Genomic DNA, 125,404 nt, shown 5'->3' with positions numbered 1-125,404 from the left:
GAGGCATCGTTTATAAGTCTTGCGGCGCCATTTATTTATGATAATGCACCCGCTCATAAGGTTCATTTCATATTCATCACAATAATATATTAGTAATGTTTTAGCATATCGTCTATATAGTTGAAAATATTTTCTTATTCATCACAATAATATACTACATTGTGTGAGGCCTAGTCTAAGGCCGCTTTCCATGGCATTTTCTTATTCATCACAATAATATACTACATTGTGTGAGGCCTAGTCTAAGGCCGCTTTCCATGGCTATGTCTACGATTGCAATTCACATTTTTGGAGATGTGCCATCTTCACCTCATGTTGGAGTTCTCGAGGTTTGTTCTTTAGAAGTTAAGCTCTATTTGATACGTTTTAAGTTACGTTTTACCAATCAAGTTTTAACAATGGTTTACTCAATTTTGTAGGACCATCTTAACAATTGGAGGAAGACTACTCTCATCCTCACAACCATTTTTTTCCCAGCTGCTATTATATGGTTTATAGGTAAATGTTAGAACACATAGACATATGATACAAATATGACAACACGAACACGTAATTTCTAAAAGTAGGCGACATTAGAGACTGTATCAATCATTAAACATCAAATGAGAATAATGTTGATTCTTTAAGTGGGTGTTTCGTTACCGTTTAATATGTTTTTTTCTTTGAGTTCAACGACATATGGGGCAAGAGATGCATTAATTAGTTGACCTATACTCCAGTGGGCAGTATTCTTGTTTTTTTATGAATATTCATGAGTTATTTTTCTTTCATCTTTGAAAACATGTCATAATTAGATCGTAATGTTCATGCATGTTCATGTTGATATCGACACTATGTTTGAGTATCTGTCTTTTATTAGAAAAGAATAAATATTGATTATTATATTGGTACATTTTTTCTTTTCAGAGTGTTTTTTGATGATATAAATGAAGAGGATGTGCAACAAGGCACAATTAATGGATTGAAAGCAAGACATTCCTTAAAAACAAAAAAATTATCTCAAACAATTCGAAGTTCTTCACTAGTGTAGAGTCTTTTACTTAATTTTTTAGAGTATGATTGCAATATTTTTATTGTAAATATTTATTTTTTCAATTATGAGGAGAATAGAGTTGAAAAGCATTAGATTTTATTTTATTTTATTTATTTATGGTTATTTTTTCAGGATTAAATTGACTATTTTGTTATAAATTTATTTGATTTAGATTTGATATTTATATTTTCCTGGTTTAAAATTTTCAATAAAATTCATAAACTTTCAATTATTAGGATAATAAATAAATAAATAATTTAAGTTAACAAAATCTATTTTAAATTAAATTTATTGGTTGGAATAACTAAATTTATAATAGTTTAATCTTTTTTCGAATTATATAAATTCAATTAAAATAATAAATAAAATTATATAAACTTAATTAAAATAATAAATAAATATGCTAAATCTTCTAATCATATAAACAAGTAAAATAATAAAAAAATAAATAAAATTGGCCTACCATTCATATAAATTCAGGTAAAATAATAAAATAAATAAATAAATAAATTTTTAATAGCCTAATCCAAATCAATTTAGATTTTTTCTCTTATTACAAATTATAGAAATTAAATATTATATGGAGAAATTAAATATAAAAAATAGGAGAAACATTTGTAAATTAAATATCATAATTTGAATCTAATTAAAACAAATTAGGAGGAACACTTTGTAAATTAAAAATTAATAAAAATAGGTCATTCATTTCATCAATTATTATATTAGAACGTGGGTAATGGCGTGAACGAGATTTAGAAAACTTGTTGTGGTGATAATAGATGCACATTTGATTCTCGAATACAATAGATTGATTTTATTGATTATTATCTAATGTTACGAGAGTATCTAACGCCGCTATGTTGGATCAATTACATGGATAGAGGGGTCATTGCCAATATAATGGGTTGTAAATAGACAATTTTGCACCATTCTAAACAATTACAAAGAGTGGAAAAGCATCAGGTTTTGACCGTTCTTTTTATAATTTAATTCATTTACATACTAATTTTTTGATGATAAGTATTTTTGAGAGAATATAAAAATAATATTGTATTCTAAATTTATTTGATCGATATAGATATTTCTTAAATTTAAAATTTTCAATAAAATTCATAAATTTCAATTATTAGAACCATTATTATTATATGATAAATAAATAAATAATTTAAGTGAGCAAAATCTATTTTAAATTAAATTGATGGCTTGTTAATAAAACCTATTTTTTTCCGATTAATCATATAAGCCTAGTAAAATAATAATTAAATAAATAAGCATAAATAAAAATAATAAATTTCTCTCCCCAATAAAAAAATAAGAAAATAAATAAATAAACAATAGTCTTATCTTCTCTCTCCTATTTCATTTATTTAATTTTTGAGTTAAATTTTAAAAAAATTAATTGGTTTATATTCAATTAAATTTTATATTTGAAGAAATTCTAATTTTTTAATTTAATTTTTTTATCAATAAATTCGGAGAGTAGAAAAAATGTAATTTAAAAATATTATTAGATGTAATATTAAAGTAACCTAATTCTTAAATTTTGTGGAAAATGGATGGGGTTTAGAAAAATTAAAAATGATTAAATTTGTAATTAAAAAAAAATGCATGAACTAAATTTATATTATTTAAAACCAAAACCGAACTAATTCTTTTTTTTAAGAAAATTAACCGAATTAAATACAAACTCAACCTCTTATAATTTTAGTTAGGTTGGTTTAAATTTTCGAATCAAATACAAACTCAACCCAACTCTTATAAGTTTAGTTAGGTTGGTTTAGATTTTCGGGTTGAATGTACACCCCTATCTCACACGAAACAAGAGGAGATCAATAATTTTAGTTAGGTCGGTTCAGGTTGTCGGGTTGAATGTACACCACTATCTCACACGAAACAAAAAGAGACCAATTTGATTGTTAAAATCAAGAACAACCTACTCGAAACAAATGATGTTTGATTTTCATTTTTGACATTTCAAAAAAAATTTAGCTTCAATTCATATGAAAGCTCTAATTTCAACTTTGACCCCTACCAACTAAGTTAATACTTCCTTTTTTACTAGTTCATAAATATATTTAAATTTACCATATATATTTTTTTAATATTTTCATTCAAATTACAAATAAAAAATAAACAAATTTTAAAATTAGAAAAAATAAAATATGAATAAAAAATTTAGAAGCTCAAAAATTAGAAAAGATAAAATATGAATCAAATTCAAAAGTTTCAAAATTAGAAAAATTAAAATCAAAATCTAAACATAAATAAAATATGCATAAAAAAAATAAAAAAAGAGTTAAAATCAAAATCTAAAATATGAATAAAAAATTTACAACTCATTTAAAATTACAAAACATAAAATATAAATAAAAAATTAATAAATATTCTTATTACAAAATTACAAAATATAAAATCAAGATTTAAAATGGATCGAAATAAAAATATAAACGGTTGAAATTACATAATCAAAATTATGAGATATAAAATATGAATCAAAGATTTAAAATTACAAAAATAAAATATGAATCAAATATTTAGAACGGGCCGAAATCAATCATACTTTCCCCTATTTATTCTTGTAATTCCTCCGCTCTCTCATCTTCAAATCGTACACTGTCGTTAGTTCTTTTAGCACTCTTCTGAACTCACAAACCCTTTACAGTCTTCAGATATCAAACTTTTTTTTTTGTGTTTTAAACTAATGGCTACTTCTGCTTCCTCCGATGTTAGTTCCAACCAATCTTGGTTCACGCCATTGCGGTACTATTCTTACTTTTCTCGTATTTTGGTTTTTAAATATGATAGCAATATTTGAAATTTCCATCCTTCGTCATCTATGTTTGATTAATCTCTTTAGATTTCAACTCATTTATATTTTTTTTAACTTTAAATCTCTGTTTATTTATTTTATAGACTACTTGTTCTGTTTTGTGTCATCCATTTAATTAATTACATGGATAGAGGAGTTATTTCAAGCAATGGTGTGAATGGAATCCCAAAAACATGTGGTGCCGATGGCACGTGCACATCTGGTTCCGGGATCGAGTAAGATTTATTTGAAGTGCATTTGATAATATTTTATTGTCATTTGTTGATCTTTTTAAAGATGTTTTTAATGGATTATTATGATTAGGGGACAATTTAAGTTAACCAATTTTGAGGACGGAATTTTATCTTCGGCATTTATGGTTGGACTTCTTCTAGCTTGTCCAATATTCGCGTCATTGTCGAAGAGGTAATCTAAATAATTGTTGAGCATATTGTCGATTATGATTAAGTATAATTTGTTCGACTTGTAATATAATTTAAATTTTGCAGGATAAATCCATTTCGACTCATAGGTGTTGGATTATCTATTTGGACTTTGTCAGTAATTGGATGTGGTTTTTCATTTAATTTCTGGTCGATTGTTGTCTGTCGCATGTGAGTAAACCTCTTTTATTTTTTCCCCTGTTCAATCTTTTCTTTTCAACTTTTTATGACTCTCATGAATGCAATGCTTTTTCTTCGTAGGATTGTGGGTGTTGGTGAGGCATCGTTTATAAGTCTTGCGGCGCCATTTATTTATGATAATGCACCCGCTCATAAGGTTCATTTCATATTCATCACAATAATACACTAGTAATGTTTTAGCATATCGTCTATATAGTTGAAAACATTTTCTTATTTGCTACAGAGGACCGGTTGGATAGCAATATTGTATATGTGCATGCCTACGGGTTATGCAATTGGCTATCTTTACGGTGGATTTGTAAGTTCTTATTTATTTGGATAACTAGTTTACATCATACTCCTAATTAGATATTTGTGTAGTTAAATAACTTTAACTTTTAATTGATAGGTTGGTGAACGTCTAGGTTGGCGCTATGCATTTTGGGGCGAGGCAATATTAATGTTTCCGTTTGCAATTCTTGGTTTTGTTGTCGAGCCTCTCCAATACAAGGGTAAGGATCGAACTTATATCATACAATAATTTTTGTGCCACCTCTAACTAAACTATTTGTGGATGTAGGTTTTCCTCCTCGGGAGACGGTTAACGCATCATTACCTGTCGATACAGCTACCTCATTAGTTAAAGGTACTTATCTTCTGCTTCCGTCTCTTGCTTTTCTTGTGCATGTTGTGCATGTTCATGTTTACAAGTCATAACAATTTTTTTTTTTTTTTGTTTGTATATGAAATTAGATTTGAAAACTAAAGATGGAACATCTCGTAAGGATTTACCAGAGAACGGGGTGGAGAGTTCCTCCAAGTAAGCAACTCATTGTAGATCTTATCAATGTCATTTTCAAATTAGATTATAAGAACGTTGCATTTGTATTTTGCTAGAATATGATTTAATTTTTTTTTTTTTTTTTCATAACTTATGACAGTTCTTCACCTCAATTCCTGAAAGATTTGAAAGCACTTCTGGTCGATAAGGTTTTTGTGGTCAATGTTTTAGGTATGTCTTTTATTTAATTTATCATACTTTGAATTTTCAAGTAAGGATCATATAACATCTATATTTTGGATATAAATATTTTCAATTATATTTTGTTCAGGTTTTGTAGTATATACGTTTGTGATTGGTGCATACTCATATTGGGGCCCCAAAGCAGGCTATAACATTTATCAAATGGTAAACTATTTATCTCAATGATTCTTTATTTTTTTTATTTTTTTTTAAGACGAACCATATAAACTTGAAAAGGTTAAAAATAATGAATAATTGAATTGAAACATTTTTTTTTACAGAAAAGTGCAGATATGATTTTTGGAGGCATCACGGTAGTTTGTGGAATTATTGGAACAATAACAGGAGGTTATGCTTTAGATTACCTAGGCACAACTATTCCTAATGCTTTTAAGGTAATTTTATTTGTTATTTGAAAGGATTTATTTGTTGAATAATTTTTACAGTGTCGTGATATATTTGAATAATGTAATTATTCTTAAATTTCAATTGTAGCTTCTTTCTAGTACAACGTTTATTGGAGCAGCGTTTTGCTTTGGTGCATTTTGCTTCAAAAACATGTATGCCTTCCTTGTTTTTTTCTCAGTTGGCGAGTTGCTGCTGTTTGCAACACAGGTATATTCTTCAAAAACATAATGTTCTATGCTATAAGTATCTCCTAACTGACATGACATTAGTAAGGATATGGCCACCGATATTCATAAGGGGATCGATTTTTGGAGTATATAAAAACCTAGCCAATTGTAAACTTCAATGAAGAGTCAAATTAAGAAAGTTTATTAGATAGTAATTTAGTATTAGTTTGTTGAGGAACTCTCTAAGGTGTACTCTCCATCAAACCCACTCATATTTTAGTCTATATTTAATATTTTTGTATCGATTCTTTAGCTAATTACTTTTTCATCGCAGGGTCCGGTAAACTTTGTATGCCTACATTGTGTGAGGCCTAGTCTAAGGCCGCTTTCCATGGCTATGTCTACCGTTGCAATTCACATTTTTGGAGATGTGCCATCTTCACCTCTTGTTGGAGTTCTCGAGGTTTGTTCTTTAGAAGTTAGGTCTATTTGATTTTGAGTTAAAAGTTTTAATAATCAAATTATTAACAATGGTTTACTAAACGTTGTAGGACCATCTTAACAATTGGAGGAAGACTACTCTCATTCTCACCACCATTTTTTTCCCGGCTGCTATTATATGGTTTATAGGTAAACGTTAGCACACAGACATATGACACGAATATGATAACACGAATACAAAATTTCTAAACGTATGCCACATTAGAGATGGTACCGTTAAACATCGAATGAGAATACTGTTGATTCTTTAAGTGTGTTTCGTTACCGTTTAATTTGTTTTTTCTTTTGAGTTCAACGACGGTTTCGTTACCGTTTAATTTGTTTTTTCTTTTGAGTTCAACGACGACAAGAGATGCATTAATTAGTTGACCTATGCTCCAGTGGGCATTACTTTCATTTTTTATGGATATCGATAAGTTGTCTTTTTTATCATCCTTTAAAACATGTCAACTAAATCGTAATGTTCGTGCATGTCCATGTTGATATCGATACTATGTTTGAGTATATATGTGTTCTATTAAAAAAGAATAAATGTTGAATATTATATTGACACGTTTTTTTTTTCCTTTTCAACGACAGGAGTGTTTTTTGATGATGTAAATGAAGAAGATATGCAACAAGGCACAATTATTGGATCGAGAGTGAGACCTCCCTCCAAAACAAAAAAATTATCTCAAACAAATTTAGGTTCTACACAAGTTTAGGGTCTTTTTTTATTTTATTTATTTACCGTACTCTTTTATGATTAAGAGACTATTTTGTTATAAATTATTTTTAGTTTGATATTGGTATTCTTCATTTAAAATTTTCAATAAAATTAAAAAACTTTCAACTATTAGAAAAATAAATAAATAATTTAATTTGTCATAATTTAATTTTATTTAATTTGATATTTGTATTTCTTCTGTTTAAATTTTTTAATAAAATTGATAAACTTCCCATTATTCTAGAATAAGTACTATTATATGTTAAATAAATAAATAATTTAAGTTAGCAAAATTTGTTTTAAATTAAATTTATTAGTTCAAATTACTAAATTTATAATAATTTAAGTTGTCAGTTTAAGTTAGCAAAATCTATTTTAAATTAAATTTATTAATTCGAATAACTAAATTTATAATAGTTAAATCTTTTTTCAATCCTATAAACCCAATTAAAATAATAAATAAAATTATATAAACTTAATTAAAATAATAAATAAATAAAATTGGTTAAATCTTCGATTAATCATATAAATTTAAGTAAAATAATAAAGTTAGATTTTTTCTCGTTTAAAATTATAGAAATTAAATCTAATTAAAAAATAGTAGAAACTAAATTAAATATCACAATTTAAAATAAATAAAAAATGAGAAACACTCATATATTAAATAAGGGGAGAAACATTTATATATTAAATATCATAATTAAAAAAAAATACTCCTAAATTAAATAACATAATTAAAAAAATAAAGAAACAAACCCTTATAAATTAAATATCATTAAAAAAAAAGAGTAGAAATAAACTTATAAATTAAATGTGTTGAAAATATATTATTTATATTAAATTGTAGGCATCACCGATAATTTGTAATATTTTATTGGAGGAACATTTTCGTTAGACATGGTAAATATTCTCATTATTTCCAATTTGTAACTTATTGGAGAACATTTTGATTTGGTGCGTCGTTGGTTCAAAAACACGTATGTCGATTATTTTTTAATTGGTTAGATATGTAAGTTTATAACCTACTTTTATTGATTATTACACGTCAATAAGAGACGATCGATTTTAGATAAATATTCACCAGAATAAAAAAGAGAACAATCGAAAGTATATAAAAGTTGAGATGTCACCGAGGGTGACTATGCAGTCCCTGTCACCTATTTCACAAAATATTTGAAATTATAAAAGACAAAATATAATAAAATTTTTAATTTTTACAGTTAAAAAATAAAATAAACAAAATATTTAAAATTAAAAAAAAATACTAATTTTTGTACGAATAAAATATTTGAAATTATAAAAAATAAAATATTTAATATTACAAACAAAAATAAAAAATATGAACCAACCGGTGGCGGTCCCTTGCTCCATCGATCAAACTATGAACCGATCATTGGCGGTCCGTTGCTCCATCAAGCAAACTATGAACCAACCGGAGGCGGTCTCTCGCGCCATTGAGCAAATTTTGAGTCAACCGGTGGCAATCACTCGAGCTAACGGGGAAACTCCGAACCAATTGGTGACGACCCCAAACCTCGTAGGAGAAGCTTTGAACCAACCGGTGGCGATCCCTCGCGCCATCGAGCAACCCTAGTTGGTTCGAAGTTTGAGCCTACCGACGACAATCACTCGACCCATTAGGGAAACTCTGAACGAATTGTTGTCAATCCCTCACACCGAAAAGGGAACTTTGGACCAATCGATAGCGATCCCTTGCGCCATCGAGCGAACTTCTAGCCAACTGGCGACAATCACTTGGGCCATCGGGGAAACTCTTAACCAATTGAAGGAGATCCCTCACACCATAAGGGAAAATTCTAACCAACCGGTAGCGATCCCTTGTGCCATCAAGCAAACTTCGAGCCAACCGACGACAATCACTTGGACCATTGGGGAACTCTTAACCAATTGGAGGAGATCCCTCACACTATAAGGAAAAATTCGAACAAACGGTGGCCAAATTATATCGAAATATTAGATAAAATTGTTTATAATTTGTAACCCCGAACTCTGACTAGAACCTTGAAACTTGAAACCTAAGTTTTTCTCTCCCGTTGAACTTTCTAAATTTTATTGAGGATTTTAAAAAATATAAAAAAAATGGTGAAAATTAGGAAGAATGGTCCAAGTCAACCATCGGTCATTTTCTATCTGCCTCGGAATATGGAGTTAGTAGAGGAGGAATAAGAAAAGAAATAAAAATGGAAAGGTGGGAGAGACAAAGAGAAGAGAGAGAAATAAGGTTCTACATAGAAGGGGAAGTAGCCGCCACTCTCGATCTTGCTACGATCTTACTACGAGAGTCTGGTTCCGATCGAGATTTTTTCACAAATACTTCACAGAATCTATAGGAAGTATTCTTGTAAAACTCTCTCATCGTCAACGTGATTCACAGGAGTTACCACTGACATCGACAATGCACTCCGACAACATTCATAAATTTCAAAATATTTTCAGAACCATCCAATAAAACATTTAAAACCTATACCATTTAAAACTTAAAACAAAGGTAAATTTTTCGCAGACTTCGACAATGCACTCCGACAACATTCATAAATTTCAAAATATTTTCAGCACCTTTCAATAAAACATTTAAAACCAGTACCATTTAAAACTTGAAACAAAAGTAAATTTTTGACGGCTAAAGTTTAAGTACACAAAACAAGCACGAATATGGGTGGAGAAACTTTTATATTTTTATATTGATCGCAAATAATAATAATAAAAAAATAAATGAATCTTTCCTCGATAATCAAAACCGTAATCCAAAATTCCAATCAAAACAGTAATAGGAGTGTTTATTGTAGGGTTGAAGTTGCTTACACAAAGCAAGATACGTGAGAAAAACGAGGCGATCCTTAGCCCCGATTTGATGAATATTAGTATGGGTGTAGAAATATTTGAGATGTTCAAGTTTCAAAAGTCCAATTAATCGTCCCAGAAGTAAAAACAATCAATTTATTCATTCGTTATCATCCTCGATTATAACCAGCTCTATGCACTTTGCATGCATGCACAACACGCAATTCGCTAACGTAGGTTTTGTCCATGATTGAGGAGCTCTACTATGTAGAATATCTCTATTTCTCTCAATAAAACTTGTTATCTCGTTGAATTTCTCCACCAAATCATACCCCATGTTGTAACTTTGTTTGCATTGGTTGCATTTGACGTCGCCCGTGATTGTGAGGATGCGGCTTGCTTGGAGGTAAGCGAGTTCGTGGACTACGGCTCGATGGGTTGTGGACCATGGATATGGTGGTTCGATCGGCGTGTTGTTTAGTCTACTTCTTTGACATCTTTGATTGGATTGTGGAGCTTGAGGGGGGTGATGTGGGATTACGACATGTTGGGGTGATGTCGATGGTATTGGGTCAATACTTAATTGTTGTTGTCATTGTAAATTGGGGAGGTGGCGACGGCGACTGTGGACGTAATTGGAGCAGCGGCGACGGTGGATGGAGAGAGAGCGGTGGTGACGATGGACGGAGAGAGAGTCTAAGTTCGAGATCGATTGGAGTGTTATTTTCTAGATTTGTCATCGAAAATTATTGGAGAATGTTGGTAAGAAAGAAAGTTTAAGTTTGTTGAAATTGTGAGCCTGAGAAAATATAAAAGATAATTTAACAAAACCTCTTTATAAATTTAAACACAAATTTTAGAATTTTAGAATCCATAAAATAATTATATTCGCTTAAATATGAGATAAAATTGATTATAATAATTAATTTTCATTAATTTTTAATTAATTAATTAGAAATTAATCGAGTATTAATAAACAATATTATATGACATGGATTATAATTAAATTAAAATTTAAAAAGAACTGTTTTGCAATTGGTTCAAATAAGAGTTGTACCCATACAGAATTCTTCTGTTTCATCTCTATCATCATCTCTATTCCCTTTATCAATTCTCTTATCCCACCTACGCCTATGAATTTCTCTATCAGTTCTATTACCTTATCCTTATCCATGAGGTTACAACATTTGATCCTTAATTGACGTAAGGGTTGTTCTGGGTATCCTAAAAAAAGGTTTTTATACATCTCAACCCCATCCCTTGGAAAGAAAAAGGTAGCACCGAAGAAAGGAAAGAGCGAAATGGTTGTTTTTGTTGTTCCTGCGAAACCAAGATTCATTCGCGAACCAAAAAAAATTAAAATATATTTTTTAAAATTTAACACACAACCCCTCAAAATTTAAAATTAAGTTCAAAATTTAAAGGTACTAATATACATTTGATAAAAAAAAAAAAAAAAAAAAAAAATTCTAGAATAAAATATAAAATTTATTTATTTTGATATGTTATGTGAGAAGTTATTTAATTATAATATTTAAAAAAAACCATTCTTATCCCCATATACAAAAATCTTAACAAAAATAAATACAAGTTAACTAAAATTTGATAATTTAGCAAAATCTTTTATCAAATTCAAACACTAAAATCTTAACCAAGAATCCATATTAAATAAAATTGATTAAATTATTTTTCATTAATTTATTTATTTGAATATTTTATGTCACTCAAAATTATTTTGATTATAGTATTTAAAAAAAACAAAAAAAAAATCTTAATAAAAATAAATAAATTAATCAAATTTTTACTTCTCAACCCAGATAAAAAAAATATAAAAACAAAAATTTTAAAAAGAAAATATATAAATCAGTAACTAAATTTTACCAAATAAAATTTATTTTTGAATGATATCATTATTTTTTTTTTTAAGAATTAGAATAGTGTTTGTTAACTAAAATGTGATAATTTAGCGAAATCTTTTATCAAATTCAAACATTAAAATTTCTAACTACAATTCATAAAATAATTATGGGTCGTTTCAATTAAGAAATATTAGATAAAATTAATTATAATGGGTAACACCAGAACCGGTAAACTTAAAACCTAATAGATTTGATTAAAGATCTTAGAAACCGAGAATTTTGAGATAGTAGAAGTGAAAAATATTTAGAAATATGTTATAACTCAAAGAAAAAATATAAAAAAAAAATGGAAAATTAGGAAGAAAGGTTATTTTGGTCATTTTCCATCTTCTTTCCTTAATAAGGAAGGTTCTAGAGAGAAGGGGAAGTAGCCGCCACTCCCAATCGGGCTACAAGAGTCTGATTTCGGACAAGATTTTTTCACAAATACTTCACAGAATCTATAGGGAGCATTCTTGTAACACTCTCTCATAGTTAACGCGATTCACAGGAGTTATCACTTATATCGACAATGCACTTCAACAACCATTCATAAATTTCAAAATATTTTCAGTACTATCCAATAAAACATTTAAAACTAGTAATATTTAAAACTTAAAACAACCAAATAAATTCTTGACAGATAAAAGCATAATTACTAGGGGTGTAGAAACTTTTATATTTTTATATTTATCTCAAATAATAATAATAAAAAAAGATAAATAAATCTTTCTTCAATAATCAAAACCCTAAAATCAGTAATAGAAGTGTCTATTGTAGGGTTGAAGTTGTTTACACAAAGCAAGATACGTGAGAAAAACGAGGCGATCCTTAGCCCCGGTTTGATGAATATTAGTATGGGTGCAGAAATATTTGAGATGTTTAAGTTTTAAAAGTCCAATTAATCGTCCCAAAAGTAAAAATAACCAATTTATTCGTTCGTTATCATCCTCGATTATCACCGGCTCTACGCACTTTGCATGCATGCACAACACGCAACTCGCTAACGTAGGTTTTGTCCATGATTGGGGAGCTCTACTATGTAGAGTATCTCTATTTCTCTCAATAAAACTCGCTATCTCGTTGAATTTCTCCACCAAATCATACCCCATGTTGTAACTTTGTTTGCATTGGTTGCATTTGACGTCGCCAGTGATTGTGAGGATGCGGTTTGCTTGGAGGTAAGCGAGTTCGTGGACTACGGCTCGACGGGTTGTGGACCATGGATATGGTGGTTCGATTGGCGTGTTGTTTTGTCTACTTCTTTGGCGTCTTTGATTGGATTGTGGAGCTTGAGGGGAGTGATGTGAGATTACGACCTGTTGGGGTGATGTCGATGGTATTGGGTCGATACTTAATTGTTGTTGTGAGAGTGTTGTTGGTGTCATTGTAAATTGGAGCAGTGGCGACGGTGGATGGAGAGAGGGCGGTGGTGACGGTGGATGGAGAGAGAGCGGTGGTGACAGGGGACGGAGAGAGAGTCTAAGTTCGAGATCGATTGGAGTGTTATTTTCTAGATTTGTCATCGAAAATTATTGAAAAATGTTGGTACGAATATGAAGAACAAGTTAACTGAGTTGGAATTGTAATCGAGTATTAGGTAAAATTAAAGTCTGTCTCCATTCCTTTAAAAAGAAAATTTTAAAGATAATTTAGTAAAATCTTTTTATCAAATTTAAACACTAAAATATCCATAAAATAATTATATTTCGTTTTAAAAATTAAGAAATATGAGATAAAATTGGTTATAATGAAATTAATTTTCATTAATTTTTAATTAATTAATTAGAAATTAATCAAGTATTAATAAAAAATATTTGATAACATGGATTATAATTAAATTAATTTTCATTAATTTTTCAATCACTATTATAATTAATTAAAAAATTCTCACACCAAATTATTTTTAATTAATTAATATGAAATTAATCAAAAGTGAGTATTAATAATAAAATATTAGATAAAATGAATTATAATTAAATTAATTTTCATTAATTTTTCATTTCTTATTATAATTAATTAAAAATTCTCACAAAAAAATTATTTTTAATTAATTAATTAGAAATTAATAATGAGTATTAATAAAAATTAAGGGCAGGTAAAATATTGAAATATACGAAATATATAAAAACTACCTTTAAAATTAAAAATATATATATATAATATTTTAAAATTTGAAAGGAACAAAAAAAATAAATGTATTTTTTAAAATTTAATACACAACCCCTCAAAATTTAAAATTAAGTTGAAAATTTAGAGGTATTAAAAAAAAATTAAATTCCGTAAAATATAAAATTATTTTATTATCGTCCCTCTTTTTAAAAAATATTTAAACGATCTTTTATTTATTTGGATATGTTCACAGAGTTATTTTAATTATTACACTCCAAATAAAATTATTTTTATCCTTATATACAAAAATCTTAACAAAAATAAATACTTCTTTAATTTATTTTTATCTATAGTCAATTTTTTATATAAAAGAAGAAAATAAGAAATGTTAACTGATATGAAATATTTTTTTAAAAGAAATATAGAAACAAAAATTTAAAATTTTTACATAAACAAACAAAATAAGAAATCTCAATATGAAATATGTATAAGGAGAAATATAAAAACAAAAAATTTAAAAAAAATATTTAAATCATTATCTAAACTTTAAAAAAAATTAAATTTATTTTAAAATGACTAACATTTCTTTAACAATTCAAAAAAAAGTTAATTAAAATTTGATAATATAGCAGAATCTTTTATCAAATTCAAACCCTGAAATTTTAACCATGAATCCATAAAATAATTATAGTGAGATAAAATGAATTAATTAAATTAATTTTCATTAATTTTTTCACCCCTTATAATAATTAATTAAAAATTCTCACATAAAATTATTTTTAATTAATTAATTAGAAATTAATAATGAGTATTAATAAAATTTAAGGGCAAAAATGTAAAATATTGAAATAAACTAACTGTATAAAAACACATTTAAAATTTAAGGGAAAAAATATAATATTTTAAATTTAAAAAGTAACAAACAAAAATTAAAATGTATTTTTTAAAATTTAACACACAAACCCTCACAATTTAAAATTAAGTTCAAAATTTAAAGATAATCATATAACATTTGATAAAAAAAAAAAAAAATTAAATTTTTTAAAAAAACATTTAAACAATTTTTTATTTATTTTGGTATGTTATGTCACTTTAATTATTATATTTCAAAAAAATCATTTTTATCCTTATATACAAAAATCTTAATAAAAATAAATACTCTTTTAATTTATTTTTATCTATAATCAATTTTTTATATAAAAAGAAAGAAAATAAGAAATCTCAACTGATATGAAATATTTTTTTAAAGAAATATAAAAACAAAAATTTTAAATTTTTACATAAACAAACAACAAATCTCAATATGAAATAGGTACATGATAAGGAAACTTTAATCTTCAGTCCAACGATTCAAGCTTTTATTTTAACAATAATCCTTGAATCAAAGTAATTAACACCTCCTTATACTACATTTGGATCAACCAGATAAGGTTAGAATTAGATTACCCCTGATCGAAGATCTAGAAGCCTTGTTCTAAATTGAGTCACTTCACAATCTAACTTGATCAAGGCTTGATTGAATGGCTCGGGTGCAATTCTACCACAAGAATTGCTTGAAACTTAGAAAGGACAAATATGATGCTCGAATTTCTAAGGGAAACGTCTCAATTTGAGATCTGAATTACATTCATCAACGAATCTGATTTTTACATAACATATTGTGGGTATTTATAGTCTCCTAACAAAAGACGTTTATGGTCGGGATTCAATCCCGATCCCCTTTAATCTCCACAAATGACGATGTCAATTTTGACCCATTGCAAAATGAAAACAATAAAACAATAAAATCTTTCAACAAATGTTGATATGTTTGAGTGGCTAAATAAATAAATTTGTGTAGGTTCAAACCGTGTTGTTGACATTTTTAATGTTTTCCAACTTCAACGGTGAAGTGAAAATATTCAATTGTCCAATTGTATCAGCTTCTAATTCTCTTAGGACTTAAGTTCTCATCATCTTCCCTCTCTTAGGACTTAAGTTCTTATCATTTTCAAAAGGAAAATCATCACCTACATCAAAAGGACTTAAGTCAGCAACATTGAAAGTAGAATGTACTGAACATCTTAAGTCAGCAACATTGAAAGTAGAATGTACTGAACATCATCACCTACATCAAAAGGACTTAAGTCAGCAACATTGAAAGTAGAATGTACTGAACATCTTAAGTCAGCAACATTGAAAGTAGAATGTACTGAAAAGTCTCTGGGAATATCAATTTTATATGCATTGTTATTAATTCTTTCAAGGACTTCATAAGGGTCATCCCCTCTTGGATGTCCCCTCTTGGATGTAGCTTTGTCTTCCGTTGAGATGGGAATCGCTCCTTGCGAAAATGTATCCAAACCCAATTACCAGGTTTAAAAATGATTTCCTTACGTCATTTGCTAATCCTTGAAGCAACCTTGAAATTTTGGGTCTCAATTCTCTCCTTCAACTCCTTGTGCAATGTTTTGGTCAAGTCTGTCTTACTTGTGGCTGCGTCACTCATAAACATATTAGGAGTAGGGAGCAAATCAAGAGGCGTAAGTGGATTAAATCCATAAACAACTTCAAAAGGAGAACAATGAGTTGTACTATGAATTGCTCTATTATATGCAAACTCTACAAATGGCAAACATTCATCCCAAGACTTAATATTCTTAGAAATAATAGCCCTAAGCATTTCTAATGTTCTATTAACCAACTCAGTTTGTCCATCCGTCTGAGAATTACATGTAGTTGAAAACAACAATTTGGTACCCAATTTACCCCACAATACTTTCCAAAAGTGACTTAGAAATTTAGCATCCCTATCACTAACAATTATTCTAGGGATTCCATGTAATCTTACTACTTCCCTAAAAAAATAAGTCACCAACATGTTTTGCATCGTCCGTCTTGTTACATGCAATAAAATGAGTCATCTTACTAAATCTGTCTCAACAACAAAAATACTATCTTTACCCTTTTTAGTGTGCGGTAAACCAAGAACAAAATCCATTGATATATTACTCCAAGGTTCATTAGGTACATTCAAAGGAGTGTACAATCCATTTGGTTGTGACCTAGATTTAGCTTCTTTGCATTTAAAGCATTGACTACAAAATTTATGAACATCATGCTTCATTTTCGGCCAAAAGAAGTGTTCATGCAACATATTATAAGTTTTATTAATCCCAAAATGTCCCATTAAGCCACCACCATGCGCTTCTTTAACAAGCAAATCTCGGATAGAGCATTTAGGAATACAAAGCTTACTTTTCTTAAATAAGAATTCATGAAACACATAATAATCATCTACGGCTGTTTTTGTAAGACAAGATGCATAAATAATTCCAAAGTCAAGATCATCTCGATATAAATCTTTAATATGCTCAACTCCAAGAATTTTTACACTGAGAGAAGTAAAAAGATTGTAGATAATGCATCAGCTACCATATTATCCTTACTTTACTTATATTTAATGACATATGGAAATGTTTCAATAAACTCCACCCACTTTACATGCCTACGGTTCAGTTTGCTTTGACCATTAAGATACTTCAAGCTTTCATGATCAGAGTGGATCACAAATTCTCTAGGCCATAAATAGTGTTACCAAACTTGCAATGTGCGAACTAAAGCAAACAATTCTTTATCATAGGTAGGATAGTTCAATGCTGCCCCATTTAGTTTTTCACTAAAATACATTACGGGTTTGTCATCTTGCATCAAAACAACACCTATGCCCAAACCACTTGCATCACACTCAATTTCAAAAGTTTTATCAAAGTTAGGCAAGACAAGTAATGGTGCATTAGTTAATTTATTCTTAAGCTCATTAAATGCATTCTCTTGCATATCTCCCCGTTTAAAAACAACATTATTTTTCACCAAGTCATTCAATGGTGTAGCTATGGTGCTAAAATCTTTTATAAATCTCCTATAGAAGCTAGCTAACCCATGAAAACTACGTACGTCAGTTGCATTTTGTGGTGTTGGCCAATCCCTAATTGCTTTAACTTTCTCTTCATCTACTTCTACTCCATTTTTACCAACTATGAAGCCAAGAAAGTTAACTTTTTCCAGGCAAAAACTAAACTTATTAAAATTAGCATAAAGTTTCTCTTTTCTAAGTGTAATCAAAACTAACTTAACATGCTCCACATGCTCATGCAAGGTCTTCGAATAAATTAAAATATCATCAAAATACACAACAACATGCTTTCCTAAATATTCTCTCAAAACATGATTCATTAAGCGCATAAATGTACTAGGAGCATTAGTTAACCCAAAAGGCATAACAAGCCATTCATACAATCCAAACTTAGTTTTGAACGCGGTTTTCCATTCGTCTCCTACATGCATTCTAATTTGATGATATCCAGATTTCAAGTCAATCTTTGTAAATAAACATGAACCATGTAATTCATCAAGCATATCGTCTAGCCTAGCAATAGAATGTCGATACTTTACCGTGATTTTGTTGATGGCTCTACAATCCATGCACATACGCCACGTTCCATCTTTCTTTGGCATCAATAAGATTGGTACAGAACATGGACTCAAACTCTCTCGTATATAGCCCTTCTCCATAAGCTCCTCTATTTTCCTTCGAATTTCTTTAGTCTCAGTTGGGCTGGCTCAATAAGCTGGCTTATTAGGAATTATCGGCCCTGGAATGAAGTCTATTTTATGTTCAATACCTCTAATTGGAGGTAGTCCTTTAGGGACTTCATCTTGGAATACGTCATCAAATTCCTGTAAAAGAGATTGAAACATACTAGGTAAAGAAAATTATTATCGTTAGAGACCAAACATCCTTCCTTGTACACAAGTACAAAGATGGTTTTTTGTGAGAACATTGCCCTTCTAACCTCTCCAACTCTAGCCAAACAATTCACATTCTTTCCTTTTTCTCCAATTTCATTCTTTTTTTTCACTATGGTTTTCTCGTTGACTTATCTCTATTTTTTTACTCAACTCTTTTTCCTCAAACTATTTCTTTTTTTCTTTCAACTTTAATTGATCAGCAAATACATTTGCCGAACTCAAAGGCACAAGAGTGATTTTTCTACCATCTTTTACAAAAGAATACCGATTCAAATAGCCATCATACATAACCCTCCTGTCAAATTGTCATGGTCTGCCAAGCAATATGTCTCCAGTAATTGGTAAAACGTCACAAAGAACTTCATCTTTATATTTTCCTAAAGTAAAAGATATTAAACCTTGAGAAGTTACCTTCATTGTTCCACTGTCATTGAGCCATTGAAGCTTGTAAGGTTTAGGATGGTGTTGGGTTGGAATTAGCAACCTTTTGATCAACATTTCACTTACGACATTGGTGCAGCTTCCACTATCAATTACAAAACTACAAGGAGTCCCCTTAACTAAACACCTTGTGTGAAATAGGTTGTCTCTTTGATCATCAACATCATTCTCTGTAACTTGAGTTTTAAGAAGTCTTCTGGTTACAAGTACCAAACGACTCCCATCTTCTAGTTCCTCCTCATGCTCCTGGATTTTCTCTTCATCTAGCTTATCATGGTCGCTTTTCTCACTATCTGTGACAACTTGTCCATTCTTGATGATCATGACTCTCTTGTTAGGACAATCACGATTAAGATGACCAATTCCTTGATATTTCCAACATTTGATGTCTCTATTTCTTTCTTGAATCTCCTTATATTCCTCCGCTTTCTCTTTATCCTTGGAGGTCTCAGCTTTGTTCTTTTTGTCAAGATCATACTTGCCTCCAACTTTGAAATCTAACTTTTCAATATTTGCATTCTTTTTCCAAGTGTTGAAAGTAGTAGACTTTGAAATACCATACCTCTTGAAGTTCTCCTTCTCCCAAGCTAGTTGCCCTTTGATTTTGACAGCAAGGTGTAACAATTCTTGCATATCAAAGTACGCTTGTCTATCCACTTGATGAGCAAGTTGTCGGTTTAACCCACCAAGAAATATAGCCATTGTATCTTGCTCATCTTCATCAATACATGCTCTATTCATAAGGGTCTCCATTTCTTTATAATATTCTTCAACACTTTTGGATCCCTGTTGTAAATGCTCTATTCATAAGGGTCTCCATTTCTTTATAATATTCTTCAACACTTTTGGATCCCTGTTGTAAAGTATATATTCATAAGGGTCTCCATTTCTTTATAATATTCTTCAACACTTTTGGATCCCTGTTGTAAAGTATAGAGTTTTTGCTTGAGTATTCGAGAATAATGCTTAGGAATGTACCTTTTTCTCATTAATGTCTTCAATTCCTCCCACGTTTCAATTGGTTCTTCATAATTTCTCCTCCACTCTGATTTCAAAGATGTCCACCATATAATGGCGTAATCACAAAATTCAGCCACAGCAAGCTTCAACTTTCTTTCTTCACTGAAATTGTTGCAATCGAAGACATGCTCAATTTTGCTCTCATATTGCAAATACTCCTCTGGATCAGATTTCCCATTGGAATTTTTAGCTTTACTCCCCTCACTCCTTTTCTTTTTCTCTCTCATACTGGTACTCCCTCTCAATTCTTTTTTGTGTTAAAATTTCTCTACCCCTTCTTCTGACTCTTCCTCTCCCTCGACTGATATCTCTCCCTCCCCTAAGACTATGTCCCGCTAAAAGGGTGACATTGTCATCTTCTTCATTTTCAACTCCTTCATTCAAGAGTACTTCCCTCCCTTGAAGATTACCTAAGGCTATTTCAATTCGCTCCATCCGGTCTGTCAATATACTAATAACTTGATTCAAACGAGTAATTGTTTCGATCTGTGCTTTTCTCCACCTAGCTTCATTGATCTCCCCTCCATTTCCTCCATCTTGGTTCATGATTGTACAAACAGTAGTGGAATATGTTTAGGACCTCACACACTCAACTCACTGATTTTACACTCAATGACACTCGTGTTCATACACACAAAGGTAGGCTTTGATACCAAACTGATAAGGCAATTATGTAGTAACAACCAAATAAAACAAAAAATGAACAAATAAATAAGGGACAAAGATATTTTTGGATATAATTGCACATTGAAAAAAAATGAACTCCAAAGAGAATGGTCGTGAAGATCGAACACAACAATTCCAGATTTATATGCTTTAGGGAAAAATGAGAATAGAAATTTATTTGATCTTCAAATAAACGTGCAAATGGTCTAATGATAAGGATATATTAAGAACAATATGATAAGGATTTTTTTTTTTTGTAGAAGGATAATGAAGAACGTTGGAAATGACAATAAGAAAATAAATGACAGATTTAAAAGAGACGATAAACAATAGCGGAAATTAAAGATAAAATCAATTCTAGAGTCGGCCACAAATATGCAACCTCGCTCTGATACCAAACTGATAAGGCAACCATAATCCTCAACCCAATGATCTAAGCTTTTATTTTAGCAAGAACTCTTGAATCAAAGTAATTAACACCTCCTTATGCGAAATTTGGATCAACCAAGAGATAAAGGCTAGAATTAGATTACCTCTTACGATCGAAGATCTAGAAGCAAGATTTGAAACCTTGTTCTAAATTGAGTCACTCCACAATCTAACTTGATCAAGGCTTGATTGAATGGCTCGGGTGCAATTCTACCACAAGAATTGCTTGAAACTTAGAAATGACAAATATGATGCTCGAATTTCTAAGAGAAACGTCTCAATTTGAGATCTGAATTGCATTCATCAATGAATCTGATTTTTACATAACATATTGTGGGTATTTATAGTCTCCCGACAAAAGACGTTTGTGGCCGGGATTCAATCTCGATCCCTTTTAATCTCCACAAATGACGAAGTCAATTTTGACCAATTGACCCTTGCAAAATGAAAACAAAAAAACAATAAAATCTTTCCATAAATGTTATATGTTTGAGTGGCTAGAGAAATAAACTTAAAAATTCTCATATCAAATTATTTTAAATTAGTTAATTAGAAATTAATATTAATAAAAAATAGGGGAAAAATATAAAATATTGAAATACAAAGAAGCTTATAAAAACGATAAAATATATTTATACCTTAAAAATTAAGGGATAAAATATAATATTTTAAAAACAAAAATTTTAAAAAGAAAATATTTAAATCAGTAACTAAAATTTAAAAAATAAAATTTATTTTTAAATGATATTAACAAAAAAAATTTAAAAAGAAAATATTTAAATGAGTAACTAAATTTTAAAAAATAAAATTTATTTGTAAATAACATTAAGAATTAGGAAAGAAAGGTCATTTTTATACAAAAATCTTAATAATAATAAATACTCTTTTAATTTATTTTTATTTATAATCAAATTTTTACTTAGAACTAGGATAATCTAACTCAGATAAAGAAATATAAAAACAAAAATTTTAATCAGTAACTAAATTTTAAAAAATAAAATTTATCTGTAAATAACATTTTTGTAAGAATTAGGAAAACAAAGGTCATTTTTATACAAAAAAATTTTAATAATAATAAATACTCTTTTAATTTATTTTTATTTATAATCAAATTTTTACTTAGACCAAGGATAATCTAACTCAGATAAAGAAATATAAAAACAAAAAAAAAAATTAAAATGAAATTATTAAAATCATTAACTAAATTTTAAAAAATAAAATTTATTTTTAAATTTTAAAAAATAAAATTTATTTGTAAATGATATTAACATTTTTGTAAGAATTAGGAAAACATTAACTTATGTCATAATTTAGCCAAATATTTTATCAAATTCAAACACTAAGATTTCAACTACCATCCATAAAATAATTATACGAATATTAGATAAAATTGATTATAATGAGTAACACCAGAACGTCGGAATCTTAAAATTTAAATTTTTCTTTTAAGTTGAACTTCCGAGATTTTATTGAGCATCTTAGAAACGAATTTTGAAATGAAATAGAACAGACAAATATTTAGAGATATGTTAGAACTCAAATAAGGAGAGGGAAAGAAGGTTATACAGAGAAGGGGAAGTAGTAGTCACTCCCGATTTGGCTACGAGAGTCCGGTTTCGGCTGAGTTTTTTTCACAAATACTTCACAGAATCTATAGGAAGCATTTTTGTAACACTCTTTCATCGTCAACGCGATTCACAGGAGTTACCATTGACATCGACAATGCACTCCGACAACCTTTCATAAATTTCAAAATATTTTCAGCACCATCCAGTAAAACATTTAAACCAGTACCATTTAAAACTTAAAACAATCCAAGTAAATTATTGACATATAAAGCATAAATACACAAAACAGACCCAAACATGAATTCTCAATAGTCTCTAGTCCGCTAGTCTCGTCCCAAGTAAATTCTTGACAGCTAAAGCATAAGTACACAGAACAGACACAAACATGAATTCTCAATAGTCTCTAGCCCGCTGGTCTCGTCCTCGTCCTTGGTTAGTCTGTATCAACTAACTTTGGAAAGAAAAGTTAAATAATTTTGATGAGTAATTAAATTATTACGTAGCCAGCTTTTCTTTCATGAGTTCATAACTAATCTTTCACGTGTTTTTAAGTTTTATACCCATTGACTACTAGTTTCACTTGTTAGGTTCATCTATTCATTAACGAGGTATCTCAGCTACTTCCAGTTTAGGTTACTGACTCTCTCTCGATATGCTTATCTAGAATTTTCGGACTCATATGTAAGACTCGCTCTCGGTCAAATAAGTCCGTCTACTAATTTCATTGGCAGCCTATTTATTGTTGGCTTTTTGGCCCTTAATCTCATTTTAATTAATTTCAATCAATTAATTGATTGATGTTTTGATGATAACAAACCTATTTTTAATTATTAACTACTTTAAGTATTTTGAACTGTCCACAGTATAAGGTCGGGAATAATGATTACAACGACTTTTCAATTACTCAAATTAGAGCTAAAACGAAGAAATTAGAGTCTGAGACAACATATCCAACGTGATGATGTGGCAGCAAAATCAAAATGATGAATAAATCAAAATATATAAAAGTATGACATTTATAATGTTGGAAGACGGTGGAGTTTTTCTTATTATTATATTTCTAAATAAAATTATTTTTACAAAATATAAATTTGAATTTAATCGTTACTCTCATCTCATCGATATTTATTATTACTATCATATTATTATATTATTATATTTTAAAATTTTGGTAGGTACTCACGTAGCTTTTATTATTATTATATTTATAATAAATTTTGAATTTTCATTTTACTGTTATTCACATAACTTTTTATTTTTATTATATTATTATTATATTAAAAAATTTAAATAAATGAATTTAGAAAATTTTCTTATTTATTTACTTTTAATTTCGCCTTTCATTATTTCTAACACAATCCAATAGTCAATATTAATTTCAATGGGTATACTATTATTTACCTCTTGTGTTTTTTTACTAAATATATCAAAATAGAAAATATTTTTGTACTTTCAATCTCACCTCGATTTATCATTTTTAATATCAAAACATCATTCTTAACATAGTATTAACACGCATCTTTATCAGTAACATACCGTACATATAGTACATGCTATTTTCATTTGCATTTAAGACATCATATCACTTACAAAATTCAAATAAAATTATAAAGGTGGCTGACGTGGTCTATATATACATTCTCTTATCTTCTTCCATCTTTTTTTAACACAGTTTACAGGGAGAAAATGGCTGTCACTCTTGCTGGCTTCGTCGGAATCGGCCTTCCATGCGCCACTAGGTTATCTCGTACATCTTCACGGTCCGCTCGTTTTGGCCGTGTCAAAATGGCCGTCACTTTCGATGAGAAGAAGAATTTCACTCTCAACAAATCTGAAGAGGCTTTCAATGCTGCCAAGGTACATTTCTTGGTTTCATTCACTTTTATCCTTCCACATCCATGGAATCTTTCAATTGTTTGGTGAAACTCCTCTTTTGTAATCGGTGGCTTTTTCTCTGTTCGCATTAGGTTTTCAGTCTGGGTTTAGATATGTTTGATTGAGGATGAGAATTCGATTTGAATTCCATGGTCTGTGATTCTGATTCCCTAGTGGCGATTTTAATGACCTAGGAGTGCGATCAGATTTTTATTGTAAAGCGCAATTTGTGGTTTTGTTGTGATTTGTTCGACGTTCGACGTCCTGATGGTGAAAATAGTTTTGAACGCTTTTCAAAATTGTATGCAGGAGCTTATGCCTGGTGGAGTGAATTCCCCTGTTCGTGCCTTCAAATCTGTTGGTGGACAACCAATAATTATCGATTCTGTTAAGGGTTCCCACATGTGGGATATTGACGGTAATGAATATGTTGATTATGTGGGTTCTTGGGGACCGGCGATTATTGGTCATGCTGATGATGAGGTACAATTACCCATGGTTTAGTTTCTTCAATTTGTTTCTACTTGTGTTATAGTTTCTGTTACTTGGGATCTTTTGCCTTGCTTCTAAGTCTAAAGTTCCTCATCCATGTGACCGATATTGTCCTCTTTGGGCTTGCCCCACACCCCTATAAATGGTGTTTTGTTCTCCTTCCCAACTTATGTGGAATCTTACAATCCACCTTTTTCGAGGCCCAACGTCCTTGTTGGCACTCGTTCCTCTCTCCAATCGATGTGAGACCCCCACCAAATCCACCCCCTCCAGGCCCCAGCGTCCTTGCTGGCACATTGCCTTATGTCTACCCTCCTTCGGGGCTTTTAGCCTCCTCGATGGCACATCGCCTGGTGCTTGGCTCTGATACCATTTGTAACAGCCCAAGCCCATTGCTAGCCGATATTGTCTTCTTTGGGCTTTCCCTTTCGGACTTATCCTCTAGGTTTTTAAAACACGTCTCCCCACTTCGGGGCTTAACCTCCTCGCTAGCACATCGCCCCAGTGTCTAGCTCTAATACCATTTGTAACAGTCCAAGCCCACCACTAGCCAATATTGGTCTCTTTAGGCTTATCCTTTATATCGCTAGTCTTTTATATCGCTAGTCTGGAATTTTTCTTAGCTGAAACCTCCTTGGGGAGACACCTAATAGTGAATAGTGATGATCAGCTGGCCATTTGATTGCTATTTTTACTTCATATCTATTTTATGGGAAATGCAATAACGACCTCTCTAACCTTCAATGATAAAGCACAGCGTTCTTCTTTCTATTATATATTCATCTAAGGAATAGACTTCATTTGGAGGCTTGGAGCAAAGTGTCGGTTTTAGAGGCATATGGCATGAACATGCTTCATAGTTGCTTTAGAGGCATATGCATGAACATGCTTCATAAAAAACGTGAAAGCTATCTCTATAATAGAAAAGAACAGGAGGAATTACATGGAAAAAAGTAGGTGGATACAATGGAACTATATATTTGATCTAAATGGCAGAAAGCCACAAAGATATCAGTTTAACTTCGCTCCGAAAACGAGTACGAACAATGTGTGAGCATATTGTATCTTCTGAAGAAGATAAGCTGTCTTTTGATATAAAAATTTACAGGTTTAAATTATGATTCACCATATCCGACTCGAAGAGATGCGAACGTAAACTTTTTAGAAGTTGATGAATGTATAATTTTGTTTGTCCTAACTTTTTTTAAAGGACATGTTCATATAGATATTCATCACAATAATATTCTCATAGGTACTTGCAGCTCTAGCTGAAACAATGAAGAAAGGAACTAGCTTTGGTGCTCCATGCCTTTTGGAAAATGTTTTAGCTGAGATGGTGATATCTGCTGTTCCAAGCATAGAAATGGTTCGGTTTGTTAACTCCGGTACCGAAGCATGCATGGGCGTGCTTCGGCTTGCCCGTGCTTTTACTGGCAAGGAGAAACTCATCAAATTTGAGGGATGCTATCATGGCCATGCTGATCCGTTTCTTGTCAAGGCTGGTAGTGGAGTGGCAACATTGGGCCTTCCCGATTCTCCTGGCGTCCCAAAAGCAGCTACCTCGGAAACTCTTACTGCCCCCTTCAATGACATAGCAGCTGTAGAAGCCATTTTCAATGCCAATAAAGGAGAGATTGCTGCAATTATCCTTGAGCCTGTTGTTGGAAATTCTGGTTTCATTCCTCCAAAACCAGATTTTCTAAATGCCATACGCAAACTCACCAAGGAAAACGACGCTCTCCTCATCTTCGATGAGGTCATGACAGGATTCCGCTTGTCTTACGGTGGAGCTCAGGAGTATTTCGGAATAACACCCGACTTAACAACGCTTGGAAAGATCATTGGGGGCGGTCTACCCGTAGGTGCATATGGAGGACGAAGAGAGATCATGGAAATGGTAGCACCAGCAGGACCAATGTACCAGGCAGGCACCTTGAGTGGGAATCCATTAGCAATGACTGCAGGGATACACACACTAAAGCGATTGAAAGAACCAGGAACCTATGAATATCTAGACAAGATCACGAGCGAACTTGTTGAAGGCTTGGTGACTGCCGGGAAGAAGGCGGGGCATGCAATATGTGGAGGGTACATAAACGGGATGTTCGGGTTCTTCTTCACCGATGGTCCTGTTCATAACTTTGAAGATGCTAAAAAGAGTGACACTGCCAAGTTTGGGAGGTTTCACAGGGGAATGTTGGAGCAAGGTGTATACCTTGCGCCTTCACAGTTTGAGGCAGGGTTTACCAGCTTGGCGCATACTTCTGAAGATATTCAACATACTATTGCTGCAGCTGAGAAGGTTTTCAAGCAAATTTAGTTTAGATTCTTTATTGGTTTCAGTTTTCTTGTAGCATTATGGTGTGGTCTGTAGCTGAGTTGCCTCCTAGGAGATTTGTATCTGAGTGAGTTGTGTAGTGTAATGTTTGTTGTTGAAGACTATGCAGTAATCTCTGTATAATTCTTGCTTTCTACTGGCTGTTGACCTTGTAAAAAAATCAAAGTTACGGCATCAATGGCAATGACGAAGCGGTCGTAGTTTTCTTTTGAGTTCGAGTTCAACAATAAATATAACGGGGGAACTCACTTCTTGGTCCTCATGTTCAATACTAGTTGAACTATGCTCGGTGTGACATTTAAAGTATTGTGATTGATAGTGTCGGTAGATACTGTCCTCTTTAGGCTTTCCAACTCTAGTTAGTAGATATTGTCCTCTTTGAGCTTTTCTACTTATATATTGTCGGCCCTCTTTGTGCTTTTCTTTCCAGACTTTCTCTTAAGGTTTTTAAAATGCACCTTCTTTAGGTTTTTCCTTTCAAGCTTTCTCTCAAGGTTTTTAAAACGCGATTGTTAAAGAGATGTTTCCTCTCGATATTTCCTCTCAAGGTTTTTAAAACGCAATTGTTAAGGAGATGTTTCCCCTTAAGGTTTTTATAAAACGCGATTGTGAAGGTGATGTTTTCCCTCAAGGTTTTTAAAAGGCAAGAGATTTTCCATATTTTTATAAAAAATGTTTCATTCCCCTCTCCAACATCTCACAATCCACCCTTTCATACTGCACTCATTCCTCTCTCAAATCAATGCGGGATCTCAAAGTATCGAACCATCGTGATGCCTTAACTCCTATTTGTAACGAAACCACCTCTCTAATAACCATTATACCCTTACTATTCCCAAAAACATCCCCTATCAGTTTACTTAATTAAAGTCTTGTTCGAACTAAGGTTCTAAATGCTGACATCGACGAAAATGCAGAGATCTTAATTTTATAAAAATGTAGAAGAAATTATAAATATTAAAAAATTAAATTAATAAATAAGTCTTCAATTTATCTGTGACATAATGGAAACCTGATGATGAAACATGAACATAAAGAAATGTCAATGAAAATTAAACAACGATATTGAACAATCTTGTTATTTTTTTTAAACAAATGAATTTATTATCAAATGAAATCTGAGAACACAATGAAAGTTGGATGCCACTGATATAACACCAAGCCATGAGCAGAGGAGAGCAGAGGCACTGGGACAAAGCATTTCTATTTGAGTTCAATCAGATTCCCAATTCTGAATGATCACATGGCTTCAATAAAGTGGACAACATCATTGGTCCTTTCAAGGGCAGAGCAGATACCATACAGAACCCTATGCTATCCATTCCCCATTAGACTTGTCTTCTCGCCCAACAAACCCAAAACAAAACAAAACAAATGAAGAGTTCCACTAAAATTAGCGTGTTCTCGGTGGTGAGAATTTACCCTTTCGAGAATAGTAGATTCCTTGTCCAAACCTCCTACTACTAACAGATATTGTCCTCTATAAGCTTTTCCTTTCAGGCTTCCTCTCAAAGTGAGGTTTCCACTCTTATTTTAAGGAAGGTTTAGTTCTCCTCCCCAACTAATGGGAGATCTCACAATCCACTCCTTGGAGGCTAGCACTGACACTTCCTCTCAAAGTGAGGTTTCCACTCTTATTTTAAGGAAGGCTTAGTTCTCCTCTCCAACTAATGGGAGATCTCACAATCCACTCCTTGGAGACTAGCGCTGACACACCGCCTAATGTCTGGTTCTCACAATTTCTACTGGCAGTGGGTTAAGCGGTTTCATTGATGATGCTTTATTGTATTTTAACAGTAACAACAATCTCTCTCTCATTTTGAAGTGTCTTTAAAATTTGTCAAAATCTCTCGATAATCCTTTTTTCTAATGTTAAGGTGGGGAACTAAATTCTCTTACTTTATCATCAATATAATTACCGTGAGTCCGATACAAAAACAAAATCACCAACTGGGCATATATTATTCTGTCTCAACCATGGGAAAATGGGTTCCATGTCATTTATAAACATATAAATCAGAAAGCCAGACTTCACAAATCCGCTTTCACTATGAGCACTAACATAAATAGAACCTGCAGCTTCCTACAATCAATGAACTCTATACAAGAGATAGCTCACCAGAAGGAATTGATCTCTTAACGAGATTGGCCCAAGATTTGTTGGTCTCTTCAATAACTTTAAGGGCATAATCCTGCACCAAGTATGCCATGTTACAACTTAAGCTAAAAGAATATATAAATCAAACAAAATTAGTTACAATGTCAATTTTTTTAATTCACTCGGGGTTGGGGACAGCTAGGGGAGATCAAATTTGGGCAGAAAAAAGCTAGATCCAAAGATTGCTTAAATAAAGTGAACGCAATAAGAATTTACTGCTGCTAGTAAAAAGAAAAGGAAGTATGGAAAGATGGGTCACGTGGGATTCCCAACACCCCAATTGTAATATATATGTATGTATGTATGTATGTGTATATATATATATATATATATATATATCAGGTATGTTACACTACAGCAACCATCTTGTATTCACAGGCAAGCTCTTATGCTGTATTGGTGAATTGAAAATATGATCCCTTTGAGCAATAAACAAAAAATTGCGAAAGGCTCAAAGAATTGAGATTTAGGGATGGAGTTTGTTTACTTACCTTGTTTGCAGGCTTGTTTCCCAGACCAAACTTGTTAGCAGGTTTTCCATCAGGGATCTTGTAGTCTCTAAACCAGTCCCTTATAGCAGTTAAAGTTCCCTGCAGGTAACTCTTGGATTAGGTAGGTAAAATCTTTCACTCCATTAGTACATACATATTCTGGTAAAGATGACGAGTACCGGGAAATGTTTCTCGACGTCATCTATATCGTTCACTAGTGAAGCTTTAGGATCATCTAGTGAAATTGCAACTATTTTCCAGTCAAGTTCCCCTTCATCAATCATGGCTAAAGCAGCCAGTGGTTTCACTTTCAGAATCTCACCTATCTTTCGATCACTTTCACCAATTTCAACAACATCGACTACAAAATAAAACAAAATCGTAGGGTTTATAATTTGCGACATTCTATTCATTTGGGTTAAGGAAGTTACAAAAGCTAAAAAGAAAGTTCAAGGAAAACAGCCTGTGGTGCATACCGGGATCATTGTCTCCAAATGCACCTTCAACTTCAGAGTTAGCTAAGGATGGATCTTCCCATGTTTGTGGAAGTAATCCGTAATTCCAGTTGATATTGTAACTGTGAGACATAGCAATCAAGTGGTTAAGTATTAAAAGAGACGGTATTTGAAAATCAAGTGTCATATGCAAGAGTCTCAAACTAATTATTTAAAAAAAACGACACATAAAAACTATGCATGAGCCAACATGAGCATAGCTTGACCATTGAGGCATCTTTGCTTCTTCAAAGAGGTCAAAGATTCAAATTCCTTCGTTCCACATGATATGCAATTTTTATTTATATACGGATATAAACATTCAAGAAACAAGAGGTGGAAAGATAGTATATATGGTTACAACTACTTAAGTGTGAGATCCCACATCGGTTGGGGAGGAGAACGAAACATCGAAACACCCTTTTAAGTATATGGAAATCTCTCCTTAGCAGACGCGTTTTAAAAACCTTGAGGGAAACCTGAACGGGAAAGCCTAAAGAGGACAATTCCACTAGCGGTGGGCTTGGGCTATTACATTAAGATAGTCCACCCTCCTAGATTCAAATTCTTTTCAAAAATCTATAAGTGGAGGCTGAAATGGATATTTTGACAACTGGAACTGAAGTAGAAAAATCTTTTACACGATGTTCTCTAAAAAAAATAAGTATTACAGAACGAAATGAAAAATGTTGCTACACTATGATGGACAAACACTAGCATTATCAATGAGAAAAACAGGATACAGCCACTGGGTTATGCTTACCACAACCATCCATTTATACGAGTAGGCACTTGGCCAACAGCTAACTTATTATATCATGCCTAAGTCTAACAAACTTCAGTACCCCATAGAGGCCCAGCAATAATATGTAGCAAAGCTAAGCAACAAACACATCGTTTCTTACGGGTAGTATCGAAGCTTTCCCTTTTTGGTATCTTGCTTTATAGGAGTGAACAGCTCGTCTGTTGCAACCTCCATTTTTGCACTGGTTTCTTTAGGAATTTCAACAATGAAGTTGAAAACACCATCCCCCAAATGCAGTGGTATATCATGCCAAGGGGAGACCTACACCATAAATGGCACTTCCTTTATGACATGATGAAATAAAATGTAAAAGAGTGCAGCATTCTTGTTAGTTCATATGAGAACGTAGAATACAATAACTTATAAGCCATGAAAAAAGTGTTCAAACGAACAAATTTTCAATTTTGTAAGAGTTGGAAAACAAAAAAAAAAGGTTCCACAAACATAATGCAACCCACACAGAACGCTAACATGATTAATATCTGACACTTATAGAGTTCCAAAGAAAAAAATCAATCCCAAATCACGAATGCCTACTCGTATAAGGTGTCCGCTTGCATATGGGATATATACCAACACACACAAAAAAACAGGGTCCGTAATCCAAGATCTGCATCCTCGCAATCAATCATAGTTCATGAAATTCTAAAGATCCATCCAAACCAAAATTCGAAATGGCAATCCAATTCGTAATTGCAATCAAAACCATTCGCCTTACAACCCAAACAATTCATCAAATTCATTACCAAAACACAAACAATTCTCAAAACGACAAATAGAGATTCAAATCCATCGAGTAACATGCCGATACAGAAACGGAAAAAGAACATTAAAAAAAACAAAAAAAAAAACAGGGAGCGCACCTTTTTGCCGGACTGATCAGTGAAGAAGACGCGATAGTCGAGGGTTTCAGGCTGGCCTTGCTCCTTAGTCTTAACCTCAGGGATGTACAAAGCTTTGCAGGAGAATGATTTTCTGGAGGAAGGGAATGTTCTGGAGAGAGAAATGAAATTGGAGTTGAATGGGAGGGTATGCTTGGGGAGAAAAGAGGTCTTGGAGAGAAAACAGGAGGCAGCGGCGGCGGTGGTGGTGGTGGTGGTGGCATTGGCTAAGACTCTTGCGGCGGCCATAGCTCAGATAGAGAGAGGAAAATCTGCAGGATTAGGGAGAGGCCTCTGGAGCAGAGTGAAGTGAGGCTTTTATAGGGAATTTTGAGAGAGAACCACAAAACAAATGGACACCATAGACTGGAGGAGAGAGAGAGAGAGAGAGAGAGAATGTATGTGGCCGCTTGATTCGTCAAATTACATTTATACCTTCTCAAAAATAAATTAATTAAAATTAAAAATTAAATCATAAAATAATTTTTTTTAGCTAAAATATTAAAAATATTCTCAAACCACTTTTTAATTTTAAAAACTTTTAATAATATTCATACTAAAAAAATTAATAATGAATTTTTTAAATTTTAAAATTATATCTTATAATTTTTTTAAAATTTAAGAATATTGTAAAAATGTGAAAAAAATGTTGTTTAAATTATCAAAAGATATTTCGATTCATATCATATTAAAGAAGAATGAAGTTTCATTGTTATAAATTTTGGGTAGATCATAATTTGGAGTAATTTAGAGCTACAGTTTCTTTAATGTATTTTAAAGATTATTTACATAGTGATTAATTATGGTCATAAAGCCCGAGAAGGTTGAGAGTTTTCATTTTTAGACTATATAAAATGATGTATGTTCTATTTGTAAGTAGACCGGGAAAATATGGAAAAATGAGCATTTGTGTTTTACTTTAGTCAATGACTAAGTTTATTTGCAATTCTATTTAGTTTAAGTTGTAGAATCAAGTTCGACATGATCAATCTTGCTCGTAGAGTGATTCGAATCTCAATAAAATGTTTTTGTGTTGAGATATTCGATCAACAAGATAATCTTAATTTCACTCTCCTTGTAGTTATTTTCTTTTCATTTAGTATCAAACTTTTCTTTAGGCGGATTTCTTATTAAATGTATTATTGAAAATTTTAAATATATTTTTTAATTTTTTTTTTTTGTCAACAAAACTACAACTAATCTAACGAAACCCTAAAATACATTACTTAAAATATCAAATATTCGAGTTTGTTCGTTTAATATGTGAGGTGAGAATTTGAATATATAAACAAAGTAAATACAAAATGATCGAGTAACAATACTCTAAAACTAATTAAACTGCATAAAAGTAAAGCTCATTGTGTCGTCATCATTGACAAAATCTAGCGGTGGGTTAGTAATGCATTCCGTGCACATATCACAAAGATCATGCTTCTCGTATACAAGCTAAACATATATATCACGTTAATACATACAGTTACATTGTGCATGATGCTCGTGGTATACTCAACCACCTCTAATCTCAAACTCTAACAAGCTCGTCCAAACACGACCAAGTCCTCACGACCTCTCGTAACTCTCTTGACCCATTAACATATATTCCGGTTTCGTGTGATCTCTCATTCCATTCTTGTTCAACACTTACCAATCTCTCAAAAATTTAACTTTTGTGTTAGATCGACCACTACCCATTTATACTTAGGGCATTCAACGCTTCTCTATAGCACTCGACGTTCATTTTCAAATCTCTCGATCCCGTGTAAGTACCTCTTATATCATTTTTTCAAACCCTAACCAACCAACTTACCACATGCACGTATCACTAAGGATCATGCTTCTCATATACAAGCTAACACATATATATCACATTCATAACACAACTACATCATGCATGATACTCGTGGTATGATCCTCTATTCTCAAACTCCAACAAGCACATCCTAACACGATCGAGTTCTCACGACCCCTAACTTCTTTTAGGTTCTGCTACGATCTCTCGTTCCATTCATATTTAGCACTTACAAACCTCTCCAAGACTTAACCTTTGTGTCAGATCAACTACTATCCGTTTATATTTAGGGCGTTCAACGCTTCTCTATAGCACTCAACGTTCATTTTCAAATTTCTCCGTCGCAAGTAAGTATCTCTTATATCTTCTTTTACAAACCCTAACCAATATATATATACATACAAAAAAAATTGCAAAACTAGGTTCATGGACCTATTTGGTAAGAATGAAAAGAAAAGGAGAGTTTTTTGGTGTGTATCATTTTTTTCAATCTCTTTCAGAAACATTCCGTCAAATCCCACTGCTTAATTCTCGTCGATCCTGCTTCTTCAGTCTTCACTTCACGCCCGCCTTCGAAGATTCCATGGAACTTCTCTAATTTTCTCCATCTCCTCGCAGTAGTTGTCTCGACCCCCCCGTTCTTTCCCTGGTATTGAATTCATTTCTCTATCTTTTTTTTGTTTGTTTGACTGCATTTGTTTGCTTTCCCTTATGATTGATTTTTGGGAACTTCGCTGAATTATGGTAATTTGTTTCGAGTATCCAGAATTCGAAATGAAACTGGTGCGTCAAATTTATGTGGCTGTCGAATTGAGTTGTTTGTTTGTGTTGACGGGTTCGTCTCAAATCGAATTGAGGAGTATTTTGTTGTGACTTGCTCTTATTGACTAGTTTGATCTGATTAAAGTGAAATAGGTTAGTGATGGTTTTGATGGAACTTTTAGGAATATGCGCTTATTTCACCGAAGACTACTAAATCTCTTCTGGGAATTTTTGGAATGATTACTTGGGAACCGTTTGCAAAACTATATGATTGGCGTTTTCAAGAATTTTTTTAATTGTTCTTATATCAATATGATTGTTCGATTCTTTATTGTCCTTTTTTTTCCTATCAAACAGTGGAATCGTTCTGTTATGTTCTGCCCAAACTGATAGTTTCTATGGTTGAATGAGACCCATGATAATTGTACTCTGTTGGTTATTAATTTTTCTCCATCTTTGCATCGATACCGTGCAGAGAAGGTTTTGTTTTGTCGTTTATATTTTTGTACACAAAATTTCACTCTTAGCTATTTTCCTTGGTACTCTAGAGTGCAATCAGCTATCTCCCTGGTCTCTTCTCAAGTTTTTCCTCGCATGGCTTCGTCTGAGATTGAGGTTGTAGCATCACCCAACTCGAAATCTCAGACAAACCCTGAAGTTGCCATTGTAGACGTTTATTCTGCTTCTGCTTATGGCGACTTCCAGAAAGTGAGGAGTTTCGTTGAAGAGCATGGAGCTTCTGTTTTGGTTCCTGATTCCAATGGGTACTATGCTTTGCAATGGGCTGCTTTAAACAACTTCCCTGATATCGTCCAGTACATCATTGAGGTTTTTTTTTATGACTCTTTTTGCCTACTTGATTTTAATGATACTCTGGTTGTCTAGATTGTTGGATGTAGATTGATCGTCCCTGTTATATTGCATGTTTTGAGTTTAGTCAGTTGACTTGTTTTATGTAACGTAAAGCTGGCGTAGCTTGATTTATGTGTCGTTCCAGATAGAGGAAGAAGAATAAAATTTATTGGATGTGGAGGAAGTGCATGTGTTGGATTTTTGTATTGATGAATTTCATAGCATTAGGGCATTTTTTATGTTGCTCAAGAAGTTTAAATTGATGGTCTTTTGAGGTTTATGTCAGTTCCCTACCAAAGTTTTTGATGATTGATTTGATCAGCATGGAGCGGATGTCAATTCCTGTGACAAATTGCAGCAGACAGCACTTCACTGGGCAGCAGTTCGAGGTTCAATTATGGCTGCGGACGTACTCCTATTGAATGGAGCTCGAGTGGAGGCAGCTGATATAAATGGGTATCGGGTAACTTTGAATATTTAGCAACTTTTGATTTGGTTAGATATTGACAATACGAGGTCAGTTTTCACATATATGATATTTCTTCTGAAAGTTGTGGTTAATTGTGAACCTCAGATGCTTTTTACATAGAGATGAGCTCATGTATTTTTGTTCGTGATATTATATTTTAAATTTTAATGTAGAGGATTTCCAGTCTCAAATCTAGTGGAGTATGAATTAATGATATTACTAATGAGGGGATCTCTGATATATTGTGAATTTCGTATTTAAAACTGTAGAATAGTATTCAGAATGCATTTGCAAAGAAAATTTATGGTTGCCATGATATTAAGCGATGAACGTTTGGTTTCTCATAATATACACTCACCGAACGATAGTATTGTCCATTTTCAGCATCTTAGTTTATTTTGATTTATCGTATTAAAAACCCATTCTGTTTATAGACTGTTGCCTTCATTCATCCTCATGATGGGCTGTTCACTTCATTCATCGTCATGTACTGTTCAATTGATTTTATTTTTATTCATCATTATTATTCATAAATTTTCTGCGCTCCGTTTGACCCAAATTTGTGCATTTCGGCATGAAATGCAGGCAGTTCATGTTGCTGCTCAATATGGACAGACTGCATTCTTGAATCACATTGTTGCCAAATTCCACGCTGACTTTGACGTTCCAGATAATGAAGGGAGGAGTCCTCTTCATTGGTATGCCCTAAGCCTTTGGATATATACAATAAATACTCTGTATATCGTTTTAAGCATTTGAACCAAGACAATTAAGTGTAGAGATCGATAACATCCCTTTCCCACTTCTTTTTTGGTTTATCTTAGCTGCTGACATCTGTAGTATTCAAAACTGGGATGGTTGAAATAAATCTTATCTGAAGGTATACTTGGTAATTGTAGCAACTGTGTTACGATGCATACATGCATACATCTCTAAATGGAAAGCTTGGTATATCCACCTACTGTATTATAATATTTCTATTTAGCATATTTTCAATCTCCTACTGAGTTTTGGTCAATTTTGATCTGGCAAAGATTAATCTAGGCCTATAAAGTTCATCATTTGTTAGTAAGGGATATAATTCAATGCAAACCTCTGGAAACTGAACTGAGGAAGATTTATCTTTATAATGAAGTCAGAAAGGATTTTTTATAAGGTCAACATCGTATGTGGTTTCTCGAGCTCTCAAATATTAATATTTATTGAATTATCTCTCCTATAAGGGATTGTTGACTTGGTTGTATTAAGATGTCAAACTCTCGACTGTTTCAAATGATTGATTGTTTCACATTCAATATTGGACTTTATTTTCTGGCCATTCAAATTGTGTAAAAAGTTATTTATTCTCTTGTTCACCTATACTGATTGATGAACCAAAGGTAGAGGGTGGGCGTACAAATGTCTTCTCTTTATCAATATTATATGGTTTCTTTTGTTTTTCGGTCTCTTCATTTAAAATATATCTAGACGCTTCAGAACGAAAGTTCATCTCATGGTTTCAATCAGGGCTGCATACAAAGGATTTGCAGATACAATTAGACTTCTTTTATTCAGAGATGCAAGCCAAGGAAGACAAGATAAAGAAGGTATACTACACATGCATTTCTGAATTGAGACCAGTGTTATTCTCTGATTTCTATTTTTTTTTAAGTTTTTACTAGTGTCGTTTCGAGTGTGATCATCTTCCTGGGTTAGATAGAGAAGAAAAATGCCCTTTCAAATTTTAAGCTCTGGAAAGTCCTGTGATAGTTTTGGCTATCTTTTCGTATATCCAACGTTGACACATCCAAAAAAAGGGGAATAAAAGCCATCGTGTGTATTTTTCCGTGTCACCATATGCTCTGTACTTCATTTTTAGGGCTTCCCCCATGTACACTTTTTTTTAAATTGATTTCTTCATAATGGTAAATTTGCCAGTCATATCTTTCAGTATGACAGCTTCAAAGATGTGATACAATTTTCTTAAGCTTTGTTTTGAAGCAAACTATTATCTTCAGTTCTTGAATAAGGGCTTGAAATGAGTTAAATTGTTTGAGAAAGAAAACTAAGGTCTCTAAGTGGTTGGTTTTGCACAGGATAACAATTACTTATTGCACTTGTAGCGATAATCTAATCACCCCACCAGGTTGTTCAGTTTATGGCAGGGGACACGCTAATTATTTAAATAGTTAATTGTCTATATCTTGATTCATCTACTTATTCTGCCTTAGGTTTCACAAGTTCTTCTATGCTTTGTAATTAGGTTGTACCCCTGTGCATTGGGCTGCATTAAGTGGAAATGTGGAGGCATGTACTGTTCTTGTGCATGCCGGAACAAAGCAAGAATTGTTGATCAAAGACAATGCCGGTTATACTCCTTTCCAGCTTGCATCTGATAAAGGTCATCGGCAAATTGCTAATTTCCTCGTATGTTTCCGAACAAAAATGTGGCTTGCTTTTTAATAATGAAGGTTTTATTGACTTGTTTAGATCATTTCCAAGCTGATATGATATTGGGTGTTCTGATCTTTATAGTCTAAAGCACAACGGACACATCACAGCCACTTTGGAGCAAAATTTTGTACTAGGAAGATTAAAAATTTTGGTTATGCCCCTATTTTACTATGTATCATCATCATTCTCGTGATCCTCTTCATCAACTCAGTTCTTGGAGGCAAGTTATCTTCTCATTGAAAATGTCTATTTTACTTGGAGAATATGTCTGACTTATTATTGACTGTAGGCTCTAATCTTGCGAAGGTTACTGCTGTTGTTGGACTTTGGGCATGGGCGGCCCTCTGTTTGGCATTTATTGCTATGATAATGTTTTATACGTGTAGTAGGTAATTCCCTAACCTACCTGGCACATGCTCATTCTCTATCTTTGTAACTTGTTTGATCAGTTCTCTTGACGCCTTATTATTTATATGAGTGATTCTTATAATTTCTCCCCCAAATGACTCAGTTATAAATCATGTTCAATCCAAAAGCTTATAGAAATTGATTGCAATTACAAGACTTATGAACATCATAATGATGGCAAGAGCCTACAAGTAGGTTCCCTTTATATGTTACCATGCCAACTGCCATAACGATTTTTGGATCAACAGCAATGATATCGATTTGTAATATCCTTGGTTCCTAGTGAGGATACAATACTGTATCCTTCTTTTTTGTAATCTTGAATCTTGAATAATGGAATTGTTCCTCATTTAAAAAAAAAAAATAATGGTAGTTTTTACTATTATGTGCAGCAAGGATCCAGGCTACATAAAAAGACCCGAGGAGTTGGGCAATCCTGCCAATACAGAGGTATATGAGTCTCTGTTTGAGGAATTTCAGTGTTTTGATTTTTAATGGAAAACCTGTTCATTCGTTTATTACTTGTAGTTTACTATTATATTTTATTACATAATTGAATTTCTTGCATTTTTTCAGGATCCTTTGTTGAGCATTGATCTCAACAATTCTTCAGTATGGATGGGGAATTGGTCTCAACTATGCCCCACTTGCAAGGTTTATTTCAGAAACCCTTTGATAAAAAATGATCTTTAAAGGGACATAATTTTGTGGTATATTAATGAACGTATTTTCTCTGGTGATCTAAGTTGACACTATCACGTTTCTTTCAGATAATTAGACCCGTTCGTTCGAAGCACTGTCCTACTTGTAATCGATGTGTGGAACAGTTTGACCATCACTGCCCGTGGATATCTAATTGTGTGGGGAAGGTGGGAAGATCTGCTTGTTTTTAATTTTGATCTTGGATGTGTTATTCATTTGTGGATCTTATTCTTGAAATTACATAGACAACTAGATGGATTAAGGGATAATTCTGTGTGAACTATTGCAGTTATTGCATATAAATAGATGATCTAAGAGACGCATTTCGACTATATAGCTTCATGTCACTCTGATGATCTGACAACTTTATTCCCTTAATTTTTTATGATACTTTGCAGCGGAATAAACGGGATTTTTTGGTCTTCGTCTGTTTGGGAACTTTGACATCACTCCTTGCTGGCTGTATTGCCATAAAAAGTATGTCATTTGAGACAAGTGAATGATACAAGTTTGTTTAAGACATCACTTTTCTTCTTTTGAAATTGGTATGAGCTTTCTCTTCTATTGCAGGAATCTATGAAGTGCCTTCAGCATTGCAAACCAGAGAAACTTGGTTTCTTCATGTGGTAGTTCATTATCCCGGAGTCGTTATATTTCTTTTTCTGGACGGTATCATATTTTTGGCTGCCACAACTTTGACCGTGGCTCAGGCATCTCAGGTAATTGTCAAAACCAACACTGTAGCTCAATTTTCCATAACAAGATATAGTATTTTTAGTCGCATCTTCTGGAACCATATACATCTGAGGACATATTGAACCTCTGGTTTTCATGATAGGATTGGACAACGATAACTTCTTACTCTTAACGTTCTTAATAACATTACACATTTGGTCGATCTCAACCTACTGGATTGAATTTGGAGGAACCTGTAGACTAGTTTCTCAACCTGTCACCAAAAAACCCGTCAGTGAACTTCATCATTTTAGGCTTTTTAGGCTAATGTCCTTCATAGAATATTTCAGTGAAATATTGTCTCAAGCTAATCACTCCATAGAATATTTCAGTGAAAAACTTAAATTCTAGGCAAAAATGGAGCACCGACTAGCAAGAACATTATTCCCTAGTTAGAGCCCATAAACAATGGGATCCTTACTTGTTATGAAAGGAGCTTATACTCTTAACAGATCACTATTTTCATGAATTTCTTCACACAAAAAAAGGCTATAAGAAGGATGCTTTCTAAATGGATCATATTTATTCAAAAGTTTGATTTCCTAATTAAACACAAGGTTCGAAAAAAACTAACAAAGTGGCTAATGCACTTAGTAGAAAGCATTCGTTACCCAGTTCCTCAAGTCATCCTCAAATCGATAGACAAAACCAAAATAACTAAGCGAACTCTTGGCAAAGATTTGTTTCCTTTGTGGGGATAAGCCGCGCCAATTAGACCTTGCTCTTCCTCAAGCGGAGTTTGCTTATATATGAGGAATCAATCAACAGGAATGTCACCATTTGAGATGTGCACTACCATCTCGAAGAGTTTGGTAATACTAAACTTCCTAGTTTTACCTAGGACCTGGCTACAGTACCATCTTCTTTGAATGTGCATCAGGAAGCCAAGGAGATTGGTGAACGTATTGCCGAACTTCACAAAGAGGTTCACGACCATTTGGAGGTTAGGCTGATTATTTACACCGCTGCCCCAAGTCTTCTGTAGTTGGAGACCTAGTCATGGTTCTAAGGAACTCACGGCTGCCTACCGGAGTTCACGGCGAACTTTTTCCAAAGCAAGTTAGCCCTTTTCCTATTCTCTGGAACGCTTTGATCCTAATGCCTATAAGGTTGATCTTCCTCCACACTTCAAGATCCATTCCACTTTTTGTGTCAGATCTTGCCGCCTGTCACGCTCCTGATGGTTTCGACCTGGCTTTGGGTATAGTTTGGTTTCAGCTTAGCTCCTTAATTTCTTCTTGGCCATGTTCTTTAAAGCCCCTTTATTTCATTTACTGTGTTACTGTGCAGTAACCTTGAATTGTTGGCAATTAGCGCTTATGAGATCTTTTTTTAGTTGCTTGTGGTCAACTGTGTTATCATAGTTTATTTGTTCGTAGTCTGGTTTGTAGCCTATTTTTAGGGTCTCTAAGTTAGAACTCTCAATAGAACAGTGTGGGTTTATCCATATTATGTGTTTTGTGTGTTTTCTGAGTGTTCTTAAAGATTGAAAGGTATTATATAACCTAACATAATCATGGGAATACCTCGTTTCCGAACTAGTATATTATTGTTGATAGAATGATGAACGATCTTCATTGATGCAGATAGCACGAAATATCACCACTAACGAAGTGTCAAATGCCATTCGCTATGGATATCTTCGTGGTCCAGATGGGAAATTTCGGAATCCATATAACCATGGATGTCGAAAGAATTGCTCTGATTTCCTCATTCATGGCTATATAGACGACGAGATCGCTTGGCCTCCACTACAGCGTGCTGCCAGTTAGATTGATTGCGATTGCACAGGTTTATGTAAATTAGTCATATTCCTGGACTCTTGGCATCTCAAAACCCTTTAGAGCTGAGTATTGGTCAACGTCGTTGCCCGATATCGAACTGTTGTTGTCCTAATGGTTCTTAATCTACGAACGAATTAGAGTGTCCGTGCTGTCTAACCGATATTGTAAGCCAGGAAATAGGATAGAAATGAAAGGTCACAGATAGATAATGTTATTAGTTGCATTACCAAATAATGAATGCTACAACTGACTGTAAAATTCATTTGCTATAGTTCTGATGTAACTTGGAAACTCTAATTTTCACACCTGAGGATTGAAGATCTTAGCTGCTTGTTTCTCTATTTTGGTGTAAGCTCTCCTGTTCTATGTGCTGATTTTGAAGCTTTTTATGTTACTTTCTTTAGCTTGGCTTGAGAGTTCTCCCTACCTTTTCCTGTTTTATGTTGACATATTCTTAAACAAAACCATGAGATCTCATGTCGGTTGGGGAGAACAAAATATTTTTTGTAAGGGTGTGGAAATCTCTTTTGAATAGACACGTTTTAAAAATGATGAGGGAAAGCTCGAAATGAAAAGTACGAAGAGGACAGCATTTGCAAGCGGTGGGCTTGGGTCGATGCAAAAACTCTTCGACAATGTTGTTTACTAAGTTATATCGTATGCCTTTTGTAAACTTCATGAATACTGCATTCCTTTTGTAAATTTCAATCATCGATAAGATTCTCTTATTAAAAAAAATATTTTCTACACTAAAGGTATAATATGTTATCTACAGAATCATGTTCGTTGGGAGAGAATCAGATATTTGTTATACCGGCCTAATAACTTGTGTATCCAACAATTTCAGCATCAATCAGTGAGATAAGTCATATGCCCTCAAGCAAGAAGTTATAGGTTCTGGTCCTTCTATTCTTTTTCTCAAAAGTTGTGTTCTATCACTATTTCGTTTGCAACTTAACAATTACGTTGTTTTGACGATAAAATAATTGTGTTGACATATTTGAATCAAATTGGAGATGCAAAACTACCAATTTGAGCACTATTCAGTTGATTAATACAAAAATTGTCTCTAAGTCATTATGACACAATTAAAACTAATATCATAGTCGGTGTATCATAAATAATTTAGCCTCGACATTTCATTTTTAGTAAAATTATATTAAAAAAACTTACCTTTATAATTACTCATTATTTAAAGCTTGTAACGCTTGAATCCCGAGAACTCTAATTTATTTATTTATTTATAGATTTTAAAAAGTTTTAAATTATAAATTTAATTAATGAATTTGATTGATGTTAAGAAATCAATTTACATTTTAAAAAATGATTTTTTTTTTTAAATTTATGGGACGCAAAATAAAAAAAAATAAAAAAAGGATAATTTTTAAAATTTGTTTCAATATTCTTTTTTTAAGTAATAAAATTGTAATTTAACGTTAAATAAAATAATTGTAAAAACCTAAACCCCATTTTGCTTTCCCCTCCGTTTCCCCAGCCGCGCACACATTTTCCTTCTTCCTATCTCCACCAACTCCCCGCCGGCATCCTTTTTCCCGCCGCCGCGTCCACTCGTCGGTGCTGCAACTTCACTGCCTCACCGCTCCTCTTTTACCTCCGCCGTATGACTCACTGCATTCTTCTGCAACTTCTCGTTGAGGGTCCAGCATTCAATCTTCCTCAATCCCACTGTTCACTTTCTGTCCCCCACCATTAATCCCTATCTTCAGCCTTCCAGTTTATTTCCCGTTTCCTCGCGCCTCCGTTCTCCTTTCCTGGTATTGTATCCATTCTCTATCTTTCTTTTGATTTCAACTGCTCCTTTTCCAGTCTGATTGATTTTGTGCTTAATCGCTCGCTGAACTCCAATAATTTGTTTGAAATGTGTTCGTATAAAATTTATCTGTTTGTTGCTTTTTGCTCATGTGCTGGAATCCAAATCGAGTAGTTCGATTTTCTGGATGGTTTCCGAGAAAATTGAATCGATTTTGCTTCCATTTTACTTCTCGACTTACTTTATCTGTCTTTTTCTTGTGTTCTTTTGAAAATGAGAAATCGGTGTTCAATTGCTGATTGAAGTGACGGTTCTGATATTGACCTGTAGGAACACGTTATTATACCATAAATTTCCGGGAATTGCTCGGAGATTGTCCGGGAACCATCTGAGAAAGAACTATTGAGATTCGTACATTCGGAAGTTGTGATCGGTTTTCTCAATATAAAAATTGTAATGGTTCTTATATAAAAGATTGTTCATTCCCCCACTCTACTCTTAGAGATGTACTGGTAAACACTTTGGTTATAGTGATTGACTACCATTCGTAGGTGTAGGAGAAGTTTTTCTCTTCGAATCACGTAAATCTTTGTCTTTTTGTTTAATTTCTGTTTGTGGGTGTGTGAGTACAATCGATCTTGCTTCCGCTTCCGCTTCCACGACAACAATTGGGTACCTTAACATTTTGGTTGTGGCATTTAGAGTACAATAATTGGTATCAAAGCATCGAAGGTTGTGGCATTACGACACAACAAGTGGTATTAGAGAGTGCACTCAGCTATCTCCCTTGCTTGGATTTGGTTTCACTTCCTGCCATTCACTTTTTTTGGTGGCCTTTTCTTTTGGATACAATTGTTTCTTATGAACACACACATATATTTTGACAATCGCTCATCTCTTATTATTCATATTTTCATGACAGGTCCAGCACATGTCCTCTTTCAGAACTGCACAAATCCACCTAGTGAGTTCTCATCGTGAGGTTTATGAACCCTGTGATGATTCGTTTGCTTTGGTTGATGCACTTTTAGCTGAGAGAGTTAACTTGTTAAATCATCATCCAACATTGTGCTTAGAAGTTGGCTGTGGTAGTGGCTATGTTATAACATCTCTTGCTCTTATGCTGGGAAAGGAAGCTTCTGGGGCTCACTATATTGCTACAGACATCAATCCTCATGCCATTAGAGTCACCCAGGAGACTCTTGAAGCACATGGGGTTCATGCCGAGTTGGTATCCACTGACATTGCATCTGGTTTGGAGAAGCGTCTGGCTGGATCAGTTGATGTGTTGGTTGTGAATCCGCCCTATGTTCCGACGCCAGAGGACGAAGTGGGTCGTGATGGAATCGCCTCGGCTTGGGCAGGAGGGGAGAACGGCCGCAGTGTCATTGATAGGATATTGCTTGTTGCCGATGTTCTTTTGTCTGACAAAGGCTGGTTGTATATGGTTACCCTTACAGCAAATAATCCCTCTCAGATATGCCTTCAAATGAGAGAAAAGGGCTATGCTAGTAGAATCGTTGTGCAGAGATCAACTGAAGAAGAGAGTCTTCATGTGATAAAGTTTTGGAAGGATGCTGATCTTCAGGTTGATGGAAAAGAATCAACACATAAAACAGGCCCTGCAAGAGTTGTGGAGTCTCTAATTTCACAATTTCCTCGGCTCTCTTTTTGGAGAAACAACAGCAACACTAACAGATGAATGAGTTATCAGAGTACGTTTCGAGACCTGCATTTCTCATCTTTTTGACCCATTGTTTTGATTTTAGTCTTTTGAGCTTTCATGTTGTCCTTTTTACACTCGATCGAGTAGCTGTTACTGAATGTCTCATTTTAGTGAAAGCAATAAGCATGCGAGGGTCGCTGTTTCTCTTGTCGTAACGTGAGGGTCACAATCTACCGTCTTCCTAGTGAAATAGTTAGGTTGTGACATTCTCCCTCACTTAAACTAGTCATTGTCCTCGATGACTTACTTGGGGCACAACTGCGGTTAGGTTGTGACATTTTCCTCCACTTAAACTAGTCATCGTTCTCGATGACTTATGGGGCACAACAACTATTAGGTTGTGCATTCTCTCCCCCATTTAAACTAGTCATCGTCCTCGATGACTTACTTGGGGCACAACCACTGTTAGGTTGTGACATTCTCCTCCACTTAAACTAGTCATTGTCCTCAATGACTTACTTGGGGCACAACCACTGTTAGGTTGTGACATTCTCCTCCACTTAAACTAGTCATCGTCCTCGATAACTTGGGGCACAACCGCTGTTAGGTTGTGACATTCTCCCCCACTTAAACTAGTCATCGTCCTCGATGACTTACTTGGGGCACAACCACTGTTAGGTTATGACATTCTCCTCCACTTAAATTAGTCATCGTCCTCAATGACTTACTTGGGGCACAACCACTGTTAGGTTGTGACATTCTCCTCCACTTAAACTAGTCATTGTCCTCGATGACTTGGGGCACAACCACCGTTAGGTTGTGATATTCTCCCTCACTTAAACTAGTCATCGTCCTCGATGACTTACTTGGGGCACAACCGCTGATAGGTTGGGATATTCTCCCCCACTTAAACTAGTCATCGTCCTCGATGACTTACTTGGGGCACAACCACTGTTAGGCTGTGATATTCTCCCCCACTTAAACTAGTCATCGTCTTCGACGACTTACTTAGGGGAACAACCGCTCTTTGGATTGTGACATTTAGCCACCTTGTCTAGGTTATGCATCCTACTTTGACCAATAATTTTTTTTTTTTGTTTTATCATCTACTTTTAACCATGTCTTAGAAAAACCAAGTCAAGTTTTTAAAGCTAAAAGTAGTTTTCTAGCTTTAAAAAACTTATTTTTGTTTTTTCTATTATAGTAAGAAAATGTAGAGAAAGAAAAAGTCAAATAGTTATCAAATGGGATCATTCTCGTTCTTAACTTTCACAACTTCCTTTTGTTTCATGCATGCAAGACTTGATCGATCCACTGATACTTCCGAAGTTTTGAAGTTAAAACCACTAGACTCATGCATTCCGTGTGTATAGTATTAGTTTTAGTTTTAACTCGGTAGATTGAAGATTGTATGGCGTATAGACTAATTTCAGTAGCCATCTTCTTGGTTGTGTCGCTGTTGCAGGACTCGAGACTCGGCCACACAGCCTCCATTGTTACAAGCAACAAGTCCAACCTTCCATTTTTGTGCATGCCACAGGTTCATACTGTTTATTTTTTTATACTGAAATACCTTTGTTTTGGCCCTATAGCTGCTTAGAGACCTGCCATAGAAGTCATTACACAAACTATCACTTGCTGAGCTTGAATCTTCAAAGCTCTTTGTTCATAGGAAATGATAATTTCATGGACAATATATTACTGAAGATCTATGAATTGGGTTGTTGCAGTTGCATTAAATGTCCTTGATATGCCATTTGTGACAATCTCAACTCAAACTAGTTCTCATCCATTTTTCCTGCTACGTATTTCTTTTTCTTTTTTTAGTTTTTAAATTAAATTACAAATTTAATTTCGAGGAAGTTGTAATTTAGTTTCTAAAAGTTTATCTTAGGGAAAATGAAATAAAATTAGAGATGGATAGAGAAATTGACATTAATTTTACCGTGATTTAGTCAAACTCAGACTAACTTTCAAACTCTTGTTAGACCATTATTTTTATGAGTAAAGAACAAATTTAATAATTTCCACGAATAAAGATACTCATAAACAAATTCAATAGTTTCCATGAATAAAGATTTACGCTACTCTTTGTCGAGAGCAAAAACTCTAGAATTTTTAATCTAGTTACAAGATTGAAAAAGAGAATCTTATAAGTAAAGGTTCCTCTTATCGGTATGAAATAGCTTAAAGTATGTTATTTCGTATGATTGATTGAAGTATATTGAATGATTGATATCAGCTAAAATTATAAAAAATAAAATATTTCAAAAGAGAAAGAAGAATGAAGTTTCGTTATTAGAGTGGATTACAATTTATGATAATATAGAGTTATTATATTTTGGTTAATTATGATCATAAAGATCATGGTTAAATTACATTTCCCTCATGGTTAATTATAGTCAAAATAAGAATGTTACCGAAATGTCTTTTAATAATTTGATTTTGAAGCTATTTTAAAGTCATATAAAATCAATGTTGTATTGGTAGGTGAACTTTAAAAATATAGTAAAAGAAGCATTTGTGTTTTCTTTAGCCCTGATTAATTTTTTTACAATTGTAATTTATATTGCATGTACCATTATTCAAACTCAACATAATCAATCTTGATTGTGGAGTAATTTGAATCTCAAACAAGTGTTTCTACCTTGAGATATTTAATAAACAAGAATTATTCAGGCTAGACATGATCGATCTTGTTTGTAGAATGATTCGAATTTCAAACAAGTGTTCTTGTCTCGAGATATTCGATCAACATGATAATTTGAATCTTACTTCGCAGTGATTTCCATTTCATATCACGTGATAGCATGATCCCGAGGCCGAGAATTAGTTCATAAAAATCATTTATTCAGTTAAAACATAAAACAAAACTCCAATTCGGGAGAGATGGGATCAAAGGACAACTGCATTCCAGTCGTAAAACGACTACAGTCTTATCTAAAATGCTACAGAAGAGAATGGGAATCGGGTTAAAGATAGCAGTTGATATACATTCATAAGAACATGTTGATAGAACATTTAAAAGATGGAGCATCGATAACCTACATCCATAACATGTTATACATGATAGTTGTTCGCATGTTCTTTCATTTTTATTCAACATTCAACATTAAAAAGACATTAGACATACCAGCAGTAGCGGCTAAAATGTCAGCTCTGTTGGATTCCACTTGGCCATGTCTGATTCTTGACAGGGTGAAGAATAGCTTCAACCTCAGATAGAGTTTCCTCATCCCTCCCAAAGGTGGCAAGTTCTTCAGCCGCAGCTACGTTTTCCTCCACCTGTTTCAAAATTTTTATAACTTGGTTAAGATTCTATGATGCAATCTTTGAAGAAGTTTGCATGGTCACGAAGAAAATATGAACAAACACTATATTCAGCTCATCGAGATTGATTTTTAGGGCTTAAATCCAAGGGAGCCCAATCAAGAGCTAGTTTGGACACGAACATTGTATGAGAATAAATATTCACGAGCATTTAGACCAATTTATGTGCACCTCAACTAATCTCACAAGATAACCGTCAAACTTCGTAATATTTGTGTTAGGAATCACGACTATCTACAATGGTATGATATTGTCCACTTTGAGCATACGCTCTCATGAGACTTTACTTTGGATTTTCCCAAAAGGCCTCATACCAATGGAGATAATATTCCTCACTTATAAACTCATGGTCCTCCACAAAATTAACCAATGTGGGACTCACTACTCCCAATAATCCTCGACAATTTGGTCAACTCATAGGATTTTAACATTCTAGGTAGCAATATAGGATGAAAATTATACTTCGAAAAACTAGCTTCTCGTAATATTAGTATTCAAACTAGCAACACGAAACTCCAACATTTTTCCTCCTCGGTCCTCTCTTGCTAACCATTTTTGCAATTCTGCTATAATCTTGATCGAAGCCAATAAGAGTGGATGCGGACTGTCATCGATCTCCTTTTACGTCATGGTGTGGGATGATCCCTCTAAAATTATTCTTTCTAATTAAATTTTTATTTCCAACCAAAAAGAAGGAAACAGTTCATAAATCCAAAGGTAAATTCAAAAAGTCTAATGACCTTTTAGGAACTACCTATCCATCAAAAAGAAGTTTATTTAACTTGCTCTCTGCTGTCCCAATTCCTTCCATACAAAAGTTCTCTTTTTGCCTATCCCTCCACCTTGTGTGGTCTGCTTGTATCGGTATATTTTCGTCGAATAAAAAATTAATCTGGTTGACTTTTTTTATCCATGAAAGATAAACAATATTGGAAAACAAGGACTTCCTCCTCACTGGTGTCGAAGCAAGTTTTTTCAACATCGAAGTAGGCATGTACAAGCATGGACCAGGAAATTACCAACTAATGGATACAGAATGAGTATATATACACACCATGGCACAGGGGCGCATCACGATATTCAAAAAAAGGAGAGATTGAACTCGTAATATATTGAAAGAAATATCGACAAAGAATACTATAAATGTGATTATTGAAAGATACCTGTCTGACAGAGTTCATGCCAACCAGAACCGTTGAAATATCTTTGTTTGACAGACTGTATTGGAGGGCTAACTTTGAAATATGTTTTCCTTTCTTTTTACAATGAGCAGCTGCAGCTTGGCATGCAGACTGAATCCATTTAAATAAGAGAACAATATCAGAATCCAATGTAAAGCCAAAGCTCAAACAAAACACAGTTCGAAAAAATAAAAGATAAAATCACAGCACTAGAACAAATGGTTTTGGGTTAGTTTGTATGGTTGAATGAACTAGTCATTACTGCATACTATAATCAACACCTAGACAATAAAATTTCCACGATGGGACCTAAACGCCATAAGAGTAAAGAACGAGAAATGTACTCCCCCAAACAAATGTGTTTTCTTTGCGTGACATCAGTCAACTGAAAGCGCTTTCCCTGCATAAGCTTTTAAGTTTCACAATTCAACTAGGGAGCTAATGAAAGAAAGGGGGGGTGAGAAACTGTACCTTCAATTCTGGTGAAGCTGGGTGCCATTCTGGGGGACCATAATCAGTTAGAAGTCCCATTGCTAGAGGAGACGCACTGATTATTCCAATCTCCTTACTCTTTAAGTAAGGTAGCAAATCTAACAATGTTGAATCGTTAATACTGTAGTGACAATATGAAAGAATCACATCAATGGAGCCAGGTGGCACTCGATCAAGCACATACGTAAAAATTTCCAATGGAAGTCCCGTAATACCAATGAAACGAGTCTTCCCAGCTTCCTTCAGCTTCTGAAGTGCAGGAATCGTTTCATTCACAACCTGAAATAAATTTAATCGGATGAAGATTCACTTTTTACTTGATATTATAATGCCAATAACCATGTTCATAGCTTTTTAGAACTCAAGGACAAAGTTGTACAACCTATAAAACTAAAATTCTGTACATGCAAGGTCACATGACCATGTTAATAACTAAAATTCAATGGTCAATGAGTTCTTAAGAAAAGTAACAAACCTGATCAAGAGATCCAAATTCGATATCATGGCAATGCAGTATATCAACATAATCTAGTTGTAGCCTAGCCAAACTCTCATCAATGCTCCTCGTCACCCTCTCAGCACTGAAATCAAAACCCTCGGCATATCTCCCGCACTTCGTTGACACTATATATTCACTCCTTGGAACATCTAGAGCTTTCAGTCCCTTACCAAGCATTTTTTCTGATAAGGTCCCTCCATAGTACCTTCACGCATGTCGTAGAAGAGGCATACCCAAATTCAGTGCTAGAGCCAGAAATCATATAGAAGACAACCAAACTAGCCCTTACATATCCTTACCAGTGAACTAAACATATAAAAAATGGAATGATTAATACCTAAACTTTCAATAACATCAAATCAGACATCAAACCTGGATACGCGTAGCAATATTTCAAATCTTTGTTGCGACTTACATTTACCTAAACAAATCTCAACAAAAAAGCAACACAGAACTTCCTAGAGCCAAATCGAGCCAACAAATTTCAACGAAAATCAAGCATGCACAAAGTCAAGTCCAAATAAATGAACATGCAAGACCAAGCATTGAACAATTCTCAAACTCTAGCTCTATTGTTTGATGTAGAAACTCGTCAATTTCATAAGAAAGCCTCTCTCACTCACTAAGCGCATAAGAAAATAACAGTTACGAATTCCATACGGAGAGGTGTCGAAGAAGTTGATGCCAAGACGGAAGGCTTCACGAACGGAGGCGACGGCATCCTCCTCAGAAACAAGGCCGAAGACGCTGCCGAGAGGCGAGGCACCAAAGCCGACACTGCTGGTTTTGAGGCCAGTGTTTCCCAGCTTCCGAAGCTGGAGCTTGGGATAAGAAGCCGCCATTGATTCCGATGAAGCTCTCAGAATTTGGAACAGAGTACGATCTTCCCGGGAAAGGAAGTGACAAAGGGGATTCTGATTTTGGAAGAAAAACGCCAAGTTGAGGGACCGGGTTGCAGATGAGGAACTGCCGTAGCCGCTAGGACAATTAAACAAATTCGTTTTTCAAAAGGGCATTTTAGACATTTATTAAATCGAATTTTAATTTTTTGAATTAATTATTATTCTTTTTCTTTTTTTTTTTCTATTTTTCAAAACGCATATTTAATTTTACCATTTATACCCCTGGTAAATTCTTGTATTTGCAGTCAAATCATCTTGACCAAATTTTAGTCTTTTTTTTTTTTAAAATATATTTTTTTTACTAAATTAATAAAAATATCGGTAAATTTTGTATTTTTATCTAAAAAAACATAAACTTTCCAAAAGTATTAATAATACTCTCAATTATTTTTAAAAAAAAATCTAAAAAATATATTTACGTCAATTTTGAATAAAAATTGTTAATATTTTGTTTCAAAAATACTCTCACTATTATGGTTAAAAGATACCTATAAAATTTTTAACTTTTTTCCGAAAGTTTTAAAAGGTATGGTTAAAATTTTAAAGATATTTTTATTAATTTAGCTAATATATTTGTATATAAAAATTAAATAAATTTAGATATTTTGTGTTGTCTGACTGATATGTCTAATTTAAAAAGAGTTATCCACACCATAAATATAAATTTTGGTTAATATTTTTTAACTTAATATCCATAAAGTTCTCGATCTCCCTCAGTTGATCAAGTTGTACAATCGATCGACAACATGCAACTTGAGTAATTAGCTACCAATAAATACCGATGACATTGAATGATATCTAAATCACGATGCAACACTTAAATTATTTGTTTATCGGGCAATCAGATTGATGGACACAACAATAAAAGCAACAAATGATCTAAGGAAGCATTAAAAAAAAAAAAAAAAAAAACTTCATGCTTGACATGTTTGTCTAGGTCATGTTGTCTGTAGTCGCATGCTCATTCTTGTATTATAGGGGATGTGACTCGTCGTCAATTCTTCCTGCCCAAGTTGTACACCATCAAAATAAATCGTAGTTGTTCCTTACTTGCTTGTTAGCTTTTAACACTGCTTTCAAAAATTTGCTCGGTCCTCATTTTCTAAAATGTTATCTTAAGAACGAGGTCAAAGGCTTGAGTATACATCAACAATACTAATGGCAACCCAACTTTTAGTTGGCTAACGTATTCGTAGGTGCGATTGTGACACCTAATGCCAACTTCTGTTTGACGTCACGGACCATTTAGAATCATTTTTAAATGAACAAATGAACTAATATAGAATGATAGCTAGAATCGACTATTTAAATGTCAACTGGAATCTAATTAATGCATAATTCAGGACAATTTAGAATCATTTATAAATATGTAGTTTCTCTGATTATAAATAATTTTTTTATGGTTAGGGGTATTTTTCGAACATTATTAAAAGTTTAAAGGTAATATTCGAACATTATTTGAAAATAAAAATTAATGATTTTTATTCCAAACTAATATTTTTTAGATTTTTTTTTTTTTTTTTAAGTTTAAAGGTTTTATTAAAACTTTATAAATTTAGAAATATTTTAGATAAAATACAAAGAACTATATTTTTATTTATTTAGAAAAAAAAATAAAAAATAAAATAGATAGGAAACACATATATATATATATTATGGAAGATTTAAAAGTTGGAGGATGAATAAAATATTTTAAAAATAAAATTTAAAAAAGGAAATAAAAGAAACAACCGAATTTGGAAACCCATAGATTTATATATTTATTTCACAAAGTCTTGATTCAAATTCCGCGCAGAAGCTTTCCAGATATCTTCAATGGAACATCAAATCTCTCGATACGAAAACCTGGTGGTGGAAGTACTTACAGATCTTCCGACGCCGTCACGAATTCCAAAACATCCGTCACGAATCGAACACATCGGCCTAATCTTCACCCTCCGTCACCGTCGCAGCCACTTCGAGGTATCGGAGAGCGGCGAACGACGACTAATCCAGCAGCGAGAAACCCTAAAAATTCCACTCTGCGACAATCAATTCCGCGCCGAAATCTTCAATCGAGACGACGATTCTCTGTTCCACAACCTCTCCAGTAGTTTCCAGAACTTCAAACCAGAAATCGACGCGGAACCGGTCGCTGATGCCCTAATTGAGCGGTGGATTGAAATTAGGGACGAAGCGAATTCGAGAAGCTCGGACAGAGTGTTTCCGATGACGGTGAATTTGACGATGTGGCACATTGTGGCTCGGTATGAAATCGGCGTCGGTAGTGGTGGAGACGGCTGCGGAATGGTGCCGGCGTGCGGCGGCGCGGTTGGGAAGATGTTGAGGAGATTGGAGAGGGAGGATGAAGTGGATGGAATTTGTGTGATCTGTTTGGATGAATTGAAGAAAAAGAAGAAGAAGAATGGAAGATTTGGTTTACAGATGCCTTGTTTACATGTGTTTCATGGGAATTGCATTGAAGATTGGTTGAAGAATAGCCATTATTGTCCGATTTGTAGATTTGAAGTGCCAATCCAAAAGAATTCCCAATTGTTTTAGGTTTAGTTTGATCATTATTAGGGTTTTAATTCGATAGCGATCTCGCTTTTAGTTCGTTTTCTTCAAATTAGAGATATTAACTTGAATTTTTGATTTGGTTCATAGGTTTTTCTAATCCTCGATTAGTTGAACTAAACTTGTCTGAATCTTGTCACTATCATCTAATATCACGACAAGTATAGTGGTAACTATATCAGGTGAAACTCACCTTGATTGACTAGACATCAATTCATATCAACTAGAGGTAAAGTCTCCCAGAACTCTCGCTATGAACCACTAGATAATTGTAATTATCCACTTCCTTGCTTCCTTAAGCCACCATTCAGGAGTCGAAGTTGAATTATCGGGGATTTGTTGAGGTAGAGACTAGAGAAGGAAGCACTTAGGTTTCTTCGAAACGAGAAGAATAGAAATTCTTCTATTCGATGAATATGGGAGGACTAGACATAACTTGCTTAAACCCGAATTTGCGTTGAAAGAACAGACGTCATAACATAGTTAAAAAGTAATCATTTAAGGTCTCATAGATACACGTTGCATACTCGTATTAACTGTATGCATATTTTACCTCATTAGAATGTTACGTACTTAGTATTTTTAATATTCTAACTTTGTCAACATTTGTGGCATAATCAACCATGCTCGTTGATTTTGATTATTATTTTTTACCTTAGACTTTGAAATTTAAATATTTTAAAATAAAATTCCACAAATATCTATCAACGTCGATATTTATCAATTTTTTTAAAAAAATTAAAACTTTAACATATGAATAGGTATTGACATTTTAAATATTTAATAATTTAATTCAACTTTGTTTATATAAATAATATATTGATTCTATTTGGTCCAAATCTTTAAGATAAATATAATGAAAGAGGAATTAATAGAAATATATTGGAAATAAATAAATAAATAAATAAATCATTTATGTGACACACGCTTAACCGATTAAATATTTTTAATATTCATCAACGGTCAACATTTTATCAATATTTTAATAAATAATAATTAAAAAAAAAAATCAACACCATTTCTTTTTTAATAGAATTAACATCAGTTATATAAGTTATTAGTATAAATATAGATGAAATAGGAATATAAATATTATGCATATATAATTGATTATAATATTCTAATTAATTGAGACTAACTTAGATTAAAGATAACTATTTAATTTTGGTGGAGATTTGCCTCGAAGAAATTTTGGGGAAAGAGAAAGGAAAGTAATAAAGTGGGAAACCTCTCACTAGCAAATGCGTTTTAAAATCGTGAAACTGACTAAGATATGTAATGCGTCAAATCTGAGACAATATCAGTCTATCAGCTCTAAGCTTAGGCTGTTATAATATTCTTCATCCATATCATGTTTTGAGAAGATTAAGATTGAAATAGTCAAACCAATTCCGTGACGTGTCAAACTTAGACGAGAAGGTTGCCATAGCTACAGCTACATCCATGACTTGTTTATTAACCTGTAAGTGTGAATCCTTTTCCAATAATTGCAGCAATATTATATTCTCAAAAGAATTGGGAACTCATAAATGTTCATCAACATCACTATTTTAATGAATCATCAACCCAGTAACCAAAATTTCAAAAGCTAGTCGGTGAAGTTGCTCTCACAAAGTCCACAAAACAACAAAAAGAATCGCAAATCAGCTATCATTTTGTCATCCAAGAGTGACCCATTACTTATTCTCCCGTTTTTTGATCAATAAAGGTTGAAAAAGGCTCTCCATGTCGATTTCCTTTCTGGGTTTCGACGAATTCAAGGTTTTCGACATTATTAAGGTTCTTTCCCCTTTTTCTGAAAATGGGTTCTTGTTGATTCTCCATTGTTGTGGGACTGTTCTTTTGTTATTGCTTTTGATGGGCTGTGGAGAAAATTAGGGTTCGTGAATTGACCCTGTTTGTGCTTTTTTTTTTGTAGTTCAGAGAAGCTTAGTTTTGGAGAAGAAGAAGATTTTTGAATGGAGAGATCATCTAGGGTGGTTTTTTCTGAGATGGTAAGAGGATTTTATGAACTGAATGCTACTTTGGAACTTGTTTGTGTGTGGTTATGTAAAATCTGTTTAGGAATATGTGAGATTGCAAGTCTGTTGGAGCGGGGAACCGAACATTCATTCATTATAAGGGTGTGGAAATATCTGTCTACGAGATGTGTTTTAAAGACTTTGATGGGAAGCTTGAAAGGGATAAGTCCAAAGAGGACAATATCTGTTAGTGGTGGGGTTGGCTGTTACAAATGCTATAGAGCTAGGCACGGAGCGATATGTCATTGAGGACGTTGGTCCCCAAGGGGGTGGATTGTGGGATCCCACGTCAGTTGGAGAGAAGAACAAAACATTCCTTATGAGGGTGTGGAAACATCTCCCTACCAAATGAGTTTTAAAGACTTTGAGAAGAACCCCAAAAGGAAAAGTCCAAAGAGGACAATATCTACTAGCGGTGGGCTTGGGTAGGAGTTCCTATGTTTGAATCTAGTTATGTCTTGTTCCTTGTTCCTATGTTCGAATCTGGTTATGTCTTGTTCCTATGTTCAAATCTGGTTATATCTTGTTCTTCCTATATTTGGTTGGATCTTGTACTAATTAGGGACGTGTTAAGAACGTGCATACCTTAAACCAACTCGAGTTTTTCGATAGTGTTGTTCTTGAAAACGTTTGGATTAGGAAAGGAAATGAGACATTGATGAAGTCTATATCCATTTTAGGGAATGGAGGACAATGGCTTTGTCAATCAGTGGCAGAAGAGCTCAATAGATGAGCTTGGCGTCCCATTAGCAGCAGCTTTTGGGGAGGATTTGCAGCATTCTTATGCTCAGTCAAACATCGATCAGAAGGCTACTTTAAACTGTTCTCACAACGCCATACTCGGGTATGTGAAACAGCTCAAGAGTGATGGATGGAGTTCGTATCAAACGAATAATCATTCGTCAAACTCACCAGTCGTTTCTTATCCGACTGCGTCTGTTTCGGCTTCCAACTACACGAACCAAATGGACTTCACGAGGCCGAAAGAGGAGGTCGTGTGTCCTCGGAGTATTAGCAACCTCCCTTCTGATATGTTGGTTTCTCAGGACACATTACGCCACCCGAGCCATGGAACGAAAAGTACCTCTACAAACAGTAGAATCCCACAGGCTCAAGATCACATTCTTGCAGAGCGGAAACGTCGAGAGAAGCTTAACCAGCGGTTTATCGCTTTGTCTGCTATAGTTCCTGGCCTAAAGAAGGTGGTGATTCTTCTTTTTTCCCCCTACCGTTCTTTTAGTTTTCGAGTTTTTTGCATCGAACATTGATTTGTTAGGTAGATAGAACCGAAAAGAAACTTTTGAACTCGGTTTTTTCCTTTGCTGCTGATAGATGGACAAGGCTTCAGTTCTTGGAGATGCCATTAAGTACCTGAAACAGCTCCAAGAGAAAGTGAAGATACTAGAGGAACAAACCCGCAGGAAAGACATCGAATCCGTGGTATTCATCAACACATCAAATGAGGACGACGACGCACTTCCCGAGATCGAAGCAAGATTATGCGACAAAAACGTCCTTATAAGAATACACTGCGAGAAAAAGAAAGATGTCATAGAGAACACAGTTGCTGAAATTGAAAAGTTGCACCTTACAATAGTCAACAGCAGTGTAATGTCATTTGGGAGTCTTGCTCTCGACATAACCATTATCGCTCAGGTAAAAAACTACCCCGACCAACTATGTCGATATCTTGATATCGATATTTTGATCTGTCTACGTGCAAACACGGGGCTGTTTCTTGAAACGGTTCACCTTTTTGCAGATGGATAACGAGTTCTGTTTGACGTTAAAGGACCTCGTGAAAAAGTTGCAGTCGACTTTGCACTCGTTCGAATGAGAACGAACCGGCTGTTTCTTGAACTGTTCGCCTTTCTTTCTTAAGGTGTTATGCTTACAGGGCTGTGATGTTGCACCAAATTTGGACCAATAACCTTGAAGCAGACCAGTTGGGAGAATCACATTTTAGGTTGGTTTTTTGTTTTGTGTTTCGTTTTTGCATGGGAAATCATATTCTGTCAGTCACCTACCTGTGTTCAATAGAAGTGTTCATCTCACAGCTTGTTTGGAGGGTTTTTTCCCATTGGTTTTTTTACTTCTGTTGGTGTTTTAGAGGCATCCTTGGAAAAGTCGGTGGCTTTGGTTTATAATGCATTGTTTGGAAGTGATGAAATAGTTCAAAACTTTGCTTTTTTGTTACAAGTTTAGTCTATGAACGATCGAAGGGATTCATCGGTCCTTTGTGGATCTGTCCTACGAGCGATGGTATAAGAAGAATTTTAATCCTAGAAAGCACGGGAAAGAACGAAATAAAGAATAGACTTGTACTTTTATTAAGGGACAAATCCATCGAACTTTGTTACCAAGTTCTTGGTCTTATTGCTCTATGCATTGTCTCCTTCTAATGATGCACGAGAGTTTGTCTTCCTTCCCCTTCTCTCTATCGTTCTTTGTTTATGTAATACCTCGAGCCCACTACTAGTAGATATTGTCCGCTTTGGCCCGTTATAAGTTTTTTTTATGTAATAGCTCGAGCCTCACAGTTTTATAACGTGTCTTCCAGGGAGAGGTTTTTACACCCTTATAAAGAATGTTTTGTTCCTTTTTTCAACTGATGTGGGATCTCACACTTCATTTAGTAGGTCATCTTAAAACGGCAAGTGAAGGGATCAAATAGACACAAAAGTATATTAGATAATAGGGGGTTCGGGTATGAAGACACAGTTGGTCTCAAGCTCGAATGCTATCACTATAGGGAGAAGCACATGTTGTGACACTCACACTTTGAACGACATTTTTACTTACTAGCAATTACGGTAGCATCGATAGGTCATTATCATTTTGATGTTTTATCCTTTAAAGTAGTGAATTCTACCCTAATGTAATAAGAAAAAATTCAACTATCTCGAATTGATGTATCGTTTTGAATATCTTACATAGAATTATGTCAATTATCTCGAATAAACTTCAGAAACTAATTTAAACTATATACTTGTTTCAGATGTATTTCTTTAATATCTTATTAAAATTATTTGGAAATATTTTGTTAAAGAAATAAAAATTATGTAATTTTTAAATACATATGTTGATAAATATAAAAGTATCAAAGCGGTGTCGTGGTGTAGTTGGTTATCACATTAATCTAACATACTAAAGGAGTCAGGTGATAGCCATTTTTTTACATTATAAGATAAATTTTGTTTCAAATTTATATTAAACAGTGAATTAAAATCAAATACAAAATTCGTCAGCAAGCGGTGTCGTAGTGTAGTTGGTTATCACGTCAGTCTAACACACTGAAGGTCTCCGGTTCAAGTCCGGGCGACGCCATTTTAATCTCTATTTTTATTCATATAATTTTAAATATTAACTAAATATATAGAATATATTTCTTCGTCAAAACGGTGTCGTGGTGTAGTTGGTTATCACGTCAGTCTAACACACTGAAGGTCTCCGGTTCAAGTCCGGGCGACGCCATTGTAATCTTTATTTTATTCATATAATTTTAATATTAACTAAATATATAGAATGTATTTCTTCGACAAAACGGTGTCGTGGTGTAGTTGGTTATCACGTCAGTCTAACACACTGAAGGTCTCCGGTTCAAGTCCGGGCGACGCCATTGTAATCTCTATTTTATTCATATAATTTTAAATATTAAATAAATATTTAGAATATAATTCTTCGTCAAAACGGTGTTGTGGTTTTGTTGGTTATCACGTCAATCTAACACACTAAAGGTCTCCGGTTCGATTCCAGGCGGCGCCAATTTTTATTTCTCTATTTTATTAATTTATAATTTTGGTTTCAGAAACAACCTGTCCATTTCACATATAATTACTTTTTTTAAACTTCAAATTAATAGTTTAGAAATTTAAATCCAATATTTTTGTGAATCAGTTATTTATAGCTATTTTTCTTTAATTTCATTTAATTAAATCAACTCATCGAAATATTAGAAAAAAAATAAAAAATCATTTCAATAAATAATTATATAATTCTTTCAAGTAAAGAAAAATAGTGTGAAATGATAAGATGAAAAATCACTTAATTAAATAATACTTTAATCTCTCTATATATTTTTAAAAAAGTGTGACATGGCATGAAAATAATCCAATAACGGTCTGAAGCATGTCGGGTCATACAAATTGAATAGAATAACTAAGAAATCACGTCCGAATTCGAGCGATCCTAAGAATAGGATGATTAAGAAAGGTTTAAAAAGAAATGAAAGTTACTATCTATATCAACAGGGTGTACTTTCTTTTTTGGTAGTTCAATCATAGGAAATTAATGGTTAAACGTAGTTTATTTAGAACAATTCTACATTGAGTACCTCCCAGGAATTTTTATGAGATCGGTGCTCAACTCACACGTTGAACTGATCATAACTTAAATGTTGGAACATGTTTGACATAGCACCACAACGATGTGAGATCTTACCTTACAAGATAACTTAGTCCCTCAGATCAACCAACACCATTTAGCTGACATGGCGAGGACATCCACCACATTGTCCTATTTGAGCTAATCTTATACTAATTAGGAATGTTCCAATAAAGATAAGGGTGGTTAGGTCTCATCTAGTTATAGCAAGTTCAAACAACTATCCAACTCTAATGATCGTTGAAACTATGACCATACCACCAACTTTATCAACCATATAACTCAATTTATACACGACTATATCATAAAAAGATGATTGCTTGAATTGAAAGTTGAATTTCTTCATCACGCTCATTTTCAAAGCTATTTAAGCTAACCTTATATTCATTAGGATTCACTCCTCTAGGGTTTTCATATCGATCCAACACACGTGTCAGAGAAGATTTGAGTAAGGTACACAGATCTATTGTGTCCAGGTCGACGAGACTTTGACTTGGTACTAACTTAAACATCAATGCATATTGGCAAAACACTATGCATGTACGGCTCATTTTCAAGGTTATTTGAGCTAAACTTATACTAATTAGGATTCACTCCTCTAGGGTTTTCATCTCAATCCAACACACGTGTCAGAGAAGATTTGAGTACATAAGGTACACAGTTCTATTGTGTCATAGTCGACATTACTTCAACTTGGTACTAACTTAAACATCAGAGTGTATTGAAGAAAACACTGTACAGGTACGAGATTCTATCTTACAAGTTTTCTTCATATAAACAACGAGTGGAACACTGAATCAAAAGCACGCATCACCATTAATTTTTATACGTCTCGAAACCCAACTCCAATAAAATAGAAGAATTTTATTATAAAAATGTGAATTGATGAAATAATTAGGCAATGATTATAAAACCTTTTCTTTTTTTCTGACACCTTTGACTAAAATCAGAGCATGAAGTTGACTGATGTAAACAGAGTCTTTATTCTTTAAGAAAAACAAACCTTAACACTTCACTGACACCTGGATTGTCGGTGCCGAATCCCAAATAATAATAATAATAATAATAATAAAAAAAGGTTATTTATGAACTGTATAAATATATATCAATTTTTGTCTTAAAATTTTAAATTAATAAAAATAATTTTAAACGTGGTATTTTATTTAAAAATAATTTTAAATTTATTTATTTATTATTTCCCACTTTTAACTTAAAAATATTGATTTAGAAGCCGTGGGTATAAATTTCAGTGTCGGTTAACTTCAACGGTAGAATTAGATCTACAAAAATAAAAAAAATATAAATTAATTTAAAAATAAGTTATTTATTTATTTATTTTCATAAATTCATGATTTTGAAGGAAAATAATTAATTTAGTATATTATTACTAAAATATTTTTAAAATAAAAAGTCACAAAATTTAATGAAAAAGTAAAAAAAGTCAATATAGTTTGAATTAAGTCAAAGAGGTTGTTGGGCCATGGCCCACCTTTGTCCAAAAATATTTGACCTTTTATTTATTTATTTAGATTACTTATTAATAATTTTAATTTTGAAATTTGCCTTTTCGTTTTTTCTTTTTAAATCCATTTATGAATAAATTATAAATTTTATTGCTTAAAGTTTACCCTAATTTATAATTTTTTTAAAAACTTTGAAGTATATATTCCTAACGAAAAAAACTTTTAATCTATAAATGTGTTTAAAGCGAACCGATAAAAGTTTCTTAGATTCCGTTCGTGTGATTAAAAATTTTAATTTTTACATAATTACATATATGGTAAAGCTAAGCGGTATCAATTATCAATTTTTATACTGCCCACTTTTATTTTAACAACTCAAGCTCACTGATAGTAGATATTCTCTGTTTTGATCCGTTATGTATTGCTATCAGTCTCATGATTTTAAAACACATTTACTAGGGCGAGGCTTCTAATAAGAAATGTTTCGTTCGCCTGATATGAGATCTTATATTTATATTATATATATAGCAGATGAACCATTCTACATGATGGTTTATTTTAAAGTTAATCAATGAAATCTCTGCCAACATGAATATAATTTAGTGATCTCGAGTGTTTATCAAAATTCCTGTCGGAACGAATAAGATAAAATATATATATATTTGAGCATATAATTGAAATAAAAAAACAAAATTGAGAATATATATGAAAAGAATATTTGTTTTAGAGCATATGATTTTTGTTTGTAGTCTAGACACATTCAAACAAATAATATATTCCAATCAAACTATTTTTGTTAGGAAGTGGAAAAGATAAACAATTGATGGGCATATTTGAAAAAAATGTCCTAACATTCGATAATTCGATCAATTTCGAATACCCAATCCAATCCTTTAGTTAGTTTTTGATTCGGTTCGTAAGTTAGACATTTTCTGGGTTGGTCAACCCGACCAATCTGGGAATAATGTTACCATCCAACTCAACCCTATGCTACTTTTAAAAATATTAAGAATATTTAAAGTTTGTAACGAGTGTTAGTGATGCATTGTCACATATATGGTAGACAAGTAGAATTTTTAAAAATAATTAAAAAGAAAAAAAAAAACCAGCAACCTCAACAAAACCTGTAAAATATAGGGTTGGATTGGGTCGGGTCGTGATTCGTGAACTCTCTTCGAGTTATTCGGGTCATCAACTCAACATACCTAAAATCTCGAGTTGGTTAAAAAGATTTTTTCTCATCCCAACCCAATCTAACCCAATCGTTATATATCCCTAATTTTTTCAAAAAATATTTAGCTATCTCCTTTGTAAATTTTGAATATATATTCATATCATGTATTTTCTTAAAGGAAAACTATTATTATTTAACCAATCTTGATGATATGAACTAAGAGACATCAATCATACAATATATTTCAATGAAGATGCGAAGAAAATGCTTGTGAAATTATCAAAAGATATTTCAATTCATGCCACGTTAAAAAAGAATGAAACTTCATAGTTATAAATTTTGAGTTGATTATAATTCAGAGAGATTGTATTTCATTAATGTATTTTAAGACTTTTTATTTACTTTAAAGTTACATTTACCTAGTGACTACTAGTCATAAAGTATGAATGTTACAAACTTTTGAAATGTCACACGTAAGATCAAGAGTTTCATTTTGAGGTATATAAAGCCATGTAGACTTGGAAAATGTGGTCAAATGAGCATTTGTTCTTTCCTGTAGCCAATGGCTAAGATTCTTACAATTCTATGTAGTTTAGGTTGCATGTAGAATTATTCAAGTTTGACATGATCGATCTTGGTTATGGAATGATTCGAATCTCAAACAAGTGTTCTTATTTTGAGATATTCGATTAACAAGATAATCTGAATCTTACTCCCCTTGTAGTGATTTTCATATCACTCGATAATAAATAATTTTGAGGGACTAAAATTAAAATAGAACGATATTTTAATTAATAAAATAAAAACACATGGGATATTGAGAGAAAAAAAAATGTCAAAAAAGGTGGCTATAAAATTCCATTTTATGAGTCAAAAAGAGGTGAGTGATTGAATTCAAGTACCCCTTTTCACATTTTCTTTTATTCATACCAATAAAGTCTTTGCTTAATAATTTGGATGGATACAATTTTTCAAATAACCTAAGCTATAATATTCCTCAAATTTTTTTAAAAAATATTTATAAATTTTACGTTAATATCCCGAACTTTGAGAGTTCTATCACTTATAAAGACATTGGGCGAGAAAGAAGGACCCTTCCCTATCCCGGGACCAACGCTAAATTTTTCATTTTGTTTTCGTCGATCAAATTATTTATGGAGAATTTTTTACTCGTTTCATATTTAATATAATTTTTATTAAAAAATATATAATAATTTAATAAATTCAATAAGGTTTTATTAGAAAAAAAATATAATAAATGTTACAAATTCAAATTTTAATATTAGAATATAATTAATAACTCTTAAAAATATATTTAAAGTGGCCTCAAGTGACCGAACTCAATTTAGAGAAAAATCTCTCTATGGCTGGTTTGAGTATTTAAAGAAATACTTCATAAGTGACTTACTATTGGGTTAAATGCAAGAACATGAAAATGCAATGAGGGGACCTATCATAACAGTCTATTTTCCTACGGTACTATCTTAACGGGTAACTTGGATGTGTATCATATAGTCTACACAGAGATCCCATACATGCAAGTATGGACTCACTAGTCAGTTCGCACACTGCTGGACCACTTTCTTTGTCGAGCGAGCATACTCTGGGAGCTCCTTAGGTCAGACACCTATTAGAACTAGTAACCGTCATGACAACATTATGTTAAACATAATGATCGCTTTCCTGCCTGACCGTCGCAACACTAATAAATATAATGATCGCTTTCTAGCTTGGTCATCGCAACATTATGATAAACATAATGATCGTTTTCCTGTCTCATAACGTACACGTCCGTACTATCGTGAAGTAAGGGGTATCCCCCAATGCTTGATGAGCACACAATAATGCATTATGTCCCAACATTTTTCCATTTTCATTATCATTTAATACAACCCCATTAGTGTTCCCAACACAATAATTCTGCCTCATAACGTACGCGTCGTTTTGCATGTCAAACATATCATATCATTCAAATTAGATAAATATATGATATCATAACATTCCATGCTTCCAAACATAACAATTTTCATTATATGCATATCATATCATACCTATCGCATCACAATATATCATATCATAAACATGTCAATTTATCATATATATATCGTAGTCATATCGTTCTCTATTGGGGTGTGCAAACTGACTAGTGAGTCCATACTCCACTTATGGGATGTGGGTAGAGTATATAGTACACATCCAAGTTACCCGGTAGGAAAATAGACTGTTATGATAGGTCCCGTTATTGCATTCGAATGTTCTTGCATTTAACCTCAATAGTGGGGAGACTTACTAAGTATTTCTTTAATATATATCATTTTTATCATAATCATATCATATCGTAAATACTTTGTGGTCATATCATTCCCTGACTTATCATAATTTTAACATTCTTAAACCTATCACAGTCATATCGTTACATGAACGTATTTTAGTCATATCGTTACATAAATGTATCCTAACTCTTTCTACCCTTACCTAACTATATTCTTTTATCAATCAATTGTAAATATATCATTTTTATCAATCTCTTATGTCCAAAGCACTTCAATACGTACCCTAACTTTAACGTTTCATGAACATATCTTATTGGATGGATGTCCTTAACAAGTAAAATGAATACCAACAATTAATGTATATACATTAGTTATTCTACCTAGCAATTATTATCTTAGATATTCTTAAACACTGCTCTTCAAGTTTATAGTACCAAGTATTTTGGTAAGATATACTCAAATGGGTCAGTAATGTACAAACTAATTTAATAAAGTGCTTGAATCTTGACTATATTCTAATAAATTTAATATTGAATTTTGGAAGAATGATATGGGAAAACGTACCTCAAATCCACTCTCTGTTTTTTTTGTTCCCTTCAACAAAATTGTTCCCAATACGTTCAAGGAAGCTTCTTCACAGTTTGCGTCTCCCAATTCTCTTTCTCCACCGGTTACCTTTCTGTGAACATGATCCTCAATTTTCCACGGCCTTTTCTCTTCAATTTCTTCTCTCTCCCATTTTCCGCCTTCCTCTTACTCTCCCATGTCTAATTCACTCAACCCTCCACCACTTCCCGCCGGCAAACACTCCGGCCATCCCCCTTCTCTGGTGGGTCTCCGCCACTTCCTCCTCCTCCTCCTCCTCCTCTGTTCACTTTCTCTCTCCCATGGCGATGAACTTCAGCCACTTTTGGACCTCAAGTCCGCCCTCCACAACAACTCAACCTCCATGGTTCTTAGTTCTTGGGTAAGAGGGAAAGATGTTTGCAGCAGCTTCCATGGCATTGTCTGTGATTCCAATGGCTTTGTTGTGGAAATCAATCTCTCTGCTCATAACTTATCTGGGATTCTTCCTTTTCATTCCATTTGTTCTTTGCAGTCTCTTGAGAAGCTCTCTTTTGGGGGTAATTTTTTGTATGGGACAGTCAGTAATGCCTTGAGGAACTGTTCCATGTTGAAGTATTTGGATTTGGGACAGAATTTCTTTACTGGTGAAGTGCCTGATTTGTCTTCTTTGAGGGGATTAAGGTTCTTGAATTTGAATAACAGTGGGTTTTCTGGAGATTTTCCTTGGAAATCTCTTCTGAATCTTACTGATTTGGAGTTCTTGAGCCTTGGAGATAATTCATTTAACCCAACAAGTTCATTCCCATCAGAGATTATTGAGCTTAACAAGCTTTATTGGCTTTACCTCTCTAACTGCAGCATTCATGGAGAAATCCCACCTGGGATTGGGAACCTCTCTCTGCTTGAGAATCTTGAGCTCTCACAAAATGAACTTACAGGTGACATTCCTTCTGAGATTGTGAATCTCAAGAGGCTATGGCAGCTGGAGTTACATGAGAATTCCTTGACCGGGAAGCTTCCAATCGGGTTCGGTAACCTCACTGGACTGAGGGAATTTGATGCCTCTACTAATATTCTTGAAGGTGATCTTATGGAGTTGAGGTTCCTGACTAATCTGGAGTCCTTGCAGCTCTTTCAAAATCAATTTTCCGGTACGATTCCGGAGGAGTTCGGGGACTTCAAGGACCTTGTTGAACTATCTCTTTACCAGAACAAGCTCACTGGCAGCCTGCCTCAAAGAATTGGATCTTGGGCAGCCTTCCTTTTCATTGATGTTTCAGAGAATTTCTTATCTGGACCTATACCTCCAGACATGTGCAAGCAGGGCAATATGACTGTTCTCCTGATGCTGCAAAACAACTTCAGTGGTGGAATCCCAGAAAGCTATATGAACTGTAAATCTTTGAAGCGTTTTCGTGTAAGCAATAACTCTCTTTCGGGTGTCGTTCCTGCTGGGATTTGGAGTCTGCCGAATCTTAGCATCATTGATCTTTCAATGAATCAGTTCGACGGTCCGGTGACTTCCGATATCGGTAAAGCAAAAGCACTTGCCCAGTTATTCTTATCGAACAACCGGTTTTCTGGAAAACTACCAGCCGAGCTTGGCGAAGTATCATCCTTAGTCTCGATCCAGATCGATTTGAACCAATTTGTTGGTCCAATACCAGAATCACTTGGCAAGTTGAAGGTCTTAGACAGCCTTTCTTTGAACAACAACAAGTTTTCTGACAACATACCTAGCTCATTAGGCTCTTGCAGTTCTCTTTCTACCATAGATCTGTCTATGAATTCGTTCTCCGGGCATATTCCAGAGAATCTTGGATATCTGCCAATTCTAAACTCCTTGAATCTGTCGAACAACAAACTTTCAGGCGAAATTCCAACTAGTTTTTCTCAGCTGAAGCTAAGCAGTTTCGACCTGTCTAACAACAGGTTAAGTGGCCAAGTACCTGAATCATTAGCGATCCAAGCCTTTGAAGAAAGTTTCATGAGAAATCCAGGCTTGTGCAGTGAGTCTATTAGATACTTGAATTCATGTTCATCAACCTCTAGATCATCCAGCCACATCAGGTCGTTGCTGTCATGTACCATTGCTGGAATTCTAGTGTTGCTGCTCATGTCCTTCTTGTGCTTGTTGTTTGTTAAATCGAAACGTAACAATGCTAAGCATTTACTGAAATCCCGATCGTGGGATATGAAGCCATTCCACATAGTTTGCTTCACGGAGAAGGAAATCATTGATTCAATCAATTCTCACAACTTGATAGGCAAAGGAGGATCTGGAAATGTGTACAAAGTTGTATTAAGTAATGGAAAAGAGCTTGCCGTGAAACATATATGGCAGTCGAGCTCCATCGACCAAACAAATTGTCAAACCAGTGCAACCATCTTAACCAAAAGGAAGATCAGGTCTTCTGAATATGACGCAGAAGTAGCTACATTGAGTTCAGTGAGACATGTCAATGTAGTGAAATTATACTGTAGCATTTCGAGCGAGGATAGTAACCTGTTGGTTTATGAGTACTTACCGAATGGAAGTTTATGGGATCAGCTGCATACTAGCAGAAAGATTGAGATGGGATGGCAGATAAGGTACGAGGTTGCAGTTGGAGCAGCAAGAGGACTCGAATATTTGCATCATGGGTGTGACCGACCCGTGATTCACCGTGATGTGAAGTCGAGCAATATTTTATTAGACAGTGATTGGAAACCTAGGATAGCAGATTTCGGGTTAGCCAAGATTCTGCAAGATGCCTGTGGGGGTGGAGATTCTTCTCATGTCATAGCAGGAACACTCGGCTACATAGCCCCAGGTTAGTCAAATGGAATTCACAAAGAAAAACAAAAATACTTAAAAGAGAAAAAGGGGAATTTAATTACCTCTGACTTTACTTTGATGTCACAGAATATGCCTACACGTGCAAGATAAACGAGAAGAGCGACGTTTACAGCTTCGGAGTGGTCCTAATGGAACTAGTAACAGGAAGGAAGCCCAATGAGCCAGAGTTTGGGGAGAACAAAGACATTGTACAATGGGCACACAGCAGAATGAGAGACCTAAAAGGCAATCTAAAAGATATGGTAGATCCTAGCATCTCAGAGGTTCAAGTGGAAGATCCAATCAAAGTGTTACGAATCGCACTTCGCTGCACGGCTAAGACTCCGTCTACAAGGCCCTCCATGAGAATGGTAGTTCATATGCTCGAAGAGGCTGAACCTTGTAACTTTATTGACATTGTTGTCAAGAAAGAATGTGCAAAGTAAACACAAAACTCGTGTTTAGTCCTAATAGGATTTCAAGCCTTTCTCAAGAAGTTAGCAACTAGAGGTTAGATCCCTGTAGGCTGGGAAAAAAGGGTTTTGCCCCCTCCTTTTTCCTATTTTCCTGCCTTTTTGCTTCATTAGTAGGAAGCATCTGTAACAAAACATATGCCAATCAATTAAATTCCAGTTGAATAATCATAAAGTTTGTAGAAAGCAATCATTGCACAACAAAAGTATTTATTACTATTTATTGTCTATGAAGAATCAGATTAGCCACCACCTTTTTTCCTGCTAAATACTATACCTACACTTCAGCTACAAAGTTCTACCTTCTTTTTAAATAATATTCTCTACTTATCCAAACTTGACAGAAAGATGAGATCAAATGCTATTTTATAGTAAAAAGCTATAGAGATATATAAAATAGATATTTATATATAGTAAGTGGTTATATCTTTATTGAAACCATATATGGCATATATGGTAGTGCTTTGGAAATGTACTATGTTCATTCTCTATATTCTCTCTTGTTGTACATGCCTAAAGTCATCAATATAAATCTTTAGCCAACATCATTCCCTTCTTATATTTTCTCTATCCTGTTTTTGGTATACAAAAGTCATCCATATAAACCTTTAGCTAATATTCTTCATTGCATTTTCTCTCTCCTATTTTTTGTGTTTATCCATATAAACCTTTAGTCAATATTTCTCCTCACATTTTCTCTCTCCTGTTCTTGATGTACATAAGTCATTAATATACAAAGTAAGAGTATATTTATATAGATCTCTCTCCTGTTCTTTGTATTTATATAGATCGAGTGTGTGTGGTGTTGTGCGATCCTAACACAAAATAAGAGTATTCATTAGAACACAAGGTTATAGAACAAACTAAAACTACTCAAAAATTCATTTTATGCACAATAATTGATTGATTATAATATATATTTAAAGATGGGTAGGGTACATAAATGGCATGCTATGCTTCAAATTCACAAAACTCCCACACACTCATGCTTAGAGACACAAATATGTATAATCTAAATGTAAGTTGCAGTAACATACAATCAATGATTTAGTTGAACAAACCGAAAATAATTGATCATGATCACCTACGCCAATTTTCCTGAGCAACTCTCGTTGGTAAATGACTGTTATGAAGATTTGGCTCCTTTGGAGTAGTTGGAGAAGGCCTTCTTGTCCGAGATATTGCGTCTAATGGTTTTTTAGCATCTTTGTGACTCAATACCTTCAGAGGGGTTTCCTTCCTTGCACTATGTTGGCGAGATGGTACCAGAGAAGTTATTTCTTCTTTAGTTGATACAACCCTAAAGAGATGAGTTCCTTGTGTCAGAACATCACATGTTATGAGGGTTCAAATATTTAAAATTTTACCTACCTTCTAGGCTTCCTAACTCTTTGCTGTATCTTTTCTAATTTAGTCCTTTTCAAATTCTCCTCTGTTTTCTTGGTTGCTCTCTCTTTGCCTGGTTCGAGCTGACGACAAAGGCTCTGTTTCTCGCGTTTTAAAGCAACACAACTTTGTGAATCCATTGTACATAACTTGTGTTCAGAATCTACTTTTTTGTTGTTGCTGGAATCTGGTATTGTTCCTCTCTGTAAGCATCACAGATGTTAAATGCCTTTAGATTGGCAGATCTTGGGAAAAACAAACTAAACTAATTCTCTCTTGAATATCAACTTACTCGTGGATCATCTGGGGTTTTGCTCTCTAACATCCTTTGTTCATATTCTTCTTCAACATCATTTTCACATTCAGAATTCTAACAAAAAGAAAAAGTAATTATATTTCTCTCTATCCACAGAGGAGGAGGGATTTGAAAAACTTTTGATTGAAGAAAACTCACTTGGTTCGTGTATTTATTTTTTCTCTGCAACTTGTCGTCCCCATGGAACCTACGAGATGTAGTGATGTCTTTCAAGGGACAATTAGGCTTCTTCCCCAAGTTTGCTTCCCTTAGCACCCCTCTTTCCTAAAGCACCTAACGAGATCAGATTAGCATTTTGAAGAGATAAGATGTAATAGTCTAAGCCCACTGCTAACGGATATTGTCTTTTTTGGGCTTTCCCTTTCCGGCTTCCCCTCAAGGTTTTTAAAACGCGTCTGCTAGGGAGAGGTTTCCACACCCTTATAAGGAATGCTTCATTCTCCTCTCCAACCAACGTGGGATCTCACATAAGACAATCTAATAATCTTGATGGTAGATGAGAGGGATCACATACATCAGTTCTGAGCCTGAATGGCTTAGGATTTGTGGACTTTGGTCTGCTGGGTTTCAGCCCATGAGAACCAACTACGGCAGGGGTAGATTTCTCTTTCACAGTGTTCTTTGATACTCCCTTGACCACCTGCACCGTTTTTATCTATCATTAGAGCAAGCAGAGACCGAAATGAATTGAGTAAAAACACCATAGTAAAAGGACCAGGTAAAAGCAGAGACCTTTGCTGTATTTTTAAATTTCTCATGTTTGCCAAATGCCACTCTTTCAGACCGGCCGTTAGAATTGTTTTCCCTGCAAGATTTTCATTTAAACGAATCAATAATCAGAAGAACATATTCAACTTATATGCAAAATTAGAGCTACCTGTTATCATTGGGTGCGACATTTTCATCTGTGGTGGTTTCACTTTCATGCTCTATATGATTGCATTCTTGATTCTTCTCATGCTCCACTTTGCACAGAATTGATTTGAGATCATTTGCTTCTGAAATTTTCTCATCTGGATCATCATCTATAGATTTTTTGGACAATTTATCTGTATTCTCGTTTAGAATCTCTGCAATTTGCAAAACCGTTTCATCCCGATCACCTTCATTCATTTCAGCTACATTTTCTTTATCATCACACTCCAGAAGTTCTGAAATATTCATCTCCAATGCACCTGTTTTGACTATCTCTTCATGATAGTATTCTTGGTTCTTATCATCCTCCACTTCACATAGAACAACCTCAAAGTTATTTTTTTCCGAAATTCTCTCATCAAAATTCGATATTGAAGTTTCATTAGAGTCTTCGGTAAAGCTATTTGAATCTTCAGATCTTGAAAGTTCATCTTGATTTCCTTCATTACTCTTAGCAGAAGTTGACATAGAGCACCCTTGTATTGAAACATGCCTTGATTTCTCATCAATATCCATGTTACTAGCATCATCATCAACAATTTCTTTGGCAACACGGTCAGGAAGAGGCGACTTTAGGTTCTTTTCTTTGCTTCTCTTCAAAACTCTTGCAGATTTGGCATCCTGGCGTTTGCAACCGTGGGTTCCCAATGAATCAAGAACCCGGCTCTTTACCTCGCGTCCTCTGAACTTCTTCCTCACAACATCCTGGGGCAATGACTGTCCATCCCCTAATACATTCTTCTTTCCACTGGTAATCTCAAGTTTCTTCATTGCTGCACACAAAGTTTTCACAGGGGTATTCATTTCTTTTGAACTTTTCTTTTTCCTATCTCTCTTTGGAGATTGAAAGACCAAAGCCTTAGCTACCGTTGTAGTCTTTGGCTCTTCAGCTGATGTTGTCTTGGAATTTTTAACACTCAGAAAAGAATTGGTATTGGAGTTAAGCTTCCTGTTCCTTGGAGTAGTCATTGCCTTGGCATGAGCTTGTGTTGTACTAGGCTTGGTAGTAGGCGGTCTAGATTTCACTCTAGCGTCCACAATCCTTTTGGAAATGGAAGATATCAGAGCTAGCCTTGCCACTCTAGGCCTCGAAGACTTTGGAGGGGCTGTAAGTGGGCATTTCAGGTTCCTAGTAGTTACACAAAATGATGCTAAATCGTATCATTCATGTGCAGAAGAAAGGTAAGAAAAATGTAAGAAGAAGAGAAATTTTGATCCTAACCTTCGACCTCTCTGAAGCCGTACATTCGGACTCCTCGTTGCCATTACCTGTTTGATTTAACACTTTCTTACATGAAAAACAAATAAGAAAGTAAAGAACCCGCTTGCAGAGGAACTCAATCAACAACATACCCGCATAACAAAGTTTTTGTAAACGACATCAGAGTCCGTTTCTTCTGGATGCATCTCTTCACACCCTACAATTTTAACAAAAATAAAATTCGAGAGTGCAAAACGAAGAAAATTATTCTGTTCGTGTTAGAAATGAAAGAAATACAATCTTGACTTTGAATGGATAAGAATAGACATTATATATGGAACTAAAATAGTTCTCAGAATGAACAACAATCCAAGATGATTTAAAGAACTTCATCTCTCAGCTACTCCAATTCAAAATAGTTCAACAAAATTCAAACACAGCAACTCTTCTTCTTTTCCTCCTTTTGCAGCAGACCTAGTTCTCAAGGCAAAATCCGGAAACTCACACAATATCGGAGAAAAAAAACCAGAGAACAGTAACAGAATTTAAAAGATAACCAAAATGTAGTTCAGGCCTGCGATCGTCCGATAGTACAATTCCAACAGACTGAAGAATAAAAAACATCAAACCCTAAGCAACAGGAGAAGAGAAAAAAGAAAGAAAAATGAGAAGAAACAAACCGACTCGTGAGCAGAACCAGTAGCGATCATCGGGAATGTAGGGATCAGGAACGGTGAAGTCAACGAACTTAGGCGCTTCAATCATCTCGTAGAAATCTTCGCCTGAATCGTCACTAGTAAACTTCACAGCTTGAGTCTCCTCCATGGTAGTCACTATAACTGAGCAAGTGAATAGAGAGAGAGAGAGAGAGAGGGTTTTACTGATCGAAGAGAAATGAATTTGTAGAGATGGCAAGGAAACAGAGGAGTAAGTTTTAAATCGGCGCGTTTCTGGATGTAGCCGTTGGAGAAAGGTCTCGGATTCGGACAGGACAGGCTGATGGAAGGGGGCATTTTCGGGATTTTGTATACCTTTTTGGCCCGAACCCGAATCCAATGGACCCGGACCAATGTATTTTTTCAGCAAAAAAAACCGTCTCACAACTCGGTCCAAATATTTGGGCTCGGCACCTTTTTGAACCGGTAGTTGTAACATTTGAACCTATGCCGGTCAAATAATGACCCAGTTTTCTCATTATTTATTTATTTATTTTTAAATATTTAATTAAAATGTGTAACCCAATATAGACCTCTATTTTAAAAAATTATTTTCAAATAATTAAAATTTATTTTAATGAGTGGTTGGATATTAAATAATAATATATATATATATATATATATATATCTAATTTTAGGGAAATCACGAACAACTCAATTTATAAGTTTTTCATTTATTTGAATCCAACTCAACCCAACCCAAATAAGTTCATAACTCAAACGAAAATCATACGAGTTGGATCATAAACCATCGAAAGATGTCGTTGAAAACTTTATGGAATATCGAATTTTCGTGGAGATAATCACAGCAAGAAAGTTGCACCATCGTCGTTGAAAAATCTCATGCCCCCACCGTAGAATGGAGAATGATCGGGAGATTTCAGAAATTTTGAAGAGAAAAACATGTTATTCTTGCACGTTTTATGGTTTATTCAAGGTGATACCTGGATTTGTATGGTTCGTAGCTATGGCATACTAGAGATCGAGGCTATGAAGCTATAATAAATTAGAGTCGTGTACAATATTTTAATATATTTAAGAATATAATTTAATAAAAGTTATGTGATCCATGAAATCTCAAACTCTTTAATATAACGTATTTTATAATAATTTAATTAAATTCTTGTAATTCATATAATAATATTTAGTAGTGGTCCATTTTTTTAATATAAAATAGGTTTTCTAAAATAATAATTATCTTTAAAACACAATAATCAAAGAGGATTTAATGCCAAATTTGCCCCCCAACAACTTAGAAAAGACTTGTTTCATCATAAATCCAATGGTTCGAAAGTGACATGTCCATGTTCGGTTATTAAAGTGTCACCTTTATCTAAAAGACCAGTCTCGAGTAAGACAGGAAATCTGTATTTTTATTAGGGTAGAGATTCGGGACAAAGAGAAGAAGAAAAGAGCCAAGTGACATGTTCATGTTCGGTTATTAAAGTGTCACCTTTATCTAAAAAGACCAGTCTCGAGTAAGACGGGAAATCTGTATTTTTATTAGGGTAGAGATTCGAGACAAAGAGAAGAAGAAAAGAGCCAAGTGACATGTTCATGTTCGGTTATTAAAGTGTCACCTTTATCTAAAAAGACCAGTCTCGAGTAAGACGAGAAATCTGTATTTTTATTAGGGTAGAGATTTGAGGCAACGTGAAGAAGAAAGGAGCCATCAATTACCAATTAACTGTTTTTGTTTTTGTTTTGATTTCAGAAATGGAAATAGTGAATGAAATATTTTTGCCTATTATTCAAAATATCTTGGTTCGAGATTTTATTAGTAATTAAATGACTGTCGTTTAAATATCGTTATAGCTGGTATCACAATAAAACGTCTCCGGGTAGGTTGTGGTTCGCGGATGAACGAAGACAGAAGCTGATAGAAATATGACGGTTGAGTAACGGGAAGTGTACATAAATTAACCGAGACCATATTTGAACTTGACAATCGATCCTCGGCTTCTTGAAAAATGGTTCTAAGAAATTCAACCATCGTGAATTCTTCACGGAAAATCTCCGTCTTTTCCACGAACATCCCTAATCGAAACGAACAAAAAAAAATTTAATTTTATTAAGGAAATGGTAGCTGGATTTGACTGTTGGCAGCCCCTCAACACAAAACTGTGGGAGGGAATAAAAGGAATAATTTTGCTTATCACGCAATTCGCACCCTTTTTATATATTTATTTAATAATTTTTTATTTTTATTATTATTTAAATTTTAATTAATTTTAGGGTTAGGTGGAACGTCTCAAATTGATGGCATTTAATTAAATAAGATAACTATACACGTTTGGATGATATCACAAATAATATTATTTATAAAAATAAATTAATTAATATGTTATGCCCAACTTAAAATTAATAATATATTAAATTTTTGTCTATAATTATTTTTTTAATTCTATTTTACGTGGATGGGTCGTTCATAAATCTAATAAATGAAATAAGTTTTTCGCTTTAGGGTATCGAAGTTTTAGTTCTTGTCATTCCTTGTTTTGCAGCAGTGAACTTGATGGTAGCATAGGTTAGTTTTCGTGCCGGTTTTTTTTAGGTTAGAGGTTGATTCCCGCTTCCATTAATCTTTCTTTTGTTGGATGATGAAAGTCCTATATCGGCTAATTTAGGGAATGATCATGGGTTTATAAGTGAGGAATACTAACTCCATTAGTATGAGGCCTTTTGGGAAGCCCAAAGCAAAGCCGTGAGAGCTTATGCTCAAAGTGGACAATATCATACCATTGTGGAAAGTCGTGTTCGTCTAACATCTTTTATAATTTGTTTTTGTAAGTAGGAGCATAGATTTACGCAGATAGTAGGGATCATATTTAAGAGTGGAAGCTCAAGCTGGCAATTCGTTCTAACGAACGAAAAATGAAAAATTGATATGAACCTAAAGAAAGTCTTGCATCGATTGGCAAATGGGAGAGATTCACGATAAGTCTTTTGAATGCTTTCAAAAACAAAGTTATGACCGTTTATAGAGATGTCAGTGTGTCTTTCCTCATGTTCCGCTCATGTCGCCTCCTATTTCAAATTTCCGTTATTTTTTTTTCCAATTTTTTATTTGTTAATATAATTTAAAATATTATAATAAATCTGATGATATTAAATAAAAAAATATTTATTTACTTAATTAATAAATAAATATTTAAGTTAGTTATGCGATATCAGGAGAGTAAATAATACTCAATTCCGACCTCATTTAGCTAATGAAAAATATTTTCTTCCAGATTTCTCTTTCATCCCGTGGGTCTCTCATCCTACGAGTTTTTCGACAAATTTGTGATAAAAAATAGACAATATTATGTTGTTATTGAGATTGATCGTACCAATCTCAATAAAATACAGACAGCTATAAATAAGTAAAATTGTTTTTTATTAAAATAAATAAATATTTATCTGGTAAAATATTTGACATGAATGCAATCAAAATTAATGAAGTAAAAATGTCACATCAAAGTCGGTAGCTAATTACAATATACCAAAGTAGAAGTCTTTTCTTCTCATTTATTTTTTATTATAATAAAATACTATAAATATTTATTCAATACTTGGGGGAAAAAAAATAACCAAAGTCGCACAAATAACATTAATTTCATTTTAGGTTGGAGTGTTTAAAAAAAAATAAAAAATTCGAAAAATTTGACCGTACTATTTAAGTTGGATTAGGTGTGGATGCCTCGATCCAAAACCCTTAAGAATTCTCTTGGCCTAGCTGTAAACCATCACTCTAGGTCCATTGACCACTTTCTTTTTAGAGCCAGCTGAGCGGGTTGTCTCGATAACAAACGGTCCACTACTGACTTTTGTGTATTTCTCAAAATAATCCTACTGACTTGAATTTCCACAAAAAACGAGTTAGTTCATGAATTCGCTTAAAATTATATTGAATTCAACCGAACCAACTTGAATTTACGGTTAATTTTACTAAATATATTTTCACCTGTGATGTATGTATGTACATACGTACTTTTTTAATTTAATATCATAATTATTATTTATTATTATTTATCTCCTACCATTCTAAAAATATGAATTAAAATATGAATTATTCCGATAATTTAGCATTATTGTGTTTTAAATTATTTTTTTAAAATTATTTAGAATACAAAATAATATAAAATCTGAAGTTCAACTAAAGATCTCATAAAAATCATTTATTTTATGTAATTTGTTAAAAAAATAATCATATTGTTTAATTATTCTGTCGTAGCCACACCCTTCACATGCAAATTAATTAAATTCAAACCATAATAAGATAGTCAAATTAAATTAAATTTGATTAATACTATTTTTCTAAAATAACTTCATATCTAAGTATTATAGTTTATTGCTTTAGAGATTGAAAACAACATGAAATTAATTATTAATTGATAAATTAAGTATATTTTTGGATATTAATTTAATAAATTGATTAAATTTCGAACTAAAATAAGAATAAAAACGCGAGATATTTTTATTGAACTAAAATATTTACTAAATTTATTAATATTTAATAATATTTCAACCATTATTTTAAATATAATATACATTTTTTAACCATAGATGAAATTTGAAAGATAGTTAATTGTTATGTATTAAAAATAGTTTATAGAATTAACATCAAATTAAAAACTCCTATTAAAATATTATAGGTTAAATTAATAAAAATATTTGATACCTTAAATAAATAAAAAAGGCCAAAAAAAATATATTTGCAATTAATTTTGGATCGGTTAGTATTTTATTTCAAAAATACCTTTCAACTTTTAATAATATTTTAAAATACAAAAAAAATAATAATAATATTATGTTTTTTTTTAAATTATTAATGTTTTGATCCAAAACTAACCGTTGTTAGACGAACTAGACTCTCCACAATGGTATGATATTATCCACTTTGAGTATAATCTCTCATGGCTTTACTTTGGACTTCATGAAAGACCCGTACCAATGAAGAGAGTATTCATTGATTATAAACCTATAATTATTCCCTAAATTAGCGACTTTCATCATCCGCAACCTATTTTTTAAAAAAAAATCTTAAATTTAAGAATAATTATTAAATTTTTTTAGTATTTTTATTAATTTAACTAAAGTTGAAGGAGGGAAAAAATAATAATTATTTAATATTGCCAACTTGAATATATAAAATAAACATAAAAATAGAATTTAATTATTGTAAATGCATCAAATGTGGTGCCACCTACGACTCTCAAGATTTCTGAATTTATGATAAAATAAAATAAATTTAACATAAGATTTGTTGACCAAGCCAAGGTAGCCAAAACACAAATCAAATCCTCAAAGTCAATACTTATGCTTAGTTATCAAAGCTTTATTCTATTTCGATTATTGACTAAGCCAACACCCTTCATTTTTACTTTTTCAAGCACCTTTTTTTTTTTTTTTTAATTTAAACTCGGCTAGTTCCCACCTTGGTTCGAGGGGAACGAAACATTCTTTAGTATACGCGTTTTATAATTATGAGGTTGACGACGATACGTATCGAGTCAAATTGGATAATATCGACTAGTGGTAGACTTAGGTTGTTACAAATGGTATTAGAGTTAGATACTAAGTGGTGTGTCATTGAGGACATTGGGCCACAAGGGAGTGAACTATGAGATCCCACATCAGTTGGAGTGGAACCTCTCTATAGCAGATGTGTTTTAAAACTTTGAGGTTGACGACTATACATAACAAGACAAAGTGAACAATATCTATTAGCGGTGGGCTTGGATGACAATACATTACGGGTCAAAACGGATAATATTTGCTAGAAGTGAACTTAGGCTGTTATACTAGTTTTCTTAAGTGACAATTTCAAGATTTAAACAATATTTGCAAGAGATTTATGATTTTATTAAATAATATTTAATATATTTTATTTATAGTAAAAAAAAAATATATATATATATAAATCAAAATGGTTGAAATTAATATCTAATATAATGACAAGAGTCCATATAGCCCGCATAAACGTCACTCCTCACATTATCATAATTTGATTTACAGTAGGTGAAATGATCAATCGAGAGCATAACTAAGATTCTTAAACCTCGAGATTCTGAGGAGCACTATGGTAAAGTGTTGAATAGTCATAGGTCGAGACTGTTCAATGTTACCAGCTCTGTTGTGAGCGTTGTGGCTAATATTGCTAATTTCTCTGATTTTAATTTGTCCGAACAAAACTTAAAGTGATTTTAACTATAACGAGTTAAAAAATAAAGCACGAGTCTCATTCATAAGACCCGAAACCATTTACTTCGTTTTTAATATTTTTCTCGAGAAATCATGACCGAAGTATGGTTCGAGTCTCGTCAAATAATTACAATTTTAAATTAATCAAATAATTAAAACTAAAAAAAAAAAGAAAAAAGAATAATAATTTGTATATTTCACGCAAAGCATCACAAAAATGTTGCCAAAGGCAAAGGCCTTTTGTCTATAAATCCCTAAATCCCCTTTTTCTCTCTCACATGTTCGTTCTCTTCCGCCCTTTCTCTCTCTTCTTTCCTTCGTTTCTCTCTCCTTCTCTGCAACAATGGAGTTCCTATCTGCGGCTCTCCTCGGCCTTCTATTGGCTTCCATCCTTCCTCTCTTTTTCTTCTTTTCTTTCAGAGACGGAATCAAACACGACGGCGACAACAACACCACCACCGTAATCGATTCGAAGATTCCGTCGGGAAATGACGTCCGTCACGCCGAATCCTCTGACGATTTTGACGTCATCGTCGTCGGCGCTGGTGTTGCCGGCGCCGCCCTAGCTTATACTCTCGCCAAGGTCAGTTCATCTGAATCTCTCTCTCATTTCCCCTTCGGAGATTTTGAATTTCGAATAATTTTTTGTAGATTTTTTTAATTTTAATTGAATCTGAATTTAACTCTTATGCTGTGCTGGCTTTTTTTTTTTCTTTTTCTTTTTCTTTTTCTTTTTCTTTTCAATTAAATTTATATTTTCCAGGCTTTTGTTTTTGTCTGGATTTTGGAAAAAGTAGTTTTTTTTTTAATCATGATTTTGTATTTTCTCAATTTTAAATATATATTTTTTATTTTTAAAAATTTTAAATAAAACAAAAATAATATTGGTTCAATCAAATAATTTAATTTTATAAAAATATCGATGAATGTTCGTTGAATTTTTTCGATAGATATAAAAAATGCATAAAATATTTAAATTAATAAACAAACCGTTTATCTTTTTTAAAAAGAATAAAATTCGTTGATTAATATTAGATATATAATATAAACTAATGAAAATTTGGATAACAATTAAATTTTATTGTCGAAATTAAATTATATATATATATATATATAATTTAAGAAAATTTGGAGTTTTGNTTTGTTTTTTTTTTTTTTTTTTTTTTTTTTTTTTTTTTTTTTTTTTTTTTTTTTTTTGTTTAGTTTCTAACATTGTAAGTTTTTTTATTTAATTTTTAAATATTTTAGGATTTAAGAATAAAACAAAATACTTAATTTATAAGGTTTCTCACAATTTTTATATTTTTTAATTAGATAATAATTTAGAGAATTCTTATCAAAATTTATGATTTTCAACTTAAAAAAATTAAAAAAAAATTTAAAGGACGAAATTATGATCAGTTGAATCGAATGAAATTCTTTTTTATTTTTAATTTTTGGAAGAATGTAATGAGAATTTTAACTAAAAAACAAATAATAATAATAATAATAAATAAATAAATAAATAATTTTGAATAATAATTAAAAAGTTCCACTACTAGCCAGCTAACAACCAATTTCTGGTATTTATAAAATTTCAAATAATGAAACATCACATCAAATTAAAAAATAAAAATACATTTATTTGTAAATTTCATTAATAAAATAAATTATTCAATATTTGTTTTATTGGTATAATATTATTATTTGAGATTTTTTTTTTTTTTTTATTGCGTATATATTTTGGCTATTCAGACAGGAAAATGGGAAGCGGTGTGTCTTTTTAAAATAAATAAAATTTGAAAAATAATATATATTTAGCTGTATTTTTTTTAGTATATTAATTATTATCATATTTATGTATGGGTTATTATATATGGAGTAATTGGCAAGTTTAATAAAATTAGTTAATTATTTAATGGATTTAGAAATTGACTTTTTCTTTGATTTATTACAATAATTAGAATTTATGTTGGTGATTGGGAGAAGAGGGGTTGGTAGGTTTGATTATTATTTATTATTTATTTATTTTTGTATGTTTTTAATTTTTTTTTATTTTTAATATTTGAATTGAAATGGCTAATATTAAAACATATTTTTTTTAGTTTAATAAAATGAATTAGTGATTTTGAAAATGATTATTTGTTACTTGTATATTGAATTATATTTGGGTTGACTAATAAAACAAATTATCACAGGTGTATATATATACATGTATATATACATACACACATGCACACACTTAAAGGCTGGTGTGCTAAACTGAACATAATTCAGTAGTAATTGATATTTCTTTTTTTCCGTATCAGAATTCAATTTCTCGCACTTGAACAATAGTGGTAGTTCATTGTCAAAGTGAGTTTAGCCCATTGATAAACTGATAAAATTTGAGCTTTGATCTAATTCAACTTATGACACATGGGCTAGGACGCAATACCTACACATACATGTCATCTCGGTACTATCTCGGAAAAACCCATTTCAAAGAAAGTCGTTCAAGATACTCGTTTTGAAACGCTCGCCCTCTGTGACACACATGTCACAGGCTAACTCGCTTCGACCACACGACATAGGGGTAGTCGAGAGTTGACACCATGCCTCGTATATCATAAATTCCTCAATGACACACACGTGTCATAGGCTAGCTCACTTAGACCACACGACATAAGGGTAGCTCTTATGTCATAAATTTTGAGGCATTTTTAATATTTCTGAGACGGTGGGCTGTAGGGAGCTGTCAATTTATTTTGGTGATAGCGTTATGGTTGTTAAGGAATTAATAAAAATAAATTAAAAAAAGGGAGAATCATACTAATCAGATGGCATTGGTTCGTTGCAGGATGGACGAAAAGTGCATGTAATTGAAAGAGACTTGTCGGAGCCGGAGAGAATCGTCGGAGAATTGCTTCAACCCGGCGGCTATTTGAAGCTCATCGAGTTAGGGCTTGAAGGTAACCCTAATTTCCCGATTTTCGTACATTTCTCATCTTCTCGTTCTTATAATTAGTTATATTGTGTGTGTGTGGCCACAGACAGTCTGAAGGGGATCGATGCTCAGCAGGTGTTTGGTTATGCGCTCTTCAAAGACGGAAACCACACCAGATTGGCTTATCCTTTGGACAAATTTGATTCCAATATTTCTGGGAGAAGCTTTCACAATGGCCGATTCATTCAGAGGTTAAGGCAAAAGGCTGCTGCTCTTTCCAAGTAACCTACTCAATCACCCCTTTTCTTTAACATTCTTCTTGCTTTATAGCCCCATATCTTGTTTCCAGGGTGTTAAGATTCTGGTTTCTGACATAGTTTAGTTCATAAATCTGTTCTATTTTTGGTTCTTGATATTTTGAATTGCCAATTACTGTTTCTCTGCTCTTAAGAAATGATCCATCCAAGCTTTTGTTGAAGCAAAAACCCTTGAATCGATGAAATTAGATCAACCAAGAGATAAAGGCTAATTAGATTAGCTCTTAAAATCTCTATAAACAAGATTTGAAACATTGTTCTAAATTTAGTCCCTCTACAATCAAATATGTTCATGTTCAAGGCTTGATTGAATGACTCTGATGCAATCTATCACAAGAATTGTTTGAAACTTCTGATACTCGAATTTCTGAGGGAGAAAATCTCAATTTGAGACATGAATTTCATCATCAAAATCTCTTTTATAATTTGTAGGTATTTATAGTCTCTCCACGAAAGAAACTTTCAACCCTTCAAATGTTAGTGGCCATAATTTACACCCACTCCACAAAAAAAAAAAAAAAGAGTCACTCACCCTTTTCATAAAGTTTTCTAACAACTTGTCAATCAAGTGCAATTTATAGCAACTTCATCCGCTAGTGCAACCGTGCAAATATTCACCTTCGAACCTCTAAATGGTCCTTCCTCAATTTAATTAACTTGTAACACATTAAATAATGGTTGAACTGAGTTTATCTAATTTTATAGATGAAGAATGAATACTTGTTGAATCTTCTTAGCCTTGAATCGTGTAATAGATCCAGTTAGAACATTTGGAACACCGTGATCCTTATCAAATTTGCTCATTGTTTTCATTTTGTCGCCTAATATATGCATAGTTTGGTTCATCAATCTGTTTCTATTTTGATATTTTCTCAGTGTAAAACTGGAACAAGGGACTGTAACTTCCATAGTTGAAGAAGATGGGAATGTGAAAGGTGTGCAATATAAAACCAAGAATGGCCAAGAGTTGACATCTTATGCTCCCCTCACCATTGTTTGTGATGGCGGCTTTTCGAATTTGCGTCGCAACCTCTGCAAACCTCAGGTAATTAGTTTGGAATGTATTGGTGAAGTAAACAAGTTCCCCGTTGTTGTTGATGTTCACTGAAAACATTGTTGTGACCTTTCCTGTAGATTGATATTCCCTCATGCTTTGTTGGTTTGGTCCTGGAGAACTGTAAGCTGCCCCTTGAAAATCATGGACATGTTGTGCTTGCTGACCCATCGCCTATCTTGTTATACCGGATTAGCAGCACGGAGATACGCTGCTTAGTCGATATCCCCGGCCAAAAGGTGCCTTCTGTGGCTAACGGTGACATGGCACGCTACTTGAAAACCGTTGTGGCTCCTCAGGTACCTTTACACGTCGATTTCTCTTGCTAGTTTCTCAACTTGGGTATGATTTTGTGAGATCTCACATCGGTTGAGGAGGAAAACGAAACATTCTTTATAAGGGTGTGCAAACCTCTCCCTAGAAGACGCGTTTTAAAAATCTTGAGGGGAAAACAATATTTTTTAGTGGTGGGCTTGGGCAGTTACAAATGGTATCAGAGTCAGACGTCAAACGATGTGTAAGCAAGGAGGCTAAGACCCGAAGGGGGGTGGACAGAGGCACTGTGCTAGCAAGGATGTTGGGCCCTAAAGGGGGTGGATTTGGGGGTCTCATATCGATTGGAGAAGGGAACGAGTGCCAGAGAGGACGCTGGGCCCTGAAGGGGGGTGGATTGTGAGATCCCACATCGGTTAGGAAGGAGAATGAAACATTCTTTATAAGGGTGTGCAAACCTCTCTCTAGAAGACGCGTTTTAAAAATTTTGAAGGGAAGTTTGAAAGGAAAGTCTAAAGAGGACAATATTTGTTAGCAGTGGGCTTAGGCGGTTACAGATTTGGTTGTTTTGGCACCTAGAATTGCAAGAATCTGTTCTTTTGGCTTGCTTGTTGATTAAGAACTTTGTATTCCAGCTCCCGCCGGAGTTGCAGACCGCCTTCATAGCTTCAGTTGAGAACGGAAACATAAAAAGCACAACAAACAGAAGCATGCCAGCAGCCCCACATCCCACACCAGGAGCACTTCTCTTGGGTGATGCATTCAACATGCGACATCCTTTAACCGGTGGAGGTATGACCGTTGCTCTTGCCGATATCGTCGTGCTACGAGACCTACTTCGACCCCTTTCAAATTTGAACGATGCCGATGCCTTGTGCAACTATCTCGAATCCTTCTACACATTGCGAAAGGTATCATCGACATTCCAATAGAGTTACCTCGATATACACTCGAGCTTTCTTACACTAATGATGCCTCTTATTCATCCTTTCCAGCCAGTGGCATCTACAATAAACACATTGGCAGGTGCCTTATACCAAGTGTTTTGTGCATCACCCGACCCGGCCAGGAAGGAAATGCGCGAAGCTTGTTTCGACTATTTGAGTCTAGGAGGTGTGTTTTCCTCTGGACCAGTGTCTCTTCTTTCCGGTCTCAACCCGCGCCCATTAAGCCTGTTCTGTCACTTCTTTGCTGTGGCTATATACGGTGTCACTCGGTTGCTAATCCCATTCCCTTCGCCTAAGCGTATATGGATCGGAGTTCGGTTGATTACGGTACACATTTCTTGTCATCTGCATATCAACTTACATTCTCCATGAGCATTTTCTAACTCGTTTGTCGATTATATCTCGACTTTGAATACCACAGGGAGCAGCAGGCATAATTTTTCCCATAATCAAGGCTGAAGGAGTGAGGCAAATGTTCTTTCCTGCAACAATGCCTGCATACTACAGAGCCCCTCCTATGCAGTGAAAGCAAGGGAAAAGGTAACTCAAAATACGATTATGGTACTTAGTAGTATGTTTCCCAAAGCACAAAGAATTGAATGGGGAAACGCTACTGATAGGAAAATGAAATGAAATGTAGAATTTATCCCTTAAAACATAAACTACATGATTTTTTTTGTCCACTCTTCTCTCGTTCTGTCTCTGTTTGGGAACAAAATTTCCTTCAAACTTAGGTTTTGTTTAGAGAATTCTTTAACAAGCGCTGTTACCCCTACTGCTATGGTACATATTTGAGGGAAATAAAGTTAGAAGCCCGTGTGTTCTTGTTTCGAATGCCCTGTCTTTTGCAACGGTAGGTTCTATTATAATTGAATGTCCCGGTTAGAAGCCGGTGTGTTTTTGTTTCAAATGTCTTGTCTTCTGAAATTGTAGGTTATTGTAATCGAATGCCCCAATTAGAAGCCAGTGTGTCTTTGTTTCGAATGTTCCGTCTTCTACAATTGTAGGTTATTATAAACAAATGTTCCAATTAGAAGCCAATGTGTTTTTGTTTCCAATGTCCCGTCTTCTGCAATTGTAGGCTCTATTACAATCGAATGTCCTGTCTTCTACAACTATAGGTTCTATTATAATCGAATGTCTCGGTTAGAAGGCAGTGTGTTTTTGTTTTGAATGTCCCGTCTTCTGCAACTGTAGGTTCTATTATAATTGAATGTCACGGTTAGAAGCCGGTGTGTTTTTGTTTCAAATGTCTTGTCTTCTGAAATTGTAGGTTATTGTAATCGAATGCCCCAATTAGAAGCCAGTGTGTCTTTGTTTCGAATGTTCCGTCTTCTACAATTGTAGGTTATTATAAACAAATGTTCCAATTAGAAGCCAATGTGTTTTTGTTTCCAATGTCCCGTCTTCTGCAATTGTAGGCTCTATTACAATCGAATGTCCTGTCTTCTACAACTATTTCCAATGTCCCGTCTTCTGCAATTGTAGGCTCTATTACAATCGAATGTCCTGTCTTCTACAACTATAGGTTCTATTATAATCGAATGTCTCGGTTAGAAGGCAGTGTGTTTTTGTTTTGAATGTCCCGNTCTTGTCTTCTGAAATTGTAGGTTATTGTAATCGCGGTTAGAAGCCGGTGTGTTTTTGTTTCAAATGTCTTGTCTTCTGAAATTGTAGGTTATTGTAATCGAATGCCCCAATTAGAAGCCAGTGTGTCTTTGTTTCGAATGTTCCGTCTTCTACAATTGTAGGTTATTATAAACAAATGTTCCAATTAGAAGCCAATGTGTTTTTGTTTCCAATGTCCCGTCTTCTGCAATTGTAGGCTCTATTACAATCGAATGTCCTGTCTTCTACAACTATTTCCAATGTCCCGTCTTCTGCAATTGTAGGCTCTATTACAATCGAATGTCCTGTCTTCTACAACTATAGGTTCTATTATAATCGAATGTCTCGGTTAGAAGGCAGTGTGTTTTTGTTTTGAATGTCTCGTCTTCTGCAACTGTAGGTTCTATTATAATTGAATGTCACGGTTAGAAGCCGGTGTGTTTTTGTTTCAAATGTCCTGTCTTCTAAAATTGTAGGTTATTGTAATCGAATGCCCCAGTTAGAAGCCAGTGTGTCTTTGTTTCGAATGTTCCGTCTTCTGCAATTGTAGGTTATTATAAACGAATGTTCCAATTAGAAGCCAATGTGTTTTTGTTTCCAATGTCCCGTCTTCTACAATTGTAGGCTCTATTACAATCAAATGTCTTGTCTTCTACAACTATAGGTTCTATTATAATCGAATGTCCCAGTTAGAAGGCAGTGTGTTTTTGTTTTGAATGTCCCGTCTTTTGCAACTGTAGGTTCTATTATAATCGAATGTCCTGATTAGAAGCCAGTGTGTTTTGTTTTGAATGTCCCGTCTTCTACAACTATAGGTTCTATTATAATCGAATGTCCCATTTTGAAGCCAGTGTGTTTTTGTTTTGAATGTCTCGTCTACAACAACGGTAGGTTCTATTACAATCAAATGCCCTAGTTAAAAGTTGTTTTTTGTTTCAAATGTCCCGTCTTCTGCAACTGCAAGTTATATTATAACGTGGAGATTACAAATATCCTCACTTCACGCTCCATATCACCTTCAAGAAATCACAACTATGGCTAACCTTCATGAAATCACAACTATGGCTACTTCTAAGCGCACGGCAATAATCATTGCTTGGTTTACCCAAATAAAGTAACCCTCAAAACAGGCCAAAAATTTGTCCCTCGTCACAACAATTTACTAAGAAACCCTATGGAATAACATCAGAATCATCGCTCGACGTTGAGGAGTCTTGTGGTAGTGTTGAGATGCTATGCACATCTTAACGTCGATTATAAGTTACGAATTAAGTAAAGGAGCTAGATTAGAACAAAGTTAAACCGAGCACAAATGGGAACTTAACCATAGTTGAGTAGCACATCCAACAAAAATTCTTCAAAGTTGGCTATATACAATCTGAAAATTTGTGTTTCCCCTTCTTCCTACTTTGAGATTATCTTTCAGCTCTTAAGCGTCTAACAAACTCATTCTCTGGTGGTACTACTACGACACAAACTTCTCTACTTCTTAACTCTCAAAAGCTTCGATTCGAGTTTTATGGGTTCGAAATCTATTAAGAACATCAACAAATTTAACAAATATTTTCGTGATTACCTATGTGTGCATAAAATAACGAACTATTCCTCGATTAATCACTATCAGGAGTCCTCATAATGATGATCAGTCTCGTCGAAGATCTCCTCCTGTGAAAAAAATGTCAACATGAAAAAACAGTCCTGTGTCGAAAACTAACAACTATATTATGTGTAGAATGAGCAGTTAGTACCTGCAAAAGTTCTTCAATGACATCTTCCATCGTTATGACACCGACAGCTTCTTCTTCCTCAGCAAGCTTAGGAAGAGGGCTTCCATCTATCTGCAGGATATCAGAGTACATATCCTTTGTCCATTTCTTGCTTCTAGAGCCACTCCGGAATGAATTGTTTGTGGTGGGAAAGCTTTTCCACTTCTGAAGTGGTCTCTTGTTCTTCAAAGTTTTTTCTTGTGGGGGCTTTTCACCATCCACATCAATTTTAACATCTCTCTGGGAATCTATTTGAGATAGCATTTCAATTAATATAATACCATCAAAACCAGATTCTGAAACCCGAACAGCCTAATCCGTGAATAACGAACACAGAGGCACGTACCGTCGCCCAGTTTGTCATCAGCTTTTCCGTTCATTTTGTTGCACTGTTTAACAACAATGGCCATGTGGCTATGACCTTTCTGGAACTCATTCAAAATGTCATATAATGGCATAGTTTCAGGAACCCTGTAACAGAATTATCTAAGATCAGAGTGACACTAGAATTTGAACGGTCGAATCTGAAACAAGAATGTTTTTTCTGCGACCGACTTACCGAGGAATCCTTCGAATGGTCACACTCTTTACTGGAACTTCATCGTCTGGGTGGATTGTAAGCAAATTTTTAACCTAATACATGAAAACAAAAGTATTAAAAGAAAGGGAAAATGACCTTTTGCTAGGGAGGATAGCTGCATTACGGAAAAGGTGGAGACTAAAGAATACAGATATGGTTGGGATGTTAATTGAAATTTGCCAAAGAGTGTGCTTGTTGGTAGATAAAAATGGGAGTAAAGCCTCCAGCTTAGCATCAAAGTGAATAGGTAAAATGGATATTCATAAAATCTACATAAGTTTTGCAGAGGCCAAAACCAATCACAAATTTGTTCGACAAAAGCTTGAAGTTTTGTCACTGTATATACGAAAGTAAATTATACTGTTCTACTGATGTATTTTGACCGAACATAAAAACAAAATATTATTCCAGAATTTTCACTTTTGATCCTTGAATCGGATACTAATTACTCATAAATCGTGAGATCCCATCTTAGTTATCTTGGGCGTTGAAACCTCTCCCTAGCAGATGTGTTTTAAAAATCTTGAGGGAAAGCCCGAAAGGTAAAGCCCAAAAAGGAAATATCTACTAGCGGTGGGCTTGGGCTGTTACAAATGGTATCAAAGTCAAACACCGAGCGATGTGCCAGCAAGGAGGTTGAGTCCCGAAGGGAGTGGACAAGAGGCATTGTGCCAGCAAGGACGTTGAGCCCCAAAGGGGGTGGATTGGGGGGTCCCACATCGATTGGAGAAGGGAACGAGTGCCAGCGAGGATGTTGGGTCCCGAATGGGGATGAATTGTGAGATCTCACATCGGTTGAGGAGTAGAACGAAGCATTCTTTATAAGGGTGTGAAACCCTCTCCCTAGGAGAAGCATTTTAAAAACCTTGAGGGGAAGCCTAAAAAAGACAATATTTACTAGCGGTGGGCTTGGGTACTTTCATAAGTACAAGAATTCAGGTCATGGGATATATTGAGATCATAATTTGACGGTGAGATGATTAACAAGTTTACCAGGATAAGACCAATAATGTTGGTTTCTTCTTCATAATAGACTGGCACCCTGCTATGCCCTTTCTCCAGAATTTGATTCATCAAAGTCCTGCGCAATATAACAAGTACTTCAGAAACTACAAATTAGAAGTACCCTATTAGTAGGAAGATGAGTTATTTGTTGTCTTATTTTCAACATGCATATTACCTATCGAGCTTTGCATTAATATCAATAGCAAAAGTTTCAGATATAGGAGTCATGGCATCACTAGCTGTCTTCTCACTCAGTTCAAGTGCTCCAGCAATAATAGTGGTTTCATCGTGTGTCAATTCTCCACCCTTTCCAGCCTATTACAGGGTAACCTTAGACATTAGAGCAGAAAAGAGAAGCAAAGTACACATAAGATTCAAAAGAAACAATTAAACAAAAGGCATTAAACCCTTGTATATACCTCATTACCGTGCAAATTGACGAGTGTTTTCAGCTCAGCTCTTCGGAAAAGAGCCACACGCCCATGACCCAGTAGAACGTCTAGTAGCTGGAAATCACATTTAACATAACTAAGGAACCATTTTGAACAATAATGTAGTAAATTTATGTAACCCAAGTCCTCAAATGTCTACCTTACTGATTGGATATGCAACAGGGAAGCAAATCCAGACAAGAACACGGACAAAAGGAGCAACCGTTGATCCAATCGCTAAACCATACCGAGAGCAAACAGATTGTGGTATAATCTGTACATCAAGTAAATAGATTGCTAATCATAAAATTTACCCCTTAAATTTGGTACCAGCTGAAACATGTGAACTCTGGTTAATTGTCTACAGTATGAATCAACGACACCGTTGAAATCCATAATCGCAGGCCAATCCTCGAGTGAGCTTACAAATAATTATCGATATAAAAGATGAACAAATCGGAACTTGGAAAAGAAAAAACCATTTCCCAGATAATTGCTCTAACCTCGCCAAATAGAAGAATCAAGGTCACCGAGATTAGGATAGCACCCCAAGCTGTAACCAGACTGTCAAGGAATATAGGAAGTGCCTGCACGAACAATTATATCAAATATTGAACAATTTTTTCCCTGAATTTACTGTTTCTGGTCAATCATCTTCATACTTATCCACTATATCTCAATAAAATGTACCTCCATGGCTGCCGCATTGCATATCAGTAAGGTGCAGAGCAATAAATGCTGGTTTTTTACTACTGGCAATATCTTTGCTGTACAAAACCAATTGAATTAGTAAGGAGATGTTTTAATCACAATACCAGACTCACATTGAAGTTCAAAGACAAAAGCATTACAAAGAGATAAGAGGGTCATCAGAATTCAGAAGTACAGAAGTAAAAGTCACGTTTCTCTGAACCATCAACATTTAGAATGGTAGCTGATGCCTTATATTGTAACAGCCTAAGCCCACCGCTAGCAGATATTGTCCGCTTTAGCCTGTTACGTATCACTATCAGCCTCACGATTTTAAAACGCGTATGTTAAGGAGAGGTTTCCACACCCTTATAAGGAATGCCTCGTTCCCCTCTCCAACTGACGTGGGATCTCACAATATAGATTGAGCTCTTGAATTCGCAACAAGCATTGTTTTTGTAAAGACTTTTGAAGCTTGTCAACGACAACTATATTGCTCAAATAAGATTCGGTCAATATAAGTTCCCTAGAATTTCATTTTCAATAAGGTCAATATAAGTTGAAGAAACAAACCATTTCTAAAGATCTTAGGCTGAGATCTCTTATCATAAGTTCACACACTTAAATGTCAATGTCCTTTTTATGGTAACACAATCCTACAGTAACTTGGAGGATTGGTCATTTTAGTGATAAATTAATTCACGTCTCAAATGTCAAAGAAAATTTTAATTGTTCCCTCATTTAGTACCGTTCCTTAAAGATCGGAGGTTCGAATCCCCCCACCATTACCCTCATTTGTAAAGTATTATTGTCAAGGGAAAGAACAAAACAAAACTCAATACACCAATAACTTTAGCCGGATAGAACAATACAAAGACTTTCTGAAACAAAAAGAAGAAAGTCCCTTGCACGTTAGGGTCTAAGATCTTAAAAAGTCATGAACATCCCAAACCAGTACGTAACTTACCAGCTACAGTTTGACACTGTTACATTTTGTCGATTTATACATCGTTTAATAGGACAGGGAACTTATAGAAAGCACATTGAAAAGACGTCATACTAAACCTTTCTTTGACCCAAGCCAGCAATGGAGATAGAAATGAAGACACAAAACAGAACAATAAAACTATCAGGTTTCTCATGGCAACTCTTCGCTGCTTCAAGGTAGCACTTGAAAATAGAAACTCTCCCTAACATTCGCGTTTTAAAAACCTTGAGGGAAAGCCCGAAAGGGAAAACCCAAAGATATTGGCTAGAGGTGGGGTTAGACAAATACAAATGGTATCAGAACTAGACACGGGGCGATGTGTCAGCAAAGAGGCTGAGCCCGAACGGGGTGGACATGAGGCAGTGTGCCAGCAAGGTCAAGGTCGCTGGACCTCGATGGGATGGATTTGGGAGGTCCTATGGAACAAGTGCCAGCAAAGACGCAGGATTCGAAGGGGTGGATTATGAGAACTCACATCGGTTCGAAACAGCGTAGGAGAAGCCAAACGGAAAATCCAGAACAATATATGCTAGCGGAGGACTTCCACCCCGCCGTTACAATAACCCAAAACAGATTCAAATGATTCCATCGGCGAAGAATCCGAAGGTCGACTAAGGAAAACAGGGGAAGTCTCAAATGGATTCAAGGTAAACAACATAACATACTCAATTAAAAAGAGGGGAAAAGGGGAATAACAAATAAGATTAACATAAGAATTAGTAACTCTGAAGTAGTCGCCAAGAAAAAGAGAGGAAACAAAAGCAAATTGAAAAAGGTACGGCGATCAGCCCCACACAATAAATGGATAAAAGGATAAAATAACAATCAAAGCAGAGCAAAGAACAATCAAAGAGTAAAAGAAAAAGGAAGTTACCGGCGTGCTTGCGATCCTTAGGGGTGCCGGACCTAGCAAGTACTTCGAGATCGACGAGGCTCATGGACATGAGGCCGAGGGTAAGGCCAGACATTAAGCCGGCAAAGATGACCAAGAGGACGATGATGAGTATATGGATGAAGAAATTAGGGGTGCAGCATTCGTATTCGACGGCCATTCAATCCGGCCGGCGTTGAGTTCAAAATTATGGAAGTTTGAGGGCGGGGTTTCAGTTACAGAGGCCGGCGGTGAACCTGTGGGCGGTGGAGAAGGTCCATTAGCGAAACAGTTGCAGAAAAAGAAGAGAGAGAAGTGAACGTGTACAGTACAGAGAAAGAGAGACGAAGAAGGTGATGATGGGGATAGGGGAGGGAGAAGGGAAGCGGCTATATGTAATTAATACTTTATTAGGGACCTAACTGCAATAATAAATTATTATTATTATTATTATTATTTAATAATTCTAATTTTTTCTTTTTTTTTAGTCTCAAAATATCCAATAGTGAGAAGTTTTTTTAAATAAATTTCTAAATATTAAAATATTTCGAATTCAATATTATTTAAATTTAAGAAGTTATTGTTGGATGAAAGTCTTATAGTATTTATAATTAAAAAATATTATCTCTATTGAGGAAGCCCAAAACAAATCTATGAGAGCTCACTTAAACTGGACAATATCATATCATTGTGGAGAGTCGTATTCATCTAACATAGTGTCAGAGTCATGCCATTAAGTTTAACTCTATATTACGGCCAAATATTATATGTATTTATATAAATTAATTTTAAGTAAAATACTATTATTATTATTATTATTTCAAATAAGGGATGAAATAAAAACATTCTCTAACTAATTATTAGGGAAAAAGTTAGTTTATTTTCCAAAATTGTGTTGATTTTTAATTTTTACCCAAAGTATTAATAAGTTGAATATTTATAATTTTAGGAATTTTACCCTCCATTGTCTTTTTCCACATCATTCCTTCTCTTTCTACTTTACATTTTAAGAGGATAAATAAAGCAATCCACGTGGCATGTATTATTGATAAAATGGATAATTACAAAATTCTCCTTCACGATTTTTTTTTTAATTAAATTTCATTAAATTTAATATAAAAAAGATCATTTTTTTATTAGTTGGGCGTCGGGATGTTTTTTTAATTATTTTTAAAAACCATATTTATCTACGAATCAGTATCGGTTTTAATATGATTATAAACGTTAAATATTCTTAACATTCATTGTAACCTTATTTTTAAATTAGTTGGGTTGATCTGACCAAAAAAAATATTAACCTATGAACTGACCTAAAATTTCAGTTTTCTAAAAATTTAACTAAGCTCAAGTTGAAAACAAAATCGACCCAACCCTAATAGTCCTGGTTGCCAAATTATCGAGGTTATTATAAACAACTCTAAGTTTTAGTTTTTTTTTTATTTGAAAAATCATTAAAAAATATAAGCATGGTACGTAAATGATTAAATTTAAACGAAAAAGATATTAAAGCTACGTCTTTATTAAAATTTGCGAGTTGTGACGAGATTATTTAATCGTTAATTTGTGTCTAACTTGATATTATTAAAATTATACAAGTTTACAATTTTTTTTATCGTGTGAATTTAAAATTATACAAGTTTACAACTTTTTATTTTAGTGGTGGCAATTGTCTGTCACGAAAGATTTGGAAGACCAACAGCATGTCGTTTTATCTATTATAGTTGGAAATATCGTAATTTTCGTGTCTATATAACTACCTTGCGCTTTCGTGATTTGTCATATTGTTCGATCCGGTGATTTGTATGTTGAAGAGATTCATGTAGACTCTATCCCTCGAGATTTGTTTCTTGATTTGTATTATTTGGAGTTATTCTTGGACTGAGTTTGGTTTGTGCTGGTCGAAGTGTGATTTAAAGATGGTTTGAAAAGTTGGGTCGGGTTAGATTTTTTTTCCCTCCAATTTGGGTTGGGTTGAACTTTTAAAAAACAAAAAAATTTGTTCAGTTTGCGGGTTGACATTTGTTTGGTCTGGTCAACCCGATCAACTCGAAAAGAAGATTACAGTCCAACTTAACCCTGCCTAGTTTTAAAAAGATTGAAAATATTTAACATTTGTAATCGATAATAGTGAAACGTTATGATTCGTAAATGTTTGATATTTGAATTTTATAAGATTTTAATTATTAACATAACATATATTATAGATAACTCGATTAGACAATCAAATCGAACTCAACCGAACTCGAATATAGATGATTGGACTAGTTTGCACACTCTACTCGAGTTGTTCGAGTCATTTTAGATTGGTTAAAAAAATTCAATCCAACAAAGGCCATGGGTGTTGGCCATTTAGTTTTGTCTGGGCACGACGTGTCGTGTCAAACTTGTACGGCTCCGTTTCCGTCATGTCGTTTTCACTATTAAATCTGGTTGGGTCCCACCTCCACTGGTTTGGTCTGTTTGAACGTGTAAAATAAAATAAAATAATAATAATAATATAAAAACAAAATTATTATTACTATTATTTCCAACTGTTCAATTTTTTTTATTATAATTATTTAATTAATTTTGATTAAAAATAATTGAAGAATTCCATTTACTTAAAATTCAACCTTTGCAAATATATAAATTAAAATTCGATTAAAAAAATTCATACATTTTTTAATATAGAAATATTTAATAAGTAATCCACTTCCGTCATAATTACTCATAAAATGACCGAGCCTCTAATTACGGGTTAATTCCTATGATTTGATTATTTATCTGTCTTGATCTTAGTATCTCGTTTAGATTTTTTATTAGCTACTTCCTACCATCACACGAGAACTATACTAAACATATAGAACGTAATTCCAAGGATGAACCAGCTATTAAGTTACCATGTAAATTGTATGTGATATGGAAATCACAAGGGGAGTAAGAGTCAGATTATCTTGTTGATCGAATATTTCAAGGCAAAAACACTTGTTTGAGATTCGAATCACTGCACAAGCAATATTGAACATGTCGAGCTTAAATAATTCTACATGCAGCCTAAACTACATGAAATTGCAAATAAACGTAACCACGGGCTAAAGGAAATCACATATGCTTTTTTACTATATTGTCCAAGTCTACTTGTAAATACAACGTACATGACTTTATACAGCCTTAAAATGACACTACTAAAGCATTCCAAAAGTAGCCTAAAGTAAATAAAAAATCTTAAAATATATTAATGAAATACAATAATTCCAAATTACTCTAAATTGTAATTCATCCAAAATTTATAACAATGAAACTTAATTCTTCTTTAACGTGACATGAATCGAAATATCTTTTGATAATTTCAACAACATTTTCTTCATATCTTCATTGAAGTATATTGAATGATTGATGTCTCGAGGTTCATATCACTATGAATCTAAACAGTACAATACTCGAGATTAGTTAACGACTCTCTAATAGTCTCCAAAGATAACCTAATAGCATGAACACGAGGGCACCAACCTCGCACTTCAATCAACAACTAAGATACAATGTGGATTTTGTGATTGAGTTTTTAAAAGTTTAGTTATTATTTAAAAAATAAAAATTAAAACTTTAAACCTTTAAAAAAAAATTAAAAAATCATGGTTTTGATAATAATTTTTTAAAAACTTTTATTAAGATAATATTTTAATATTTTAAAACTTTTTAAAAATATTAAAATTATTAATCAAACATTTTAAGTGTAAAAAATGTATATAATATATATATTTTTGTTTGGAAATTGGACATTTAATGCTTTCCAACGAACGTCAGATTTGATGCCCCAAATATAGAAAATGGGACCCACATTACAGGTGGCAAATCATAATCCAGCTCATTAGACAATAATACTATTTTGTTTTGGACTAAGATTTGTGGGCCCTACCTGCGGTAACCAAAATACCTTTTGAGTTTATTTATTTAATAATAATAATATTATTATTATTTTCTTGCACGTGGCTTCCACACACAACATTATTAAATCTATAATTTCAAATTAATAAATATAATTATTCAGTTTATTATTGAGCAATTGTGTTTTAATCGAATCAAATGATTTGGATATTATTTTAATCAATGATCTCGAATAATCTCTTGCGATATGGTCACGTCCCTGATTATGTTTGTTCACTTATATGTTTTTTAAGAAGATTCCCAAAAGCCGAGCAAAACATGCTTAAATTAAGAGTCTTTATAATTGAGCTACCGAAAAGAAAAGTGCACCATGTTGGTATAAATAATTACTTAAATTTTTTTAAGCCTTTCTTAGTAATTTCATCCTCAAGATTGCTCTCATTTGAATGTGGTATCGGTTATTTATAACAGCTCAAGTCTACCGTTAGTAGATATTATCCGTTTTGGTCCGTTATGAATCATCGTCAGTCTCACAGTTTTAAAACATGTCTACTATGGAGAGGGTTTAGCCCTACTTCGATTAGTGCTTCACACCATTCGGTGACTGACTCTTATACCATTTGAAACAACATAAGGCTACTGCTGGCAGATATTTACTGTTTTGGCCTGTTACATATCGTTGCCAGCATAATATTTTTAAAACACATCTACTATGAAGAGGGTGTAGCCCTATTCCAATCAGTGCTTCGCACCCTCTGGTGACTGGCTCTGCTATCATTTGAAATAGCTCAAGCCCACCACTAATAGATATTGTCCGTTTTGGCCTGTTATGTATCATCGTTAACTTCACAGTTTTAAAACACGTCTACTATAGAGAGGGTCTAGCCCTACTTTGACCAGTGTTTCGCATCGTTCGATGACTAGCTCTACTACCATTTGAAACAGCTCAAGCCCACTGCTAGCAAATATTGTTTGTTTTGGCCCGTTACGTATCATCGTTAGCCTCATAGTTTTAAAACGCGTCTACTATAGAGATGGTCTAGCCCTACTCCAACCAGTGCCTTGCTCCGTCCAATGACTGACTCTGATATCATTTGAAACAACCCAAGCCCACTACTAGCCGTATTGTCTGTTCAACCCAAGCCCACTACTAGCCGTATTGTCTGTTTTGGCCTGTTACGAATCATCGTCAGGTTCATAGTTTTAAAACACGTCTACTTCGCACAGTCTGGTGATTGACTCTACTACCATATGAAACAGCTCAAGCTCACCGCTAGTAGATATTGTTCGTGTTGGCCTGTTATATATTGTTGTCAGTCTCACGGTTTTGAGACACATATGCTAGGGAGAAGTTTTCACACGTTTTTAAGAAATGTTTTGTTTCTCTCTCTAACCAATGTAGGATCGCTCAATATTCTTTACTCGAGTATCACATAAACGAGCTGAAAAATAATATTTAATTCGATATCATATTTTATTTATTTATTTTTGGAAGAAAAATAATGTAGCCGACACAATTATGATTTTGATTTGAAAAGTATGAAGATAAGAGAAAGTGATAAATAATAAAAAGAAGAAAGAAATTAGAAAAAGTTAGCAGACAATATCAAATTTCTTATCTTATTTTTAAGGTTTGTTCTACCATTTTTTATGTTGTCCATGTTCCATGTTTTTTTTTTTTTTTTTTTTTTTTTTTTTTTTTTTTTTTTTTTTTTTTTTCTTTTGTTAATCAATACAAAAATTGAGCTAGTTTGGAACGTGAATTAAAGAGATCGGATAAGGAGACAAAATAAATGTTCGACCTAAAGAACAACCCATGATTTTGTTCGGTTCGTGGTAAGTGTAATTTGATTCGAAAGTCGTAGATATGTTCTTTGTTATACACTTCTAAAGAGAGAGAAAAAAAAGGAAATATTTTGTTCGGGATCTTAACAAGTTTATGTTGTGTACCCGAGTTCTGAGATCTCACATTCGTTGGAGAGGGGAACGAAACATTTCTTATAAGAGTATAAAAATCTCTCTCAAGTAAATGCGTTTTAAAAAGCTTGAGGGAAAACCCGTGAGGGAAAACCAAAAGAAAACAATATCTGCTAGCAGTGATTTTGGGTCATTACACAAAGTCAATTTTAATTTTTGTAACGTAGTGTTTATAAGTTTATAACACACAAAACTGTATAGTTTATGTAGCGTCTCGTGCACTCTCCTACAAGTCCCGAACCACACCCTACTAGAAAAGTTGTTAAAAAATAAAATTATTTCATTAAATAAGAATTATAATTAATTAAATTGAGGAAAATTTTTTATTTCTCCATTTTATCCTTACAAATTTTAAAAAATTCTTCTTTTTACCCTTCATTCGACTGTTCGAATAGAGGTGTCCATGAAACATACGGTTGAATAGTTGCAATTTGTACCCACGACTGTTTGAATAGAGGTGGTTGCACATTGAACCGACGTGTCCATTTGAAGAGATTTTTTTGCTTTCCTCTTTTGCCCTTACAATTTTAATAAATTCCTCTTTTACCCTTCATTTTTTTTTTTTTGACAAGAAGCAACTTTTCAAGTTGAAGCGCCCATGAAAAGAGTAAACATATAGTCTCAATTCGTACCGATGGTCACAACGGCTCAAATGAGAGTGATAGTTGTGAAACAGTGGTGTTGCCTTTTAAACTTGTTTCTTCTACATTTTTATCGTGTTAGTGCACGGTGAAAATTTCTCAAGCATTGCAACCTCCTAATGTTCTCATAAATTGATTTGCTCGAGCTTCGATCGAGTTTCTTCAATGTTGTTTCGATTTAAACGATTAGGCTTTTGGTATAAAAAGGAAATATAGCTAAACTTGGGGGTTAAAACGTAAAATTTTGTTCATAAATTGTTTTTAAGGAAGGCCCAATAACAGCTCATCCAGGCCCAAAACAGTTGAAGAGTATGGATAATGAGTTGATACTGAGGAAGAACATGCCAACCAAACTTTTTTTCTAAAAAAAATAAAAATACTACCCGTTTAAAAAACGATCATGAATTTAACTCATGAAGTGTCGATAGACGACTTTCGTTTAGAGTAACTACTATGTTTAAAACTCCACTCATGTTTACGACTAGGATACAATAAATAATGTTTCGTTCCCCTCTATAACCGATGTGAGATCTCAAAATCCACCATTTTTGGGGACCAGCGTTCTCACTGGCATACAACTCAGTGCTTGACTCTGATACTATTTGTAATAGTCTAAGCCCATCGCTAACAGATATTGTATGTTTTAGCCTGTTACATATCGTCCTCAATCTCACGATTTTAAAACGCGTCTACTAGGGAAAGGGTTCTACACTCATTCCTCTCTTCAACTGATATGTAATCTCACATTATCACCAGCGAACATGTCTAATTAAAGGCAATGGTCCATATAGATATCATTGTAGTTGGTAGACACAGTGTTGCTCCCCTCGTGACTATGATGGGAGTCACCAACTAATCTATGATAATGAACGGTCTAGATTGACATAGCCCATATATGGTCAATGCCTCCATAAATGACTACCTCGCTTCTAAGGCGGTTAGCAACCCTGTAGAGTTCCAACATAGTACATCGTTAACATGTTGTGATATATATATATATATATATATATATAACTAAAAAAAAGTTTTATTTATCCACTATCAGAATAAAATATTTTAAATACAGGGATTCGTGGATTAAGTTGGTTTGAGAAAATCTTTTGAACCAACTTGGAAATGGGTCGATGACTCATTTCCAAGAAAGATGTACGGTCTAATGAGGCTACTACGAAATATTTACTCATGGGTGGGGCAAGTTTTTCTATTCTGGTTCATGGTTTCTCTTGGCTATATGGTTCATCCGGGGGAGAGATCGAGCTTCAAGAAATAGTAAATGGTCTTCTCAATGCACAAATGTATAACTCCCCAGGAATTTCAATTGCGCTTATATTCATCACGGTAGGAATTGGGCTCAAGCTTTCCCCAGCCCTTTCTCATCAATGGACTCCTGACGTATACGAAGGAGTGCAGTTCGTTCGATAAATTCCTACCTCTCTATCGATCTCTTAGATGTTTGGATTTTTCAAAACTTCATGGACATGCATAAGAGAAATACTATCCCCACTCGGACCAAGACATAACTTTTACTTGTTCAAATAACAATTAAGGTGAAGCAAGGTCAAGAACAACGAATCTCTTTATGTTAAACAGATTCATTTTGCAAGTTCGTTATTATAGGTAGTTCCTACAAAGGATCGGACTAATGACGTATACAATACTTGAATTCTCGATGTAGATGCTACATATATTAAGAGGATATTTTGGAGATATATTAGTTAGAATATATCTGAGATATTTAGGGAGTTATATATAAATTTGATTAATAGTGTATTTTATTTATTTACGAGATTTAGTTAGTTATATATTTTTTTTCTATTTTTAGGTACTAGTTAATAGTTTGTATCTATTTAAACGTCGTAAACCTGAATGAAGATCATACACTTTTCCAATTCTATTTTCTATTTCTCATTCTTAACATGGTATCAGAGCATCGATCGTGGTGTTCAACCAAATCCAGCTTTAAAATTTCGGATGTTGATTTAACACATCCTTACTATATGCATCACTCTGATCAGCGAGGATATTCACTCGTTCCGATCAAATTAAATGGAGCAAATTACAAATCCTGAGCTTCATTGACGGCACAATTGAGGAACCGCCCCAAGATGCAAATTCAACCGAATTCGAACTCTAGAATCAGTGCAAAAGTTGGTTCTCATTCTATTCTATTTTCTATTTCTCATTCTTAACAACTTAGTTGGTTCTCATCCTTTAGAGACTACGAGTGTAATAGGAGCATCCGTCGACAAAAGGATCACCCTAAGATGATCATCACATGACTAATGAGAACGAATCAAATTAGATGGTTCTATTTCTCAATCTTTCTGAGAAAAATCAACCCAAATAAAGTTTACAACCCAATCCTCTATTTTCGAGTTGGATTGTTAGGTTGTTCTTTTTTCAATTATCTAAAAATAAATCTTAAAAATTTACAATACAAACATTCATTATTAACATCAAATATTTTTAATTTTCATAATAATCTTAAAACAGAGTGTAAGATTGAGCTGTAATCTTATTTTCGGCTTAGTCGAGTTGACCAATTACAAAATATCAACCCATAAACCGACCCAATGTTTTGACTTTAAAAAAATTAAACTCAATCCACACTAAAAAAGATCTAACCAAACCCCATTTTATGATTTGGGTTGAATAGTCCAGATTGGTTAGCTTATCGAGTTATTTGAAAACTCATAGTTTTAAATGTATAAATAATTCATATGTTGAATAAAATAATAGATATTCATCTATTATATATATAACTATAGAATTTACTAAAAATACGTTTAATATATAAATTCATATAATCTATAAACTATAGAATTTGAAAGGTATGAATAATTAATAAATTAATATTTCATTTCCATAATTTTAGTTGCTTTTTATGTGAACGCCTTTTCAAGATTTTCAGTGAGGGTCTTCATGACAGATACTGCTCTGTGGCTTCTCCCGAGCTTCGAGAGTGAGGCCGGCTAGACTCAGATCTGAATCCACCTCCAAAATCTCATAATCCGTCCTGTCGTCCGCTTCCGGAGCAGCTTTCAGGTACTGTAAGCTTCTAATCTTTCAAAATTCTTGCTCCTTTCGCACTTTCTGTGTTCTAATTGGTAATTCCTTGATTTTGATTACGATGGAACTTTTTTTAGTTTAATTTTCATCTGCTTTGTCATTGAGTTATATAATTGATTCGCTATTGTTTTCTAATTTAGTCTCGGGACTGTTGATTTCCAGTGAACTTTGAATTTCGTTTGAAAATTTCTTATGTTGTTTAATCCGTTTATTTTATTCTTTTGTCGTTTGAAATGGGGGTTTAGAAAAAGAATTTTTATGATTGTTGAATATTTATGTCCGTTGATCCATGTCAATTAGACTCCTTTAAGAATTTAATTGATTCTGATTATTTAATGTCTACTTGGATGTGGGTGATGGATTTTTGGTTAATTTATTAAGTTTCCTGAAGTGGTCTCTACTCATCTATGCTTGTGGGTCGGTATTGTTTCTCAACATTCATTTTGAATTTTCCTGGTTGATCGGAAAAATCTGTTAGGAATCACGAACCTCCACAATGGTATGATATTATCCACTTTGAGCATAAGTTCTCGTGTCTTTGCTTTGGGCTTCCCCAAAAGGACTCATATCAAATGAAATGTATTCCTTACTTATATACCTAGGATCATTCCCTAAATTAGCCAACGTGGGACTCCCTCCCAACAATCCTCCTCTCGAACAAAGTACACTACAAAACCTCCCCTGAGGTCTATGGAGCCCTCGAACAACCTCCCCTTAATCGAGGCTCGATTCCTTCTCTGGAGTCCTTGAACAAAGTACACCCTTTGTTCGACACTTCAGTCACTTTTGTCTACACCTTCGAGGCTCACAACTTCTTTGTTCGACATTTGAGGATTCTATTGACATAGCTAAGTTTAGGGCATGACTCTGATTCATTGTTAGGAATCATGAACCTCCACAGTGGTATGATATGATATTTTCCACTTTGAGCATAAGCTCTCATGGCTTTGTTTTCGGCTTCCCCAAAAGGCTTCATACCAATGGAGATGTATTCCTTACTTAGAAATCCATGATCATTCCCTAAATTAACCAATGTGGGACTCTCTCCCAACAACCCTCAGCAAAATCTTGAATTTTGAGAGCATTTGTCAATGCTTAGAGAGACAAAAATGGCATCTAGCTAAAAAGATTCTAGCAAGTTTGACTGCACTGGTTTTTTTGTCAACTAGCCAAGGCATAATGGCTACTAGAACTTATGATTACTACTTTTTTAACTCGTGTGACTTGTGAGCTATTACTTTGTTACTACAAGAGCATCAGACAAGCATGTGTGTGAACAGTGCCTCCTTTTCTGATTTGGAGGTCTGAGATAAATTGGTGCACAAGTGAAAACATCTGCTTAGAAATGCTGTTATCAATTGTTGATAAAGAAGCGTGGCTTTGCAGGTTTCCTACTATCATAAAACCATGTCAAGGCGTCCAGTAAATCCTTCTCGACGTCTTGTTGATGGTGGGAGTCTTCCATTTGTCGGATCAATACATTCCAAGTCACGGTCATCGCCTTTGCTAACCATAGGGCTTGTTGTGGTACTTTTCTTTTCTAATTAAAGAATGAAGAACACTATTCTTAATCATATTTTTAGCAACTAATTTAACTTTCTATGTTTAAAATTTTCAGGGAGCAATGCTTCTTATTGGATTTTGTTATCATCAATCAGGTCTTTATTTTATCTCTTATCTTGATTTATTCTTAATTAAGTCTCTCTTGATCACTCTCAGCCACGATAATCCTCATTGTGTTGTTCATCTGTTTTAGGACGTTCCCTCTCTATTCAGTTTAACAATTTTATGGTCACAGCCACTGAAATGCGAATCCTTTCTGAATTTTTCATCCATATTCCTATCTCTGTTACATTTTTGCATGCATCTTCCTCTTATTAACAGCTATTCTTTTTGGGGTACAACACAAATATGATTACTTATTTATTACTGTGACTTCCATGTAATTCCTTACTCCATTTTTAAGTTTGACTATTGTATAGATGATCATATTGAAGAAACAGTTTCTTTTTGGTTGACCCTGCTCATAATTTTTCATTGAACCTGCAACTTGATTCGCTCGATAGTTCTAGTTATTTAGAAGTATCTAATCTCTAACAACATTTCCTTTAGTTAGTTGGTAAAGAGACAAACCGCTAGCTCTAGCTGGACTTATTTAAATTCATAGTTATGATGGATATCTCCTGCTAGTAACTGTATGAAACTGGTAGCAAAGAAGTAATAAAAAGGTTAAGGGTATGTTTTTGTTACTAATGGCTTGTGATGTTTCCTCTTTTCTTGATGTAATTACCATATTTGTTTGCTTATTCATTGTCAATTTTCATGAAAGGTGGATCAAGGAGCAATATAGAGGCTGTGAGTAAAGTTGAAGGTGAATATATATTACTCTATCTATTCTCGAGTAAAAGTTTAGTTTCATCAAAAGTTTTAGACTGAAATGCAATTGATTATTGAAGGGTAGGTACTATAATTTGTTATTATTCTTTTCTACTTTGATCAGGCATTGTTCTAGTAAACATGATCTCATGGATGTCGTGCCTATATTATTGTACATTATCTATCTTTATCTGCGTACATTCTAATGTATTAATATATGAAGTGTAGTTGATAAACGATAGGACGGTCCCAGGGTTGTGTGTAGTGCCTTGGGTACCGGGGTTATCTTTTTATGGATAGGAAATAATTTCATTGATTATACAAAACGCTACGAAAAGAGCTAACCCATCCAAAGAGATTACAAAAAAATTTCTCCAGTTGGATATGAGAGAATTCATGCAGAAGCTGTTTAAAGGAACAATAATTTTATACCAGTAAAGAGCCATAAAAGAGAGAGCTTCCTTTGTATTGAAAGATCATTGACTTCCTTTCAATCCAAATATTTCAAATACACGCATTCACACACATTTTGACACCCTCTAGCCTCTCACGCTCTATCGTAACTCCCTCATCTGTCTATCTCTAGCCTCCTCCCTATGTTATTTATGCAATTTTGATTCTTGCCATTCCCTTGTCCAGCCTATCCCGCGTTTGTTGAATTTAACTTTCCTCTCTGTGTCACATGCGATATGATTCCCTCCATCTACTTCGTGTCATTACGTTTTCCCTTTCTTTTGGTTGTTGCCATACCCCACTGCCCAGAACAGTCCGCCCCTAGCTTGTCTTTGTTGGAATTTAAGTCTCCTCTCTGGTTCATGCCTCTTGAACCATGCTTCTTTATTTATTTTGAAAGCGAAGATATTCAAATTATTGTGTAAATTCAATATTTTTATGCTAATTTATTTATATTTTATATATTTTTTCAAATAATGTATGATCATTGAGACCCATGCTTTCTTACAGATAGGCATTCAACCTTGATTTGCCAAATGAGTTAAAAATTGAAAGTGAATTAATGATTAATTTATCTTATCCAGATTGATTTATTTTGGTCAATCATTACCAACTACAGTGCAAGGCTCATTTTTTTTTAATCAACAACCATATTTGATGATCTCAAGCATATATATTATGCAGGTGGTACATTGTGCACTGCAGAGGTCCAACGAGCAATACCCATTCTAAAGAAAGCATATGGAGATAGCATGCGTAAAGTATTGCATCTAGGCCCTGATACTTGTTCAGTGGTGTCTAAATTATTAAAAGAAGAGGATACAGAAGCATGGGGTGTGGAGCCCTACGACTTAGATGATGCTGATGCCAGTTGCAGACGCCTTGTGCGGAAGGGCTTCGTGCGTGCTGCTGATATTAAGTTTCTCCTGCCATATAGAGCAAAGTCATTTTCTCTTGTCATTGTTTCAGATGCATTGGATTACTTGTCTCCCAGATACCTTAACAAGACTCTACCAGAACTGGCAAGGGTTTCTGCTGATGGTGTTGTTATATTTGCCGGTAAACCATTCTTACTTCGTCATTTGAGATTATTATATTTTCTTTACACCTAGTCTTGTTAAATGGGAGGAACCGTAACTCAATTGTGCCTGCTTGTGGTTTTGAGTGCATAGAAGGATAACACAAGCTACATTTTGTCTGGTTTTCGTTCATTCTCTTTATGATTCTCTCTGTCTTTCGTTGGGAATGGTATTAGAGCCAGACATCGGGTGATGTGTCAGCGAGGAGGCTGAGCCCCAAAGGGGTGGATACGAGGCGGTGTGCCAGTAAGGACGCTGGGCCCCGAAGGGTGGTGGATTGGAGGGTCCCACATTGGTTGCAGAAGGGAACGAGTGTCTACAAGGTCGTTGGGCCCCGAAGGGGGTGGATTGTGAGATCCCACATCGGTTGGGGAGGAGAAGGAAGCATTCTTTATAAGTGTGTGAAAACCTCTTCCTAGCAGACGCGTTCTAAAAACCTTGAGGGGAAGCCGGAAAGGAAAAGCCCAAAGAAGAAAATATCAACTAGCGGTTGACTTGGACTGTTACAAATAGGATCGTATAATAACTCGCTGAGGTCATTTTTAGTTACCTTTTACTGTCCATAATTCTTTTCTCAATCACGGGATAGTGGTCTAATCTTTTTTATTCTGAATTAATTTTGTTATAAAGATTGGGCATCAAAGGAAGGCGCCATTGTTGGAAGGACCCACAGTGCGCTCTCTCCCAGTCCACCACCTTGACCCATCCTCGTCGGAAACCATGACCAACCCCTCAACACCCCGTTCCCCACTGACTATATGCCTCCCCCAGCCCCACTACCACCCACCCACACTCTCAAAAACCAAAATGACCACCCACCTGTTGGCTTATTGGCCCTTGATCTCACATTAATTAATTTCAATGAATTAATTATTGATGTTTTGATGATAACAAACCTACTTTTAATTATTAACTATTTTCAGTTTTTTGAACTGTCCACAGTATAAGGTCGGGAATAACGATTACAACAACTTTTCAATTACTCAAATCAGAGCTAAAACGAAGAAATTAGAGTCGAGACAACATACCCGACGTGATGATGTGGCAACAAAATCAAAATGATGGACAAATCAAAATATATCAAAGTATGACATTTATAATATTGGAAGAGTAACACATGGTGGAGTTTTTCTTATTATTACATTTCTAAATAAAATTATTTTTACAAATATAAATTTGAATATAACCGTTACTCACATCGAATTTTATTATTACTATATTATATTATTATATTATTATATTTTAAAATTTTGGTAGTTACTCACATCATTTTTATTATTATTATATTATTATATTTATAATAAATTTTGAATTACATTTTACCGTTACTCACATAACTTTTTATTATTATTATATTATATTACTATTATATTAAAATTTTGAAATAAATGAATTTAGAAAATTTTCTTACTTAATTACTTTTAATCTCCACCTTCCATTATTCCTAACACAATCCAATGGTCAATATTCAATCCTACATTTTGCCACTTTTCTCCTCTATATAAACTCATCTTCCCCACATTTTTAATATATACAACTTACATACATTCTTCAATCCTCATTTGTTCAAAGTCTCCATTGTTTATTGCTCTCTCCAAGCTTACAAGTTTATTTCTTTTCATCTTATTCTTGAGAGGGATTATTATTATATTGTGAGGAAATAGTTGTCAGTATCCCAAATTGTAAATCTACTCTTTGAGAGAGTTGTGGTGTGTTATTATCAAACTCAAATACTTGTATCGGTTTGATCCTGCGTCGTTGAAAGGATTGAGTTTGCTCTTGAACTCGTAAAAAGAGCGGTGTACCGGTTTGGCTCTGATCCGTGGAAAGAGTCGGAAAAGTTCTTTATTCAAATTCCCAAGAGGCGCTTGGGGAGTGGAGTAGGTCGAGTTTGACCGAACCACTATAAAACTACGGTGTCATTTTCTCTAACTCTTTCCTATTTAATTTCAAGATTATTATTATGTTTATTGCATGTTCTACTTGATTATTGTTTTGACTTGAATTATTTTGTTTTAGTAATTATCATCTTCTACTTATTTGTAAAAAGTTTTATCATTAGAAAAATTAATCAAGTTTAAACACTTTTATCGTTAAAACCCTATTCACCCCCCCTCTAGGGTTGCCATACCGATCCAACAATTGGTATCAGAGCAGGTTGCTCCTATAGATTTTTTATCTAAACTTTATTGTTCGAGCTTATGGCAAACCTACGTGTTAAAAATGGTTTTAGTGAAGGACAATCAACTTCTAGGCCACCTTATTTTGATGGAACAAATTATACATGTTGGAAAGCTAGGATGAAAATTTATTTGCAATCCGTTGATTATCAATTGTGGTTAAATGTTAGTAATGGTCCTTACATTCCAATAAAAATTGTTAATAATATTGAGGTGCCTAAATTAGAAAATGAATTTGATGAGCATGATATGAAAAAATGTTCTTTGAATGCTAGTGCTATCAATTGTCTGTATTGTGCCTTAAGTAATGATGAATTTAATAGAGTATGTATGTGTTCTTCGGCATATGAAATTTGGAAAACTCTTGAAGTAACTCATGAGGGAACCAATCAAGTTAAAGAAACAAAAATTAGCATGTTAGTTCATAATTATGAACTATTTAAAATGGAGGAAAATGAACCTATTGGTGATATGTTTACTAGATTTACTAATATTTTAAATGCTTTGAAAAATCTTGGAAAAGTATATTCTACCTCCGAAAATGTAAGAAAAATTCTTAGGTCTCTGCCTAAAAGTTGGGAGGCAAAAGTGACGGCGATTCAAGAAGCAAAGGATCTCACAAAGCTTCCTTTGGATGAACTCATTGGTTCTCTCATGACACATGAGATTACCATGAACGGGCACATGGAAGAAGAATCCAAAAAGAAGAAAAGTATAGCCCTAAAATCCATCAAAGTTGACTCTGAAGATGAGGACGTCCTTGATGAAGATGATGTCGCCTACTTCACACGTAAGTATAAAAATTTTATTAAAAGGAAGAAACAATTAAAAAAACATTTCACAAATCAAAAAGAGTCAAAAGGTGAAAAGAGCAAAAACGATGAGGTAATATGTTATGAATGTAAAAAGCCGGGTCATATAAGAACGGATTGTCCTCTCCTCAAATCATCTAAGAAATCCAAGAAGAAAGCAATGAAGGCTACTTGGGATGATAGTGATGAAAGTGCAAGTGGAAGTGATGAAGAAGTTGCAAATTTTTGCTTCATGGCTCATAGTGACAAAGAGGATGAACAAGAAGATGAACAAGAAGATGAGGTAACTCTTGAATCTCTTTCTTATCATGAATTATTTAAACTTGTTGATGAGATGACAATTGATTTAGAAAAACTTAGTTCAAAGTATGTTGTGCTTAAAAAGAAATATAAGACTTCAATTATTGAAAATAAGTCTTTGCTAAATGAAATTTCTTGCTTGAAGGAGAAGGATCATAATATTGTTAAAATTGATGTACCTTGTGAAAAGCATGTATTTGATTGTGATGAGAAAAATGCATTAATTGATAAAGTCAAGACTCTTGAGCATGATTGTGGTGAAAAAGATAAATTAATTAAATTGCTCAAAGAGAATGAATCAAATAATTTGCAAGAACTTGGTAGGGCTAAGGAATCTATTAAAATGTTAACAATAGGTGCTCAAAAATTAGATAAAATACTTGAAGGAGGTAAGTCATATGGTGATAAAAGAGGATTAGGCTATATTGATGAATGTTCTACACCTTCAAGTTCTAAAACAATCTTTGTTAAAGCATCCCCTATCTTGCCTAAATCTAACACATGTAAATTTGTATCTAAGTATGATAAATCTAGATTTGTGCCTATATGTCATTATTGTGGTGTTGAAGGTCATATTAGACCTAAGTGCTTTAAATTGAAAAATTCTCAAAATATTCATTTAGGAAGAAAAGTTTCTCAAAATACAAAGTTTAACAATGTTTTAGAAAATAATTTTTCGAATAAAAATAGAATACACAAATTTAGTCCAAGAAATAAATTCTTGCATAATGTCGTTTGTTTCTCGTGTGGTAAGTTTGGACATAAAGATTATTCTTGTTACTTATCTAAATACAATGTCTTTAATATGAATGCAAATATGAAATGGATTCCTAAATTTGTGAATACTAACTTTCTAGGACCCAAACAAGTATGGGTACCAAAAGGTCAATTTTGAATATCTTTGTTTTTAGGTTTGTTTGAAAGCCTCCAAGAAAAATAAGTGGTACTTGGATAGTGGTTGCTCAAGACACATGACGGGTAATCCATCCAAGTTTGTCAATCTTTCCAAGAAGGATGGTGGCTTAGTAACCTTTGGTGATAACAAGAAGGGTAAAATAATTGGTAAGGGTACTATAGGTAATGACTCTTGTACTCTCATTAAAAATGTATTGTTAGTTGATGGTTTAAAGCATGACTTACTTAGCATTAGTCAATTATGTGATAAAGGTTTTAGAGTTGTATTTGATAAGAATAATTGCATAATTGAAAATGCTAGTGATAGAAAAGTTTTGTTTGTAGGAAATAGAGACGATAATGTGTATACTATTGATTTGAATGATTGTCCTACAAATGATAAATGTCTTTCGGTTTTGCTTGATAACTCTTGGCTATGGCATAGAAGACTAGGACATGCTAGTATGTACTTGATTTCAAATATTTCAAAAAATTCATTAGTGAGAGGTCTCCCTCAACTTAAATTTGAAAAAGATAAAATTTGTGACGCTTGTCAAATGGGTAAGCAAACTAAGTCTTCTTTCAAATCTAAAAATATGATTTCTACTACTAGACCTCTTCAACTACTCCATATAGACTTATTTGGCCCTTCTAAAATAGCTAGTTATGGAGGAAATTATTATGCTTTTGTGATAGTGGATGATTTTTCAAGATTTACTTGGGTTTTGATGATAAAACATAAGAATGATGTTTTGAAAAGATTTGCTAGTTTTGTAAAAAGAGTTCAAAATGAAAAAGGGTTTTTAATTACTAAAATTAGGAGTGACCATGGGGGAGAATTTAACAGTGTTGCCTTTGAAAAATTTTGTGAAGATAATGGTTTTTCTCATGACTTCTCCTCTCCAAGGACTCCTCAACAAAACGGTGTGGTTGAAAGGAAAAATCGTACTTTACAAGAATTTGCTAGATCAATGTTAAATGAGTATGATTTACCTAAATATTTTTGGGCGGAAGCCGTTAATACCGCTTGTTATATTTTAAATAGAGTTTTAATTAGACCTTCATTAAATAAAACTCCTTATGAACTCTGGCATAACAAAATTCCAAATGTTGGGTATTTCAAAGTTTTTGGTTGTAAATGTTTTATTTTGAACAACAAAGAAAAGCTTGGAAAGTTTGATTCAAAAACGGATATTGGTATTTTTCTTGGCTATTCATCTACTAGTAAAGCTTATAGAATTTTCAATAAGAGAACTTTAGTTATTGAAGAATCTATGCATGTGGTATTTGATGAATCTTGCAATAATATTTCTAATGAGTCTATTTGTAGTGATGATTTAGAAAGAAATTTTGGAGATTTACTCGTTAGTGACAACGGCAAAGAAATTGTTACGAGTAAAGAAGAGATGAGCTTAAAGGAAGAAGGTTCTTCATCAATGCCAAAAGAATGGAGGTATGCCTTGTCTCATCCCAAGGACTTGATTCTTGGTGATCTCGAACAAGGTGTGAAAACTCGCTCTTCTATTAATTTATTTAATAATCTTGCTTTTGTTTCTCAAATTGAACCAAAAAGTCTTAAGGATGCCGAAAATGATGAGTTTTGGATTTTAGCCATGCAAGAAGAGCTAAATCAATTTGAAAGGAACAAAGTTTGGGAATTAGTCCATAGGCCATCTAATACTTCTATTATTGGAACCAAATGGGTTTTTAGAAATAAAATGGATGAAAATGGGAATATCATTAGAAATAAAGCTAGGCTTGTAGCTCAAGGTTATTGTCAAGAGGAAGGCATAGATTATGAAGAAACTTTTGCACCCGTTGCTAGATTAGAAGCTATTAGAATGTTACTTGCTTTTGCTTCTTACAAAAATTTTGTATTATATCAAATGGATGTGAAAAGTGCATTTTTGAATGGTTATATTATGGAGGAAGTTTATGTAGAACAACCTCCCGGATTTGAAAATGTAGAATTTCCTCATCATGTCTATAAGTTGAAAAAGGCTCTTTATGGCTTAAAACAAGCTCCAAGAGCTTGGTATGATAGACTTAGTAATTTTCTTATTGGGAATGATTTTAAAATGGGCAAACTCGACACTACACTCTTTATTAAGATTAAAGAAAACGATATGCTATTAGTGCAAATATATGTGGATGATATCATATTTGGTTCTACTAATCCTTCTTTATGTGAAGAATTTTCTAAATGTATGCATAGTGAGTTTGAGATGAGTATGATGGGAGAACTCAGTTTCTTTCTTGGACTTCAAATCAAACAACTCAAGAATGGTATCTTCATCAATCAAGAGAAATACACTAAAGATTTGCTCAAAAGATTCAAGTTCAATGGAGGTAAGATTGCAAGAACTCCCATGAGCACATCCACTAAGCTTGACAAGGATGAAAAAGGTAAAAGTGTGGATATTAAAGCTTATCGAGGTATGATTGGATCTTTACTTTACTTGACCGCTAGTAGACCCGATATTATGTTTAGTGTATGTCTTTGTGCTAGATTTCAATCTTGTCCTAAGGAATCTCATTTACATGCCGTTAAGAGAATATTTAAATATTTGCTTGGAACTATTGATCTAGGATTGTGGTATCCTAGAAATGTTGAATTTAAATTGGTAGGATATTCTGATGCAGATTTTGCCGGAAGCTTACTTGATCGTAAAAGTACTAGTGGAACTTGTCAATTTCTTGGTAGTTCCTTAGTTTCTTGGTTTAGTAAAAAGCAAAATTCGGTTGCCTTATCTACTACCGAAGCGGAATATATTGCGGTTGCTAGTTGCTGTGCTCAAATTCTTTGGATGAAACAAACTCTTTGTGATTTTGGATTAAAGTTTCATAGTGTGCCTATATTTTGTGATAATACAAGTGCTATTAATTTAACTAAAAATCCTATTCATCATTCTAGAACTAAACATATTGACATTAGACATCATTTTATTAGAGAGCATGTGCAAAATGGACATATTATTCTTGATTTTGTAAACTCTAATAATCAACTGGCCGATATTTTCACCAAGCCATTGAATGAAGAAATTTTTTGCAAAAATAGGCTTGAGCTTGGTATTATTCGTTGTGATATATCTTGAATTTTATAATTTTTGAATGCATGTTTTTAGGGGGAGCCATTATGTCATTATTAAATGCATTCTCTTTCAATTGTTCATTTTGATGATTACAAAGGGGGAGAAAATTAAGAAAAATATGTTCTAAATTTGTTATTTTATAATTTATGAATCATTTACTTGGTGTTTCATAATTTCTTGAGGCATTAATATAAGGGAGAATATGCTCTTGAGTGAAATTTATGATAATATATTAGTATGTAGTGATATTATTACATGGATGTTGTATTATTGGTTTTTATGAATTTTTCTTTAAATGATTTGTCATCATCAAAAAGGGGGAGATTGTTGGCTTATTGGCCCTTGATCTCACATTAATTAATTTCAATGAATTAATTATTGATGTTTTGATGATAACAAACCTACTTTTAATTATTAACTATTTTCAGTTTTTTGAACTGTCCACAGTATAAGGTCGGGAATAACGATTACAACAACTTTTCAATTACTCAAATCAGAGCTAAAACGAAGAAATTAGAGTCGAGACAACATACCCGACGTGATGATGTGGCAACAAAATCAAAATGATGGACAAATCAAAATATATCAAAGTATGACATTTATAATATTGGAAGAGTAACACATGGTGGAGTTTTTCTTATTATTACATTTCTAAATAAAATTATTTTTACAAATATAAATTTGAATATAACCGTTACTCACATCGAATTTTATTATTACTATATTATATTATTATATTATTATATTTTAAAATTTTGGTAGTTACTCACATCATTTTTATTATTATTATATTATTATATTTATAATAAATTTTGAATTACATTTTACCGTTACTCACATAACTTTTTATTATTATTATATTATATTACTATTATATTAAAATTTTGAAATAAATGAATTTAGAAAATTTTCTTACTTAATTACTTTTAATCTCCACCTTCCATTATTCCTAACACAATCCAATGGTCAATATTCAATCCTACATTTTGCCACTTTTCTCCTCTATATAAACTCATCTTCCCCACATTTTTAATATATACAACTTACATACATTCTTCAATCCTCATTTGTTCAAAGTCTCCATTGTTTATTGCTCTCTCCAAGCTTACAAGTTTATTTCTTTTCATCTTATTCTTGAGAGGGATTATTATTATATTGTGAGGAAATAGTTGTCAGTATCCCAAATTGTAAATCTACTCTTTGAGAGAGTTGTGGTGTGTTATTATCAAACTCAAATACTTGTATCGGTTTGATCCTGCGTCGTTGAAAGGATTGAGTTTGCTCTTGAACTCGTAAAAAGAGCGGTGTACCGGTTTGGCTCTGATCCGTGGAAAGAGTCGGAAAAGTTCTTTATTCAAATTCCCAAGAGGCGCTTGGGGAGTGGAGTAGGTCGAGTTTGACCGAACCACTATAAAACTACGGTGTCATTTTCTCTAACTCTTTCCTATTTAATTTCAAGATTATTATTATGTTTATTGCATGTTCTACTTGATTATTGTTTTGACTTGAATTATTTTGCTTTAGTAATTATCATCTTCTACTTATTTGTAAAAAGTTTTATCATTAGAAAAATTAATCAAGTTTAAACACTTTTATCGTTAAAACCCTATTCACCCCCCCTCTAGGGTTGCCATACCGATCCAACACCACCCACCCTTAAAGAAGCGATCGGCCAGCATTGAAAGGAAGAGAGGTCTGTTGAACCAACCATTTGGGGGTTGAAAAGATTATCGAAAGGAGAGGTACTTTAACAGAGGTGGCCATTCTTCATAGCAATGTTGGTCTTAACAAAATTTTCATTCCTGTGATGGAGAAAGAAAAGGATGGTATGCGTTTTATAAACCCATTAGCAATTACCCGCCTGCTCCCATAAAGGTAGTTCACCAACCTAAACCCCCACCCCCACCAACCATTAAGGGCTGAATCAACTCTACTCCTAATGTAGCCATATTGACCTTAAACGCTTCCGAATGTGTCAAAAATAGTTTTGAAAGGATCAAAATGGTAGGAAAGGGTCTGAATATGTCAAACCCGAGCCAGATCAGTTGAGAAGTTGAGCTAGAGCCCATGGATTCTTCGACTGGCTCCAAATCTCGAAAGTGGGATGAGATAGAGTAGTTGTTGTGACTCAGCAAGCAAAGAGACCTCTTTTATATTAGCATCCAACTCTCACTTTCTTAATCTAATTGACGTGGGACAATTTTTTAAATTTTTTTTTTATTGTTACATCATATACATCTAAAAAAAACTTTCATCCTCACAAGTACCTTAACCTTGCAAAAGTTCAAGTTACTTCTTCGAGGTTCAAATGAAAAGGCAAGTTGAACATATGCTTCATCGGACCCTTTTACATTATGGATCAAATTGAACTAGTGGCATACTGGTTAGCCCTACCACCATCGTTGTCCGCGGTGCATAATGTATTCTACGTATCCATGCTTCGCAAGTACATCACCGACTCAACATACGTGATAGACAAGGACCTAAGCAAAAAAAAGAAAGCCAGTGAAGATCCTAACCCGCGAAATAAAAGTCCTACATACTAAAGAAATAGCCTTTGTCAAGATATTGTGGGAAAACCACCGAGTGGAAAAAGCCACGTGGGTACAAGAGATTCTCTTATGGCCAACGAACCATTTGATAAATGGAAGAGGAAAACTGAAAATGCGTAGTTATTGTACTCAACATTGAAAAGGCTCTTCACAAGGTGGATTGTGATGTTCTTGACAATATCCTCCTTCATAAAGTATTCAAACATAAATTGCGATCTTGGTTTGGGGATGTATCTCCTCAACAATTTTTTCTATTATTAATCAATGGTTGTCCTCGAGGGGAAATATTACCCACAGGGGCTTTGCCAAGGGAACTCCCTATCTCCTTTACTCTTCATTATGATCATGGATTTTCTTTGCCATATGCTTGTACCACATTAAAGGTTTCAATGTTGGCAAAGGTAATTTCAAGATCAAAATTTTCCTCTGGGAAAATATCTCATCAGGCTACTAACACTTGTGATATCCTCCAAAGGCCCATGCCTTACTTGGCCATCTCTTCAAAATGGTTCTCTATTTGCAAAACAGAGTGACGAATCTCAAAACCATATTTTCATCGATTGCTCCTCTGCTCGTAAATACCGGGACAGAAATCTCATCACTTTTAGCTGGCTTTTGAGTCTCCCTAGAGATGTGAAGGACATCCTCACTTTTGTCTTACCGAGCCACCCCTTCAAAGATGTCAAACCTTTGCTATGCGTCCACATTAACAGGACCTTCATTTGGGTCAAAAGGGTTTTGTTTTGGACAAAGAGCACAATTTTGAAGTGGTCTTTGATCTTGTAATCTACTATGCTATCTCTTGGTGTAAATTGTATAGCACCTTTGCTTCATATAGTTATGCTTCTATTTTATCCCGTTAGGAAAGCGTTTTATGAACATCATGGATTATCCATCCTTTTCGTGAATTTCATACATCAATTAGTTTAGATTGATTGAATTGATTTAATTTCTCTCCATTTCTGTTTCAATTTGCAGGCTATCCAGGTCGGCAAAGGGTCAAAGATTCGGAACTACCCAAATTCGGACGTCCAGTAAGTGCCTTTTTATGCAAAAAGAGTATAGCTAGCATTAATTGAATTAAAAGGGACTGGATGAATAAATAGTTTTCTAGAATTTAGTTACTCTGGAAGCAATCTTTGAGTAGTTTTTGATGTGGAATTTCAGACTGACCTCAGATTGTGATATTAGAGCTGCTTGTCAGTCCTGTAATTATCATTAATAACTTGATTATTTTGAGATAATAGTAGATAGAAACAACACTCGTAAGGAGTCCTCTTGAAATCAAGAAATATAGGCCTGCCTGCCATCCACACTAGAATAAATAAATGAAGTTTTCCGAAAAAACCTGCCAGCGGAGGAAGACCTCCTAAGGATAAGAGACATAGGGCTAAAGAGAGAGCCAAAAGAGGATCTTTTGTGTATAATCTTGCATAATCTCGAATGTTATCAATTTCGTAGACCAAATGATACAATGCAAGCAAAAGTTCCTAGAAATAATGGAGCACTCCCAATATTACTATCTAGCCTTCTAAATTAGTGTATCAAATTCAAGGGTGAGAATCCTCTATATAGCATCTATGTCTTTTGGAACTGCCAATAGTTATGAACTTGCAATATTGATTCCTTCCTTATTGTTTGCTGAGCTTATTTTCGAATTAGTAAAACAGTCGAGTTTAGATGCATAACACTGAAACACGTGCTTGTTGTGAAGGCGAAATTACGAAGCTCGTCTTGGTGGATAAGGTATTTTGTACAGACAAGTTTAGAAGAGAATGAAGCAGTGGTAAAGAAGTTTGATCAGGCTGCAGCTAAGAGGTCCTACAGGCCTGCTTGCCAAGTCTTCCACCTCAAATCCTACTCTTGAGAATCTCAAAACTGTACTTTCTGTAAACTTACTCCCCCCATGCCTGTTTTGTTTTGCACAAAGTGCTTAGTTTCTTCTCTAAATTAGCTACCTAATTTATATGCATTTTCAGTAAATTGCTATAGGTTTTAGAATAGGCATTTCTCTCAAGTGGTTGCACTTGTATGTATCTGGGCAAGTTATGATCATGACATATTGTGATTCTTTCAGTGGTTAGCTTTTATGGCAAATTTGATTAATATCTATGGCCTCTTTGTATTTTATTCAAGATTTATTATGGTTCTTAAGTTATTTTTTTCATTAGTTTTTGTTTCTTCAAAGATTATTTTGATCTTTGAAGCTTTAAACTTCCCTCTATTTAGTTTTTAGGGGTCAAAATTCTTGATTTTAGTTTAGGAAGTAGAGTACAGTTTTAGTTTTCAAGATTTGAGTTCAATATATATTTGGTGTCTAAGGCCATTTTGTTGATTGGGGGACGAGTTTTCGTCTGTTGTGATTGTTATATATGTGGGAGAGGGGAACAAAACATTTCTTATAAGGGTGCGGAAATTTGTCTCTGGCAAATGTGTTTTATTAAAATTGTGAGGCTGACGGTAATACGTAATTGGTCAAAGCGGATAATATCTATCAGTAGTGGGCTTGGGCTGTTACAAATGGTATCGGAGTCGAGCACTGGGTGTGTCAGTGAGGATACTGGGCCTCAAAGGGGGTGGATTGTTAGATCCCACATTGGTTGGAGAAGAGAACAAAACATTCCTTATAAGCGTGTGAAAACCTCTCCATAGTAATTACGTTTTAAAACCTCGAGGGGAAGCCATAAGGAAAAACTCTCCACCAAAATAATAATGTGAATGGATAGAAATAATCACAAATTTTGGAAATATGATTTCCAAGAACAAATAAGCAAACTTGCAATGTGAAACTTATTTTTTGACAATTGATGGTGAGTGTGAACATGTCTCGTGGTCGATGAGGTTAAGTTTTTCACAATATCCCAAATGCCACCACTAAAATGCTTTGGTACCAATTGTTGTAGCGGAAGTTGAAGAAAAATTCATGTCACTCACACTCACCAAAACATAAATGAATAAAAAGACAATAGCAGTGTTTACAACAGTATCTCTTACACTCTCACACTACAATCTCATCTACAAAATTCCTTCCAATTGCCTCTAGGCAAATACAAAATGATACTCATTCCACATCTCATAATAATATTAGACAAATCTTCATATAAACATAATAATACTAATGCTTATTCATGAATCAAGATGCTCTATGTACCAATATGGAAGATGAACCAAATGAATCCAATGGGTACATGAATGAAAATTCTCCACCCGAAGAAATTAAACTAATATTGAACAATTAGTTAGAACGATGAGAACAATGCAAAAACATATTTTGGTTTACGTTCACACGGTTTGTTTGCATTTTAAAAATAATTATTGAAATGTTAAGAAATATTGGTAAATTCTTGTATCTATAAGAATAATTTAATTTTGAGGAATTTAAGGTAAATTCTTATATTTGGTAAATTCTTTAAGGTAATTTAATTTTGAGAAATATTGGTTAATTCTTATATCTTATCTTTGGTAAATTCTTACATTGGTAAAATAATAATAATATAATTTATTCTTCAACCAACCCTTTAATTTTGATTATAAGCACTCAAAAACAGTAATTTAATAATAGGAATTACATCTCTGTAAAATTGGCAATCAAGTTAATTTGCATTTATTTATTTATTTATTTTTTTCGAGGAATTTAAGGAAACTTTTATCTGTCGATGTTTTTGTATCCCAACAAAATCCAACAGCATGTGATCTTCAATATATAAATACCCTAAACCAAACAAAAATATCCCAAACCAATACAACCCTACCAATCCTTCACCTAAAGCTCGTTAGAATGGCATCTCCCAACTTTTTCTCTGCATTTTGGATCGTTGGAATTGTCCTAATCCTAGCTCCAATCTCTCCAACGATCGCCGAAAGCAGCCCCAAGGACTTCGTCGATGCCCACAATGCCATCCGAGCCGAGAATGGCGTCGGCCCGGTGTCTTGGAACACCACTTTAGCTACCTATGCTCTGGATTATGCCAAAACAAGGATTGCTACATGCGAGTTGGAGCACTCCAATGGACCTTATGCCGAAAACATAGCAGAAGCATATGAGAAGACAACAGCAGAATTGATAGTGAAGCTTTGGGCTAGCGAGAAGGAGTTTTATGACCCCATAACAAAAAAGTGCGTGAAGGAAGAGTGCGGGCATTTCCTGAATATTGTGGCGAAGGACACAACATCCATTGGCTGCGCTGAAGTTAAGTGCGACAACAACTTTATTTTCACCATCTGCGACTATTATTAAGCTCGATGTCAAAATAATAGGCTCAAACCCCGCCTTTCAACTTTAGTTATTGTTCTTATCGATAATTTGATCCAAAATTCTAAACCTTAAACCCTAAAATTTCTTATAATCTAAGCGGGTTGTATTGCCTTTGTTGAACTTCCATTTGGGTTGATCTTTCTATATCGAAGAGGCATATATCGTAAAATTACTTATTTACTTAAATTTGTGTGCAAAATAAATATTTATTCAATCACGAGTGCATAATACCTCACTGATCAAGCATTCTTGCATAAAAAATGAATGGAGCTAACCGATCTATCGAAGCGCAAAAATGCACAAGTTTTGATTTTTTTCTTGAGTTCAATAAAACGTGGAAGATGAAAATTCGTACTATGATCTCTTGATCGAAGATATAATATTTTAATCAGTTGACCAAACCAATTTTCCCACAAATAAATTCGACCAAACCTGTCAATTAGGTTTTGACGTATCCGATTCGACCGATTTTGATTGGTTTTTGAACACCCTGACTCTCGAATATAAGGAATAAAGGTTTTGAAAATGGACAAGGATGACATGAAGAGCTTTTGTCCATACCACCTCCCTAAAGCTTCTCTTCCTCTCGACTCGACTTGATTCTCTTTTCTCACTTGAAGCTCTGGTAGATTCCCTCTCATTTATCTTGTACACTTTGTGATCGTAACATGCTCAAGACAAGGCACGTCGTTTTTCAAAGTCTCAAGATAATCTAGCTAGTTCCTTATATTTAGCTATTATCAATCATCCTAGGTTAGTCCTTTAGGACTCATGGTTGCTCTAGTTTCTTGGAGTTTATCGTTTCTTGGTCTTTTTGGAGCTCATCATTTATCATAATCTAGCCTCTTGATCATCTATCAACTCATCATTTGAAACCACGGTTGACCTTGCCTTGATGATTCACGATTCAAGGATAAGCGGGAAAACCTCTTATTGTTCCTACACCATACCAATCATTTCATATATTAATAGAATACTACGAGGGTTCAGCTTAATGATCCATGATTAGGTGTTACGAATTGACATTTCATTCGCATAGAAGAAACATTTGAGTCAATTTTGATTTTATTTAGAATTAAACGTTAAAGAAACTTAGATTATTAATCTTACATGTTCAACTTGCATTGAAAAAAATATATGGGGAAAGTTTTGACATGTCTCTAATCTGCTTGTTCTACGAACTCTATAAAGATGAAGAAGGTTTGTGGGATACACTTGAAAGAAGAGCTATAAGAGTCCTATTTACCGGGAATTGGAGAATATGTTCATATTTAATATATAAAAATTATTAAATTAATTTGAACATTTAACATTAAATATACTTTTTTCCGTTTATGTTTCATGTATCTTATATATTAAATATTAATTTGGACATTTCAAATTTTTATTAATTACCTATATAGGTTACTCTATTATAAACTTAGAGTTATACTCTTTGTCCTACTAATATAATCATTACAAACAAGTTGATTTGTAAATTTTTAGTAGACAAGAATTATCCATCTTTCTATTCGATAAAAGTCTTGGTCAATTAAAGTATTCCAATCTGTTTGCTTGGTTTGCGCAGTCCCAATCTTGAAATGGTTAAGGTAGAATCGTCGTGGAAATCCATTTCGGTTAGTTAATTACATCAATTTTGTTACAATTAAGTCGAGTTAGGTTAGAAAATTAAATATCGAAAATAATTTACTTGTTCTAAAAAATCAGGTCACAAGCCATTGCGATAAAAAAGGTTAAGAATCGTTCAAGATTGGCATAGGACCAAAGAGAACCAAAAAAGGGAGGGAAAAAGGTTGAGAGTAAAAAGAATCTTCATGACAATTCTCAACAAGCACAACCAGCACCACTTTGCCAGAAGTTCTCGAAGTTGATAACGGCTGTCACCAAGTCAATGAGCTACTTCTTCCGTTAACAAAAAATTTAGTTGTAGGTTATCAATTCAAGGGAGGGATTTTATTTGTTTTGAGGTTAGGATTTTATTTTTATCTTTGCCTATAAATATAGTATCTTTGACATAATAAAGTACTTAATTTCCGTAAACTTGTCTTTATTAAATTTATCCGTTCATATTAGAACCTTGTCTCTTTGGGTCGTAGCTAAAGATGACTATTGATGAGGACAGTTTTGTTCAACTAGCAATACCAAAATTTGTTGGTCACTACGATCATTGGAGCATGTTAATGAAGAACTTTCTTCGTTCTAGAGAATATTGACAAGTAGTTGAGTCTGAGATTTCTGCCATAGCAGATGATGCTGATTACTCAAATGAACATAAGAAGGAGGTGACAAATCAGAAATTGAAAGACTTAAAGAGCTAAGAATTACCTTTTCCAGCCATCGATCACTCAATTCTGGAGACTATTTTGGATAAAAAAAAACTTCAAAGGATTTTGGGATTCAATAAGATAAAATTCCAAGGAAATACAAGGGTGAAACGAGCACAACTACAGACTCTGCGCAAGGACTTTGAGACTCTTCATATGAAGGAAGGTAAGATTGTTTCTGATTTCTTTTCTCGTACTCTCACCATTGCTAATAAAATGCGTTTCCATGGTGAAAAGATTAGTGATGTTAGCATTATTGAGAAAATCCTGCGCTCCACGACTTCAAAGTTTGATTACGTGGCTTGCTCCAATGAAGAATCCAATGATTTGGACAACATGACCATTAATGAATTGTAGAGTAGTCTACTGGTTCATGAACAACGTATGCAAAGACATATTGTGGAAGAGCAGGCATTGAAGATTACTCTTGACAGAAGTATAAGGAGAACAAATCGTGGAGGTGACATAATTGGAGGTAGAGAACGAGGACATGGGAGACCAGGTTTTAACAAAACTTTTGTTGACGGTTTTTATTGTCATGACTTTGGTCATTTTCAGTATAAATATTCTAGGAAGAATAAGAAAAAGGAATCACAAGCTCATTTTGTTGAAACTTCTGAACCGTTGCTTCTCATGACATATGTTGTTTGTTTGAAAAAGAATTACTTCTTATTGCACATGTTGAAAAAGCAACGACGAAATCATGCGATTATGTGGCACATCACATCGACAACTCACTGCAGCCTCTACAACACAGCAAAACGGAGTGGTAGAAAGAAAAAAGTTCTTGGATGAGGAGGTTTATGTGGCACAAGCTCTTGGTTATGTGAAGGGGAGAAGGGAGAGATTTGGATAAATCAGGTTATGGCGGAGATATCTGGCGATGGAGATGGGTTTTTGCCGGAGGTGAGTAACGGACGGGTGGTGGATCCCAGGCTATCTCGATGTCGATTTCGCCATCAAATTCAACGCCGTTGACGATCTCCGGATCTTTAATTAAGGGAGGGGAAAAGCTCGTTGCAGCGGCGGACATCGGTCAAGCCGATTATGGACACCGATGACTTCTTGTACTTGTTTCATGGCTCGGATCTGGTGAAGCTGGAGCTCAATCGCCTTGAGAATGAAGTACGAGATAAGGATTGAGAGCTCGGAGAAGCTCAGGCGAAGATCAAGGCTTTGAAGTTGTTTGAGCAGCTTAGAGAGAAGGTAGTTGAAGAGCAGACCGAAGAACTATCAAAGGCCGAGGAGAAATTAAAGTTGACAGAATCTTTTCACCAAGTATCTTGAAATAAAGGAAATCAATGATGAGAAGAAGGCTTCAATGGCAGCTCAATTTGCCGCTCATG

The 125,404-nt window shown here is 33.9% G+C and overlaps 16 protein-coding genes and 3 non-coding genes across 22 annotated transcripts in view; 14 read left to right on the top strand and 5 right to left on the bottom strand.

Moving 5' to 3' along the window:
* Window positions 1-3,734: 3,734 nt before the first annotated feature.
* LOC111470975 (probable sphingolipid transporter spinster homolog 2) lies at window positions 3,735-6,705 on the top strand. Its single transcript, XM_023116640.1, has 15 exons — window positions 3,735-3,793; window positions 3,947-4,078; window positions 4,167-4,268; window positions 4,352-4,456; window positions 4,547-4,622; window positions 4,710-4,784; window positions 4,875-4,977; window positions 5,046-5,111; window positions 5,219-5,285; window positions 5,407-5,477; window positions 5,578-5,654; window positions 5,771-5,884; window positions 5,985-6,104; window positions 6,399-6,527; window positions 6,616-6,705. Exons 1-15 carry the CDS (start codon window positions 3,735-3,737, stop codon window positions 6,703-6,705), a joined length of 1,386 nt encoding a protein of 461 aa, XP_022972408.1.
* A 1,705-nt stretch (window positions 6,706-8,410) lies between these two features.
* Window positions 8,411-20,770, bottom strand: LOC111470974. Its single transcript, XM_023116639.1, is given in 11 exon segments — window positions 8,411-8,428; window positions 16,237-16,371; window positions 16,374-16,431; window positions 16,582-16,928; window positions 16,930-17,003; window positions 17,006-17,347; window positions 17,479-18,120; window positions 18,541-18,802; window positions 19,166-20,115; window positions 20,226-20,495; window positions 20,746-20,770. Coding segments are annotated over 11 exon segments (3,123 nt in total).
* A 3,879-nt stretch (window positions 20,771-24,649) lies between these two features.
* On the top strand, window positions 24,650-27,915 carry LOC111471023 (glutamate-1-semialdehyde 2,1-aminomutase 2, chloroplastic-like). Its single transcript, XM_023116702.1, has 3 exons — window positions 24,650-24,855; window positions 25,183-25,356; window positions 26,618-27,915. Exons 1-3 carry the CDS (start codon window positions 24,685-24,687, stop codon window positions 27,683-27,685), a joined length of 1,413 nt encoding a protein of 470 aa, XP_022972470.1. The 5' UTR covers window positions 24,650-24,684; the 3' UTR covers window positions 27,686-27,915.
* Window positions 27,916-29,636: 1,721 nt separating this feature from the next.
* On the bottom strand, window positions 29,637-32,881 carry LOC111471045 (soluble inorganic pyrophosphatase 6, chloroplastic-like). Its single transcript, XM_023116733.1, has 6 exons — window positions 32,515-32,881; window positions 31,752-31,912; window positions 30,829-30,929; window positions 30,532-30,713; window positions 30,353-30,451; window positions 29,637-29,895 (listed from the first exon to the last, which is right to left on the bottom strand). Exons 1-6 carry the CDS (start codon window positions 32,779-32,781, stop codon window positions 29,803-29,805), a joined length of 903 nt encoding a protein of 300 aa, XP_022972501.1. The 5' UTR covers window positions 32,782-32,881; the 3' UTR covers window positions 29,637-29,802.
* A 1,871-nt stretch (window positions 32,882-34,752) lies between these two features.
* LOC111470988 (probable protein S-acyltransferase 23) lies at window positions 34,753-42,807 on the top strand. The gene is made up of 14 exons (XM_023116656.1): window positions 34,753-34,970; window positions 35,632-35,911; window positions 36,258-36,398; window positions 36,990-37,102; window positions 37,911-37,990; window positions 38,647-38,810; window positions 38,919-39,057; window positions 39,127-39,226; window positions 39,638-39,695; window positions 39,822-39,899; window positions 40,016-40,114; window positions 40,346-40,424; window positions 40,518-40,666; window positions 42,269-42,807. Exons 2-14 carry the CDS (start codon window positions 35,678-35,680, stop codon window positions 42,452-42,454), a joined length of 1,620 nt encoding a protein of 539 aa, XP_022972424.1. The 5' UTR covers window positions 34,753-34,970; window positions 35,632-35,677; the 3' UTR covers window positions 42,455-42,807.
* A 1,123-nt stretch (window positions 42,808-43,930) lies between these two features.
* LOC111470989 (hemK methyltransferase family member 2-like) lies at window positions 43,931-47,643 on the top strand. The gene is made up of 3 exons (XM_023116658.1): window positions 43,931-44,241; window positions 45,160-45,952; window positions 47,369-47,643. The coding sequence occupies exon 2, from the start codon at window positions 45,169-45,171 to the stop codon at window positions 45,937-45,939; it is 771 nt and encodes a 256-aa protein (XP_022972426.1). The 5' UTR covers window positions 43,931-44,241; window positions 45,160-45,168; the 3' UTR covers window positions 45,940-45,952; window positions 47,369-47,643.
* Window positions 47,644-48,856: 1,213 nt separating this feature from the next.
* On the bottom strand, window positions 48,857-52,369 carry LOC111471025 (L-galactose dehydrogenase). 2 transcript variants are annotated; one of them, XM_023116705.1, is made up of 5 exons: window positions 52,066-52,369; window positions 51,382-51,610; window positions 50,886-51,185; window positions 50,397-50,525; window positions 48,857-49,188 (listed from the first exon to the last, which is right to left on the bottom strand). In XM_023116705.1, the coding sequence occupies exons 1-5, from the start codon at window positions 52,245-52,247 to the stop codon at window positions 49,057-49,059; spliced, it is 972 nt and encodes a 323-aa protein (XP_022972473.1). In that variant the 5' UTR covers window positions 52,248-52,369; the 3' UTR covers window positions 48,857-49,056. The 2 variants fall into 2 exon arrangements, with proteins under 2 accessions (XP_022972473.1, XP_022972474.1); XM_023116706.1 differs by lacking the exons at window positions 48,857-49,188; window positions 50,397-50,525 and adding an exon at window positions 50,539-50,814.
* Window positions 52,370-54,074: 1,705 nt separating this feature from the next.
* LOC111471014 (ERAD-associated E3 ubiquitin-protein ligase HRD1-like) lies at window positions 54,075-54,898 on the top strand. Its single transcript, XM_023116687.1, has one exon. It carries the CDS (start codon window positions 54,123-54,125, stop codon window positions 54,846-54,848), a length of 726 nt encoding a protein of 241 aa, XP_022972455.1. The 5' UTR covers window positions 54,075-54,122; the 3' UTR covers window positions 54,849-54,898.
* A 1,531-nt stretch (window positions 54,899-56,429) lies between these two features.
* Window positions 56,430-59,083, top strand: LOC111471034 (transcription factor bHLH25-like). The gene is made up of 5 exons (XM_023116716.1): window positions 56,430-56,642; window positions 56,782-56,857; window positions 57,565-58,086; window positions 58,217-58,540; window positions 58,647-59,083. The coding sequence occupies exons 2-5, from the start codon at window positions 56,822-56,824 to the stop codon at window positions 58,719-58,721; spliced, it is 957 nt and encodes a 318-aa protein (XP_022972484.1). The 5' UTR covers window positions 56,430-56,642; window positions 56,782-56,821; the 3' UTR covers window positions 58,722-59,083.
* Window positions 59,084-60,137: 1,054 nt separating this feature from the next.
* Window positions 60,138-60,211, top strand: TRNAV-AAC. Its single transcript has one exon. It is a non-coding gene; the product is annotated as a tRNA-Val (tRNA).
* Window positions 60,212-60,284: 73 nt separating this feature from the next.
* On the top strand, window positions 60,285-60,358 carry TRNAV-AAC. The gene has a single exon. It is a non-coding gene; the product is annotated as a tRNA-Val (tRNA).
* A 71-nt stretch (window positions 60,359-60,429) lies between these two features.
* On the top strand, window positions 60,430-60,503 carry TRNAV-AAC. The gene has a single exon. It is a non-coding gene; the product is annotated as a tRNA-Val (tRNA).
* Window positions 60,504-66,645: 6,142 nt separating this feature from the next.
* Window positions 66,646-70,225, top strand: LOC111471030 (receptor-like protein kinase HAIKU2). Its single transcript, XM_023116710.1, has 2 exons — window positions 66,646-69,557; window positions 69,650-70,225. The coding sequence occupies exons 1-2, from the start codon at window positions 66,941-66,943 to the stop codon at window positions 70,006-70,008; spliced, it is 2,976 nt and encodes a 991-aa protein (XP_022972478.1). The 5' UTR covers window positions 66,646-66,940; the 3' UTR covers window positions 70,009-70,225.
* On the bottom strand, window positions 70,027-74,752 carry LOC111471031. 2 transcript variants are annotated; one of them, XM_023116712.1, is made up of 11 exons: window positions 74,534-74,752; window positions 74,006-74,070; window positions 73,875-73,921; window positions 72,615-73,781; window positions 72,470-72,542; window positions 72,252-72,377; window positions 71,876-72,001; window positions 71,714-71,791; window positions 71,407-71,624; window positions 71,124-71,338; window positions 70,027-70,159 (listed from the first exon to the last, which is right to left on the bottom strand). In XM_023116712.1, exons 1-11 carry the CDS (start codon window positions 74,676-74,678, stop codon window positions 70,146-70,148), a joined length of 2,274 nt encoding a protein of 757 aa, XP_022972480.1. In that variant the 5' UTR covers window positions 74,679-74,752; the 3' UTR covers window positions 70,027-70,145. The 2 variants fall into 2 exon arrangements, with proteins under 2 accessions (XP_022972480.1, XP_022972481.1); XM_023116713.1 differs by having other exon boundaries at window positions 71,124-71,335.
* A 6,244-nt stretch (window positions 74,753-80,996) lies between these two features.
* On the top strand, window positions 80,997-87,085 carry LOC111471032 (squalene monooxygenase-like). Its single transcript, XM_023116714.1, has 8 exons — window positions 80,997-81,338; window positions 83,574-83,685; window positions 83,767-83,941; window positions 84,854-85,022; window positions 85,112-85,330; window positions 85,940-86,215; window positions 86,300-86,578; window positions 86,673-87,085. Exons 1-8 carry the CDS (start codon window positions 81,099-81,101, stop codon window positions 86,775-86,777), a joined length of 1,575 nt encoding a protein of 524 aa, XP_022972482.1. The 5' UTR covers window positions 80,997-81,098; the 3' UTR covers window positions 86,778-87,085.
* A 2,068-nt stretch (window positions 87,086-89,153) lies between these two features.
* Window positions 89,154-94,572, bottom strand: LOC111471033 (DUF21 domain-containing protein At2g14520-like). The gene is made up of 11 exons (XM_023116715.1): window positions 94,194-94,572; window positions 92,332-92,408; window positions 92,145-92,228; window positions 91,802-91,915; window positions 91,630-91,716; window positions 91,386-91,525; window positions 91,199-91,286; window positions 90,185-90,258; window positions 89,972-90,096; window positions 89,608-89,873; window positions 89,154-89,524 (listed from the first exon to the last, which is right to left on the bottom strand). The coding sequence occupies exons 1-11, from the start codon at window positions 94,369-94,371 to the stop codon at window positions 89,480-89,482; spliced, it is 1,278 nt and encodes a 425-aa protein (XP_022972483.1). The 5' UTR covers window positions 94,372-94,572; the 3' UTR covers window positions 89,154-89,479.
* An 8,972-nt stretch (window positions 94,573-103,544) lies between these two features.
* LOC111471035 (uncharacterized protein At3g49720-like) lies at window positions 103,545-119,629 on the top strand. 2 transcript variants are annotated; one of them, XM_023116718.1, is made up of 7 exons: window positions 103,545-103,717; window positions 105,128-105,268; window positions 105,360-105,399; window positions 106,071-106,112; window positions 107,258-107,629; window positions 118,458-118,513; window positions 119,194-119,629. In XM_023116718.1, exons 2-7 carry the CDS (start codon window positions 105,149-105,151, stop codon window positions 119,344-119,346), a joined length of 783 nt encoding a protein of 260 aa, XP_022972486.1. In that variant the 5' UTR covers window positions 103,545-103,717; window positions 105,128-105,148; the 3' UTR covers window positions 119,347-119,629. The 2 variants fall into 2 exon arrangements, with proteins under 2 accessions (XP_022972486.1, XP_022972485.1); XM_023116717.1 differs by having other exon boundaries at window positions 107,255-107,629.
* A 1,608-nt stretch (window positions 119,630-121,237) lies between these two features.
* Window positions 121,238-121,827, top strand: LOC111471018 (basic form of pathogenesis-related protein 1-like). The gene has a single exon (XM_023116696.1). It carries the CDS (start codon window positions 121,258-121,260, stop codon window positions 121,714-121,716), a length of 459 nt encoding a protein of 152 aa, XP_022972464.1. The 5' UTR covers window positions 121,238-121,257; the 3' UTR covers window positions 121,717-121,827.
* Window positions 121,828-124,922: 3,095 nt separating this feature from the next.
* The window catches only part of LOC111470973 (microtubule-associated protein 70-4-like), a 1,395-nt gene continuing 913 nt past the window's right edge, over window positions 124,923-125,404 (top strand). Inside the window, exon 1 of the mRNA XM_023116638.1 lies at window positions 124,923-124,964. Coding sequence (XP_022972406.1) covers window positions 124,923-124,964 — 42 coding nt within the window. The remainder of the gene's footprint in view (window positions 124,965-125,404) is intronic.

The sequence above is a fragment of the Cucurbita maxima genome, unplaced genomic scaffold (genome assembly GCF_002738345.1).
Source record: "Cucurbita maxima cultivar Rimu unplaced genomic scaffold, Cmax_1.0 Cma_Scf00048, whole genome shotgun sequence".
Taxonomy (NCBI): domain Eukaryota; kingdom Viridiplantae; phylum Streptophyta; class Magnoliopsida; order Cucurbitales; family Cucurbitaceae; genus Cucurbita; species Cucurbita maxima.
This window is presented reverse-complemented; position numbering and strand designations above follow the sequence as displayed.

What these genes read in the sequence shown, in the direction of transcription:
- LOC111470975 (XM_023116640.1), top strand. Translation starts at nt 3,735, where the DNA reads ATGGCTACTTCTGCTTCCTCCGATGTTAGTTCCAACCAATCTTGGTTC. An exon ending in TTCGCGTCATTGTCGAAGAG is followed by an intron (nt 4,269 to 4,351) that starts GTAATCTAAATA and finishes TAAATTTTGCAG; the next exon opens with GATAAATCCATTTCGACTCA. An exon ending in AGCTACCTCATTAGTTAAAG is followed by an intron (nt 5,112 to 5,218) that starts GTACTTATCTTC and finishes ATATGAAATTAG; the next exon opens with ATTTGAAAACTAAAGATGGA.
- LOC111471023 (XM_023116702.1), top strand. Translation starts at nt 24,685, where the DNA reads ATGGCTGTCACTCTTGCTGGCTTCGTCGGAATCGGCCTTCCATGCGCC. An exon ending in AGGCTTTCAATGCTGCCAAG is followed by an intron (nt 24,856 to 25,182) that starts GTACATTTCTTG and finishes AATTGTATGCAG; the next exon opens with GAGCTTATGCCTGGTGGAGT. An exon ending in TTGGTCATGCTGATGATGAG is followed by an intron (nt 25,357 to 26,617) that starts GTACAATTACCC and finishes ATATTCTCATAG; the next exon opens with GTACTTGCAGCTCTAGCTGA.
- LOC111471045 (XM_023116733.1), bottom strand. Translation starts at nt 32,781, where the DNA reads ATGGCCGCCGCAAGAGTCTTAGCCAATGCCACCACCACCACCACCACC. An exon ending in CTGATCAGTCCGGCAAAAAG is followed by an intron (nt 31,913 to 32,514) that starts GTGCGCTCCCTG and finishes TTTATGGTGTAG; the next exon opens with GTCTCCCCTTGGCATGATAT. An exon ending in GAAACAAGCCTGCAAACAAG is followed by an intron (nt 29,896 to 30,352) that starts GTAAGTAAACAA and finishes TACTTGGTGCAG; the next exon opens with GATTATGCCCTTAAAGTTAT.
- LOC111470988 (XM_023116656.1), top strand. Translation starts at nt 35,678, where the DNA reads ATGGCTTCGTCTGAGATTGAGGTTGTAGCATCACCCAACTCGAAATCT. An exon ending in GCAATCCTGCCAATACAGAG is followed by an intron (nt 39,696 to 39,821) that starts GTATATGAGTCT and finishes GCATTTTTTCAG; the next exon opens with GATCCTTTGTTGAGCATTGA. An exon ending in CCGTGGCTCAGGCATCTCAG is followed by an intron (nt 40,667 to 42,268) that starts GTAATTGTCAAA and finishes TCATTGATGCAG; the next exon opens with ATAGCACGAAATATCACCAC.
- LOC111470989 (XM_023116658.1), top strand. Translation starts at nt 45,169, where the DNA reads ATGTCCTCTTTCAGAACTGCACAAATCCACCTAGTGAGTTCTCATCGT.
- LOC111471025 (XM_023116705.1), bottom strand. Translation starts at nt 52,247, where the DNA reads ATGGCGGCTTCTTATCCCAAGCTCCAGCTTCGGAAGCTGGGAAACACT. An exon ending in AACTTCTTCGACACCTCTCC is followed by an intron (nt 51,611 to 52,065) that starts GTATGGAATTCG and finishes ACATGCGTGAAG; the next exon opens with GTACTATGGAGGGACCTTAT. An exon ending in CAGCTTCACCAGAATTGAAG is followed by an intron (nt 50,526 to 50,885) that starts GTACAGTTTCTC and finishes AAATGGATTCAG; the next exon opens with TCTGCATGCCAAGCTGCAGC.
- LOC111471014 (XM_023116687.1), top strand. Translation starts at nt 54,123, where the DNA reads ATGGAACATCAAATCTCTCGATACGAAAACCTGGTGGTGGAAGTACTT.
- LOC111471034 (XM_023116716.1), top strand. Translation starts at nt 56,822, where the DNA reads ATGGAGAGATCATCTAGGGTGGTTTTTTCTGAGATG. An exon ending in TAGTTCCTGGCCTAAAGAAG is followed by an intron (nt 58,087 to 58,216) that starts GTGGTGATTCTT and finishes TGCTGCTGATAG; the next exon opens with ATGGACAAGGCTTCAGTTCT. An exon ending in ACATAACCATTATCGCTCAG is followed by an intron (nt 58,541 to 58,646) that starts GTAAAAAACTAC and finishes ACCTTTTTGCAG; the next exon opens with ATGGATAACGAGTTCTGTTT.
- LOC111471030 (XM_023116710.1), top strand. Translation starts at nt 66,941, where the DNA reads ATGTCTAATTCACTCAACCCTCCACCACTTCCCGCCGGCAAACACTCC. An exon ending in ACTCGGCTACATAGCCCCAG is followed by an intron (nt 69,558 to 69,649) that starts GTTAGTCAAATG and finishes TTGATGTCACAG; the next exon opens with AATATGCCTACACGTGCAAG.
- LOC111471031 (XM_023116712.1), bottom strand. Translation starts at nt 74,678, where the DNA reads ATGGAGGAGACTCAAGCTGTGAAGTTTACTAGTGACGATTCAGGCGAA. An exon ending in CGGCTTCAGAGAGGTCGAAG is followed by an intron (nt 73,782 to 73,874) that starts GTTAGGATCAAA and finishes TGTAACTACTAG; the next exon opens with GAACCTGAAATGCCCACTTA. An exon ending in AAAATAAATACACGAACCAA is followed by an intron (nt 71,792 to 71,875) that starts GTGAGTTTTCTT and finishes TCTTTTTGTTAG; the next exon opens with AATTCTGAATGTGAAAATGA.
- LOC111471032 (XM_023116714.1), top strand. Translation starts at nt 81,099, where the DNA reads ATGGAGTTCCTATCTGCGGCTCTCCTCGGCCTTCTATTGGCTTCCATC. An exon ending in GCAACCTCTGCAAACCTCAG is followed by an intron (nt 85,023 to 85,111) that starts GTAATTAGTTTG and finishes CCTTTCCTGTAG; the next exon opens with ATTGATATTCCCTCATGCTT. An exon ending in TCGGAGTTCGGTTGATTACG is followed by an intron (nt 86,579 to 86,672) that starts GTACACATTTCT and finishes TGAATACCACAG; the next exon opens with GGAGCAGCAGGCATAATTTT.
- LOC111471033 (XM_023116715.1), bottom strand. Translation starts at nt 94,371, where the DNA reads ATGGCCGTCGAATACGAATGCTGCACCCCTAATTTCTTCATCCATATA. An exon ending in TAAGGATCGCAAGCACGCCG is followed by an intron (nt 92,409 to 94,193) that starts GTAACTTCCTTT and finishes GGTTTTGTACAG; the next exon opens with CAAAGATATTGCCAGTAGTA. An exon ending in TTGCATATCCAATCAGTAAG is followed by an intron (nt 91,717 to 91,801) that starts GTAGACATTTGA and finishes TGTGATTTCCAG; the next exon opens with CTACTAGACGTTCTACTGGG.
- LOC111471035 (XM_023116717.1), top strand. Translation starts at nt 105,149, where the DNA reads ATGTCAAGGCGTCCAGTAAATCCTTCTCGACGTCTTGTTGATGGTGGG. An exon ending in TAACCATAGGGCTTGTTGTG is followed by an intron (nt 105,269 to 105,359) that starts GTACTTTTCTTT and finishes TAAAATTTTCAG; the next exon opens with GGAGCAATGCTTCTTATTGG. An exon ending in TGGTGTTGTTATATTTGCCG is followed by an intron (nt 107,630 to 118,457) that starts GTAAACCATTCT and finishes TTCAATTTGCAG; the next exon opens with GCTATCCAGGTCGGCAAAGG.
- LOC111471018 (XM_023116696.1), top strand. Translation starts at nt 121,258, where the DNA reads ATGGCATCTCCCAACTTTTTCTCTGCATTTTGGATCGTTGGAATTGTC.